General features: G+C 47.7%; 5 protein-coding genes and 1 long non-coding RNA gene across 9 annotated transcripts; 4 read left to right on the plus strand and 2 right to left on the minus strand.

Annotated features, from left to right (window-relative positions):
- Window positions 1-2,781: 2,781 nt before the first annotated feature.
- On the minus strand, window positions 2,782-32,763 carry LOC117673332 (hexokinase-2-like). 2 transcript variants are annotated; one of them, XM_034430647.3, is made up of 18 exons: window positions 32,747-32,763; window positions 20,391-20,553; window positions 19,448-19,596; window positions 18,479-18,598; window positions 17,321-17,416; window positions 16,575-16,674; window positions 15,893-16,076; window positions 15,288-15,443; window positions 13,941-14,174; window positions 12,595-12,899; window positions 11,630-11,778; window positions 10,547-10,666; window positions 9,665-9,760; window positions 9,250-9,349; window positions 8,010-8,193; window positions 7,142-7,297; window positions 5,271-5,504; window positions 2,782-4,648 (listed from the first exon to the last, which is right to left on the minus strand). In XM_034430647.3, exons 2-18 carry the CDS (start codon window positions 20,476-20,478, stop codon window positions 4,504-4,506), a joined length of 2,616 nt encoding a protein of 871 aa, XP_034286538.2. In that variant the 5' UTR covers window positions 20,479-20,553; window positions 32,747-32,763; the 3' UTR covers window positions 2,782-4,503. The 2 variants fall into 2 exon arrangements, with proteins under 2 accessions (XP_034286538.2, XP_034286537.1); XM_034430646.3 differs by lacking the exon at window positions 32,747-32,763 and adding an exon at window positions 27,863-28,339.
- Window positions 32,764-38,363: 5,600 nt separating this feature from the next.
- LOC117673334 (uncharacterized) lies at window positions 38,364-43,865 on the minus strand. Its single transcript, XR_004593483.3, has 3 exons — window positions 43,780-43,865; window positions 41,263-41,519; window positions 38,364-40,400 (listed from the first exon to the last, which is right to left on the minus strand). It is a non-coding gene; the product is annotated as an uncharacterized LOC117673334 (long non-coding RNA).
- A 4,504-nt stretch (window positions 43,866-48,369) lies between these two features.
- Window positions 48,370-54,818, plus strand: FIGLA (folliculogenesis specific bHLH transcription factor). Of its 2 annotated transcripts, XM_034430648.2 has the most exons (4): window positions 48,370-48,716; window positions 50,534-50,686; window positions 52,066-52,288; window positions 54,687-54,818. In XM_034430648.2, the coding sequence occupies exons 1-4, from the start codon at window positions 48,456-48,458 to the stop codon at window positions 54,698-54,700; spliced, it is 651 nt and encodes a 216-aa protein (XP_034286539.2). In that variant the 5' UTR covers window positions 48,370-48,455; the 3' UTR covers window positions 54,701-54,818. The 2 variants fall into 2 exon arrangements, with proteins under 2 accessions (XP_034286539.2, XP_087731841.1); XM_087875715.1 differs by lacking the exon at window positions 54,687-54,818 and having other exon boundaries at window positions 52,066-52,296.
- A 4,981-nt stretch (window positions 54,819-59,799) lies between these two features.
- ADD2 (adducin 2) lies at window positions 59,800-94,922 on the plus strand. Its single transcript, XM_034430649.3, has 15 exons — window positions 59,800-60,064; window positions 74,240-74,450; window positions 75,819-75,954; window positions 76,804-76,955; window positions 78,313-78,393; window positions 78,970-79,119; window positions 79,938-80,081; window positions 80,281-80,379; window positions 80,872-81,048; window positions 81,983-82,240; window positions 83,058-83,177; window positions 83,722-83,811; window positions 85,111-85,267; window positions 85,505-85,633; window positions 88,076-94,922. The coding sequence occupies exons 2-15, from the start codon at window positions 74,268-74,270 to the stop codon at window positions 88,384-88,386; spliced, it is 2,187 nt and encodes a 728-aa protein (XP_034286540.1). The 5' UTR covers window positions 59,800-60,064; window positions 74,240-74,267; the 3' UTR covers window positions 88,387-94,922.
- A 1,942-nt stretch (window positions 94,923-96,864) lies between these two features.
- SNRNP27 (small nuclear ribonucleoprotein U4/U6.U5 subunit 27) lies at window positions 96,865-106,914 on the plus strand. Its single transcript, XM_034430653.3, has 6 exons — window positions 96,865-97,006; window positions 97,985-98,105; window positions 99,237-99,340; window positions 102,155-102,234; window positions 104,408-104,472; window positions 105,357-106,914. The coding sequence occupies exons 1-6, from the start codon at window positions 96,970-96,972 to the stop codon at window positions 105,409-105,411; spliced, it is 462 nt and encodes a 153-aa protein (XP_034286544.1). The 5' UTR covers window positions 96,865-96,969; the 3' UTR covers window positions 105,412-106,914.
- Window positions 106,915-107,770: 856 nt separating this feature from the next.
- MXD1 (MAX dimerization protein 1) lies at window positions 107,771-118,659 on the plus strand. Of its 2 annotated transcripts, none has more exons than XM_034430650.3 (6): window positions 107,771-108,119; window positions 108,372-108,474; window positions 111,872-111,901; window positions 113,210-113,324; window positions 113,671-113,830; window positions 114,086-118,659. In XM_034430650.3, exons 1-6 carry the CDS (start codon window positions 108,041-108,043, stop codon window positions 114,280-114,282), a joined length of 684 nt encoding a protein of 227 aa, XP_034286541.2. In that variant the 5' UTR covers window positions 107,771-108,040; the 3' UTR covers window positions 114,283-118,659. The 2 variants fall into 2 exon arrangements, with proteins under 2 accessions (XP_034286541.2, XP_034286542.2); XM_034430651.3 differs by having other exon boundaries at window positions 107,827-108,119; window positions 114,089-118,659.
- The last annotated feature ends 4,445 nt before the right edge of the window (window positions 118,660-123,104 follow it).

A 123,104-nucleotide genomic window follows, 5' to 3' on the forward strand; every position in this document is an offset into this window, starting at 1 on the left:
TCCACATGTTTGCTGCTGTGACATGAGACAGCAGCTAAATAAGGATCTGTCACTTCTGAGGAGCTGCCTTTGAGCTACCAGAGGGTTCTCTGGGTGGCATTTTCACTGCCGTTGCCACTTCAGATGCAACGTGGGAGAAAGGGGGACCCCGGAGCTGCCTTGCTCACCATCTCCTGAGAAGCTGTACAACAAAATGACATTCATCTGCTTGGGCAGCTTCTAAAAGCAGCTCTTGCTAACGCGGAAGTGAGACTCCCACTCAGCAGAGCTCATCTTTTCTCTGCTGGGGAAGGGGAGGGGAGGAGGGAGAAGGGGGAGGGAAAGGGAGCCATTCTTTCAAACTTTGGATCCATGTCAAATGTTGGGGGTACATTGAATGTTTGTTAGCAGCGGTTTCAGTCGGAGCCTGAGGATCTGAGAAAAATCTCTCTCATAGAAACACGCAACCTCAAATATACAGCTCAGATTCTTTGACGCACAACAGCCAATGAGATCAAAAGGAGGGTGCAGAATCCCCCCACAATGCAGGCATGCTTCCAAGGTGCCACCTGAAGTCACAGATTGCTGCTTTGCATGGTGGAATCGCTGGTTCTGAGGACCATCACCCTCCCTGCCCCCCATGGTAACCAAAGGGGCCACCAAGGCAGAAAGAGGAAGACGTGGTAGCAGTTGTAGGACACCCCCAATTTCCAGCTCCTGTGGACCTGGTCTTTTCTGCCTGACAGACGACCACATTTCCCCTCACCCCTGTCCGTAGACCCTTAACCCGCGGCCTTGCAGAAGGAACACCCTAGTGGCCCCAAGAGAGGCCAAAGAGGAGAGCCCAGCCTAGAGCAGATGGTACAAGCCTTGGGGATGAGCTCAGGTGCTGAGCCGAAGACGCTTTGATCGAAGGGGTTCAAGGTCTCCTCTTCACTCCCCCGTTCTTGAGGAGCCGACTGTGAGGGGACCCTCCTCTTATTGGGTTCAGGAAAGAAACCCACCCGCTCCAGAGCCAGCTGCAGCCCTGGACAGCAGCCCCAAATTTCAGGTGCCACTATCAAAGGCCACCTGGCTGAATCTCACCCTGGCTTCTCCTCCAAGGCTGGATTCCAGGATAGCCTGTCAGGGTTATTGTGGAGGGAAGGCAGGTTGCTGGGCAAGGGCTGCCTCGAAAACTCCGGGGCCGCTGGCCTGGATTTGGCTAGCCAGCATTTCTCAGCAACTGCTCCTGGTCAAAGGATGTGAAAGCACCATTGCGCCACCCAGTGCTCAGAGAGGTCAGTTTCCACCCAGGATGTCGGCAGAGGTGTGTCATCTACTTAGCAACGGGAGGTGGTGGTGGTGGTGGCATAAACCGCAGGATATTTCAAGCCATTGCCAGGCCCTGGGACACACTCATCTTCTGCTCTGCTTCTTATTCCTCTTCTGCACTTTTTCCAAAGTCTCAGCATCTTTTTTGTAACGTGGTGACCAAAACTGGATGCAGGATTCCAGGTCTGGCCTTACTAAGGCTTTATAAAGCGGTACTAAGACTTCACGTGAGTTTGATTCTATGCCTCTGTTTATACAACCAAGAATTGTATTGGCATTTTTGGCTGCTGCTGCATATGGCCGGCTCATGTTTAAGGGATTGTCCACCAGGACTCTAAGGTCCCTCTCACACGAGAAGGAAGTTGTCTCCACAGTGGAATAAGGAGGCCTCCGAGATAGACAGACAGACACACACACACACACACACTTTATGTATGTTTATGTACACGTATATATACATGTAATCGTTTATATCGTTTATATATTTTTTCTTTTCTATACTTTATTTGTAGTTTGTATTAGTTTTTGTTTTCTAATTGTAATCTTTAATAAAAATTATTGTAGTTTTTAAAGAGAGACAATTTTGATGGTGCAACTGCCCACCCCTTTTTCAACCCCACCCCTTGCTATGCCCTTTACCCAACACTCAGCCGTTTTTATGATTTGCTAACCATACTGCCTCTCCTCACCCCACCCCACCCCACCCGTACACGCAGCCTCTTTTCCCTTGCAGTAGCTCCCCCATATCCAAGTGTGTGTGTGTGTGTGTGTGGCGGGGGGTGTATATATCAGAGTGCTTGAACTGGCGCAGCAGCAGCTGAATTTCTTGGGCAGGTGGGCAAGGGAGGGGAAGCGATCTGGATCTATGCTGGTACTTTGCTTTTAGAATGGGAAGCAATTTTCTCCATTCTAATACGAAGCAATTTATCAAATAGGCAGATTAATACACCAACTTGTGTGGTAAACTGAATATACCAATAGGCAACCACCAGACTTCTGCAGAAGGAAATGCAAGCTCAAAAATTACCAAACTCAGAACTGCAAACCTTTTTACTCACCTCCCTAATTCTCTCCTGATTTTTCTCAGGGCACCCAGAGATCATCACTCTGTCCCAGGAGGCACAAAAACGCAGCAGAAACCTCTGGACTGGGCAAGGAAGACAGCTTCAAGAGATCGAGCAGCTTCAAAATGATGCACTTCTGTGCCAAAGCTGCAGCCACACCACCAATGCACACCTATCCCCATTTGCTTGGCCAGGCTTCACTGGGCTCCATGGGAGAGTCGGAGGAGCTGCAGCCACAGACGGTGCCGGTCTTAAAGTCACCCCGAGAGCAGCTCACTCAAAACCCTTCGTGGGTGAGAGAGAGACAGAATCTGAGTTCCCACTCAAGGGCTCTGCCAAAGAATTCAGCCCCCACCAGTGCCGCCTTCCCAAGCCCGGCCTGGGGCCTCCCTGCAACCCCCCCTCTGACTACAACAAACTCAAGTCTGACAAAAGAGGTTTTATTTCTAATTCCTTTCTTTCTTTCAAGTTAACAATCTTATTAAGCAAAAGGTTCTGTTCACTAAAACAAGCACACTACTAAGAAAATGCAAGGCATTTCTACATTCTTGACAATCTCATGAATGTAAATTCCACAGAAAAATACATATAGGGAATTACTTTCTCTGTAATTACAGTAGATCAAATATTGTTTTCAATCATTTCAGCAGAGAGGTATTATTTGTAGTAAAGTCTCCACAAAAAGGTTTGGCATCGGATTATTCTTTTTGTTTTCCCTTGTATAAAAATAGATAAATTTAATATTTGTCCCATCGCAAATTTTCATTTGGTCTTTTCCACACAGGCTGTTTGGAGTGGTTCCTCTTTATTGCAAGATTGAAGCTTTCCTAAAATAGTCAATCATTTTAAATGCTTAAAAGAATAGGAATTTTAAATGGAATATTTCCTTGAACGTTTCTGTTTCAGTAATCCAAGCCTTAAATATAAATATATACATAGAGAGATAAAAAAATAGAATAATTTCTCTTCAAAATGACTGCCAAAATTGTACTGGATGTCACAGGTAAAGTTTGACTCCGATTAAACAGATCTTCCGCCATAAAGAGAGGTTTTGGGTCGTTGGCTCTTTGCCACTCGTGGTCCCTGAGGAAAGCAGCGGCGTTGTTTCCCTCTTCACAGCTGCCCATCCCGTGGCTGGATTCAGAACTGGAAGGGGAGCTTGTCATCTGCAGGAGGCCGCGGAAAGGCAAGCGGGGACTCTGCCATCCCAGCTGCCCACCTGGCTTTTTGGAGGCGGCTTTCCTGCAGGGGCCTCCCTTGAAAGTCAACGGTTCAGGTCTGGAGAAGCCTTTCCCCTCCTCCTCCTCCCCCCTTTGCCCTCAAAACTTCAAAATGCACTTGAGCTTCCCCAAGAAACAGGTAGGGAAGAGGCTTCCCTTCCCCCCCCACAAAGGACCGGCGGGGGGGTTTGCAGTCCCAAACCTGGCAGAGGTGAAAACTCAAGAAAGAAGCCAATTCACAGAGAAGCTGCAAACTAAGGTGCTGGTTTATAAAATGTGAGGGAAAATAGAAGCGGGGCTTCTCAAGGGCCCAGGTAGCGTCTCCCTCCCTCCTGGATGGGGCCACAACAGTCCTTTGCCAGCTTTGGGGTGTCAAGGACCCTTCAGATGGATTGGGGTGGGGGGCTGTTTGCAGCAGAAAAGAGCAGCGAGGCCACAGGCAGCCCACGCTCTGGATGGCATTGCAGCCTCTCAAAGGAAGATCAGTAGGCAGCCTCTTGGGGTCCTGGGATATCCCGGCCTCTGCTCACCCAAATCCCCTGAGCTTATCTCAAGAATCATGGTTGGAGAACCTCCCTGCTCTCCTAATGCCAATACTTGCTATCCTACTACAAATGCTTGTGTCGTAATATAAGCAGGTTCACTGCCTTCAGTGGAAATGGGCTTCTGCTATGCTATGATCTGGTCAGCACCAGGTGCTTCAGATGTGAGAGGGCCACGGGCTGATCAGAGACGGCTGAAGGACACCGAACAGCTCTTGGAGGTCAACCGGAAGAAGAGGCCCGTATCCTACAGGGAGGCTTGCTATCTATGTGCAAAGGACCTGGCCCGGATAGGCTCTATCAGGAGCAATTTTGGAAGACAAGACGATTGGAGACCGGGCAGGGAGGGAGTGGTGGCTCCAGCTGCATGCTTGGGGGCCCTTCTCAATGCTGGCCAGCCTCCCGCAACCGGCATGCCACCGCAGTGATAAGGGCCGCCCCCTTCCCGCTGCCATCCTCGGACTGGAGGAAGGACACCTCGCACTTGGGCGAAAGCTGCTTCACGGTCTCATGCATCACCTTGGAGAAGCTGCAAAAAGAGCAGAAAGGAACAGGAGGTCATTTGACCTGCTTTGTTCTCCCCCCCCCCGTTGGGCTTTTTTTTGCTTTCATTTTTCTTTCTTGGCCTTGCCACAAAAATGCCAGCGGTCCTCCGTTTTTAACTGTTTCTACAAATTATTTCTGGGTCAGCTTTAGAGATGACTTCCCAAATATCTGGGGAAACAGACATCCAGTAACTGTGTCTCTTGTCGTGGCAAATCCCGTGCAATCCCGCTGCAGAATGACACGACGCCAGGCTACACTGTGCAGCACCAAGCCTGCCAAGATGTGAAGGAAGCCTCCGTGCGAATGGCAGAAGGCGCTGGGGCCAACTGGTGCAGCACAAAGCCATCTAGATTTCTTCTGCTGCCCCCCTTCCCTTTCCACCTTCCACCTCAAGCAGTTCTTCTCTTAGGCCAGCATTGCTCAACCTTGGCAACTTTAAGAAGCTTTAACTCCCAGAATTCCCCCACCAGTATTCTGAGAACTGAAGTCTTCAGATGCTGGCTGGGAAATTGGCCTAGGCCTCTTAAAAGAGTCTGAGAAACGCAGCTTTAGGGAATCAAACCTCCCCCCCGCCCCCCGCCCCCAGGCCAAGCAGAGGAACCTACTGTGGATGGAGTTTGTAGAGGGTCCCATCCACACCGACAGTGACCTTCAGGAAGTCCAAATATCGGTTCTCTCGTATCTTGTCCACCACCGCGGCCACTCCTGCCCCACACAGCTGAGCGGCACGTCGAGCGATCACGGTGCACACCTCCTTCACAATGATGCTGTCGTCACAGGTGCTCTTCAGACCTAGGTCCTGGAGGATGTGACGGACCTGAAGCAGCGCCAGGCAATCACTGGGGGCACAAGACGGGGCACACACAGGCTTAGGAATTGGGCGGGGAGGAGGCGGGTCTTGCCCATCCTGCTGGAAGGGGCTTGGCCTGATGTAGAAAGCAAGGATGAGGACCCTGATGGAGATGTGCAGGAATCGTCACCTAGAGTTTGGACAACCATTTGTTTGAAATGGTTCACAGCTGCAGGATTTCCTGCCTAAGCAGGGGGTCGGACTAGAAGACCTCCAAGGTCCCTTCCAACTCTGTTATTCTGACTCTGTAAGGAGCCTTGGTAGTACAGGGGTTTAAGGCACCCTGTTATTAAGCTTATTAAGACCAGCTGCCTGCAATTACTGCAGGGTTCGAATCTTGCCAGGCTGAAGGTTGACTCAGCCTTCCATCTTTTCTAAGGCAGGTGAAATGAGGACCCAGTTTGTGGGGGCAATAAGCTGACTTTGTATAAATATACAAAAGGATGAAGGCTATTGCTGAGCGCATTGTAAGCCGCCCTGAGTCTTCGGAGAAGGGCGGCATATAAATCAAATTTAAAAAAAAAAATTATATTCTATAACCTGGATGGGTAAGAAGAGGCTGAAGACACTTTAAGTCCAGTTCAGCGAGAGAACATCTGGAAGGGGCTTAAACACCTCCCTGATTCATAGGAATGAAAGAAGGCCCAGCACAATCAGACTTGCACTCTGTTAATATAGTCTGTCCCAATAAAAGTGGCTTTAGTTTCCTTGTTCTGGCCTATCGGGTGGGGCTGGCCATGCTCCCATCCTTACTCTGACACGAAACAACTCCTGGGCTCAGAAGGGCCTCCTCTTGCCCTGGCTTCAATTCTGAGCTTCTGTCCGAAATGGAGCCCAATGGAAATTCCAAGGGCGACCAAGATGAGAGCAATCTTAGGTTACTTCACAGTTTCCAATTCATCGATGATGAATCTGAAAGCTCAGCAACTCAGCAGCTAAGGATATTTTATTGCCCATTCACCTGCTCTTCTTTCAAAAAACTGCTCTGAGCTTCCACCTGGTTAATGCACAGAATAATCCATCTGATGCTCTTGTAAATCGTGTGTGTGTTGCTTATGTCTGCGAGAGGTTATATATGTGCAATTATCTTTTTGCGTGTTTGCTTCACACAAAGAATATATAGCGGAAGAAAATCACTGTCTTTTCCACCTCATGTTGGAAGAAAACAGCAATAAGTATTATGCGTGTTCATTGCATGATTGAAATACTACATAACATACGGAGAAAGAAAGAAAATATCCTTGGCCAAGAAGGCTCTGCTACAATTCTACTCCAACTTTAGGACCAGAATACAACTGCTCCCAAGGAAATACTGCACCAACCTTCTCCAACTTGGCTGGGTCAGATGTAATGGGATTTGTAGTCCTAGAAACTACCTGGTGATTGGGCAAGGCTACAGAAGGGGAAGTAAACCTGGCCACTAGGAGGCAGCAGTCACTCTGAAGGAAGCCGCTCACCAATCCTTTGGCTTATCCCATGAGAAACAAGAATTTTGGCACTCCAGGAGAGCCCAAGGAAGGTCCAAGAAGGGGAAGAGGCCACCAGCCATTTCCACCTCCCTCTTCTCTGCTTGTGGTCAGTGGAGATTCTGGCCCCCGATCCCGATCAGATCTGACCGGATCTCACCTCTCAATCTGAGACAGGAACTTGGTCTTAAAGATCCCTTTGGTCTTTAGCCGTTCAGAGATTCTCCCACGGAAGAGAAGTCCTCGCTTGGTGAAATCAATCAGGATATTGCGGACAATTTCTCCCAGGTACATCCCACTGATCATCTTCTCAAATCTGAAATGTTGGGAGGGAGAATAAGCTTGTGAATGCTAAAGGACACTAACTTGCATGCTAAACTTGGTTTAATGAAACCTCATTACAGCTCAACAACACGTAATGCCCAACTAAATAAACCACATTATAGTCTAGAATGGGACCATGTTTGCATCACGTGCTCCGACAATGGCTAAAGGTAAAGGGTCCCCTTGCACATATGTGCTAGTCATTCCCGACTCTAGGGGGCGGTACTCATCTCCGTTTCAAAGCTGAAGAGCCAGCACTGTCCGAAGACGTTTCCGTGCTCATGTGGCCGGCATGACTAAATGCCAAAGGCGCACGGAATGCTGTTCCCTTCCCACCAAAGGTGGTCCCTATTTTTCTACTTGCGTTTTTTACTTGTTTTCAAAATGCTAGGTTGGCAGAAGCTGGGACAAGTAATGGGAGCTCACCCCGTTACGCGGCACTAGGGATTCAAACCGCTGAACTGCGGACCTTTCGATCGACAAGCTCAGCGTTTTAGCCACTGAGCCACCGCGTCCCGGTCCGACAATGGCTGGGTCCCCCCAAATGTGGAACCAACCAATCCCATTTCAGCAGAATATAGGCATCTTGTGGGAATCCAGCAAGGAGGGTCCAGGTAGATCAGGGAGACTGGATCCCCTCACTCGTGCACTCCTTTGTGTGCCTGCTGAGCCTGGAGGAAAACGAAGGCCCCAAGTTCACCCACCGTTGCTTCCCAGGGTTGAGGGAGTTCTCGTCCACGGTGGCATCAAACTCTGTCCAGAACTCCTCCAAACAGCCATTGTCCCCAAAGGCCCCCCACTCCATATTGACGCACATCCTGCCTTGGTCCCCAGCCACCAGCTCCACATTCCTCAGCTCCTCCATGTAGCAGGCATTGGTGCCGGTTCCTGGAAAAGCAACAGGAGAGGATCTCAGAGGCCAAAGGAACAGCTGCCACTTTTGGGTGAAGAGGCAGAAGGTAGAAAAGGTGACATGGACCATAGGACCAAGCATGCCAATGTGGCAGGGAGTACCCAGGGCCGAGGCTCTGTCACCAAGAAGAACTCCACTCCCTCCAAGCGTCAACTGCAGAGGCACAGAAGCTCAGCAAGAAGCCAAGCCGTTGTCCTCAGATGCCAGGCGCAGGCAACCTGCAAAAACCAGAAGCAGGTACTCCAAGACATGACACACAAACTCTGGGTTACTGGCATAGGATCTAATATAGGATCTTGAAAGCCGGACCACATTTCCCCTCTCTCTTATGCCAAAAATAACGAAGAGGGGAACTTTTCTTTTGTTCACGTGCCTGTTTTCCCAGGCTAACCTCAGTTCTACTAATAGTTGCCGCATATTTTGTCCAAGGCCATCTCTGTACTTCTTTTCATATGGCCACCAAGCAGCATCGGACTGTTCCAGAAGGATGGACTACTTATTATATTTTGTATTTTATAAAATAAATTCCATTTTGAAATAGTAACCCATTTGTGTTTCTTTACACTGCCATGGTTTTCTTTGTTGTATGAAGCACACAACACGTCCCAACCACCCAGTTGAGAGTCTGCAGTCCCTGGGAGGAAGGAAAAAATGAGGACGGGAGACTCCTGGGCAGCCTCTTCAGCCCAGCCTCCACCGGGCAAAGGTACCACCAAGTTCAGAGTTCTGAGAGTTGGATTTCGTTCTATTGTTTCGTATATTCCTTTGATTATCAGTAAGTTGCTAAATGAGATGACTATGAAGCCTACGAACCCCTGGATTCAGGAGCCAGAGTGGGGCCTAACGTGACCTCCAACCACAGAGGCGCTCAGCCTCTCACCCACATCCAAATGGAAGGACAACATGTCTCTCCGGCTGGTTGGCTTCATTCGTGAAGAAGGTGGCCATGGATGATGTTCTTGGTACAGAAGAGGGCAGAATCCCCTCCATCAATTAAATCACTGCTTTAACAACCAAGGTTTGGTGCTTACCAACAATGAGCCCCACTTCACAGAGAGGGTCTTCATACCCACAGCTCATCATGGTGCCCACCGTATCATTCACCAAAGCCACCACATCCAGTTCAAACTCCTAAGGAGAAGAAAGAAAAAGAGAGCCTGGAAGCTTTCAAGAAGAGACTGGACAGCCACTTGTCAGAAATGGCATAGCGTCTCCTGTCTGAGCAGGAGGGGGCTGGACTAGATGTCCTACAAGGTCCCTTCCAATTCTGCTATTCTGTTATTCTGTGAGGGAACAGGAAACTCCCCTGATGTAGAAAGGATTTAGAAATCAAAATTAGTCAACCTCAGTCCACATTGAGAATATTCCAAATACCACTCCTTTGGTTTTGTTTCTCTCCAAAATGGATCAATTCTGTGACTGGAAAGGCCCAACTGGGAGATGTACCTTTCTTCTGAGGATGGCTTCCTTCAGCAGCCCCACCACGTTTTCTCCTTCGCAACCAGAAGCACTGAAGCCCTTGGTCCATTGCAGGAGAATGCCCTGAGAGGGAGGGAGAGAAACAAGGAGGAAAGGAGCACAGAAATCAGCTCCCATCTCGGGATCATCTATTAACAACTTTATCCCCACCTGCGTGGCCTCAGGTTAAGCAAGTAGCTCAAATCTACCCAGCTGATTTTTAAACATGCTCTAAACAGCTGCAACTTTCATAAGCAACCAAAGTGTCGTGTTTCCAGCTACCGCATCCATTGATTCTCCTGCGTGACTCAGCAGAGCTCCTGCGCTTGCCAAAGGAGGCAGCCCATCCGCACGTGCCTTGGAAAATCTCCCCTCCGCGTCTCTGGGCAACCCAGGTCTTTGGCAAGAGGTGGATGGAAAATGTTCGTGCTCAGGGCCGATCTCCCTCCTTGCTCCCATCCCTCAGAAATCCAAGGCTTGCCTAATGCTGATCGATGGCCCAGTTGACCGGGCCGTCTTGCCCTGAAATACAACCAAACAGCAACCCCAGCCCCACCCTGCCCCCTTCTCAACATGGCTCCTTCCCTGCTGGTTTTAGGAAAGCTATGAAAAAAGGCCTCTTCCAACAGCCCTTGGCACTTCGGGTTCTCATTCCCTCGGGCAATTGGGGGGGGGGGGCAAGTGTCTGAATCTATTAACTGACTAACCTTCCTGGTCCTTTCTTGACCAATTCTAAGGATGTTATGGATACTTTTTGCTTTCATTGCCTTTTAACCCAATTTGGGCTGCCGCCTGCTGCTGTTTCCAAGCTGCCCACAAGCACAACACACACACACACACACTCTTTGGAAGCAGCGGGAGAAGGCGTACCTCATCCAGTCTGTTTTGTTGACAAGGGAAGGAGAAGGTAAATCCCAGGGGAAGCGAAGCCCCCTTCATCCCCATGTACTCCAGGAAGTCCGAAATGCAGTTGACGATGTGATCAAACAGCTGCCGGGAGAAACAAGGGGCAGAGCTGAGAACCTGAGCTGCACCTGGCTCTGCTGGCTGGGACAAGGCCCACTCTCAGGCACCGGGTGCTAGAGCAATGCTTCTCAAAGGGCCCAGCTGCATGGACTTCAGCTCCCAGAATTCCCCAGGCAGCCTCCACAAGACAAGGAAGGGTGGATTTTCCAGCAGAACCCAGCATTGCAGGAGTAAAACAGGAATGGAAGACTTTTAACCGAATAGTGTAGTTGGAAGGGGCCTTGGAGGTCTTCTAATCCAACCCTCTGCTCAAGCGGGAGACCCTGTTCCACTCTCTTCTTAAAAGCCTCCAGTGATGGAGCACCCACAGCTTCTGACAGAAAGCTGTCCCACTGGTTAAGTGTCTTCACTGTGAGGAAGTTTCTCCTTAATTATAGGGTGCTTCTCTTCCTTGATTAGTTTCCATGCGTTGCTTCTTCTCCTGCCCTCTGCTGATTTGGAGAATAAATTGATTCCCCTCTTCTCCATGGCAGCCCCTCAAACACTGGAAGACGGCTATCCTGTGTCCGTCCCCCCCCCCCGGGTCCTTCCCTTCACTAGACTGGAGATACCCAATTCCTCCAACTGTTCTTCTCATGTTTTAGTCTCCAGCCCCTCATCATCTTTGTCGCCCTAGTACTTCTCACCACTGAATTTCATCCAATCATGTGACCACAGGGAAGATGTCTGCAACACTCAGAAGTGCTCAGCTGATGGTAAAGCAGCCTCTGAGGCCATCATAATTTCGAACATCGGTTAAACCAAAGATCAAGAACTATCTGCTTGACTTTGGTAATCCCTCCCAGAGCTACCCCTGGCAGTAGGGCTGCTTCTCCAAGAGCCTGCCAGCTGTTCCAGAGACCCTTAAGCCAAGACGCCAGGGCACTTTTTAGCTGCAAGGAAGGCCCCTCTGGACTTCTCCATCCCACTCTTCCAAGGACCACTTACTTCCTCTCCTGTTCCTTGCATAATATCTTCTGAAATTGTGTAGATCTTGTTGTGCATCTCCACGCTGCGCCGCATCCCATTTCGTACGCGCACCAGAAGCACACGGAAGTTGGTTCCGCCCAGGTCCAAGGCCAGGAAGTCTCCTTTTTCTGAAACCAAAATCCAGCTCTTTTTACAACCACCACTGCTCCACCACCCAGACCTTCCAAAACATCAGGAGAACTTCTATGCTTCGTTCTGCAAAGCCCAAAAGTTACCACAATGATGGAGGTGGAGGTGGTGGAGGAGACGACCAATGAAATCCTTAGATGTCGTTCTCCACACTGATGGCCTCCAGGTGCACTGACAGCAGCACCTTGCAAAACTCTCAAAAGAGGATGGCACTTGGTGATTCTGCTGGGAATGATGCATCCAGAAAGCCCCTGTGAAGGCTCGCAAGAGGGGCCCCACTGCACAGTCTGCGCAAAACCATTTAGAGGGCCCGCGAGAAAAGCATCTCCCTCCTGTAGAAAGGGCCACCAAGGGAAACAACACAGGTTCCAGCAGAGGCCAACAGGGGGGGGAGGGGCTGCCCCGGTGGTGCTTTGAGGGAACAAATAAATCTGTTCCAAGGATACAATCCACAAGAAAATCTCCAGCAAGAGCATCCAGGAAGCCACAGAGAAAGGGAAAGGGAACAGCTTCGATTCCTCCCAGAGGCGCCCTGGGGCAGCCTTCGCACTTGTCCAACAGGTCCCCAGCATTCCAATAGCCATGCATGTGCACCAGGCTAAACCTGGTTTGGGTGGGGGGTTTTTTTGTGTGTGTGTGTGATTTATTACATGGGCGCCTGGAGACATCAGGAGCATCACGGCCTCATCGTGAAAGTTAGGTGTGTTTTGCAATTTGCACCAGTCAGAACCGGGCTGTGGGATCCTGGCCATGCCTCCCCCTGCTCCAGTGGGGACTCCCCGGTGCCTCCTTACCTGTCCCATCCGGAGTGGCGCACACGTAGGTGGGCAGCATCTTCACGGTGGCCTTGGCATGCGTTTGCTGGGCCAGGCCCCCCTCCATCTCTCGCTGCATCCTCCTCTTCACCTCCAGCAGCTGCTGCTGGCTGAGCCGGAGAGGGCGGAGGATCTCCTGGCGCGCCTTGTGCTGGGCAGCCAGCCGATACGCCACCGCGGTCACCATGGCGGCTCCCTTGCCGCTCCCGTCTTCTGACCGGACGAATCGGATTTCATGGCCAGACAGGAGGCGACGTACCACTTTGTGAAGGCGGCGGGCAAAACTGTGCGGGGCAAAGATGGAGAAGAAGGCTGTTGCAGAACACCCTGCTGAAGCTGGAGCAAAGGGGAAGACTTGGCTCGGAGCGACCCATGAAGGCAGCAGCTGCTCAGGGAGACCCTTTTCAGTCTTGCACACCCGTGTTTAAAAGCAGCTGGCCCCCTCTGTGGAGCAAGGCCCTCCGGGAGCCCTTTCCCTCCACTTGCTTCGGCAAGAGAGTGGGACACGCACCTACGAGGCCCAGAGACTCAAGGCCGGTTGCCAAGGAAGGACTTTGAAACTCTGGCCCAGAGTTTGCCCAGATGACCGAAGCAAAACAGCCTCTCTAACAGGGGAACATCAGCTGCCCCCAATCCAGACCAGAACAGCCCTGCAAACATCTGCCTTCCGGCCACCACTCCTCTTCCATGGCATCTTGTTTTGTTTTGTTTTTTAAAATAAGTTTTATTAAACAATTTTTCCATTTTCTATCACAATTTTCATCTCTAGCGCACTTCAGTATCAGTATACGGCATCTTGAAGGGCACCAGGATCAGGGTGAGGCTGGCGACACTCAACTACAGACAGAGCCCCTGGGAACTTTCTCTTCTTACAGCAAAGCCCTGCAGTCCCTGAGCTCACCTGAGATTGTGAGATATGGATATGACACCCACACCGTTTATTTCTGCATGTAATTATATGGGTCGCTCTGACCCACAACAGTCTCCAAACTCAATAACTGAGCCAAGGAACTACAGAGTCCAGGACAGAAGGAGAAAAAGGAAAGGAGGAGGGAGGGAGGGAGGGAGGGAGGGAGGGTGGGAGGGAAAGAAGGAAGGAAGGAAGGAAGGAAGGAAGGAAGGAAGGAAGGAAGGAAGGAAGGAAGGAAGGAAGGAAGGAAGGAAGGAAGGAATTTGGCTTGCTCCAAAGCAAAAAGCCCACCTTCAACAATATCCTCTTCCTCTGGACCTCAAACGGAGTCCCCAGCCAGGATACTGGCCAGCTAGGACCCAGTGCCTTCACCCACTCAAGAGCCCCTCCAGCTGGGTCTCCAGAGCCCACTTACTGAGGGTGTTTTTTGTAGACGGTGCCATCTACCCCGACGGTGGTGCGCAGCCAGTCGACCCCCCTGTTCTCCTTCAGGCGGTGGAGTACGGCAGCCAGAGCAGCCCCGCAGAGGTTGGCCGAGCGGGTGGAGACGATCTCACAGACTCTCTGGGTGGCCACGCAGTCCTCGTAGGAAGGCTCCAGGCCCAGCTGCTCCAGGATTGTTTGGGCTTTTGAAATGCCTTCTTTCTCCCTGCAAATTCAGAGAAGGAGCCAGGCTAAGTCCTGGCCAGCCCAAAACGCCATTCCCTGGTGCGCTGCCTGCCTCCGTCTCTGCCCAAATCCTCTCTGGGATGGCTAAATCCTGCAGGCCAGCCCCCCACCTCCACCCCCACCCCCGGACCTTCCCTCCCTCATGTCATTTTCAGCACTGCTCGGCTGCCATGCTAGACAGCCATTAGTCAGGATGACTGGAGGATTCCTGCCCTAGGCAGGGGTGGACTAGAAAACCTCCAGGGTCCCTCCTAACCTTTGGCATCCATGGAAGGGTCATCAGTCTGCATATCCTTTTCACAGCAAGCGGTCCTTGGCATATGAGGCTCAGGGAGCCCAGGGGATTCCTATCCATCTAGTTATTTGCCTGGATGTAGGCCTCTATTTAGGAATCCCAGGAAGGCTTACACAACACTCCTTCCTCCTTGTTTTCCCTACAACAACCCTGCGAAGTAGGCCAGCCTGAGGAGGAGCCATTGGCTTAATCCCCAGGGATCTTCAGGGTCTTAGTCCACCACCTAAGCTCTGCGTGCCTCCTTTGTCTGGCCGGGCGGAGGTCCAAACCTCCCACTCATGCCAAACACACACAGGAGAACCAGCAGGCAGAGCGAATCCACGGGCTGCCATCAATGCAGATCACAATTAAAATGCTGCTGGAAGAGAACGAGTGTGATACCAGCAGACAAGCTTCCTACCTACTTATATTCTTACTTAGTATCCTAAATAAGCTATATCACTGAGTGTTGTGTCTTATGATTCGTGATGACTGTATTTTATGATTACGGTCATGATTTACTACGTGTTGCTTCTAGGTACACTGAGAGCTTCTGCACCGGAGACAAATTCCTTGTGTGTCCAATGACACTTGGCCAATAAAGAATATTCTATTCTCTTCGATACAAGAATGTCTTTCTTTGAATGGAGGGCGGCTGGTTGTTCTCGGGGTCTAGAGCCAGGAAGCCTCCTTTCCCATGGAGCCCCTTCCAGGCTTTCTTGGGGTCAGCAAAGGACGCGCCTGCCACCGGCCCCGGCTCCTCCCTGCCTGACGAGTTCTTGCAGGCCCAAGGGCTCCCAGCCCTGACCCACCACTCACTTTTCGATGGCAGACACGTCTTTGGTCTCAAAGCAGCCCTTCTTCCTCAAGTCGTCGGGGACCTTCCCGTTGAAGAGAAGCTTCTCCTTGGCCATCTTCACCAGGATGAGCCTGACCAGCTCGCCCATGTACAGGCCGCTGATCATCTTCTCAAACCTGCCACGTGGGAGGGAAGGAGCACAATCAGCATCAAAGAGGTCGGCAGATTTCAGATTGTGGATTGCTCAGCAAAACACCGCAGGTCACACATGGTGGACCCCACTGGGACCCCACTGGCATGGAGAATCATGGCTAAATCATCATCTGGAGGGAAATGCAGTGAGAATACTGTTTCATAAAAACAGATGTTCCTATGCTATCCTAAAGGGGTTACGTTCCAGGAAGATGCAGTCATATCTTTTATCTCCCACATTCCTCTGAATGACTGAGGGCTGCAGAATGGAAACGGACCCTCCGTCCTTCTGCAAGGAGGCCGGTCCTTCATCCGTGGAAGTCCATCTTGGGCCTAGAAAAGCCCACGAGGCCTGATCTACCTGGCCTCCTCAGACTGGAGGAGCCCCATTTCTCTGAATGCTCTCTGGCTCCGGGTAAGGCCTTCCACTTACAGCTGCTTGCCAGGATTCAGGGAGCCCATGTCAATCTCTTGGTCAAACTCTGTCCGGATATCCTTGAGGGATCCATCATCTCCGAAGGCTCCCCACTCCATGTTGATGCACATGCGGCCCTCGTCACCCTCCACCGTCTCTATATGGCGCATCTCCTCCATGTAGCAAGCGTTTGACCCGGTACCTGAGGGGGAGAAGCAAGGTGGAAGCCAAGAAGACTTCAGGGCCAGAGCAATGGGCAGCAAAGAGGCTCTCATCGTAAAGCAGATGCCCGGAGCTGAACAGATGAAGTCTAAGGGGGATTTATTTATTATTTAGTGTAACGCAAATACATGGACATATAATGGTTCAAATGTTAATGTCCAGTCCACCCAGCCATTCAAGGACAGGGTGGTCTATGTTGAAAAAATCAGACATTGGGCCGGTGTAAGCTCTTGATGGACATTTGGACACAAATGTAGTAGATACTTTATCAAGGAGCACCACAGTCACACTGAAGGGTAGAGACAAGACCCCACTTAAACAATGAGTCCTGGCAGACACCATGTTGGGTAGGGATCTAAGGAGCAGGGAGCATCTGATGGGGCCAAAATTGGTTTCGCTTCTCGATTGGCACAGGCTGGCCACATAAGTGGGGAAGGGGATCTGCCTGGCCCTCTTATGCCCAAATAGACTCCCTTACCAACAATAAGTCCAACTTCACAGTTGTGGTCATCATAGCCACAGGTCATCATTGTCCCAACAGTGTCATTCACCACAGCTACAACATCAATTTCAAAGTCCTGTAATGCAGGAATTGGGAAAAGGAAGCGCTGAGTGAGAGTCCCAGTTGGCTCAACACAATCCAGTTGACCCCCAGGGCTCCTCCTCCCAGGCCTTGGAAGCAGGGGTAGCACAAGATGGGGCAGACCGGTGGGGCCCAGTTTGCTTTGTGCTGGGACTTAATGGTGAAGCAGCAACGTTCTGGAGAAGAAGGAGTCTGTGGCAGCTGCCGTGGAAGGATCCTGCTCTTCTTCCCTCCTTCCCTTCCAGCCACTCCCAGGGGACTTTCCTTGCTTGAAGCACAGGGCAGATGCCGTCGCTGCTGCTGCTGCAGCAAAGAGAGCTCCCTGCCACTCCCGCCTGCAGCCGATGCCAGGCCCCTCGCAGGCCCCAAGCCACCTCACAATCTCTGCGCAAACGGCAGAGAGCTGGAAGGGGTGGAGTGAATGTGTCGTTTCTTCGTGGTGCACACAGTGGTGCGCTGGCCGTTATCATGGCATGAACGGGTTTTGCACTCTTTTCCGAACAATTTTAAAGAAAACATGCAACCCCCACTGATCGACTATGAGAGGATTCCAGCAGCACCAATGACCCTGTAATAGATCCTGGGGGAGATCTAGTGCCTCCCTAGAACCTCCAGCTGGGGAAAGATCTGGCTTGAATTACCCCTCGCTTCTTTATAGCTTTCCGTAACAGCGAAACCACGTCCTTCCCTTCCACACCACTGCACTTGAATCCTTTGGTCCACGTATCCAAGATGCTCTGATTGAGAAAAGGGTAAAGTGACATGGAATTAATCTTAACATGACTTATCTTCCAGGGGGCTCTGCTCCCCGCGTCCTAGAACAATCTGCTCTGACAGGATACCCCCATGCGAGAAGTGCGGACTTCAATTCCCAGAACTCTTCAACCTGTACGGGTACTATCGAGAAATCTTCCCCGAGGATCCTGGGAGTTGAAGTCCACATATCTGGAGGAGGAGCTGTTATTTAAACCATGCTTCAAACCACGATTGAATGTTTCTGGTGGGCATTCAGGAGTCTTTATTAGTTTTTTATTTTTATTCTGCTGAATATCACCCAGACTCTGCAGATTGGAGCAGAAAATTGTTGTTCCCACTTTCAGGCGGTCCTGCATCTGGCTGCAGTCTCTCCATCATCTCCTTCCTCCGTCCCTCCTCCTGCACCCCTTTCTGCCAACACCCAAGTGGAATAAAGTATAGCAAAGCACAGCATCTCCAATGGGCCGAATGCCAAGCAGTGATTTTCCTCCCTTTCCTAGGTGGGCTACACACTCTAAATGCTCCCGGGAGCCCTTGGACCCTTTCCAGCACTCCTCCATGATGCTGTTTCAGCTTTGTGCTCCACCTGTTGGGGCCACAATGGCCTGAGGGAACTGCCGTCTGATCAGCCTGGCATATTGCGTGGTTCCCAGAGATCCCTGGCACCCAGCGGGGGAAGACGAGACTGATCCGGGAGCTCCAGTGAGGGGCCGTGCCCACCTCAGTCCCAACCAGCCATAAGGACTCCACCCCTTCATCTCACCCACTTCTGCCCCCACCCAACTTTGCCTCCGATGTAAAAGGTGCTCCAGCGTAACTGATTTTACCCGCCAGGCAGATGCTCTGAATGTGGTCATCTTAAAAGGAGGAAGCCCAACTGTAATGTCAGGACCAGTTATGGATGGATGAAGCCCCTCTCATTCACAGGCTGGGCACGAGAGGACCCGGCAGGAAACGAGGCTACCAGAGGATCTCTGGGCCAGAGCTGGATGCCTGTGGGGGAAGGTCTAACACAGCGTCTCAGGGGCACAAATCTCACTTACCTCGTCCAGTTTGGTCTGGTGGCAGGGAAAGGAGAAGGTAAAGCCCAGGGGCAGCTTCCTGTCCTTTATTTGCAGCTGCTCCATGAAGTTAGCCAAACAGTCAGCAATGTAGTCAAAGAGCTGAAAAGGTAGAAATACATCTTTAGGAAATCCAATCACCAAAAGGTTTGGGTTTGCCAAAGCCTTTACTCTTATCTATGTAGAGCTAAGGCATCGCAACCACATCAAAATCAAAATGCAAGCAACGTTTATGTGCTACCCCCAATACCAGAGACTTGAACTGTATCCTAAAAAACCTACAACTAGAAGATAATATTTGTAGCTCAGGGTTGAAATAAGGGATCCTTGGTGCTCTCCGAACTTGGCTATTTTCTTGCAGACATTTCATTACCAAACTAGGTAACATCAACAGTGCTACAAGGGAGTAGGGCTTGCTCTAACCTATCCCCTTCTGGCACTGATGATATTACTCAATTTGGTAATGAAACTGTTTTAAGGCCAATCTCTGGATTCACACCAACCCAGTTACCTGATGTGCAACCAAAGGAAACACACCAGCTTCTTCTCCATTAAACAAAGTTCACATTTCCAATCAGGCTTTCTAAGGTCTTGATTTAGAAATCATTCCACTGAATATTATTTGGCTTTCCAGTTTTGATCTGTACCACTCTGTAAGTGTCATTGTATTGTTTAAATTTTCTATGGCCTTCAATACTCTGTAAAGTTCTACAACGCAAGTTAAATAAATAAAAGTGGAACTACTTGTTTTGAGATGGGGAAATTTACAGATACTCAAAGGAAACAAGAATCACTTTATGGCACTGTGAGTTGCCATAAAGAGCATATTCATTACATTTTCCGTAGAATCCAGAGGTTCTTTGCCCTGGCAGCACATCAGCTGGACTAGGAGGTAGAGAGGACGTAGAGAGTGCTAAAATCAGAGAGTCAGAGAAAAACTACCACACTCACCTGCGTCCCACTGCCTCTCATCAGTTCTTCCGGAATATCATAGATCTGATTTTCCATCTCAACTTTCTTGCTGCCATTATCTGCCACTTTGACTCTTAGCACCCGGAAGTTTGTGCCACCAAGATCCAATGCTAAGAAGTCACCTTCCTCTGTTGGAGGATGAGTGGGGTGGGGGTGGGGGTGGGGGTGGGAGAGAGAGAGAGATGGAGCCTATTTCATTCGTGTATGCATGCAGGATTCAAAACACCAAAGAGCTCTTTGCTTGACAATCTTCAGGGGAACCTGCAACTAACATCTCGGCCTGCAGCTCACCACCATGAAGAGGAATCTCTGGGAGGCTCAGCTTTTTCCAGGCTGAGGAATACACTGGCTGAGCTATGGGCACCTGGGCACACTGGCAACAGAGGAGCAGGATCTTGCACAGGGGAGATGCCCAGGGTATCATTCTCGGTGCTTCTCTGCTCAACACATACTTTCTGGCATGTGGCCAAGCATGGCCCTCAGCAGAAAAAATAATATACCTCACCTAGGTATATAAGGCTACACTTGCTCCCATGTTCTTAAAGGTGGTTGAAAAAGTATACCTTGTAAGTAAGCAGGTTATTTTTAAAACTCATATAACGTATGTTGTAATGGGAAAAACAAAAAATACACGGCCAATAAACCATACAGAGTAAAGTCTCCCGAATGGCTTTCAAATTGGTGAAAACTACTCCAGAAACATACTACAGCATAAGCTGCAGAATTCAGAAAACACCATCTCCATCTTTGGAGGCCCATTTGTATAGGAAAGATCCAAAAGTTTAAGAAATGTTCCTTAAAAGGTTTGAAAGAGTCAAATCCCTGCTAGACATTTAACATGCTCTAAAAAACATTTGATACAAGGAAGAATTGAACTTCTACGATCAAGAGAGCTCCTATTGCAGGGGAGACAAGACTTTACCTGTTCCATCAGGAATGGACCTCACAAAGGTTGGCAGCATTTTCACAGAGGCTGTAGGGTTGGTGTCCGCCCCCAGGCCCTTCTCCATTTCCTTCCGGAACCGTTCTGAGATGTCACGGAGGGTGTCATCTGAAAGCCGTAGGTGATAAAGGTACTTGTCAACCTGGCAACAGGAGAAAGATGGGTCAGGCCACTTTCAAAAGCATCAGGAACTACAAGAGCTAATATGTACGGCCATCCCAACCCAACAGCATCTTGGAATCTCAATCGGTCCTCACTGTGCGGGAAAAGGGTGAACTGCGAAGTTTAATCCTAAACAGGCTAACAAATTGCCCACTGCACCAACGTGGGAAAACGGATCGTGGAATTTTAAGATATGCCTTGGCACACTTGGGAATGTTCAAAAGAAACACAGAACAGTGATCGGAGTTTATTTCATACAGAACTAGAAAGGCTTATAAAATAAAACCCATAGAAATGATAAAACTATCAACTTTTTTAAAAAGTCCAGAAGAAATTGAGATAAATGTCCAAAGCTGTGGCTGAAGTGAATTATTAAATAATAGCGCCCTCTCCACCCTGAACACCCAGGGTCGCATCCTGCACCTGTGATCAACTGGCAGCAGATCAGCTTTGCCCGACTGGTCCTGCTGGCTGGAGGGAAGGCTCAGAATCCAGCCTGTTCAGGAAGGCTGCTTGCAAAGACTGGCCAGCAACCACCCAACGCAGCTTTTCCAAAGGCAGAGCAAGGCAGGATAGGGCAGGCAGGAGTCCCGCAGCCGCAGGCCCAGGGGGGGCTTTCCATTTTCTGTGTCACAGCTCAGGTAGCCTCATTAAAGGACAGAGAGCATCATCTGGGAACTGCTCATTTAATTACTCAGCTTTTACTCAGTTAAAATGCAGTTGAAGAGAAGGGCAGATTTCTGAAGGGACTCCCATCTCCTCCACTGCAGACCCTTCATCTCCTGATAGGGAAACCGCAGAAATTGCTGCTGGTTCCAGAATTAAGTTCATTAATCACTTGGCAAATGTTTCCTAAAGTTTATGCCACTCCACGCTACACAAGCAGGATTTCAAAGATGATACAGTGGCTGAAGCTGAACAGAGCAACTTCTGCTTTTCAGAATCTTATGGCAACAGGCTGCAAGAGGAACCAGGTTTGCTAAAAGTTTGCAACACAGAAACACCAAAATGCATTTATTTCCCAGTTACAAAAACAGTACTTAAAAAGCTTGCATTTGAAAGAATCTGGGAACAAACTAGAAGGCACATCAGTTGCACACAGCCGCCATTCCTGTCCACCAAGAGGGATTTTTGATTAATGCGACAACTTTCCCACCCAGCTACCAGCAGCCAGGGCACACAGGTGAGCCACCCTGGCTCTGGCTGCTCCTGTAAACAGAGGCAGGGCTGAGAAACTGCAGAGGAGGAGCAAGGAGGCCCGGCCCCCTCTTATCCAGGAAGGAAATGGGGCAGCCTTGAGGGGGGGAGCAACGGCAGCCCCATTTTGGCCAGGGTGGGGCATCTGAGGCCAGCTCTGCCAGGGCCAAGAGCAGGGCTGCCTTTCAGGAAATCAGGTCCTTCGTCCCTCCAGCTCAGAGAACCCAGCACTGACTGGCAGCCACCTGACCTGGGCAGGAATGGGGCAGCGGGGAGCCCACGAGCCGGACTGCCTGCCAGGTGTCAGCTCCAGGCCAGAGCCAACAATCCCTGGGCACAGACCCCCAACTTCTCCAAAACACCCAGGCAGCTTCTGACTAGCTTCCGGTTCCCATGGGTTAGAATTAAAAGACTAACATTATAATTTAACAGGGGGAAGGGGGAAGATTGCAGAAAGTGCCAGGGAAGTTTGCTTTCATAATCAGCTAAAAATAGGAAGCTGGCAATTTTTTAATATTCCCAAGGGGGGGGGGAATGAGGGGTTAGTTCTTTGATTTTTCCAGCAATTGATTTAACTCAGTGCTGGACAGAGAAATTCTCATTGATTTTTTTTTTTTACCAGTTATCTTTCACTTCATTTTGACGTTTATTTCGAAGGGGAAGTGTGGTGCTTTCACTTGGTTGCATGTTGGCAGTGCCTTTCATTGCGTTCATCGTCCCTTTGGAGATCTGTAGCCACCTGGTCTTCCCACACCTTCCTTAACTCCCAGGAGACGTTTTTAAGAAATTCCTCCCTTGCGGCTTTGTTATTTAGCCTCCTGCCTTTCTCAAACTCCTGAACATGGATTTCTCCTTCTACAGAAATTGGATGAAGTGATGTTCCCAATTTCTGGGTTTCAGAGAATTCCAGACTGCTTTTCTGGCAGTTCTACTATGGTTTAAATTTAATGGCTTAACTTAACCATGTTGCCCGATGGCAATTTTGTGAATCTTCCGTTGTCCAAGTAAAGCAGTTGCCTTGATGGATTTGCATTATGCTTCAAGACATAACTGTAGTTTGCCGTCCCTGTTTCTAGCCAGAGTGCAACCTCTTTGCTTCCTCCTGTGTTGCAGCCCAATTGTTTCCGATCTCTGCAGTGCAACAGGAAGCGCGGAGAGCTTTTGAATTCTTTCCTTTCAACAAACAGAGACTGAAGCTTATTTGCTTTCCCAACCAGGTGGCCACCAGGACAAAGGAGAGGGTGTGTCTGAATCCACATTTCTTTTCAAAGGGAGTGAGGCTCCCTCCCACCCCTAGAGCCCTAGAGCAGTCTGGTTTAGGCTGGCCAGGCTCATGAAGTGCACTGAGCACAGGGGGGAGAGTCCATCGCCTGTCCTTGATCTCCAAAGGCCCATTTATCAGGAAAGTTAACCTGGGAATCAGCCCCTTCCGTGTCTGCATCCAGGGACCCTAGATGTCAATGAGAAGCACCAGCCCCAACGGCTTCTGTCAGCCAAAGGAGCTTTGCTTGGGGAGCCCCCGGCCATCCGCACGCCCTCCCCACTCTGCCCAGGGCCAGAGCCCACCATTCCAGCCGGAGGCTCCAGATCCAACCCCTTCGTGAACCAAGGCCAAGCGCAGCAGAGCCAGCAGCACAGCCTGCCAAGCCACGGAGTCACTGGGTGGCTTTCTGACAGAGGGACGTGTGAACGAGGCTCACAAGGGCTTGTTCAACAAACCAAAGTTGAAAAAAACCTGGCTTACTCTCATGCGCATATCAGATCAGTATTCGGCAGCTCCTGCATACTTGATTTCCCAACCTCATGTAACCTTATGTGAAAATAAATAAGTTCTCAAAATTCTGACCCCCTTCACACCAGGCTGCCTGCCCGCAGCCCTCCGTCAAGAAGAGTTTGGACAAGGAATGCTTTCCGGAATCTACTTGGTGGGGGAATCTGTTCCTGAGGCAGCCACCAGCCTTTCCTGCACTGCTCTCCTTCAGCCTCCCGCTCTCATTCCCGGAGCTGCTCTGGTCTCAGGAGAGAGAGCCACGCTCAGCGCCAGAACCAGAGGTCAACCGTCCTCCAGCCCACATCTGGGCAGCCATTTATTAAGTCAGGGCCTACCATTAACCACCATGTGCTAAGGCAAGAGAAGAAACAGCTGAAAGCAGAATGCCTTCACATTTCCCTGAAGGGAGCTCCTTCGGTTTTACTCTGCCTGTGACGTCAAAAGATTAACTTTCCTTCTTGACAGATTTCTCGCTCAGCGCCCAGTGAGTCAGCTTCCTGCTTAGCTGGTTCTTCCTTGGCTCATCTCCACCCTCATTCTACACATCGCCTGTGCTTTACTAAGCTGCTGGATGGGAGACACACGTAGAAAGCGATTACTAACTTAAGGCGCTTCTGTCCAAGCTGTCCAGAGACACCAGGCTGTGGGCAAGAAGGGCAAATGGTGGAGAACTCGGAAGGAAGCTCCTCTCCTAGCCGGACAGCCTTTCAAACCAGAAGGACCGCAATCCCCCACCTTCCTTTTCAGCACAACAATTCTCGGGGGGGGGAGGAGCTTGCCCCCTCCAGCACAATCACGGCAAGAGACCCAGAGGGAAAACAGTAACAAAGGCCAATAGCAGCTAATTGGTTTCTCTATCAAGAGAACAACAAATAGATGCAATTTGGATGCAGAAGATGAGAAGGTGACCAAGTCAAAGTTCTTTTGGAGGCTGTTTTGGCTAAGGAAGGTGTGGTGACTGGGGACACCGGCACTGATTTCTGGGCTCTTCCCAAAGCAGCAGGTTGCCTTGAGGTCAGCCCTTCAAGTTAATCCGTGTAAGAAGCCAAAACCATAAAGTAATAGTACTTCTGCATCCAAATTGCATCTATTTGTTGTGTTCAACTGACATATTTTTAGAGAGCAGAAATATGTTAGTCTCATTTTGGTGTTAATTCCTTATTCCTAGAACTCCAGCATACAAATTATATCTTATGATGATGCCTCAGTTATAGCAAGTCTAATTTATCACTCAACAAATGCTAAGAACCGTAACAATGCAATACACCCGGAAAGGTAAAACAGGGTGTGTTGCATTGTTACGGTTCTTAACGGTGACAGTCCAGGCACAACATTTTGGATTCTAATTCAAGGGCACTGGGGGAAATGGACAGATGGGGAAGAGAGGCACAACGAAACTCTTTCCCCTTCTCTCCACCTTCTGGATTTGGGATAACGGGCGTTTCCTTCCAGCCACTGTAACTCTCCCAAGGCAACCGTACAGGCCCACCGGACTGCTTCAGAACTGCAGATGGTCACAATATCAGCAGAAGATCCTTCAGAATCTGAAGTCTGATTTCCAAACTGAACCCAAATAAAGTTGCACAACGTAACAGAGCAAAGGATGCTAAAATTCTGAAGCAATACATCAATGAAAATTAGAATTTTCTTTTCTCAAATATGATATTTTCTGAAGCCTGATGTACAAGAATAACTGGTAGATAAATATTTTCTCCCACTATGCTACAGATTACACAATCTGACAGTTACAATTTACATGTTTGAAGTGACTCGACCTGGGGTGAAATTTTATGGCCCTGCGGATGGCCATGCCTTTTTCAAAGGGCAGATTGCCCGTAGCCCTTCAAAGGAGAACCCCACATACACCCTGGAGGGCAGCGGTTACAGGTTCCGCCTGCCTGCCTGCCTGCCATACGAAGTGTGTGCTGCCCTGAGTCAGGCCACTCTGCAGCAAAATCAAGCAGGGCGTTGCCTGCGCAAAAGGAGACGGCCCCTCCCTCCACCACTTGGGGGGGGCCAGACCAGCGCCTAGGTGTGCACTGCACAGACCCCAAGGGGGAAAGGGGCTTCAGGGCATAGCGTAAACCAGAGGCGTCTCCCCTTGGCCAAGAGCAGCTTGGCACAACTTCTTTTGGAGGTTACTGAGAGATGGTCTCTGCGCATTCCCAATGCCATCTCATCAGCAAGGGAGGCCTGTGCAAAAGAGGGACCAGACCCAGCTGGCCAGCCCAGGTTGGAAAAACTAGTCCATGACATCTGAAGCCCCCCCCCAATCCCTCCGCTGCCCCCACAGCCTCTGCTCTGCCTCACCTCCAAAAGGCGCCCCCCCCATCGCCCACACACAATGCACAAGAAGCAACTGCTTGATTCCTCTGGCTTTGCTGCCCTCCCTCCTTAGCTGGGGCAAAACGTCCACCAATCCTAGAGCTGCAGTAGGAAGAGGGCGGGCCCAGCCCCTCTGGGCCACCTCTGCCTCCCCCCTGTCCCGTTGCCATGCCAGTCCAATTGAGGGGGGAGGGGACATGGCAAATACAGGGGCCCACTTTGGTTTATGATTCCCTTCCCTTCTCTACCTTTCTCCGCATAGCCCCGAACCTGGCTCCTGAGTCCCCAGATAACCTTTGAATCCCATTAACCCCAAGAAAGGAGAAGAGCCTTGCAAGATGCTTTTTGGAGGAAGAATAGGGGAGGTTTTTAAAAGGTTTCCCATTACTGGAACGCTGACTTCCTTCCAGGGAAATGGGGACGAGGGCCAGGAGATGCTACTGCCCCCAGGAGGCCACCTGGGATGAATCCCAATCAGGAGGAAATCTCAGTGAAGGAGTAGAGATGAGAAGAGATTCTGGGAAACCGCAACTGTGACAGAAAGAGTGCCCTGCAGTTTAGTGCAAGGAGGGGTGCGGCACAGAGTTGCCCAACAATGCCCTACTTTTCTTTATTTAGAATATTTCTACGGCCACCCATCTTAAAACCAAACTCCGGGTGGCTTACAACCTATGAATAAAGCAATTCTTACAACAAATAAAACCAGCAATGGAAAAGTTGCCACCACAACCACACTTTCCTGATGCAACCTATAACCTTCTCCACCCCACTCTGACTTTGGGGGAAAGCCAGCTCTTGCTTTCCAGAAGATTAAATTGGGGGGGGAGGGGCTGTAAGGATCCCGAGGGAAAGGATGTCCCATAAAACGGGGGGGGGGGCAGCTATGTGTCACTGGGAGACCAGCACTGAATTCAGGACCTCGTCCAGGGCACTCGAGGCAAACTCCCCCCCCACCCCACCCCCGCCATGCATCTCTGGTCAGAAAATTGCCACCTGAGGTGGCCCCGTTTCCTCTCCATGAAATGGCTCCTATCTGAGAACAGCTGGTTTTGTCACACCTCAAGGAAGTGTTTCTGACCAGGTAGGTTACAAGATCCCTCTGCAATCAAAAGGAACCGCTAACTTGCTGGAGAGGATCCACCCGGTTTGTGCCACAAGACTTCCCTCTTAGCAATAGGCTGGGATCACATGGTCCCCTTAGGTTACCGGCTGTTTTTTTAAAACCCGGGACAAAAATGGAGCTCTGATGGGAAAGGAATGCCTAAGGAAGCTGCCTTGGTCGTTGGCTCTGGGCCAAACCTCCCACCCAGCACAGGGGGCGAGAAAAAGACGAAAGCCAACGCTGTGCCTGGAGAGGGGGGGGGGAGCTCCCCAAGCCAACCTCCCTTCAAAGAGGCCCAGCGGCTTTCCATTTCTGGGAAGGGATCGGCGGGAAAGCCCCCGCCCCTCCTTTTGGCTTGACCAAGCGAGCCCCTCCTGCCTCCCCAACCTCTCCCGGGCCTTGGGGGGGCCTCTGCAGGGGAGCCAGCAACCCTCGCGGGCACCGCCGCCCAGGAGAGCCAACTAAACGAGGGCGGCGGGCGACCCCGCCGGGAATCCCTAGAGCGGGAAGGAAGGCCGGGGTGGTCCTCTCGCGCAAGGGGAAAAGATGCCAGCGGCGCCCGGCCCGCCCGGGGTCGTCCTCGCTGCGGCTCGAGGGCCAGCCGCGGCCGGGAAGCGCCGGCTCCGCGAGAAGCCACCGGCGGCAACGGCTCTGCCCGGCTTCCCATGGGAAGTTTGTCCCCGCCGCTTCTTTAGGCGAGCAGGAAGCGAGCGCCCCGACGGGCGAAGCGGCGGCTTCCCGCGCCGTCTCCACGGCCGCCCGCCACGCTCGCTCTGATGGCCGCCGGCTCTTGCCTGGCCCGGCCTCGCCCCCCGAGCCAGTTCTCAGAGAAGCGGGGCTGCTTCTTCAGCCGCCGCCTCCCCGAGAGGAGTGCCACGTGCTGCCCGGCCTCACCCGCTGCGCCTGGTCGTGGTGGAGCTCGGTGAACAGGTAGGCCAGCAAGTGCGAGGCGATCATGGCGCTGCTGCTGCTGCCGACGACGCCCTAGCGCCACGCGAAGGAGCCCGGGGACGACGGCGGAGCGGAGTCGGGACGGCGCCGGCCGGACAAAGTAACTCGCGAGCCGCGCCGGCTAATCAGGCATCCCGGCCGGCTTCCGCGTGACGCGCCCTGCCCGCCGCCGCCCATTGGCCCAGGCCGGAGGGTGTGTGCGGGAGGGGGGAGGGGCGGCTGTTCCGGGGGCCGAGAGCGAGGCTGACACCCCCCCCCCACCTACCCACCCGGAGGGCGCCTGGCGGCGTGTCTCGCGGCACGTGCGCAGGGACCCGCCCCGGCCGCCCCCTCGCTCAGCCACGGCCCCGCGCATCCCTGCGGGGCGGCGCTCCTCCGCGGCCGGGGCGCTGGCGAGGGCGGCTGCTCCTGCCCGGGCGGCGCCTCCCGGACTTGGTTGCGTGAAAGCGACGGCAGCCCAGGAAGCATCCCCCACTTCCGACCGGCCTCCCCGGCCGCCCCCTCCAGCCCGCGGAGGGCGCCTCTGGGCGCGGGCCGAGAGGAGCCCCTCCGTGGCGCGAGGGGCTCCTCTCGGCCCGCCCGGCAGCTCCGGGGAAGAGCGGCGCAAGGCCGGCGCGGGGAGGCGGCCCCTCGGGAGAGCCTCGTCCGTGGCGGGAGTTTGGCGGGCGAGGGGGAAGGCGTGCCTGGCTGGCGGATGCAGCCTCCCGCCCACGAGCCGAGCCGCTCGGCCTCCCCGCGGGAGCGAAGGCCTTCCTTGCACTTCCTTCTCCCCCCTTTGCCCTCCCAAAGAAGCCCGGGAGGCAGCGGTCGCCGCGAAACTTGAGTTGCTAAGATCTTCCTCCGCAGCAGCCCCTTTGATTCAGGAACCCGCTCCAAACCGCTGAGCAGTTGAAGGTGATGCGGACGTTCACGTTGTAAAAGACGTTATTATATCTCCTGCTAACTGAAGCAATTTTTATAATAATGTCTCTATAAATAATTTTTAAAACTAATTTAGCAAAAAGACAACTGCCCCTAAAACCGTAGGTGGGGATGCATTCAGTTCTATAAATAACAACCGCAGTGCCTGGATTGCAATCCCTGCAGCTTCCTTCTAGCCTAGCAGAGAGAGAGATGGGACCTTGGGGAGAAAAGCTTGGAGTCACATCTATAAATTAACTTCTGCATATTACTAACAGCGGGAACAAAGGTTTAAAGCCTGGTTTATGCTCAAGAACTCAGCAGTTGTCTATATTTGGAGATTTGAGAAAATACTCGGTGGTGGAATATATGAACTCTTCCAAAGACAGATTCAAGCTTGAAAAGGATCTTGACGGACTTGAATGTGCAGAAACGAAGACCACAGGAATGATAGTTCTTCAGCCCTGCACATGTTGTGTCCAGTCCTGGTCGCCACAGTAGAAGGATGCCGAGAGCCTAGAAAGGGGACATGGTTCAATCAAGGGACAGGAAAAACAGACTCTCCTCCCAGTGACCGTCCAAAATGGTAGCACATGCCCCACTGCTCAGGATCCTCGCTCCTTGTTGGATTATACGCATGGATTTAGATGGGTGTCGTGCACTCCAAGGGGATATGGAGAAGCCGGGGGGGGGGGCGAAGGGGGCGGCGGCAGCAGCAGCAGTTCTAGTCCCAGGGAGCCTGCCAGGCAGCCACTACAACTACTGCTCCTTCCTGGCTCCAGCCAACCTTGCTCAACACTTGTCCCTTTACAGCAGCCCTGGGGCTTGCTTAACAACCTCCTGGGACGTTTGGGGCACAGAAGACTTGGCACCTTCCGCAGGGGGGAAAGAGCTGCACAATCACTTTCTTCACAGGAAGTGGAAGCATTGGGTAAAGCCGCTGAGAATTGCAAACTTCCTTTCCAGAGGGGAGAAGAAGAAAGAAGGTCAGGCAGACCAACGTGCTGAAGGAAAAGAAAGTGCTAGAAATCGAGACAGGATTGCACCTTTTCAGTCCAACCAGATGCCATTTAACTCATTTCCCAAGAGGGGGCAGAGTAACAGTTCCCATACTTTACACTCATGTCTGAGAATTATGGGAGTTCACAGATGTGGAAGATGGCAGCGTGTCCATCTGTTATTGCCACCTGGTTGACAACAAGATGCACAGCCAGAATAGCCATTGAAAACCAGGAGCGAGAATGGGTGACATGAATTTAAGTGGAATTAGATATGATTATGTTGCAGGAAAAGTGATTTTTTTCCATAATTTTGAATTGCAAGCCTTTCAGATAATTCAGATAATTTCCCATCATTAATGCCTACCTTTCTAACCTGCATAACTGATGGGAATTGTAGTCCAGTTTGTATGTTTAGTGTTATGAATGGGGGAGGGGAAGGTATGGTTTTCATTTTTATGTATAATCAATGTTTTTGTCTCATGTTGATTTTAACCTGGAAAATTAAATAAAATTTATTTTTTTTTTAAAAAAAGAGTTTGCTCAAATCCACTTGCTACCATTGAGTTGGTCCCATTAACTCTCCTGTCCAAGGAAGATCCAGCTCCAATAAAACATTCCCCTTTAAAACATTTATTTATGTATTTTACCTATCCAGCTTCCAATTAACTCACAAAATCCCATGTTCTATGTTCCATCACACAAGCTGTCCTCAGGCTACATTTTGCAGGCCTGTTTTTGGAGGGGAAAGGGTGTGGATGAGGCCCTACAGTATTTAATATAACATCTGTCATAATCAGTGCTGGATTGTTTTCCACCCGCGCGCACACTGCATATCCCTGATTGCAACATTTCTTCCATTATCACCGAATATCGCAAAACTGGAATTTTTGTTACATAATTTTTCTATGGAAATGTTTCAAGTGAAGAAGAAGTGCCAGGTTGCGCAGTGCAGGGGGAGAAAGTTGAGCCTGCCCTGGCGCCCTCCAGCCAAGCCCAGGGCCACAACCTCAGCTGGAAACCGAAGCCCCTCTGAGGAGAGACTGAGGCTGACACCCACCCAGGAGCTCCAAAGCCGCCTCCCCAGGTGCCCAGCAGCCCCTCTGGGCTGGCTGACCTGAAGATCTGGGCCTCCCCTGCCTTCCACGGGCAATAGAGGGGCTCCCCTGCACTTGTCTTCAGTCAGTCGGTCCTCTAGACCTTTTCAGCTCCCTGCTGGGCAATGAATGAAGCTGCCTTGCAAGTCCTGGATTTTATTCTTTTCATTGCTGGAGTGAAAACATCCCCTTTGCCAAGCTCTGCATTTCTCTCAGAGCCACCAGAAATATTTGAGGTAAAAAATGGCCACCAATTGAACTAGATGTGTTGCTCATCCTGAACTTTTCAGAGTACAGGCACTGCCTACCTCAGGGAGTTAGGAATTGCTTAGCAAGATCAATAGCCTTGATCTGACTGAGATACAGGGAGTCCTTGACATATAACCCTTTGTTTAGTAATCATTCAAAGACCAGTCCTCGCACTTACAACCATTGTAGCCTCCCCACAGTCACATGATTAAAATTCGGACACTTGGCAACCGGCATGCTTTTATGACTGCAGTGTCCGAGGGTGATTGGATGGCCAGATGTGACCTTCCAGCTTCCAATAAGCAAAGTCGATGGGGGGAAGCCTGAGTGGCTTAACTCGGTGATTCACTTAACACCAAGGATCTGCTTAAAAACGTTGGCAAAAGTCATACCATCGGGCCTGCTTTGCTTAGCAACAGAAATTTTGGTCCCAGTTGTCATAACTGAAGACTCCCTAAATATTGATAGAGAGACAGAACCACTTTCATCTAGCGATTAAGAAATCTTAAGCCATCTAAACTCCTGGCTTAAAACCAGGAGACAGTGAGTTCTAGTCCCTTCTTGGGCATGGAAATTGGCTGGGTGACTTTGGGCCAATCACAGTTTCTCAGGCCAACCCACTCCACAGGGATGTTGTGGGAAAAATAGAACAGAACATTAGATCTGTTTGCTGCTTTGAATTATTTGTAAAAATAATAAAGGTGAGATTTTTCAAAAAGTTTAATCTTCATGGCTAACTATTCTTTTATTCAATTTTTTTATTTGAATAAAGACCATCAGGAAGGAAGGGTAGGCTCAATTAAAAGCATAAAAATATCATTTATTACTTTTTTAAAAAATCAAAACCATAATAAAAAATTCTCCACACTTTATATGGATGAGATCCAGGTAGACTCACCTGCCTTAGAACCGGCAATGCAGACCCTGTAGGGGTGAAGCCTTTGCCTTTAGCTGTGACAGCCAAGGGAGCAGCAGTCAAGGAAGAGCCCGCAGGCAGCACTTGGGAGAACTGCCATGAAAGGCTCGGGAAAGAGATTCCGTCCCTACAAAGATCAGAACCATGCAGGTCATGGAATTCTCTAGGGTACCTCATGAAAGCAAAAGTTGGACCCCGAAGAAGTGGGGGGGGGATAATATTGACACTATGTGCCTTGCACTATGCACTATGTCCCTTCTGAGAATGCTGTGAAGGGCCAAGAAAGCCAGCCAAGGACCCATCGACCCAGAGTTTTCACTCGAGGCCCCAGTGGCCCAGCTACATTACCCTACTTGGTGTGAAGACCGAGCTCTCCAGAGAAGGCTCTGGGAAAGAGAAGAAGAGGACAACCAGCAGCAAGGTGGAGGCACTGTGGTGATGGGGGCTCCCTTGGAAGACCCAGAAGGGCCATTTAGGGGTCATTGTTGTAAAGAAAACCTTTCTATGTGGTTGCTAAGAGTCAACACCAACTTGACAGCAGGTCATTGTAATTGTGACAATGACAGCAGTCATTGTAAGCAAGATGTTAAAGTTGAAGCCTAGCTGATTGTGGGGAAAAACAGGAACGATCTCTCCTCTTCTTAAAACCCCAAATATAAAAACCTACCTGATTAAAGATTATCTGCTCCTTGGCCTCTTCCCTGCCCTCCATCCTGTCCAATTTCTTGGCAGCAACCGCAGGTGATCTGGAGCTGCTCTGGAGTCAGGCAGCTCAGGAGGACATGAGCCTCGGAGGGTGGCTCTAGGAGCATTTATTGGGCAGCTGGCAGCGGTTGGCTGAGGTCACCGGCTGGGCGAGGCTGAGCGCGTTGCACAGCAGAGAGGATTGTATGCATTGAATCCGATCTCCGGGCAAAGAGGGGAGGCTGTGCCCGGTCGCTGCGAAAGGACTTTGGACGCCACATCTCAGCTGTGGCTCTTCCTCTTGGGCAGCCACCGCCGGGCCCACACGCTGGCTGTGGGAAACGACAACTGAAGCATCCTCAGGACAACACAACCTAGGAACTGAAGGGACTTTGTTTTTAAAAAAGGAAGCTGATTTTCTGTTTTTTTTATTATTACTGCCGGTTCTATGATGGATTGTGTTTGAGTGGTTTTAGTGAAAGAGCAGCATGTCATCGTCAGAACGCTAAGGAAGGTTGTGGTTGTTGCTAACTTTGGGCCACCTGCCAAGGAGAGCCCCTGCGCGAAACCTTGGAGCCGCCCCAGATTCTTTCATCCTCGGTTTTTCCTTTCCTTCCGCTGACAGCAAATGGGGCGAACCCATTCTTCGTCCCAGCCCTCTGCTGTTTTTGAGGCAGCCCTGGTTCTAAGCGTGGATCCCTGAGGAAGGGCAGCATCTGGGCCACCTGAGCTCCTCCGGGTTAATAAGTCTTAAAGGAAGTCAGGACTTAATACTTAAGCCTCAATAAGACTTAAAGAGAATAAAACATGGTCCTGCCTAACCAGAGCAAATCTCCGTCTTTCTCAGCATTTTGTTTCCACTCTGGCCAGTTCTGGGGAGCTTCCGAGCAGCCATGCAGGTGTTGTCGCCAGCATATGGCATTCAGAGGTAGACTGCCTCTGTGCATGGAAGATCTATAGGCATAGTTTCAGTTTACACAGGCTGCCTGCAGGTTGCCCACTGGCAGCAGGGGGGCACGTCTCTCTGGATGCACCCACACCCCACATCAGTCTCACTCCATGTACACCTACTGTTTATGTATTATGTATTTCTAAGAGGAGGAAAATGTTTGGAAAACCGACAGATGGATTTTGGCACAGAATTAGCTTGCAAGCCAACCTTTTCAGTTGAAACAGAACAAACCACATTAACAGGTGATGTGCGAACAGTGACCCAACCTTAGTTTATGAAACGCCCTTGTCCTGGGCCTCGATTCCTCTCCTTTTGAAGGAGACCCAGGGGCCGTGCTGGGAATGGCTCCAGAAGCCCTTGAAGCTTCCATGGATAGCCGGATTCTCTGGGAGGGGACACCCCAAAGCAAGCCTCCTTCGCTTGCCTCATGGAGCCCCTTTGGATCTCTGGCTAAAGGCTTCCAGCAGGGAAGGGTGGCTGCACCAGGTCCTGCTCAGAATCCGGGCCTGCTTAGCAGCGGAGCACCAGCAAGCACAACCCAAGATTATGAGCATAAGACATTTCTGGGACAATGGTGACTAGAAGCTGTTTCATCCTATTTGCCAGGAGTCCAAGTGTCATTTTAGACTTTAAAAAAGAGAATGCTAATCCGTTAAGGATGAAGTGCAGGGATACTGATTCCTGAGAGTTTTCTCTGCACAATGCCTATTTTTTCCAGTTCGCACAGAAAGCTTGGTGCCGGGGGGCCTCAGCCAGGGGACCCTTTGCCGTACTTTGATCGGCCCATCTGGCTTCTCCTGAACCCAGAGCAAGGACCAGGGGAGGGGTGCGTGATGCCTTTGCTGCCCACTCTGCTCTCGGCTCCTGGCCTGGTGAGACAGGAGCGCCTGCCCTGTGCCGAATTCTCTCCTGCAGCAGAACCACCTGGACACCTTTTGGCTGGCCGTTGTTTCATGCAACCACCGAGAAGAAGCAGGGAAGGGGGAGGAGGGAAGATCGCTGGCTGAGTCAGTGCCCCCATGGTGCCCCATCCGGTCTCTCGGAGGAGGAGGAGGAGGGACGTGACCTGAAGCACACCTGTCTGGCAGAGCCTCCCTTGGCCTCCAGGAAATGAGCAGGGGAAAGGAAAGCGGTTTAAAGCAGAGCCGAGATGCTGCGCCCTTAATTCCATCCTAGTGAGATTAGTTGGTGGGGCAGAAGAGTGCGGGAAGGAAGGAAGGAAGGAAGACGCTATCCTGACATGACCTCCCTGAACGCAGGTGGGGCCAGGCAGGGACTCTGTGACGCCATGAGACTAGAGAATCCCACCTTCTCCAAGGACCCAATTTGGTGCTCCAAAGCCGTGCAAGCGTAGGAGAGCTGCTCCATCGGCTGGAACATCTCCTGCCCCCGACATGGTTTCCCTTGACTGAGAAGCAGGAAGAGCCAACCGACTTTCCAAATAACACCCCCAACGAAAGAAAACTCCAAGGCTTCCTCAAAGTTCCATTTTATTAGAGATGTCCTATTGGCACATCTGGGAAAACCCGAATCTGAGAGCTTCCAGGTTTTCCCCATCCGAAGGAAAGCCCAACACCCGCATGTCCATCACAAGGCCCAACCAAAGCACCGTCCCAACTGAAGATGCCTCCCAGGTCCACCCCTCCAGGTGCAGGGCAAGATGTCCTTGACTTTCCGAGAAAGGAATGTTATTATGACTAGATATCACCCTTGCTCCATACAATCCCCCCTCCCACCAGTTTCCCACGGAAGTAGCAAATGTGGCAGGCCTGAAGATCCAACAGAAAAGATGGCTTCCAGGCCTGACAGCCCCCCCCCCCCCATCAGAAGATTGTGTCTTGCAACCTGCCTGACACGGGCACTGCCAGAGCAGCAGCAATCCTGCTTTTCATGGCTGCTGGGAATCACAGTAGCCACAACGGGAGGGGGGAGGGCACCAAACCACACAGAATTGGGTGCCTTGCACTGAAGAGGAAAGACAGAATCACCAGGGGAAGCATTTTATAAGCATGCATGAAAATCATTTATTTTGGGATCCAAACACTTCTCAAGCTTTCTAAAGAAGCAGCAGGCAAACCCCCCATCACTGCTGTTTTTAATATTGTAGTACTGGCAGATCCGGCTTCATTTTGCTTTTAGCGGTTTCCCTTTTGACCCTGTCATACTTGAGCCTCACATCCTGGATGAAAAGTTCCTGGAAGCCTACCTGATAGCCTTATCAAGGAACTCAAACCAGGGCCGCAGTTGAGTCAGGCTTAACTTCCCTTTCCTGTTGCTGATGAATGACTGGTAGCTAGAAAGTTTTGCATGCTTAAGGGTGAGGAATGCAATAGTTGAGTTGAGATTCAGCATTTGGCTGGCCAATTCAGACTTTGACCAAGAATATTATGACTATTTCTACTACTAGAATTCTCTTCCTCCCAGAGCTGTGTGTGTGTTTAATATGATTCAAGTGTAGCAAGCAAAACCCATTTCAAAAGGATCGCTGAGAGAGAGAGAGAGAGAGAGAGAAACCCACAGAGAGGGCCGGGGATCCCAAAGCAGAGACAAGGGAATTTGTGGGGGTGGGCTGCGAAGGGCTGTGTTCACCCAGGGCCCACAATGCCCCATGAGGAAAATGCCCTCCCTGCATCCACCTCCCCCCCACAACCCCATCAAAACAGCTGCCTGTGCTGAGGGAGGAAACCAGAAGGCTCAGCTCCCCTTTCTCCCTGTCCCGTGGGCTGAGAGGAGGACCCTTGTCAGCTGCACTCAGCTTCCCAATCAGGACCTTCAGCAAGGGACCACAGCACACCCAGAATCAGCCCAATACGAGATTTTCATCTTTGTGTTTACAGGTGGTTTTTGTTGTTTTATTTTGGTGAACTGCCCAGAGTGGTGGTCTAAAATAGGCTCTCAAAAGAACCTTTTAAATGTAAATAAAATGACCTATGTGAAATGGGGTTGGTGTACACAAAATAGCCTCCCTGCATTTATGTGGGCCTTTCTGCATGCAAGCAGCCCACCCCCCAGCCTCGCTCCCTCCTTGGGCTGGTCAAAAGGGGCAGTGAGGGAGTGCCTGGCTGCCCAGGGACGTCTTCTGAAGCAGAGGTGAATCCAGCAGAAAAGGTGCCCACACACCACCTCCCAAAGCAGGCTGCAGGGACGGCTTGTTCACCCAGCTCGAGTCCCATGACAGCAAATGCTCGCCGGTGGGTGCTGAAGTCCGGCAGACAGCCCACCTGGCAGTCCTTGTGCCAGCAGAGTCAGAAAATGGCTGAGGACCAGGGTGTGGGAAACGCCTATTGATCTATTAGAATCAATAAGGCCTAAGTGGAAAAAGCAGGCCCCAGAATAAAGAGACATGAACCAAAGTTTTAGTTAGAAAGATTTCAAAGTGTATCAGAACTATTTGTAAACCTGTTGAGCTGTTGCTGTGAAATGTGATTTTGCAAAGTACGTAGTTTTGAGATATACAGTATTTGGAATCAGAACGTTGAAACAGAGAAATAGGGAACTGAAAGTAGCCGATGGACAGAGGTTTGAGATGTACACAGGTATATGTGGAGACTGTCTGTCAGTAAAGAAGTAACAAGGAAGTAAGTTGTGAAATGCGTGCAGAAAAGTATAAAAAGAAGGTCTTGGGATGAGTTCAGGGCCACTGGCCATAGCTACTCCTTGCTGGACTCAGCTATCGTCTCTGGACCTCATTGCAATGGGTTATTGATGTAAGTAATGTTATGGTGGCTGTTCCTGTTCCAAATTGCTCGTGAAATAAACCTCTGAATCGTAAAGTAAGAATTGTTTATTGTATTGCTGTCTCCTGTTTCTTTTATTGGAATCTTTTTATGACAGAAATGGTGCCGTGACTCAGATACGATGGTCACTGGAAGAGACCTGCTGTCCAGCTAGGATCCCTGACCGTTCCTTGCGTTGGAGCTTCAGGTCACCAGCCCACTCTTATACGAACTGTCTACTTTGGATCAGAGGTGAGCCATTTGGTCCTTCGGTGGACTACAGTTAGGGAGAGAGGGTGTGTGAGTTAGATAGAGAGGGTGGGACCTGTCCCCAAATTTGGCCAGAAGGGAAGGGTCACAACCGGACTTGCTTTGTGGACAGGCCTGGGTCTTTCCTGACATATTTTGCTGGCAAAACAGGCAGGGCTGGTCCCGTGGCTGGGACTCGGCGGAATAGCCTCCCCTGGGAGCTGATCACTTCCTTGTATTGGGTGAGGGTTGCGCCCTCAGTCACAGGGTTGTGTCCTTGTGTATTATGTGGTCTCATTTTGGCAATAGTGCTTGCTTTCACAACGCCCTACAGGAAAAGAAGTTTTGTAAGAAGAAGAAAAGAAGAAGTAGTAGTGAGTTTTCAACCAGCTGGTTATGCTGGTGTTTGAGGAAGCTGTTTTTATGCTGTTATTTTTGACCAGTTGGATGTGCTGGTTTTTGTGATTACAGTTGTATTATTGTTATTGATCTCATTGTTGTGTGATTGTCATCCTGTGTGTGATGGATGCAACACTGGATGGGATGTAGTGGTAGTAGATTTCCAGTAGATATCTATGTTCTGACTGCACATGTTGGTGTAACTATTGCTATTAGTTACACCAACTGCATATGCCTTCAATTATTCAGTGCCCTCCCCCCACTTTCTGCTTCAATGCTTTCTATTTTTGTTCTGTGTGTGTGTTAGTTCTGTTCCTGTTACTTGTGGACACCACCTTCCCCGTAGAGAAGGGTCAGCTACCTTGTGTGCTGGGCTGGCGGTGTGTCTTTTATTGTTGCTGTTTGACAGGGAATGGGCCTTTTCTGTACATAAGGACTGTCTTGTGATTGTTGACAGGGCTCACTATCTCTGCGACCCCTTGGTGGTCATTCTCCAGTACCTAACGAGAGCACACTGTTAGGAAGGTGCCTGCTTGTATTGGTGCTCATGACCGCCTGGGAAAAGAAAAGGGAAAAAAGTAATGAAAGTAATAAAAAAAATTCCCCTTCCACAACTTTAATTGTTTGAGTGATTGAGACGTACTGAAAGGATGAAGCAATTGGTTTGTAGCAGGCTTGACTGGCTGTGGGATGTTAATGTAACCACAAGCGTCTGACGGGTTGCGAGGCATCTTCACACCAGAGCAAGAAGCTCGTGCCGATGAGTCCAACGCAAGCCTGCCAGGACTTGCGTTGAGAAATCCACAACTGGCTGGCTAAAGGGAGCAGCATTAAACAGCTGCCGCTGCATAGTGTTAAGAGCACTGACCAAAAGGAATCCATCTTCAGGCCGTGGGATGCAACATGTTACTAATGACCCAAATAAGAGGCTGCTCGCCAAATTTGCAGGCAACACAAAATTAGGAGATCCGGCCAGCACCGATGATGACAGAATGAGATTGTAGTCTAATTTAGACTACAGATTGAGAAGATCAAGACTTGCTTCAACACATGTAAGGAATTACATTTTGGGACACGCAAACAATATGGGGGATTTGTGGCCTGAAAGCACAACCGCAGAGAAAGACTTGGGTGTGGACTCCGACAACCAGCTGAACGTGGCTCGGTAGCAGGAGACAGCGCTAGAAGGGCGGATGCAGTTTTGGGCTGTGTTAGAAGAATCACTAGCAAAAAATGCCCCAAGTCCTCCTTCCTTTCCCCTCCCCTCTGCACTGGGGAGACCCTGCATGATTTGGGCAGCACATTTCCAGAAGGATTCTGGCAGCCTTGAAGGGGTTTAGAAAAGGCGAGGAAGGTGAAACAGGACCTGCCCTTTCAGGATGGTGCTCAATCTAGAGAAAAGAGGATAGAGGGGAGCCCGGATACCAGGGTTCAGGCACTTCCAGGAAAGCTACCACGAAAATGGTAAGAATTATTTTCCAGGCCCACAGATACCAGCACCAGAAGTAACAGGTATAAGATTTCATTCAAATGCTGTATAGGGAAAACTTCCTGATGGAAAAGTCTGATCACCAGTAGAAAGGCCTCCCTTGGAAGTTGTGCATTCTCCATCCCTGGAGGTATTGGGCCGCTACATCTTGACAATGCTACAAATCCGCACACTATACATGATCCCTCTGGTGCCTTCCAGCTCCACAGTCCTAGGATTCACTGAAGCCCATAATTGGTTCCAGCATTCCTTTTGAAAGCTCCCAAGCCCTCTTCTTTCTTGTTTTATTTTATTTAAAGTCAGCAGATCTTTTATATGCAGAAAATCTGCCAACCGCAGAACCCAGAAATCAAGCTTATGATCACATGCCTACTCTCAGGTTTAAATTCTGTGTTACTTCCGCCACTTTTTCCACGTCCACGTTCTTTTCCCAGCCTTGAGAGTCAGAGATATCTGCTCAATGAGCGTGCAACAGATTTGTCTGGACTAAGCACAGACAGTTCTTCCATTAGCAACTTCAGCCGTTATCGCTCTTTTGCAGAAACAAAATGGAAAGTCTTGAAACGTCTAAAATATAGAATTATTTTGGTCATCAGGTTTCCTCCACTGTGCCATGCAGAGATCCAGATTCAAATATCTGAAACTGTTGGGAAGGGCTTCCATACCCAGGACTTCCAATTCCACTAACTTAAATCGGTTACTCCACGTGCTGTTCTTTGGAACAAGAAAGGAGAGATGATGGCTTTCATTTTTTGTGTCAGATATTTGAGGATCATCTTATCCCTGCTTCTCTTCCCAGAACTTTAAACTGTTTCCACTTTGATGTCAGATCCTGAAGAAAAGATGACAAGATATCGGGTGGATGATGACGTCGTTGATGCTATTCCTTTCTTGTTCATTTGCACTCTCAGACTAGAGAACTATAAGCATTATTTTTTACCTGGGACTCCTGCCCAAAGTGGGCCTAGAATTCGCCCTCTTCTCCCAGTTTCTAGCCCGACAGCTTAACCCTGGCACCAACTTTGCTCTCCTTCCATCTCTTAACTATAAACAAATCCATAAATCATCATGACTATAAGAAATGTAAGAACATTATCCAAGTCATTCTCTTTATTTGTTTTTAAATCCCTTTTAATTATGTAAACAATTATTTTATAATATTAAAGAGTCTGGAGGTTAAGACCTACAATGACTGGATAAGGGAACTAGGTAAGTGTAATCTAATGAAGAGAAGGATTACGGGTAATATATGGTGGGACTCCCACTTCTCCCTCACCCCTCCTTCCCCAACCCTAGAAATAGCCTGAAGTTAGGAAGAAAAGAAATTTGCCCAAAAGCTCCGCTTCGGCCCTGGGAAAGAGCCTCAAGCAAGCCGCCTGAGTGAGACTAAGATCCACGAATGAAAACAATGTTTCATTCATAAATCTGGACCTTCCCCATTCACTAGGAAAGCACAGCAGCACCAACAATCTCCAAACAGGCAACACAACGGAAACAAGCTGAAAAGGATTAAATCAAACTGATAGGATTAGATGAAGGAAACGAATACCGAGGATTAACATTTCCCCCGCCTTGGGGCCAGTCACAACCTTGAGTGGGCAACAAAACAACATTAATTAAATAATAAAAGACACACACATCCAAACTCAAAAATTGCGAAACACCAAAAATGTATAAAAACCCATCAAACTCACCAAACCGACTGGTCAGCTGTCCCAGAACTGATTGCTGTAGCCGCTTCTGGCCTTTCTTTTCAGGCAGCCGGCTTCTTTCTTCCTTTGGTGGCACTCCCGTTTCTCCCGGATGGAGACTCGAGCCGACCCTTCCCACAAATATGATAGCAGTCTTCCGGTAACCGAGTGGCTGTCACAGAGGACGGGGGATCGACTTTGTTCTTCAAAGCACAGGACAAGAAGTAACCCGGTGGACACTCATTAAACAGAGATCCAACCTGGAACCGAGGAGAAATTTCCTGATATTGAGAACAATTACTCAGTGGAACAGAAGTTGCCCCCAGAGGTTGCAGGTGCTGCAGCACTGAAGGTTTTCAAGAGGAGATTATACAACCATTTGTCCAGAATGGTATAAGGTCTCCTCCTCAAGCAGGGACTTTCAAGGTCTCTCCCAACCCTATGATTCCAAGTTTTAAAACCTGGTCCTCTTCCATAGTCTCTCCACAGGTGCATATGTATCTACTGACGCTATTAATGTTAATTAAGTGTTATTAATGTTAATTAATATTTTCACAAATATCCTTCAATATGTTCAATGTTAGAATATTTTGGTTCTTTTTGTATTTGGGCTCTTCTCCTTTAATTGTAAACTTTAGTTCCCTCTAGTGTCCAATTTTTAAAATCTTTTTTTTTTTAAATCAAAACAAAATCATTTTCCCAGAGGAAAATTCATTATGATTAATTCCCAAAACGTATTTCCCATTTATCTGGACCTTTAGTCCATTTTTAACTTTCTAAAATCAAAGTTTTAATCACCTTTTTGCTGTTTATTTAAAAAAATTTAAGTTCTTAAACTTGTAGATAAAATTTATTTCACTAAGAATTGAAGGAAATTCACCAGGTGATATCAAACACGCTGATCCAAAGGATTCTGAAAGTTGAAAAGCAGTTGAACAAGGGACTTCCAGAAGTGATTAGGAAAGCAAGCATTTGAACCTTCAAAGGTTTGAGCTACTCCCTCTGGAGACTGGCTCTTTTGAGAGGAGCAGCTGAAGACTTGGGAAAGGAATTATAAAGAGCTGGTCTATTAATCTCACCCCAGTCATCAGCTCCGCTTTTCATGAAGTCATCTTCAGATGGCTGTTTCTTCCTCCCAAGCCCAAAACCCAACCCTTCTTGAACATAGTTAAAATAAGCAAAGTTTAATGTGGCAAGTCATGGAGGATTGCTAAGAGCAGCAGTGGCCATTAGCCGTCATTGCAGAAAGAAGACACCAGTTCTTATTTCTGCTTTCCCCACTTCAGTGCTCGGCAGATGTGCTGGAGTGCAGTTTTTGGGCAAACTGGCTATGAAAACCATGGATCGGTGCTCCCGACCCATCCCTGAGACCGGCTAGGGAGGGAGGAACTCATACCTCTTGAAGGAAAGCTCTCCCTGCAGGCCTCCAAGGCCTTCTTAGCCTTTCTTAGGCTTTCCTTGGTTTAATTAACACAAAGTAACCACAAAGGAGAAAAGATAGTTACCTACAAAACAATGGCTGAATTATGCCCCCTCCCCTCCTTTGTCAGATGCTCAGGAGAAAAAAGGCTCCTTCGTTTTTAGGTAAGGAAATCTCAAAGGAGGCAGCCAGGGGATCCCTTGAACTCCTGGCACTCTGGAGAAAATGAGATGGCTTTGCCCAATAAAACTGACCAAACAGCATGATTTAAATAATACTTTCAGGCATTCTGGCAGCCAACACAGCAAACATGCTCCTTTTTCCCCCAGGATAAGGAGATAGAAAGGGAACTCATCCGATTTGCTGAAAACACCAAGTTAGTTAGGAGGAAGAGCAGTGGTGGAATTCAATTAATTTAACAACCGGTTCTCTGCCCTAATGATTTCTTCCAACAACCACTTTGCCAAACTGCTCAGAAAATTAACAACCGGTTCTCCCGAAGTGATGCGAACTGGCTGAATCCCACCACTGAGGAAGAGCCAACACTTTAGAAAATAGACTCAAATTCAGAAGGATCTTGACAGAACATTGGGCCCTATCCAACAAAATGAAATTCAGAGGGGAGAAAAGCAAGGTCCTGTATTTGGGCAAAACCCCCGAAACGCACAGGTATAGAATAGGACATAGGTGGTACCTGGCTCAACAGCAGCGAGAGGGATCTAGGAGTCCTAGTGGACAACCACAAATGGTTGCAGGACAGAGTGTGTCTAGTCTAATGAACGGGAGGACTAGAGGTGACACGATTCCAATCTTCCAATATTTGAGAGGGTGTCACTGATATTCCTGGTGAGGCCTGCTGACTCTTCCTGCAACTGAACCACAAAAGCAAAGTGCAGCCTATTAACCACGCTGAGAGGCCTTCCTTCTGACTTTCTGGAGTGCAAAATAAAGACCCGAGTCACTTGGGTTACAGCTGTGCCCTGAGGAAGCAGGAACCCTTTCTGTCATGGTAAATGTCTAACAGTACCACCTCCCTGGCCACCCGGTCCTGCAAGGGTTAACTGACCACATATCCCATAACCCCTGTAGCCACTCCTTACCTCCTAGCCCCTCCTCCTGGGTATAATAGCTCCAACCAGGAGGTACTCCGGTTGATCCAGATGTATACCTGAAAGAGAGAGGTACAAGGTCAGTGACCTCCAGTACCACTAGACCTAGGATCCACCTAGGTCTGCAATAAAGATAAAGATTAAAAGATTGGAATTTGTCTTTGAGTTATTGGGCTAGATCCAACTTTCCACACTTTCAGCCTTTGCTCTTCCTCCAGGTCTTATCTGCATATCTGATAAAGCCTGCTGGCATTTCATGGCAATCTTTAGCACTCCTCACAGAGGTTGCAGGTTCATCAGCAGGAAGGAGAGATCAGATTCTTGTTACTATTGTTTCCTGCTTCAGCTGTCCCCATTTGGAAACTTTGGCATGTTTGAGACCACTAACCTCATCACTCTGCAAACTCAGTGGTGACCTCAACAGCAGTAACTGTGAGAGGGATCCAGGGGTCTGGTGAACCGCCACTTAAATATGAGGCAGCCACCCAAAAAAGCCAATGCAATTCTGGGGTGCATCAACAGAGGGATACTAATAAGATCACATGACGTGATAATACCACTTTATACCACACTAATAAGGCCACACTTGGAATCCTGTGTCCAGTTCTGGTCAACTTATTTGGTTGTACCATATCACACAACTTAAAATGGACACCCAACATCAAAAACATCATCAAAAAAGCACAACAAAGAGCGTTCTTTCTGTGCTAACTCAGAAAGCTCAAACTGCCCAAGGAGCTGCTGATCCAGTTCTACAGAGGAACTATTGAGTCTGTTATCTGCACCTCCATAACTGTCTGGTTTGGCTCTGCAACCCAACAAGACAGACACAGACTTCAGAGGATCATTAGAACTGCAGAAAAAACAATGGCTACCAACCTGCCTTCCATTGAGGACGTGTATACTGCACGAGTCAAAAAGAGGGCTTTGAAAATATTTACAGACCCCTTGCATCCTGGTCATAAATTGTATCAACTCCTACCCTCAAAACGATGCTATAGAGCACTGCACACCAGAACAACTAGACACAAGGACAGGTTTTTTCCCAAACGCCATCACTCTGCTAAACAAATAATTCCCTTAACATGGTCAAACTATTCACTAAGTCTGCACTACTATTAATCTTCTCATTGTTCCTATCACCCATCTCCTCCCACTTATGACTGTATGACTGTAACCTTGTTGCTGATATCCTTAAGATTTATATTGACTGTTTCCCTATGACTATCATTAAGTGATAGATCACCTTATGATTCTTGATGAATGTATCTTTTCTTTTATGTATACTGAGAGCATATCCCCCGGAGATTCGCATGATCCCCAACCTACGTATCTTTCGCCGTGCCCTTAAGACTCTATTGTTTCAACAGGCTGGGCTGGCTTAGAAAATGAATTTTAATTGGGTGTTTGTAGTTTTTTAATATAAGGGCCAAATTTTTAATATATTTTAAACTGTTTTTAAATTTTATGGGTATATGTTGTTTTAGTATGACTGTACACCGCTCTGAGTCCTTTGGGAGAAGGGCGGTATAAAAATTTAAATAAATAAATAAATAAAATATGCATCAAGACAAATTCCTAGTGTGTCCAATCACACTTGGCCAATAAAGAATTTTTTTTTAATTTGATTTATATGCCGCCCCTTACAATGAGTTAAGCAATAGCCTTCATACTTTTGTATATTTATACAAAGTCAACTTATTGCCCCCACAAACTGGTTTCTATTCTATTCTATTCTATTCTATTCTATTCTATTCTATTCTATTCTATTCTATTCTATTCAGGTCAAAAAGAGGCCCCCAAGCTCTTGAGAGCTGGGCAATGCTGAATGGGGGTTCTGGGGGCCCTTCTGAAATCTCTCTTCAATGTTCGGCTTCTCCATATAACAGGAAATATAACTGTCAACTAAAAAGGTAAAGGTAAAGGTTCCCCTCGCACATATATGCTAATTATTCCCAATTCTAGGCGGTGGTGCTCATCTCCATTTCAAAGCCAAAGAGCCAGCGCTGTCCGAAGACCATGGTCATATGGCTGGCATGACTCAACACTAAAGGCACAGAGAATGCTTCCCACCAAGGTGGTCCCTATTTTTCTACTTGCATTTTTTTTACCTGTTTTCGAAATGCTAGGTTGGCAGAAGCTGGAACAAGTAACAGGAGCTCACCCCGTTACGCGGCACTAGGGATTCGAACAGAGTGCAATTTTAAAACATGTGGAGACTTGCACCTGAGTGAAGCAGACTCAAATAGTCCTTCCTGGAAGTCCAAGCAGTGCCTGATTTGAAGAGGCGCTTGTTAGCCTTGTGTGTAAAACCTTTTATTGCTCAACTTCAGCTCAATAAAAGAGCAAATGCAAATATAAACATCGACTTCCTTGATAAGACTAATGTCTCCAGCTCAGCTTTCCTTTTCTATTATTTGCAAAGGAAATTACAGATAAGATACAACATTATGGCAAGAATTGTTCAGTGTATAATCCTTTTAATCAACTACACAATCATCCAATTTAGAACTCCATAAATGCTGCAATTTTTGAAGAAGTTCCATGCCTGTAGTTATATTAAACTCCTGAATCAGAGATCTTGGTTCAGATTCACCTGTGAAAACTCCCTGGTGACTCAGTCCAACCTGCCCCGCAGGATTGCTGATGGTCTTTTCGCTTTCTTGAAAAGTCAAGGGAGTCATTACAGAACAGAATAAGCAGGGAAAGCGAACGTTTACCGTGAAAGATGCTACTTTTTAACAGATATAAAATATTTGCCCTCCAGGAATTACGCTGGCATCTGGTTCGCATACATTAAATTATGCTTTGCTAAACATGGTTTATTGAACGTACCATATTGCATTCAGCCCATCAAGTTCCCTGTGGATCCTTCTGGCACAGCTGGGTTCACACCTGCTTGATTTCCTTCTCTTCCAGGCCTGATGACTTGCTAGGCTCATACAACACGCTAAACCACTTTTACTACCTGGTTAGCAGACTCTATTTTCCCCACCCCTGGAACAGCACAAGTTGGGCTTTTTCAGAGGAAATGATTCTCAGGCTTCGTTCACAAAATACATAGAACCACAAATCAGCTCCAACCATATTTAGCCTCCTGTGTGGAGTTGGTCACTTCTTTTGAAAAGTAGTTTAGGATAATTCCCCGTTTTCAGGGTTGAGAAAAATCCCAAATCTGGTTCAGCAAGAAAGGCTGGGGAAGGGGCAGGGGGGGGGGAAGAGCAGGCAAAACCTCCGGTGAAAGCCCTGCCCCATGGAAAGGTGGACTGCACAGCAGCTGGCCAGAGAGAGATGGCCACTATTGGGCAAGGCTACCTTCTGTGCTCTTGAGTGCAACAGGTAATAAGGGAGGGGGGGCTGCACCTAAAACTTGGCTGGCTTTGTGTGAAAGTGGCCTGCAGCCATATGTGACACACACACACACCAGTTTAGTCTTGCCACCACATTGGGTGACTCCCCTGTGTCCCGGGGTGGGGGGCATCCATGTTTGCACAACCTGGCAAATCACGGGATTAACTTTGGGTGGCAGGTCAGGGCAAAGGGTGAAAGCAGCCTCCTTGCTGACACAAGCTGTGGGTTGGCTGGTTGCCAGAGAAGCCTGGAGAGGGGGGGCTTTGCGAGCCTTCCTGGACACCCCACCATGGCACCCGCAGGCCAATCCAGCTGCAGCTGGGCCTTGGGAGCTCAAGAGCCTCTTTCTCACCATGGGGAGAATCTCCCCACCCCCACCCCCACTCCCTCTCTGTCTCCCCAGCTTCATCCTTCTCCATCCTGCCTTCTCCCAAGGGGAGAAGAATCTGCTCCCCACAGCAGCCACCCTGGCAAGAGGGAAGGGCCGGTCCCAGGGCTGCAGTGGGGCAGTCCCAGTGCCCCTTGCCAACCAGGGCCATGAGCCCTCCAAGCCAGTGGGGCCGACGCCACTGACGACCCAGCCTCTGTCCCCCCACCCCTTGAAGCCTCTGCCCTCCTGCTGGCTTCAAGGGAAATTTTCCACCTCCCTTAGTTTAGGAGGGATAAATAAAAGCACCTCCGCGAGGTCTTCCAAAGGGAGAAAACTCACTTGTGGGGGAAGAGCTCCCTGGAAAAGAGCAGCATAAAGACCAGCAATCAGCAGCTTTGATGGGACAAAATGGCCCCGGGGCCAGATGTGTCTCACTGAGAAATCCAGCTGGCCAGACAGGCTGTGGCTTATGGTCCAAACAGTGTCAGTTGATCCATTGTGGTCCCCATCTTGACTTTTCTGACTGTGCTGGCTTTATACTTACCACACTTACTTTGCTCCTCTAATTGGCTGGAGGCTGAACACCTGGTGAGCCATTAGCCAAGCTGCTGACCTCCAGCAAGGGGGCCTGTGGGGGGGGGGGGAGCAGCTTCAGTTCAGCCAAGCTAATTGTGATTAACACAGGGAGGGCTGCAGCCTCCCATTTCCCATCGCTCAGCTCCCAGCATTCAAGCGAGGGCTCCAAGGTGAAACTAAGCACCAGAGAGGCCTTAACGCCCAGACTCTCTGGAAGGGCAGTGCTGCCGGAGGGGAATGGCCTCTGCTGGGGAGGTTGCAGGCCACCTGGGTCCCTCCCTTCCTCTTGGATCCCTGTCCCCTTAAGAAGCTGCAAGGCAGAAGCTGCCACAGCTGGGAGCCCTTTCCCCACCTGTGCCTTGTTCCCGTGATGAATGGCTCTGCTTTGCAATATAGGGCAAGCATGGCTGAGGAAGCCTCCGGCAGGGATTCTCAGCAGCTGCCTCACCTCTTTCTGGCCCCTCCAGCTGAAGTCCTGGGCGAGATCCTAAGCAAGCAGTTTGGCCCCCTGCCTTTCATGGCTCCCATTACACGGATGAAGAGGAAGCCATCGGGCTACTATTACTCCACTGAGAACCGAGAGCAAGTCCTGGGTCGGAGAAGGGCAGCTAATGCCAAAGAGCGGGAGAGGGTAAGCAGGCAGGGGGCCCTTCCCCACCGGCCCATCTTCCTCCCAGAAAGAGGCTTTGGGTCGGCCTCAGGACGTTTCTGGTCTCTGCTTGCAACTGGTGGATGGGGCTGAGGGTTTGTCTAGGCAGGCAGAAAGCAGATGCAAACTTGCCATGTGTCCCAGTGCTCCTCTCTTCCAGAGGTGTTGGGATGGCAAGCTGGCTGGCTGAGAAACGCTGGGAATTGCAATCCCTACCCATCTGGGGTCTCCAAGGAGAGAGAAGACCAAGTTTGAAATCCCTGCTCCCATCCCATGGGAAGAAAAAATCCCCACCCCACCCCAGAGTTCAAGGCCAGCTGCACAGCTAGGAGGAGCCATGTCTGTAATCTCTCTCTCTGTTGTGTTCAAGAGAAGAATCCACATTTAGAGGTTAATGCTGTGCTCTTCCACGCTTTCCCCCATGGGTTAGGATTGCCTTCTTCAAACTCTGGTGCCCCTCTGGGAACTGTGGCCCTAAGTGAGGTAGAAGCTGCATGGTGGGAGAGGGCCACGTGTGTAACTGCATGGAGGGGGGGGCGTCTTCAAAAAGCACTATAAATGCCCAGATTGCCCTTCTGAAAGTTCCTCAGTAAATGATTTTTTTCATTACGCCTCCAAAAACCAGCATTGAATTTGAATAATTTCCCCCCAAGTTCTTAATTCCCAAGGCCTGAGAGGAGACTGTCCTTCTGGAGGCTTGGAGCAGTCTTTCCTAAAGTTGGTCCTGGAGTCTCTGGACACCTCAATGACCCTCTCAGGGCCCCTCCAAATCAAAATTATTTGCCAAATAATGAAAATATTTCCAAAAAATACAACTTTTCTCATTTTTATTTGTTAAAGTTTTTTTTCACGGGGAATTTAATGCATAATGGGTTTAATGTTATTTTTGCATGATTCAAATATTTTAAGAATGAATCATTATAATTAAAGGCTGCAACAGTCATAAGGATGGGCTTTTTGTCATGGTGGAGATGATAAGACGCTGGGAGGTAGTGGGGAAATGGACTCGGACCCCTTGGGGAGCTTGTGGGTCAACCCAGACTTTTCTGGAACAGTTGGATTCATCAGTTTTCCTGAGAAAGGGGCAATAAACAGTTCTTGGCACTTTTGGAGCGAGTTCTTATCAATAGCTTCAAAAGTTGACTCTAAAATAAAATTCCATAAATATGCAATGGAAATGCATCAATGGTTATTCACACAAGTTGTATCAGGTTTGAATTAAGAGGCTGGCAGTCATACCTTGCTAGAGACAAAAGGCATGAAAGACTGCCAGGGTTTCATGCCCTCCTCTGGTAGCTCTTTCAGTCCTAGTCTGGATCATGGTTTGTTTGTGGTTTATCTAATAAGATGTAATTGGATAGATTCACACCACCAATTTTTTACTATCATGGTGAAGATCATGAAACACCAAGCCAACTGCATATTTGGCTTAGCATGATATGTGAACCAACTCATCTCCAAAACCTGTTCAGCTGAAAACTCTAACCAAAGCAATAGTTGTGGAGGAGACAACGTAAAAAAGACACTCCTGTCTTTAGCCTGATCTGACGCTTCGTTACAAAAGCATTGAGAGAGACAGCCAACATTACATATCCTGAAGAATCTTGTAAAACTATGTTTGGCATGTTTTTAAAACTTGGCTGCCTTTTAAACCACAGCTCATGATTTTATTTGTTTCTCCTAATGAAATTGCCACCTGCAACTTTTCTCTCTCTCCTCACACAGACAAGTATCAACAAGACCTGCAGCTGTCTCTGATCACCTCACCTCACCTCACCTCACCTTTTTTGTCTAAACAGATCAAGAATCTGAACAGTGGCTTTTCCAAGCTGAAATCAATTGTCCCGTTGATTCCAAAAGACCGGAAGCCAAGTAAGGTGGACATGCTTAAAGCCACAGCTGAATATATTCGCCTGTTGCGCTTGATTCTGAAAGACACCGGAGGGATTCAGGTAGGCATGAAACTGCTGTCTTGCTAAGACAACACCATTCGGTGAACTGAATGTCTGACTCTGATCCTCCCCTGGGTAATATGCAAGGACTCTCTTTTGCCAAATTCCAAGCAACAGAGTCTCTTTTTCATATACGCACTTTTAATCTTTAAAAATGTAGCTGAAAGGACACTTTATTATTTTTTTTATTATTTTATCATATTTGTATAATATATTTGTATGCTAATTAAAAGCTTGAAATAAGCATGATGACACAACGGTATCAAGCAGCAAACTCAGAGTGAAAGTCTGCACAGCCAGCCTCCTGCCCTCCAACAGCCACACCCCCAAAGGTTAATATACATACACATGAGACAAAACACATAGTAGTTGCTGTATTTTTACTGTGTTTAAGGGCCCTGGTGGCGCAGTAGTTAGAATGCAGTACTGCAGGCTAACTCCCTGCTCACTCCAGGAGTTCAATTCTGACCAGCTCAGCCTTCCATCCTTCCGAGGTGGGTAAAATGAGGACCCAGATTGTTGGAGGGAAAAGCACTATGAAGCGGTATATAAGTCTAAGTGCTATTGTTATTGTTGTTTTGTCAGCTGTGAGAATTCAGTGTTCGGCAGAGGGATGGCACGAGAGAAGAAACTGTCCCTTTAGTCTCATTGTCCTGGCATGCAATGCCCCATCGCACTGTCCCATCTCAGATTCCTGGGCTGCACCTGGAATTCTCTTTTCTCCCTCCACCATGCTTGGGCTGATCAGCAACCGCCCACCCAAGATGAGGACGTGGCATTTGGAGCTGCAGAGCTTTAGATATTGGGAGGGACTGTCTCATTTCCCAAAGTAAATGGCGCCCCTATGTTAAATGTTCAAATGGCGTTTCCACACCAAGCCTGAAATGGCACAATCAGTTTTGTACTTTTGGAATTTGTCTGGACTAAGGAACCCCAATGCCTTGCAGGACATTATGACTTTTATTCCAAAGCTGCGGTCACAGAATCTTGCAAGTCTGAATGTGCTTCCCCCTCCTTCCTTCGCTTCATGAGAACATCTTTCTGTGATATTGACTCACACTCTGTTCTCGGCTCAAGCCCCTCTTCTCTGCCCATTGCCTTGGCGGCTGCTCTTCCTCCTGGCCCTCAAAGCCATGTGCTCTTCCTTCTTGCAATGGTATGCAGGAATGACCTGGGGAGCCAGGAGAAAGAGCTGCTGGCTGGACAACCAGCATGTAAATCTGAGCTCCCCTCGCCTCCGCCACAGCAATCCTGAACTGCTGCGAAAGGAACTGGTCCAAAGGCACCCCAGAGCTTCCCAGGGGGCATCTGCTGGCCTCTTCCCTCTTGAGCCAGGTGTGGCCCTTCCAGCCAAGTGATCTCCTTTCTGCTTTTCTTAGGGGGAAGCAGTTACCAAGGGTCCACCTCCTGGGCCCGTGGCGGTGGCGGAGCCGTCAGAGAAGTGCTTACCAGGACCCATCCCATCCCAGGGGCCCAGCTGTTGCATCAAGACTGAGAATGGCCTGGAGCTGGTGTGGACCAATCAGAGGATGCAAACCCCCGTAGGCACCTGGGGGGAGACCATTCTGCCTGCTTACATGGGGATTGTAGAACTTCACAAGAGTGAGTAACTGATAAGGCTTCACCAGTGTTTTATCTCTAGATGGGTATGCAAAGATTAACAGATTAACAGAGTTGGAAGGGACCTTGTAGGTCATCTAGTCCAACCCCCCACCCAAGCAGGAGAGGAAAAAGTGCTTCCTGTTAATTGATTAGGGCCTGTTAACTAGGTGAGCACGAGGACTACCAACTTAGTTTTGCTCCATTAATTTTAATGGTGCATTTTTATCTCTGCTCTTAGAGATGGCTTGGCACACCTTGTAAACTGACAATAGTATCCTGGACTTGACATAAGTGGTTCTCCTGAAACATAAAGGCCCCTCCCCCCCAGTCTTACAGATGATGGTTAGTTCCCTGACCCCAACTAGGGCAGCAAGAAAGCCCCACCATTTTTCATGACTGTAGCAGAGGAGGCGTGACCTTCAGAGAACCTCAAGTCTCCGATAACTAAAAGGAGCAGCTCTTTTCAGGCTGACATTCCCCTTAGGCTTATTTCAGATATTCAGCCCAGCAGTCAATGAACATTTCGATTACGCAAATGGTACAACGGTCAGCATTCCTTTTAATGCTAGAGAAGGCATGCCAGCCCAGGCAATGAAGCCCAAACCTAGTCCAGGACTGGACACAGGATGTGGCGAGACCAAGGGCAGCCGGATGGCATTCCTGGCCTCTCTTTGAGACCCTTCGCTGCTGCTGTGGCAGGGAAGCATCTAAGTCAGACTTTGCCCAATGGGCACAGGTGGCAGGGGAGAGAGGGCAGTGATGGTACACTGCTTTTCCTGTCCCCAATACGTTTATTTTCATTTATGTCTCTTAGGAGTGTGCATGAATGTATCGAACGGGTGGGGGGAGGTCAGCAAATCAGAAACTTAAAAATACGAAAACAGAAAAATAAAAAAAGCAAAACCAGAGCCATTAAGAGATGAACTTGCGACCCAGCAGGAGATTCCCTGCCAGCGGCCCTAGGCCCAGCCTCGCCAGGCTCAGCCTTCTGAGCAGCCGAGGGCCAACAGGGTGTTTGGGAAAGGTGCCAAGCCTGGACTGGAAGGCTGGAGCCCTTCTGCCCCTTCCCAGCAATCAGCTGCCTGGGATCAGAGGGGACTCAAATCGGTCTTTATTACCATCATTGCCATTGCCAGCACAAAGGAATGACCCATGGAACGCCAGGGCTGGGAGGCACCTTGCAGGCCTTCAAAATCAAGACCAAGACCAACCCTCTGGCCAGGGGACGAACCTTCAGCCCATCCCAGACGAAAGGACGAGGGAGTAATATCCCCCCCACCCCCGTGGCCTGGAAATCTCTCCTTCCTTCGAGTAGGGAGATGTCCCTGTAACTTGTCCCACCGTCTGGCACCACAGAGAACCAACCCACATCCTTTGAGGGCCTCCCTGCCTACAGTCCTCCCTGGGCCCGCCATTCCCACAACTCCTGGGAACAGATTTCATGGTTTCACTACACACTCTGTGAATCTGAATCCCCCTGCACTTAGTTTTAGGGTGACCCCGAGATCTCAGATTGTGAGAAAGGGAGGAGAGCTGCTTTCAGCCCTTACGGTCTCTTGACGGGCACGATTGTGAATGCCTGTCTTATGTCTGCCATCTGAACACCAGCCCCAGTGCTGGTGGGCTTCTTTAAGGCCAGCTGTTCACACACACACACACACACACACGTGATTTGGTTGTTCCTTTTTGCACCGTCATTCTGAGCCCTTTCCTATCCTCCTTAGGATGACCACGTGTGGTCCCAGGAGATTAGAATAAGGGCATTGTTACTCAGCTGTGCTATTTGCCTTCCTTCCTAATGATGCCAAGAATGGCTGTAGAGAAAATTCCTCTTTGCTTTGTAGATTCTTTTGGCAATTTTTAATCTATTCAAGGCTTTTAAAAAACAAATTTAAACAAATAGCTTTGGCAACATTGTGATTTTTTAAAAATCTGTGCTGCTACCATGTTTTCCCGAAAATAAGACCCTATCTTATATTTTTTGAACCCCAAAATAAGCGCTTGGCCTTATTTTCAAGGTGGTCTTATTATTTTGGGGCACGTGGAGGAAACCAGAGGAAATGGCAGGGACTGGCGCTGCATGCATTTAAATATTTTCAAGGAGGGCTTATTTTCAAGGGGGGGGCTTATTTTAGTGCATGCACTCAAAAGCCCGATTGGGCTTATCATCAGGGGATGTCTTATTTTAAGGGAAAGAGGGTACTTATATGGTCCCACCTTTATAGATAGAATAAAACAATTTACTTTATTCCATATTTTTTCTGTTTATACCTATTGTATATTTTTTATTTTATTTTATTTTATAATTTTTTATTTTACTCTGTAGAACGGCCAGAATTTTTTTGTGATAGCTAGCCCTATGCAAAAGATTAACCCACATGTGTAAATTGTCTTTCAGGCATCCATTTATGAATGAACAGACGATCTTTTCATCACACTGAGCACTTTTGAGTACCCTCTTCTATCTCTCTTATGTTCCTTCATCAGCACTTCTTGGGTGTAAGAGTTAATTAAAGAGCCACACTAAGTATTCTTGTTTTGTATGTGTAGAATCCCTGGAAAAAATTCACAGAGGCTGGAAAAGCCTTCAATTTACCAAAATCTCTACGAGTTCCTTCCCTCATATCAAGAGTCTTTTAAAAGTCCCTACATCTGCTGCTCTCTTCTGTTTACTGGCTGGTTAAATTTTTGGGAGACCACAAAGTTTACCCAAACCTCTAGCTTCACTTAATTAGGACCCCACGGTTGGCAGCAGTGATCAGGGCAGCAAAGTTTAACCCAGTAATCCATTTTCTGCCAGAGGTGGGGCCGGGGGAATCTATCATGAGCAATGGGGAAAAATGACCCCTAATACTCCTTCCTCCCCCTATTTCTCTCAACACAACCCCGTGAGGTGGGTTAGCCAGGATAAAGAGCTGCTGGCTCTTAGACTGAGAAAGTGTGACCAATAAAATTGGAAAAAAAGTTTTTTGAAACATTAATTAAAAGAATTACCAAAATTGCATGGCAGGGAAAGTGACCAAGAATTAAACTTAAATTTCTACAGGATACAAAAGACAGAGGGGGAATAGCACTCCCAGAATGGGAATTATATTATCAAGCTGCTGGAATAACATGGTTAAAGGAATGGATAGAACTAAGGAATGAGAGAATATGAGTGATAGAAGGCCATGATCTACAAGTAGGATGGCACGCTTGTCTCTGGGATGGAAAATATAAAACACATAGTTACTTTAAGAGACATATAATAAGAAATGCATTATTACAAATTTGGTTGAAAATTAAAAAATACCACTATACAAAAATACCAATTTGGCTTTCACCGACAGAAATATTAAAACACCCACACAATTAAATAAAATAATAAGATACAAAGACCTAATAGATCAACAAGGAAAACTGAAATCAAAACAAGAACTGGAATCGGATTTGAACAGAAATATAGATTGGTGGATATATATACAAATCCAATCCAAACATAAAGAAGACACAAAAACATATGAAATACAAAGAGAACATCACTAATTAGATAAAATTATATTAGGGACAGATGAAAAACTAATTAGCAAGTTATATAAATTTTTACTAAATTATAAAATGGAAGAGAAGATAGTGAAAGATTCAGTGATTAAATGGGCATAGAACTTTAATTATACAGTAGATTTGGATAAGTCGGAAACATGGCAAGTAAATTCAAAATTAACATCAGCGGCATACAAGGAAAACTAGTTGAAGATGTTTTATAGATGGCATTTACCACTGACAAGAATCGCAAAGATGTTCCCAAATAATGACCCAATGTGTTGGAAGTGTAAGAAAACCCACAGAATCTATTACCATCTATAGTGGACATGCCCGGCAGCAAAAAAATTCTGGACAAATATAAAATGGTTAAAAAAAAAATAACAGATCAACCAATAGAAAAAAAACTGGAAACATTTCTACTAGGAATATTTACAAGAACATATACCAAAGAAATAAAATATCTGATCTTACACATAACGGCCCGAATAACATACGCACAAAAATGGAAACAGGAAGAAACACCAACAGATGAAGTGATAAAAAAAGTTGAGATGGACAAGTTTAACAAAAGAAATTAAAGAAAAAGAAGAGACAGATTATTATACAATTTGGAACAAATGGTATGAATGGCTTGAGAGCAGAAATAAAGAACAACACAAAAATAGGGGAGAATATAAAATGTAAAATATGTAACATATATATATATTTATATATATATATATATATAAAATATATATATTTTAGCTAATTGTTCTAAGGGGAAAAAAAGTTAAGCATTAATGGGTTTTGAGAGACATGGGGGGGCAGAAGTCACAGTAGAAAGCAGACCACGAAGAAACACTTGTTAAAAAGAGGATATATTTATATTTATTTTATTAATTTTATTTCTATACCGCCCTTCTCCCGAAAGACTCAGGGCGATATACAGCCTGATTAAAAGCACAAAGACAGACAAAATTTCAAAATAATTAAAATTATTAAATAATTGGCTCAATTATAAAATCCCCCAAATTTAAAATCCCACATTTAAAACCAATTAAAATCTTTACATTGATAGCCCGGCCTGGCAGAACAACAAGGTTGTTGTATATTATGTGTTTGTCATAATGTGTAGTAATAAAACAAAACTTTTTTTTAAAAAAGAGAAAGTGTGACTGGCTCAAAGTCATCCAGTTGGCTTTCGTGCTTAAGGCAATAGCACTTAAGACTTCACAGTGTTTTACAGCACTCTCCGAGCATTTACTGAGTCAGCATATTGCCTCCAACAATCTGGATCCTCATTTTACTGACCTTGGAAAGATGGAATGCTGAGTCAACAAGGCAGGACTAAGGCAGGTCTAGAACTCACAATTCCTAGGTTTCTAGCCTGGTTCCTTAACCACTAAAGCTAACATGATGAGATTGAAGAATGCAATGCCCTTACTCTTGCTTCAAAAGCTACTTCTAATTATTTTATTGCCCTCCAAATAATAAAATTGTAGCATTGGGAAGGGGGCATTTAATGCAAGAATCCCAAATAGATGGCCATCCATCCTCCACCTGAATGTTGGAGAGCCTAAAAATGCCTGGTCCTTCTGAGCTGGGGGAATGGATCCAGGAAACTGCAGACTAACTCCAGAAGTTGTGGATGCTCCATGAACTGGGTTTCCAAGAAGAGATTAGACAGCCAGAATGTCTAGGTCCGGAATGGCATTAGGTCTCCTGCTCGAGCAGGAGGTTGGACTAGAAGATCTCCAAGGTCCCTTCCAATTCTGTGATTCTAAGCCCTGCAGACCAGAAGGAAAATGTTAAATGCAAATGCCGCTACTGCCAGCTACTGGCCATCTAAGGGAAAATAAAAAAGACCATGAAGCTGATTCACATTAAAGCAGTATTTCAAAATGATTATTTAAACTAATGTGAAGCTTTAAATTGAATGAATATTTCCTGATGTTACTGATATTTTCAAAAGATGTTTTATCACCAAAATTAAAAGGAACTAAACACTCAAAACCATAGAAATGGTAGTAGACTTTAGGAGAAACCCTTCCATACTTCCACCTCTCACAATACAGTATCAACAGTAGAGACCTTCAAATTTCTAGATTCTACCATATTGCAAGATCTAAAATGGACAGCTAACATCAAAAACATCATCAAAAAAGCACAACAAAGAACGTTCTTTCTGCACCAACTCAGAAAGCTCAAACTGCCCAAGGAGCTGCTGATACAGCTCTACAGAGGAATTATTGAGTCTGTCATCTGCACCTCCATAACCAGAGTCTGGTTTGGCTCTGCAACCCAACAAGACAGACACAGACTTCAGAGGATCATTAGAACTGCAGAAAAAACAATGGCTACCAACCTGCCTTCCATGGAGGACCTGTATACTGCACAAGTCAAAAAAAGGGCTGGGAAAATATTTACAGACCCCTCGCATTCTGGACATAAACTATTTCAACTTCTACCCTCAAAACGACGCTATAGAGCACTGCACACCAGAACAACTAGACACAAAGACAGTTTTTTCCCGAATGCCATCACTCTGCTAAACAAATAATTCCCTCAACACTGTCAAACTATTCACTAAGTCTGCACTATTAATCTTCTCATCGTTCCTATCACCCATCTCCTTCCACTTATAACTGTATGACTGTAACTTTGTTGCTTGTATCCTTAAGATTTATATTGACTGTTTCTCTATGACTATGTTGTACCTTGATTCTTGACGAATGTATCTTTTCTTTTTATGTACACTGAGAGCGTATGCACCAAAGACAAATTCCTTGTGTGTCCAATCACACTTGGCCAATAAAGAATTCAATTCTATTCTGTTCTGTTCTGTTCTGTTCTGTTCTGTTCTGTTCTATTCTAAACATTAGGAAAAGCTAAAAGAATATTGAAAGGGGAGCAATATACAATATTTAGAAGGAAGCCTAAAACTTTGCTCATTCATAATAGGAGTGAATGAATATTCAGGAAACAAAACTGATCAGTTTCTGAAGTATTACTCTAAAATGTGGGCAAACAATTCCATCTTCCCCAAAACAAAATGGGGAGGTTGAAAAGAAAAATACTTTTATTGCAAATATGTGTCTTTATGCGTGTATTTTTTTTACACTAAGAAGCTGACATTTTTTTAAAACTCTTGGCTGAGATACTATTTTTTTCCTTTTAAACTGAGTTTGTTTCACTTTGGAAATTCTATTCATCTGTCATTTTCAATACACATGTGCATTACAACCTATATCAAGAGAGCAACATCCAGATGAGCTACAGGAGGAATAAAAAAGAGAACTTGAATCCCTTGAACAAAGAGCCGGAGAGGCACCCAGAGACCCAGCCCGACACCTGAGCGGAGCCCGGTGCAAGCGAAGGCCCCTGAGCAACAGGGAAAGGGCGCCAGGCGGCCACAGACCAGCGGGCTCTCCGTCTGACGGCCCCGGCCGAATCTCTGCCTCCCAGCCCGGCTTGGCGACTCCCCCTGCCACTTGCCAGCCGGGCCTTCTGCGGGCCACAGCCGGGCAAGGCCCGCGGCTGCTTTCCCCACGCGCGGCGGGTCGGGGCACTTGAGCACCCGAATGCCTCGTGGCGAGAACCGCATCGCCCCGCCGGGCCGGAGGGCGACCAGGTATCGGGCCGTTCCCTGGCGAGACAAAGCAGCGGCTGCTCCCCGGCCGGCGGCGGCACCAAGCGAGACGCCTCGGGCCGCCGCTGCCGCTGCCCTGCCGGGGCTCCTCCCCGCCGGGAGCCGCAGGCCGAGCAGGTGCGGCTGGCGGGGCTTTGGCGCACCAGCAGGCGGGGAGGGGGGCTGGGCTGCCTGCGCAGGTGACCTCGGGGCCGCGCGGGTCCCTTGGGCTGTGGGCGTCGCCGCCTCCCCCTGCGGCGGCCAGAGAGCCCGGCTCGGCTCGGCTCGGCTCGGGCGGCGGCGCAGCGGCGGGCGTGGCGGGGGTCGGGCGGGGGCGCCGCGCCGCCTGCGGTTGGGCCCGTCTGCCGCCGGGGGGCGCTCGGGGAGGAGCCCTTTTGTCGTCGCCGGCCTCGCGGCCCCGAGCCGGGTGCAGGTGGCGGCGGCGGCGGCTGCTTTCTGCGGCGCGGGAGAGGAGCGCCGGGCGAGGCGAGGCGGAGCCGGGCGCGGGATGCTGTGAGGCGCACCTCGGCCGCTCGCCGCCTGGGACGGGCTTGGCCTCAGCCGCGGCTGGCACCTGCGAGGGCGGCCCACGCGCGCCCGCCGCTCCCTCGCCCGTTTCGCAGCGGCATCTCGGCAAATGTGCGGTAGGTTTTCTGGGGGGGGGGGAGGGCTGAATCCCCGGCCGCTTCCCTTCCGCTGCCCGGCACAAGCGGGTCGGAGGCGCCTCTCCCCAAACGGGGCTCCAGGGGCTGGGAAGCGGCCCCCCCCCGAGACAAAGCCTTCCGGCCGCTGCCCACCCGCGCCCGCCCCAGGCTGGCCGGAGCAAGAGGCGCCGGGGGGGGGCTTCGGAAATCTCGGGGCTCCCTGGGAAGCGGCTCCGCCCGATCCGGTGCTCGGCAGCCGAGCGGGGTCTTTCCTGGGCAAAAGGTGCTGAAGACCCCTCAGTGCCATCCCAAGCTTTGCCCCCCCCGGCAGCCCCAGGAGAGAGGAGGGAGGGAGGGAGGGAGGGCGGAATGGCCCCTTTCTCCTTTTGTCTTTGAACTGCGGGGGGGGGGGCGCCGCCTTCTCCTTGCAGGCCTGGTGAGTCAGCCTCCCCGGGGTGGGGGTCCCACCTGCCCCCTCGGGCTCTTTTCTCATTCGGCAGCTTCTCTTCCAGGCCAGCGGGGGGGGGAGGGGGGGCTCAGGGGAGATGCGCATCCCGAGCGCTTGTCTTCCAAGCCGCTCAGGATGGGCGAGTGGCAGGTGGGCCGGCGGCTGTGATCCTGGCTCCGGCGGGGGCTGCTGGTTTCCAGGACGGCATTGTCATTCTGCAGGGGGGGGAGCAGAAGGGGGCTTCTCCGGAGGAGGCTGCTGCTTCCGGGGCTGTGGCAGAGGAGTCGGTGGAAGGAAGAAGGAAACCAAATATAATATGCCCCTGAGGGGGACGGTATTTCTCAGAATCTTATACACTCACCTTCTCCCTCAAAAATGGTAACCTTTTTCCCAGCTGGAAGTGGCTAGAGTTACAGAATAACAGGGTTAGAAGGGACCTTGGAGATCTTCTAGTCCAGCCCTCTGCTCAAGCAAATCCAATCAATGGCTGCTACACTTTGCTAGCACTTTTTACATCACTCGGGCATCTCTCTTCAGAGCGGGGACCCCTTTCTCCCTTGCAGCTGGCAGGGACGGGGCCTTGACTTGATAGTCCAGGTTTCTCAAAGCTTTTCGATCGCTTGGCCATGATGCTTAAGAGAGAGGACTGCTGCAGGCATCGTGCTGAACAGTTGAGCAATTATAATTCCATGAGAAGAACTACAGAGCCGTGCCACAAAGATAGGTAGGGATCTGCAGCAGATCTCTTAACGTGAGATCCAGGTGATCTGTGTCTCATATTTCTGCCACTGGCAGTAGAGCTTGACCATTGGAGTGTAAAACTCCTCTGGGGCTAATTTTGCCACCTCCTTGCTATCCGGGCCACCTCCCTGTTCCCCAGTCCCTGCCTTCGAGGGCCACGGCTGTCTTGTCAGCCTTCCTCTTTGGCCTCCATAGCTTCATTTCAGGTCTCGCCTGCAGAAATGACTGCTTAGCTTTTCCCTTGTCGTTCCTTGGACGAAGGGCTGGTATTGCGCAATATGTCCTTGCCATGATAGGTGCCAGCTGCCAGTGCTCCTTGTGCCTTAGAAAAAGCCACCTCTGTTTCCATGGTTATGTTCAGCTTTAGATATTAGTTGATGCCAAAATGCAACAAACACACATGCCGAACGATGGAGAGTCTCTGCTTGCAGCTGCTTTTGCCCTCATTCCGTTGAGTCATAATTATGGCCGTTCCATTGGAGGAGCAGGGGAGCCTGCAGGGTCCCCTTGGAGTGGGGCTTTTCCAAAAGGAAATCAGATTGCTATCTCCATGAATATTAGAAGGGAGTCATTCGGAGAACCTGAACAGTTGGCAGGGCAGGAGCAACAGCAGCAGCAGCAGCAGCAGCCAATGTGCCTGTAGATGTGGAAAAGGGGCCTTCCACACACCCACACCCCCCTCGCAGGTTTCAGCTTTGGCAGCTTCCCGGGGAGGGGAGAGAATAGCTCTAGAAGATGGGGGCAAGAGCCGGGGGGGGGTGTTTCTCACTTTGATTTTTCTTGTCACAGGAGAGGAAGCTCAGCTGGGAGGTGGGTTCTCTGCAGCCCCACGGTTCCCTTCTGAGCTTGGCCAAGGGGCAGGGGCTCAGCGGTTGAGATCCAGGCTACTACTTAGGTGCCTGGAATCACGTTGTGCAAAGTGGAAATACTAGTCGGGGGAGGCAGGGTTTGCTTGCTGGTTGCAGGACTGAGCCCATGCCCAAGGCTGCATGGCCCTTTGTCCTATTGGTGGGAATTACATGATTTATAGCATTTATAGAATGTTATCTCTCGGGGCAATAGAAGAGCTAATTTTCCCCACAGAACCAACCCAAACTCTCCCAGGAAGCCAGGAGTGGAGACCTAGCCTGGGGGTTCCCACCTAAAACCGGCACTTTCACAATTGGGCCAGACTCTCCTAGGAAACCCCAGTCAGCTTTGTTTTATTTGTTTTGGTAAATTGACATGTTTTGTTCTCAGAAACTCAAGGTGATTTGACCAGCACTCCTCACTTAGCACCATCCTTGTGGGGTGAGTTGGGCTGAGTGAGTCCAGCCTCTTCGCAATGGCTGCTCCATCTCCTTCCACTTGTGCCAGTTTCTCCCCTGAAGCTGTCCCAGTGCGATTGGCCTTTCCTGGGCAGCTGCTTCATGGTGCTTGCCCATTGCTGTCAGAGGAGACCTGGTTCGCTCTCTTGCAACGATGAAGTCAGGAAAGCTAAGGCTCAGAATGAACTAAGTCTTGCAACAAATGTCAAAAATAATAATTAAAAAAAGTTTCTTTCAACATGTAAAAAAAAAAGTCAAGAAAACAATGGGTCCACTAATGGGAGACGATGGCAAGGAAGTAATAGGCAGTAGAGAGAAAGCAGAGCTGTTTAACCCATTCTTTGCATCTGTCTTCATGCAAAAAGAAAATAACAGCCCAACCTACAAAACATAACCATACAAGACAGACTAGGAATACAAATTAATATAAGGAAGAAAATGGTAAAGAACATCTGTCTGCTCTAGACAAGTTCAGATCACTGGGACCTGATGGATTACATCCCAGAGTTCTGAAGGAGCTGGCAGATGTCATCTTGGAAACATTGAACCTTATCTTTCAATGATCCTGGAGCACTGGGGAACTACCAGAAGACTGGAAAAGAGCTAAGTTTGGTTCCCATCTTCAAAAAAAGGGGAAAAAAGAGATCCAAGAAACTACAGACCAATCAGCCTGACATCAATACCTGGGAAGATCCTGGAAAAGATAATCAAGCAATAGAAGCAAGCCAAGTTATAATCACTAGCGAACGTGTGTTTCTCAAAAACAGATCTAGGGGTGACATGATAGCAGTGTTCCAATATTTGAGGAGCTGCCACAAAGAAGAAGGGGGTCAACCTATTTTCCAAAGCACCAGAAGGCAGGACAAGAAGCGATGGATGGAAACTGATCAAGGAGAGAAGCAACCTAGAATTAAGAAGAGATTTCCTGACAGTGAAAACAATTAACCAGTGGAGCAGCTTCCCTCCAGAAGTTGTGGGTGCTCCATTACTGGAGGCTTTTAAGAAGAGACTGGACAGCCACTTCTCAAATGGTAGAGAGACTCCTGCTTGAGCAAGGTGTTGGACTAGAAGAATGTAACTGATGGAAGTTTTTTTTAGAATAGACAGCAAGGGAAGTCAGGGATGCTGGAGAACGTGTAATCTGTCGGAATCCAATCCAATACAACAAGCTCACTTTTTACCAATTCACAACAAGCAGAACATTTTGGGAAGCTGAAAAAGGTTCACAATGTGTTCTTTGGGCAGGTTGTGTTGCAGAAACAGTGCTGTTGACTTAAGGTGTGTCTTAAGGTGTCAGGATGCAAGTGTGCATGGAATAAAATCCATCATGATTGATCAGGTTGGACTTTAGGTGCATTATTAAATTTAATGTGTTTTTCCAAAATACTGGTATTCAAACCTTAATAGGCAGTTATCAATGGGTAGAATGGGTTTTAACTGCCAGATAGTTTGAGACCCACATCCAAGTTTGCGACAGTGCAGTGGCAGTATTGCTTCAGTTATTGTTGTGCCTTGTAAGTCTTTGCAACAAATGCAATACTTTGTTTAAAATGTGAATGTTGAGGCATGCCTTGCAGGGCAAGTGTGGGAAGTGTTGGAGTTGTTACACATGTTTGATAGCCTTTATTATTGCAGTTGTGAGCTTCACTTGCTGCTCTGTGTGTCTGTAGATGTACCCATCTGTACAGAAACTAAGTTAATGATTTGTCAGGATTTCTATGGCTGCAGAGCCTTGGAGGTATGGATTTCACGGAATCCTAAAATTATGGAGTTGAAGGGGATTCACAGGCATCATCCAGTCCAACCTTTTGCAATGAATCGTGCAGGGTGCTCCAGGCGTGGTCTCCCCAGTGCAGAGGACTTGGGGCATTTTTGCAAGTGATTCTTCTAACACAGCCCAAAACTGCATCCACCTTTTTAGCGCTTTCTCCCGCTACTGAGTCACGTTCAGCTGGTTGTCGGGGTCCACACCCAAGTCTCTCTCTGCTGTTGTGCTTCCAGGCCACAGATCCCCCATATTGTTTGCGTGTCCCGAAATATAATTATTTACATTTGTCCCTGTTGAAGCTTCCAACCTGCTAGATTAGTCTGCAATCTTCCTCTGTCATTTTGGGTGTAGGCTAGACTTCCCAATGTTACATCGACTGCAAATTTGATAAGCAGCCATCAGTCCTACCGTTCAGATTGTTAATAAACTACTCAAATAATATTGAAGAGTAGATAACATTTGAAGTAGCTCAGAGCAAACACTTGAGAAGCCTCTCGCTCGCTGCCTGTCTCCCCTTGAGATTTCTTGCCTGGGCTTCCCTTTGAGCAGCGGCTCCCTCTTCTCTGCCGCAGGAGATTCCCTGCCCCTCTCGCTCCCAGGAAAGCAGCCCTGTCCCTTTGCCCGTCTCTAAAGCAGGGGTGAAACCTCACACAAGAGTTTGCACAGAATGAAAGCGCAGTTTACTTGGCCCTGCTTAATAACATTTGGGAAAGAATTCCAGAATGATGTGTTGAACATGAGTAACGTGTACCTAGTGAAGGAGCCAGAAGGCTTAGTGACAGTATACAGAGTCAGTATCAAGAGATTTTATTTCCTTCTGAGCCACCCTGCCTCTCTTAAAAGTTGCCTTTGTCCTCACTCTTTAAGTGGTCAATCCAGTCCTGCAAAGGGGTGAATTTCTTTGCCGCTTTTTTTCCATATATATATTATATATTTGCAAATGCCAACCTTGTAGTTATTTTATGCAGCATCAGAAGCAGCAACAAAAGTGGTGCTGATGAAAGTGTAATTTCTTGGCAGGTGGTCCAGCATTTTCATGTGGAAAACAAACAGCCTGGATTTTGTGCAATTGCTCCACCCTTCCATTTCTCCTCTTTTGTCCCCGTATTGATTTTCTCCTCCCCTTCATGCTCAATCTTTCAATTCCTGTTAATCTGTTTTGATTACAGTAGGTCACAATCTAAATTCCTCCCCCTCCCTTTCCCGAAGCTGTCATTAACTCCTCTTAGTTGCTGCGTAACTGTGAGAAGGATCCAGGCGTCCTAGTGCAGCGGTCCCCAACCACTCCACCATGGTGGCCCAGTCCCGGAAGGGACACCCACACCCACGCACAGCTTCATCGCTTGCACTCGCGCACGAAACTACACTCGTGTGAGTGGCAGGCACTTGCGCTCGCGTGATCAGCTCCGCTCACACGAGCAGAGAGCCCTTGAGCGGAGGGGAGGGCACTTGTGTTCATGCGAAGCTTCACTTGCGTGAGCAGAGAGTGCTTGCACCTAAAGCTCCATTCGTGCGTGAGCGCCCTCTGCTCACACGAGTGGAGCTTCTCGTGAGCACAAGCGCCCTCTGCTCGTGTGGGTGGAGCTTCGTGCGCGCTTGCTGGCCCTCCACTCAGAAATCCAACTATGAAGAAAGCTAGAAAGCAAATCTTATTTATTCTGTCTTGTAATTGTTTCCTGAAGTGAATCTGAAATTAAAAATGCTTTTTTGTAAAAAAAAATTTAGTGACATGAATCCAGTTATTATATTTTTATTGGGAGCTGCTTTTATGAAGGGTAATATGGAAATAAATAAGCACATCTTTTCCATCTCAGGAAAAATGCAAAGGACAAAAAATTTTAAAGCATCCCAAAGTACGTGTTATGTCAGATTGCAAAGGAAGCGATGTTACTACCAACATAATCCTTGTTGTGACTTAAATAGAGTCTAGTTTCAGTTGCTAGTACCGTGAGCTGTTGAATCACACACACATATACATGTTTTAATTTACTGTCAGCTGTTCAGCTCAATTTCCCTTTGAGGCCAATTAAAAAGGAAGGGTTCTGTTGTCAACAAATGCCATGTAATTAAAAGCAACTGAGAGGCAGAGAGTCAAGTTTCCAGATGGCTGGGTTTTAACTGCAGAGAGCTGATGGGCTCTAGGGCTCCAATCCACTCCCCTTGAGCAAGGCTCACTTAGAGTGGATCTGCTCCTGTACTCCAGCTCCTGTAAGTGTACCAATAGACAGCAAACCCCACCTTCCCTCATAACTGATGATGTTTCCTAGTTCGGTCATGAAATGTCTGCACACAACCAGCCAATCTCAGAGAAAGGCATTGATCTCCATTGCCTCAGATCTTTGGAAGATGAATCACAGAGATTAGGGGACTGACCCATTTCCCTCTCAGAGCACAAGCTTTTGGGGAGCCAGGTGCTGAGCTGGCTTCTGAAGGCTCAAGACCACGAGAAATGATAATACCACTTTATGCCACACCAGTGAGTCCACACTTAAAATACTGCATCCAGTTCTGGTTGTCACAATACAGAACAGATGCTGAGACCCTAGGAAGAGTGCAGGCAAGAGCAACAAAGATTATTTTATTTATTAAATTTGTTTGCCGCCAATCTTGTTGCTATAAAGGCTCTGGAGACTAAATCGTATGATGAACGGTTGAGGGAACTAGGTATGTCTAACCTTTTGAAGAGAAGGATTGGGGGGTACATAATAACCGTCTTCCAATGTTTAAGGGGCTGCCAAAAAAAAAAGAATCATCTTATTCTGCAGGGCATCTGAAGGCAGGAGAAGAAATAACAGATGGAAACTTATCAAAGAGAGATCCAATCTAGAACTGAGAAGAAATGTTCTGACACCGAGAACAATTTATCAGGCTTTCCTCCAGAAGTTGTAGGTGCACCATCACTGGAGCCCTTTAAGAAGCCGTTGTCCAGAATGATCTAGGGTCTCCTGCTTGACCAGGGAGTTGAACAAGAAGACCTCTGAGGCCTCTTCTACCCATATGTTTCCATATGTGACTTTTTAGAGCAGTGTTTTTCAAACATGGCAATTTTTAAGATGTATGGACTTCAACTCCCAGAATTCTTTTTTAAAGTATGTCTTTTTAAAGTGTGTCTTGGGCAGTTAAAAAAAGATCAAGATGGCAGCCCTGCCCTTTGCCACCTGTGCCGTGCTTGACCGTGTCCTTGCTGCCACCCTGAAGCTCCTGCAACAGCCCAGTCTCCTCTCAGTTCTGAAAGGAGGAAAGCGAGGCCTCCCTACCCCTGGAAGAGTGGAATGAGCCCTCTGTCCAGTGTGGTCCTTCCTTTGCAAAGCCGACAAGCCCTGCGGCATCTCGGGAGCTCTGGCCATCCCATGTTTCTTCCTGTAGACACCTGGTATAGGTCCAAAGAGTAGCTTTAGATACAAGCAGGCCAGGATGTGATTGTATTGTGCCCTTCAGAAGAGGGGACACCTTTCCAGTGTCCCCCCTCAGCACTCCGCCCTGATACCCTGCTCACTTCAAGGGAGACAGGGCAAAGATGCAGCAGGATTTATTATTTATTTTTATTATTGCGATTTATATGCCGCCTTTCTCCCTGGGGACTCAAGGCGGCTTACAAAATGACAATTTCCAATACAAATCACAATGAAATAAAAATTAAAATCAGCAACCCTATTAAAACAATTTAAAATTATAACAGTGTACCCCCAAACGGATCAGTTAAGTTGATGGAAGAGCCACGTCTTCAGCTCGTGACGGAAGGAAAGAAGGTCGGGGGCTGTCCTGAGCTCAATGGGCAATCCATTCCAGAGGGTCGGGGCTCCCACAGAGAACGCTCTCCTCCTGGGGGCCGTCAGCCGACATTGTTTGGCCGACGGTACCCTGAGGAGGCCCACGCTGTAACTACCCGCGCTGCTGCATTCTGGACTAGCTGGAGCCTCCGGATGCATCCCAAGGGCAGCCCCATGCAGAGGGTGTTACAGTAGTCCAACCTAGAGATAACGAGGGCGTGAGTGACCATGGCAAGGGCATCCCGGTCTAGAAAAGGGCGCAACTGGCGCACAAGATGTACCTGTGCGAAGGCCCCCCTGGTTACGGCCATCAGATGGTCATCCAAGGACAGCCGAGAATCCAGGAGGACACCCAAGTTGCGGACCCTATCGGAGGGAGCAAGAGTCTCTCCCCCGATCACTAAAGATGGAACCTCCAGATCCCGGGATGCTGGCATCCACAGCCACTCAGTCTTGGAAGGGTTGAGTTTAAGTCTGTTCCTCCCCATCCAAACCTGCACCGCTTCCAGGCAGTGGGACATCACGGAAAGGGCATCCCTAGGGTGGTCAGGGGTGGAGATGTGAAGGATGTGCCCAAATGAGAGCCACCTGCCAGGCAAAGTAGCCCCTGGGACGTTGGTTGTGAAGGGAAATAGTCGGAATGTCACAGTATGCCAGTCCAGGAAGACTGAGCTAGTTTTGGACACTAAAGCAGGGGTCAGATGAAATGTTTTTTCTTCTTCTTAACAAACAGGTGCATGCTAAGCAAAAATTTTAATCCAGAAAAAAGAAATGCTCATGTGCCTCAAAAAATCAGAAGGATTTTCCAACTCACATAAAGTTTTGAATACAAATCCTTAGTGGGAAAAGGGGGTCCCTGACTCCTGATTTTTGCTGCCATGGACTAACTTTTCTCTCCCACTGCAATGCTTGCACGTGCCTTGAGCATCACAAGGTTCATCTCTGGTATTAATGTGACGCCAGGATGAGGGTTGGTGTGCCTGAGATAATGGGCATTAGAAGAGTGCACGTTTTGAATGTAAATGATTGATCCAAGGTTAGAAATCCATTCCAGGCCCTGGGATTGGGTAATCTCTCTAGAGAGCAGCTCTTAAATCTACAAACAGCTATTCCGCTGCCATCTCTCCTCCATCCAAGGACTCTTTTAAATGCCAAGTACAGTGCAGGGATGAAAAGCCATTTCTGCACAGAGCAATATCTCAAAAGTTAATTGTGCCTCTGGAGGCGTGAAACCCACAGACGTGCTTTATGCTCCAGGGCGTCTCAGAGCCGGGCGAAGGGGGCTCTTCTCTTGAAGGGCTGCTGCCCAATCATTTCCCTTCTTGACACATCAGGGTGGTTGCTCCAGACTCTGAAGAAGGAAGATGGGCAAAGATGACAGTTATGCCTGTCTAGGGATTGCTGAAGACCTGTGCAATCAAGGATGAAAAAACTTTAAAAAGTTGGATGCTGAAATAAAATTTTGTACAGGTGGTTCAAATATTTTCTAACATTTGCTTCAGTTCTGAGCCCCACAGCTGCCTGGAACTAGGGAATATTGGCTCCCTCAACAATTTCAGGCTATCGCCAGGCTCCCACAGCTGGTCCAACCACCCACTTCCCTGAGATGAAGGGCATTTGCCCAGATTTTCAGAAGAAGGCAGTGTAAGCCAGGCCAAGGCAGGACTCCATTGCAATAGGAATCTGTTTGGAGCTGTCCAATGTACATTGAGGGGCCCTTCGTTTGCAGGAAATCTGAACCAATCCCTCCCTGGGCCAGGAGAACACAAACTTTTCTTCCCTGGGCCACCCACAGTCTGTTGTCCACCAATTGCCTGCAGTGCTTTTGTTTTGGGAAAGTTGTGCCGTTTGAACAGTTCAAGGAACTTGACCTGGGTGATTATCCCCTCTCGGGCATTCCTTAGCCCTTCCCCCTCCCTAGGAATTTACCAACACCCAATGGTTCTGGGTAACACCTGCCAATTCCTTCAGAACTCTGGGATGTAAACCATCAGGTCCTGGTGATTTATAGTCATCAAGATCAGATAGGTGTTCTCTAATAATTTTCTTGCTTGTTTTAATTTTTATTTCTAGTCTGTCTTTTACAGTTAAGTTTTTTTTGCTATGGTTTCTTTTTGTGTGAAAACTGAGGGTGCAAAGAATGAGTTAAGCAGGTCTGCTTTGTGAGGAGTCCACAGATATTTTCACACCCCTCTTTCTGTACAGGTATCTGGTGTGATTTTGCCTATCTTCACCTGCTGCTTCCTATCTGTTAGAAAGCTTATGATCCACTTACAAGTGTGGTCAGGCACAGCTGAATCAGTTTAGTGAGAAGAATACCTGGAATGATGGGACTGAATGCTGAGCTGAAGTCTACAAAAAGGACCCTTGCATAGGTCCTTTGGGATTCATGATGTTGCAAGTTGTAGTGCAGCGCCATATTGACAGCATCATCTGCCGATCTATTTGCGCAGTAGGCAAACTGCAATGACTTTAACAGCTTAATGCTATTTTGAATTCCAGACCTCCGAGCTTTACAAGAGGAAGCAAAAGCATTTGTCAAGCATGGGGGCGGGGAGTCAAGGTTTCCAAGCTAAGCTACTCCCTGCATGCAAGGATTGGTTGTCCCAGAGGCTGCTCCAGCACCCGTGTGTTTGTCTCAAGCCTGCAAGCTGCCAGCCTTTGCTGGATCTGAACTGTGTCTCATGCTGATCCTGCTCCTCGTACGTCAGAGGAGCAGCCCTTTTGTTCAGGAAAAGAAGCCTTCCCTCAGCTGCACCCCCCCTCCCCAGAGACTTTGCAGCTGCCCCTGGTTGGAGAATTCTCAGCACATCTGAAGGGGCCAGCTGGGAGGGGGGGGTTGCCTTTGCATCTTGCTTGCTGTGTTCAGCAGATGCAGAGCAAGGAAGATGAGGCTTCCATTGCTTCCAGATCAGCCAGCTGCCCTGGGGAAATGGCCGCTACACAAAGGCTGGGCCGAGGGGATCCAGCGAGGATGCTCGGCAGATGGAAAGAGCTGATCTGTCTGTCAAAGAGCTTCTCTCTCAGTGACTTCACAGCCTTTGCATGAAAAAGCATCCCTTGTGCCAGGCGGGTTACATCGTGAAGTCTTGGATGGCCTTGGTGTGGCAGAAGTGAGGCCTTCGTTACATCCCATTTCCCCCTTCCTAGATGGATAGGCAATCAGGACCCAAGCAGATGGCATTTTGCTTTCCTTGGCTTTCACTCGCAATCCAACATCTCTTCATTTGCCCTGCAATAATAGCTCTAGTCATGTGATCAACATAAGCTCTCTGTTTTTCTTGCCTGAAGTGCCATTAAGAATCCGGAGCGTATCCACTTACAACAGGCCAAGCGAGCATAATGAATCAAAGCGTCTATTTGCTTTGAATTGCCACTGACATACCATCTTTAGATATTTGCAGCTGATTTTGAAAACAGGAGGAGAAAAATCCCATTGGCTGGAAAGGAAAAGGCAGAAGCCATCAAAGACCTGGAGACTCCTAGCTTGCAGGCTCTACACCTCTTCCTTCATGTCCTCCCCTTGGGTTCCCCAGCCAGAACCTCAGGAGAGACCCTGGCTCTGCCCAGCGCTCTGCCTAGAGTCCTAGACCCTGGCCTAACCCCCCCGCCTCGCCTGGGGATGGGCACAGAAGGGCTTGCAAGGAACAGTCCTGTTGATTTCAGGTGGGCAGCAGAAGCAGGATTTGTGGGGGCTTCGTTTTGTCCACTTGAGTTCTTTCCTTCACCAGAGGTCACTCATGAAGTCTAAGACGAGACTGTGTCAAAAGCCCTCCGATCAAAGATTATCTTCAAAATACATGGAAAGTGCTGGCCTGGAATCAAAGGGGAGCATTTTGTCCAACCTCAAAGGCACATCTGCTTAGGAGCGGATGTAATGTAACTACATCAGAGACAGACGGGTCAAAGCAAAATGGGAGTATAGAGAAAGGGCCCATTGAGAAATAAAATGTTCTTGAGACCGGGCTGGATCTGACTGGAATGGGACATAGAATCCTAGAGTTGGAAGGGACTCTTGAGGCCATCCAATCCAACCCAACTCCTGTTCAGCAAGGAACCTCAGTTCAAGTATCTCCAGCCTCTCCTTAAATACCTCCAGTAAAGCGGAGGCCACCACCTCTCTGGGTCAGTAGTTCCACTGGATCCTCCCTCGGACCCCTCTCCAGATGTGAGTTCAGAGGAGGAGGGGGAGTTTGAGACAGAAGAGAAAAGAGCAGCTTCCCCCTTGACTTTGCTTGTCAGAAGGTTGCAAAATGTGATCGCGTGACCCCGGAACACGGCAGCCGTCATAAATATGAGTCAGTTGCCCAGCATCCAGATTTTGATCACATGACCCTGGGATGCTGCAACGGTCGTAAGTGTGAAAAATGGTCATAAGTCACTTTTTCAGTCCCCTTGAAACTTTGAACAGTGACTAAACGAATGGTCGTAAGTCAAAGACTACCTGTATGTTCAGGATTGCAATTAGCAATATATTTTTTCCTGAATCAAATCTTTGGACCATCTTCTCCTTTCTAGCAAATTAGGTTGAGTTGTTGCTCTTGCAGGAGAATTCCATTTTTTTTACGGGGGGAAGAAATTCATCCTTAATTAATCAGACTTATCAGAGCTCAGAAAGCCTATTGCTCTCGCAAATAACTTTTTTTTTTTTCATGATTAGAAAATGCAAAAAATCCCGTGTAATGAAGAGGAGAGGTCAACAAGTGTGTTAAAATTTCTACCGGCTCTTCTGGCTTGTTTGAATGTGATTCAGAATGATATAAAATGCTGGCACAGAAGCATCTCCCCACGTTACCCAGGACTACGGCAGCCTGCAGGGTGTCTGGCCTGGCCGTGGTTCCCTCTGAAGTCCTGTGGCAATGTGGCCCCTTCGAAAGCTGCCCTCCTCTTCCCCGGGAGAGGCTTGGGGGCCTCTGACTTGCTCCCTGAACCCAACGATGCCCTTCCTTCTCTCCCTACCGCCGTGTCCCCAAGCCCTCGCCCTTCTTCCCTGCCCGGCTCTTTCCAGGGAGGTTCTCAGAGGGGTTTCGTCAAACAGATGGGTGCCTTTTCTGACCTCAGTGAGTGCCCACGGGCAGGCAGCACCCCACCCGTCCTCTGGGACCCCGATCACTGGGCCACTTGGATCATTAGAGTTTGATCTGGAACGGGAGCTCCCCGTTTTGCCTTGCGGACAGAAAGGGCCAGGGCATTTCTCCTGGGTCAGGGGGCCCTCCAGGCCCATCCCCGGGCCTCCTCCTCATCATCATCATCAAGGGCCTCCCCTTCCCTGGCATGCCACCTTGAAAAAGGGCTTAGAAAAAGGCGAGTTCAGAAAGACATTCAATAAATTTAGGACGCAGCAGATTCTCCTTGGCTGGAAGGAAGTCTTTTCTAGCTTCCAACTTACTTTAATACCAGTCTTTATTTTTACATTGGTTGGTACATCTGGGTAACTAGGCAACAGGCACAATGCCTCCATCTTTAGAGAGTGGGAGGCAGCAGAAGCAGTTCTGTCCTGGAGGGGCAGGGAGAATTGAGCCCAAAATGTATGGCGTGTTGTTACATGAGACATTTAAATGAATTTTGCCCCATTTTATGACCTTTCTTGTTACAGTTGTTAGGTGAGTCACTGCAGTTGTTAAGTGAGTGATACTGTTGCTAAATGAATCTGGCTTCCCCGTTGCTTGTCAGAAGATCACAAAAGGTGATCACGTAATCCTGGGACCGTCATAAATATCAAGACAGTTCCAAAGATCGGAATTTTGATCATCTGACCCTGGGGATGTTGCAATGGTCATAAGTGGGGGAAGTGGTCATAAGTCACGTTTTCCAGTGCTGCTGCAACTTTGAAAGCTCAGTAAATGAACCGTTGTAAATTGAGAAATACAGGATTCCTGTATTTCTAGACTGGAAAGTACTTTTCCCTAAACAAATAAATCCTGGTTTTATTGGAAATGAGTTCTTTTCCAGCTACCAAAACTTTTTACCGATGGATACAGCTCGCACTCCGGGAATTGGTTTGGTAAATGTGGCACCCAAGGCAAAGTTGAGGATTGAGCTCCAGATCTGAAGAGGTCTTCTGTAGAGGTCTACTTGTCAGTAGTATGCCTGGATAGTCTGCTCCACCCCTGAAATGTGGCTTTTGGTGCTTCCTTGCAGCTCCCCAAAGTTGACCATCCGTTTAAAAATGAGTGACGAAACCATCCCCGAGGAGGTCTCCTCTCTCCCTGCTCAGAGTCAACATTACTTTGACCGATTCTCAGAAGACGACCCCGAGTACCTGCGCATCAGGAACATGGCTGCGGACCTGCGCCAAGACTTCAACCTGATGGAGCAGAAGAAAAGAGTCAGCATGATTCTGCAGAGCCCCGTGAGTAGATCCCCTCAGAGGGGTCGCCAGCTGCGGGTGGAGGGTTAAAGCGAGGGCAGAGGACCTTCGCATGGTGGGATTAGCGACCCTTCCTGGAGGGCTGTGTGACCTGCTCAAAGTTAGGATCCGAAGGTCCCTCTTCAGGCTGAATCCCCACGCCTCTGCACTGGGGTCAGGAGCAGTGAAGGAGGGAGCAGAAGAGACGCCCGTCACCCTCCTGGGCTAAATTGCCTGGGCCCAGGGGGGAAGCTGAGGGAACCCCGAGTCCTCGCTCAGCTCTTTGGGCCAGAGGCACAGCTGGTTTCCAGAGCTTCGTACTTGGCTCTCTTCTCTTGCTCTGGGCTAATGGTAACTTCCAGGGCCTCAGCTAAGGTGGTCCAGCAGGAAGCAGAGAAGAGAAGGGGAGGGAGGGAGGGAGGTGGAAATAACTGCTCTTCCTCTTCCTTGGCCCTTCTTGGCTGGTGCAGCTCACAGGGCTTTGCCCTACTTCCTTGGGGTTTTCTTCCAGTGATCTGTCACAGGATTCCTGATGGTTGTGGGGAGCTTTTGGGTGCGGACTTTGGATAAGCTGCTGGGCAGGACTGCCAACCTTGTGCTTGGCCCAGGGAACTGACGGTGGGTGCTGTGGAAGAGAGGAACTGCAGGGGGTGTAGAGCAGGGCTTGTTGGTAGATCTCCAGAAGGCCTGTAGTAAGATTTTCATCCCAGTCCTGTTTCCAGATGGAAGATTCCTGAAGTTACCAAACAAAATGCGTTTTCCTCCTTATAAGATTTTTATGGAAAATAAGAGATAAGTCATGAAATTTGGGAGGAGAGTTCTAGTGGAGAAGGATGTTTTTGGATCCCCATAAAATTCCATGCTCGAGGCACAGTGATTGCACAGTAAAGGCCTTCACTGGGACACACACACACACACACACACACACACACACACACACGGGGGGGGGAGGGAGAGAGAGAGAGAGAGAGAGGATTGTTTAACAATAAGAACAGGATGGTTTTCTGCCTTCCTTGCAACATCAGCCAGACCAAGAAAGCTTGTGGTCCTAGAGAGAATGTGAGGGGCGTTTCTTCTCGAGGCTGTGGGGGACCCTAAAAGTGCACTGTGGCATCTTAAAAAGGCAAACATTCTGACAGCTGTACTTGAAAAGGAAGCCACTGTCACAATTCAGCCTAGCACTGACAGACTTCAGTTACATGGAATTTCAGTGTTTAGTCTTGAGCTCTTCTGTTCAGGAAAGGCCTCTTCCTATCACAGGGGAGCATCTCAGAGTTTCTCTGCCTGATTTTCAAAGGTCCACATGACAAATGCATCTGAATTGTAGCTGCCCTTTGGGCTACCTGGAGAGTTATTCTGTGGTGTGTTCAGTCTTTTAGGGAGGAGCTGGAGAGTCTCATCCAAGAGCAGATGAAGAAAGGAAACAACTCCAACATCTGGGCCCTTCAGCAGATAGCCGAGCTGATGGCCACCACGGCTCCCTCCGTCTTTCCTCCGTCGCCCTTGAGTACGTTGGTCTCCCATCCAGGGTCTCTGGGTCAAGTTTCTGAGCAAGTAGTCCTCCTCCTCCTCCTCTCCCCCCTCCCCCTCCTCCGCCACCCTTTCCCCCGACGTTGGCTGAGCTCCATGCCATTCCCCCACCTGGCCTCCCCTGCCCACTTTCTTGAGAATGGCTTGTGTGGATGTCTACGGCTGGGTTGCTCTTCCTAGAGTTTAATTTCGCTAATTCCTGGATTTTATACCCAGATCTCCCCTGGGCCTCCAGTCCTGTACAGAGGGATGTACAGGGCTGACAACCCCCTCCCCCCTTGGTGGCTGTCTATTCTTTGAAGGTCTAGTAGATTGTGGGGTGCAGTGATGCCATCAGTCAACAGGGGTCCCCACTCTGTGCTACACAACCCTCTACTGGCTTGTGCTGTAAGTGGCAGCCTCTCCTGCTGCAGTCGCCTTCTTTGCCAGATGCACACTGCTAATCGGGTTATGTGGCAGAAGCTGGTGTGCTCACCAGGGAATTCTGGGAGTTGGAAGTCCACACATCTTAAAAGTTGCCAAGATTGAGAAATGTTTCCTTACGCTATAAAGAAATAGACTGTTTGAAAATTTATCTTCGACAAAAGGAAAAAATGTTAAACCACTGCATATGCTCTCTGAACAGCCTGCATTTTGCAAGCATCTGCAAAAGGATTGGTTGCATCTCTGTTCTAAACTTTGAAGCAAGCACAGGAGAGAAAGAAGGGTGCATTTCCTTAGCGACAATGGAGGAAGAAGCCCACTGAGTTAGTGGTCCAGCCCCAAAACCTCCTCATGCTGCTCAGCTCCATTTTCTGGCAACTCTATCCCTGGTTTTCTTTTGCAGACCTTTCCACGGTGACCCCCATCAATGACCTCCATAGCACGGATTCTGTGTCCCTGGCCAAAGGGGAGCGGCTCATGCGCTGCAAAGTTGGCAGTGTCTATCGACTGCTGGACCTTTATGGCTGGGCACAGCTCAGTGGCACCACAGTCACGGTGAGTCATGCCGTCCTCCTCTCTCCTGGCCAGCCTTTGTTACAGGCAGAAATACAGCTGGGTTTCTTTCAGTAACTTTTTTTAACGAGATTGCACTTTAGGCTTAAAGGAAGCAATTGTCTTTTAGAAGGGCCTAAGATCCTCTGCAATCTGGGTCCTCATTTTACCGACCTCCGAAGGATGGAAGGCCAAGTCAACCTTGAGCCTGGTGAGATTCGAACTGCCGAACTTCTGGCAATTGGCAGTCAGCAGAATTAGCCTGCAAAACTGCCTTCTAACCACTGCAGTGGAATGAACAGATAATTTGTTGGGGATCCTTCATGAGTCTTTGGGCAGAGCGTGGAGAATCATGTTTGAGCTACAGACCAGCCAGTGACTGAGCTGCTGTTGGCTGCTTATTTGATACTTTCCTTTGATACCCTTGAGGTAGGATTGTTGGGGGCAAGAGGCTGACTCTTATATACCGCTTAGAGAGGGCTGTAAAGCACTGTGAAGCGGTATCTAAGTCTAAGTGCTATTGCTATCAGGCTAGAGGGGCAGAAGCCTGCAGTCACTTAACCGTCATCAAAAGCAACTGGGAGAGGACTCTTCCCTCATGGCTCAGGCTGTTCAAAGTGGCGAGTGGAAGGTTTGTACTTTCAGACTTGCAAGATTCTGCTTATGCAGCCTTAAATAAAGTAGAATCCTGTTGGCTTTAACTGGGAGGGCTGGCAAAGCCAGAAGCATCCACTCGACCCAGTCATGCTAGAAAGGCAGAGACCGTTGGAGACGGGCAGCCCTTCAAACCACCTGGGCATAAGGAGAAGTGCCCATTCATGTCCCGGCTGCTCCATTTTATTTATTTATTTATTTATTTATTTTGAACCAACTGTGGCTTCCAGACAGTCTTCAAGGGCACCTCCATGTAGAGTGTGTTGCAGTAGTCATGAGGTTACCAGAGTCTGTTTGAATAACAATAATTTTTACTTCTTCTTCCCCTCCCTTATTTACAGTTTTGATTTTAATTATGTTACGTGGACATAATTGATTAATTATGATTAATTGATGGCATGTTTTTATTGGATTGTGAATTGTGTTGAATCTTCATTAGTTCTGCAGTATGCAAATTGAATGCACAAATCTCTTGGAATAACCAATTCCTGGAAGTTCTGGGGATTAATGGCTTTTAGCCTTGAGGGCAGGGGAGTTGCCTCCAAAGCTGTCTGCGGGGAGATTGGTGGGCTTCCTTTGGCGATTGGCCGGCCAGTGTCAGAACTGCTGGACAAAACGGTCCAGGGATCCCATCCAGCAGGGCGCTGCTTATGTTCTTAACCAATGAATGAATGAAGGAGAAATTAACTCTTCCTTCCTTTCACAGCTGAGAGTCAGCAAAGAACAGGAACATTTCCTGGTTTGTCCCGAAGGCCTTTCCTGTCATGAAGTTACAGCATCCAGCTTGGTGAGAATGCAAAACTCTTGGGTCGAACTCTGTTCCTGCGACGGCAGGTTGGAGCTTTGCAACCGTATATAAACTCCATGAGCAGAGCCTCCGCCAATCCTGGGAGCTGGGTGGGATATAAGAAAGTTAAAATAAAACACAGAGAAAATAATGGAAAGGGACTTGCCTGCTGAGGCAAGAAGAGGCATCATCTTCCTACAGAGGAGCCATGAGGAGGGGGCCTAAGGGGGCATTTTTCTGCAGTCGTATCTCTAACTGAGAGGGAGCGGGCAGACCCAGAGGTGCAGGGGTAGCCTCTGCTGAAGTAGAGGAGCTCCGCTTTGCATGGAGACACATGCTGGGTACACCAAAAATTGTTGAAGGCCAGCAAGCCCAGAGGGGTGGCACATCCAGAGAGGCCACGGGCTGGTTTTTCTGTAAGCTTGAGAAGAGTTTAGGATCCCGGGATCTTCTCCCCACCTTAGACATCACTGCTTCCCTTCCCCACTGATGGAAGAAAGCTTCTCTGGAGATGTCAGCCGAGGCAGGTGCCCATCTTCTCATTGGATGTCCCACCCCTCCCCTTTTCCTTCACAGATTAAAGTGAACATTCTGGGGAAGGTGGTGGAGCAAGGCAGCACCAGCTTTCCAGTGGACCCCCAAGGATTCAGCCTGCACTCGGCCATCTATGCGGCTCGGCCTGATGTGAGATGCATCATCCATCTGCACACACCAGCCACAACCGCAGTAAGGGCGGGGATGGGGGACAGGACGGGTGTCCATCTATCTAGCAGAATGCTGAGATATGGCAAACAGAGCTTCAGGTTGATGGATGGACGAGGCAGGCATCTTCTCAGAGATGCCTTCCCCCCCCCCATCCCATTTCCATTCACCTCTGGACTCCTCCAGCCCTCTGGATGCCACTCTCACAGTTGTGTCAAAGCATTGTCATGCATTATGTTACACCGTACCTCTGTTTTGTGCGGGTTGAGTGAGCTGGGATAGTTGGCAAATGTTAAGCAAACCAGAGGTAATCCAGCATGCGAAGCTAGACGTTGATGTCGCCCCAGAGCTGGCCTAGAAATGCTTTGCAGGGGGTGCCCTACGCAGCCTCCACAGGGAAAGGAGTAACCGGAGCACCTGTGACGTCACCAAGCAAGGAACCCGGAAGGGAGACAGGTTGAGAATCCGGAAGCGAGGAGAAGCCCTCTGGAAAGGAGCCTTCAAGAGTGGGATGTTGAGGGGACTTGAAGGCCACTTGCTTTTGCTCTCCTTCCAACATGAAGCCGTCATGGTGTGCTTAGGAAAGGAGGCATCCCTCGCTGGCCCATGTCTGTAGGCTGGCTTTTCTTAGTTAGCTGCCCTCCAGGTATGGAGGGTTTACAACTCCATGTCAGTTTGATCAACGGTTCTGCTTGCATCTTGCAGAATATTATAACGTAAAACAAGGATGACAATTTCATTCTAGATAGTTTTCTGTTTGAACTGGAAATGCCTTCAGAGCACGTAGAGAGGTTTTTATGCGTAGCTAAAACAGGGAAATCTTTCCTTTCCTTCCTTCACAGGTCTCCGCAATGAAGCAAGGTCTCTTGCCAATTTCCCACGATGCGCTGCTGGCAGGTGACATGGTGTATTTTGACTTCAATGGTGAAATGGAGGGAGAGGCAGACAGAATTGAGTTGCAGAAATGCCTTGGACCCACCTGCAAGGTTAGGCCTGGGAGGTGTGGTTTGAGTTCTGATGTAATCTTGGATTTCAACTAAATCTCTGCCCAAACTGGGATTTATACTTCCTTGCATTAGAACACGAGGGAGGCTTGGAATCGAGGAGAACTCACAGCGCAGATAAAGATTTCGTGTTCTTTAGCTGTTTATATCAGAACCTGAGTCTTGCTGTTTCTTTGGGCAGGTTTTAGTCCTCCGGAATCATGGCCTCGTGACCCTGGGAGACACCGTGGAAGAGGCGTTCTACAAGGTCTTCCATCTGCAGGCGGCCTGTGAAGTCCAGGTGAGCTCCAGAACCACAAAACAAGGCGCCTGCCTTCTGCCTTGCTTTGCGTCACAGAAGGAAATCTCCCATCCAGAAGGAGATGCCTGCAAAAATAATATTCCTCCATGGAATTTTTTTCTTCCTCTCTCCCTTCTCCTTAGCATGTAAAAACACTATTGAGGAGAGGGTAGATTTGTGTCAATTAGTTGTGAGAAACGTTTTCCTAATATGCTGTTTTTGGTGACATTTTTATCTTGATGATAACTTGCAATTCCCCTAGAATCAAGTCACCTTGCTCAAGCGTGGATTTCCCTTGTCATACATGACAGGATTGTCCTTCCTTCCCTCCTTCCTTCCTTCCTTCCTCCCTCCCTCCCTCCCTCCCTCCCTCCCTCCCTCCCACACATAACTTCAAACTATCTCAAATAAGAAATCTATCTGGTGCCGGTTGAACAGTGGTTTAATTAATAATAGCCTCTCAACGTCTCTTTTGTCACCTGCCTCCTCCAGGTTGCTGCCTTGTCTAGCGCTGGTGGACCTGAGCATCTCATCCTCCTGGAGGGGGAGAAACAAAGGCCTCACGATGTGGGTCTGGTCCGATGGGCTGGCAGCACCTTTGGGCCCATGCAGAAGAGCCGCCTGGGAGAGCATGAATTTGAAGCACTAATGAGGATGCTGGACAATCTAGTAGGTTTGCGAGTGGAGAAGCTCCCCACAATATGTCCCCTGACCTTGTCATAAAATTGGCTTTCCTCCAGGTAGATATTTGTAAACCAAAGTGGGTCCTTGGAGGGAAAGAGGCAAGCTTGAGCAGGCGGGTTTTGCAGTGCTTCTCCTGGCCCATCAGACATGGACTCCTTAAAAAAAAGAGCTGAGCCATTGAGGGACCACGTTAAACACACAATCTCTACATGGAGCACCCTTGGTAGATTGTTGCTGTCTTCACTTCAAGGCTCTGTGTGGTCTTCCAGGATCTCTATGAAGTTTCAGAGCCCTTTTTCTTTTCAGAATTGAAAGAGTTTTGCAAGACAAAATAGGTCAAAATAGGTGTAGGTAGTCCTCATTCAGTGGCTTTAATTGGGACCTGCAGCTCTACCATTAAACAAATCAGTTGCTAAATAGGAAATCACATTCCTGCAAGTGTGCTTTCCTTTTCCTCCATTCCCCTGGGTTTTGGAATGCAACCCTGGTGCTGGGATCATTAATAAGAAGGAAATGAATGTTTGTATTTACATTTGGAAAGGAAAGGAAGGGATTACAAGAGAGTAAGCAAGCACACAATGGGAAATAGACATAGAAAGGAACATGCTTGTGCTGGCAACAGGACAATGCATACTGACTGTAATGGTGATCATATGACTGAGGGACACTGCAGAGGTGCTAAATGTGGGCATTGGTCATAAAGTTATGTTTTCGGAAATGTCGCACGCACATTCAAACACACAGGTGTGTATGTGTAGAATCCAAACCCAAGAATGTTTACAAAACGAGGCACTTCAGGGTTTTGAGTCCCATTCCAGATGCTAGAATTTGCAAGAGCTGGATCCCAGGCAGATGTGCGGAAGGCAGGCAGGCTGTTGGTAGGAGCAGCAATGTGCAGTTTCTTCTTTCCCCCTCCCAGGGCTACCGGACTGGCTATGCTTACCGTTACCCATTTGTCCAGGAGAAGACGAAGCACAAGAGTGAGGTGGAGATCCCAGCCACCGTCACCGCCTTCGTCTTCGAGGAGGAGGCAGGGCCCATCTCCACCCTCCGGCAACACGCCCAGAAACAACAGAAAGAAAAGACCCGCTGGCTGAACACGCCCAACACCTACCTGCGCGTGAAGGTGGCTGAGGACAGCCAAGGCGGCACCAGCGGCCAGAGAACCAAAGCCACGGTTAGAAGAGAGTGGGCACCTTCTTGCCCTGTGCACAAAGCAGGGAAGGATAGCCGAGGAAGGACAACCATCCTGTTGGTGACTGTAGAAATTGGGGGCAGCCGGACTGTTGGTTCTCCTTGCATGAGTAGATTTAGGAGCGGTGCAGCAGAGCAGATTGGCAAAATACCCAGGAATGTGGGAACCAGGAAGGCAAAAAGCCAGCAGTGATGATAGAGCTTCCAGCATGGCAGCAATTGGCTGTGGGGAAGAAGTCTGTGAGTGAGTGAGTGAGAATTCAGACACAGGAGAGTCAGAGGCTGCTCCATGGGGGCTACAGAGGAGGAGGCCTCCCCACCCCCCGGGGACCAGAGAAGCTGGATAGAAAGATTGGCTGGCAGTTCCTGCCTTGACTAAACTATGCAAACGAAAAGGTGGCATTCTCCTACTGCAATTACAAATGCAGTCACAGAACCTGCCTTTTTTTCAAAACATTTAGCAAAAGTTGTGTTTCGGATTAGCTTTGACCTGATCTCCACACTGTGCTAGTTGCCTGACCACATTAAGCAGCCCTGAGCATTGTCTGGGTGGCTAAAGGAAGCCAGGTGCCCCCTTCCCTTCCTTCTCAAGCTCCACCGCCCTCCCTTTCCTGGGGAGCAGAGCAGAGGCAGCCACTGAGGGTTGCTGGGTCGGCTCCTTCGTAGGACGAAGGCAAAAGCTGACTCAACTGGCTTGCTCTCCAAACTCCGGGCTCCTAAGTGGAATCTCACGGCTGCTCCAGGGAGGCCCTTCGCCTTTCTTCAGCCAGCCTTTGTTTTGTTTTCCCCACACCGTCTAGTGGATGAAAGCGGACGACGTGGAGAAATCCAGCAGTGGCATGCCAATCCGAATTGAAAACCCCAACCAATTTGTGCCTCTCTATACAGACCCTCAAGAAGTCCTGGAAATGAGGAACAAGGTACATGAAGGTTTGGCTCCTCCGGTTGCTGTCTGAAAGGGCCCTTCCTGGGGTCTCTGCTCCGGAGCCGGCTGGCTTCAGCTCCACTCAGGGCTTCCTGGAAAGAGGAGAGACTGGGGGAAGGGGCAGGTCAATTGCTGGTGTTATAGAGGTGAGGTCTGTGCCCCGTCCCTCCCACGGTCATGAAGGCCACCAGGTGGCTTGATTGCTCTCGGGGTCCACGTGACTTTGGTGGCTCTGTGGGAGGAAGAACCAACCAGCCTTTCTGAGCTCCTGACAAGTAGAGCAAAGGAACCCATTGAGCTCATGCCCAGCATTACCTGCTGAGAGGCGGCCTTTATGAAACACATTGACAAGCTAAATGTGCCACCCGATTTTGGCATCACAGTCAGGCACGTCTCCTGCTTCGGACAGGGCTTTGGACTGGCAGCTCTCCAAGGCCCCTTCCAGCCCTGGAATTCGCTGTTCGGTTTTGCGGTTTTTCAAGTAAGGGCTGTTCCCGCTCAGCTTCTCCCCCATGACGGGCTCATCTATCTCCCTGCAGATCCGAGAACAGAACCGCCAGGAGGTGAAATCGGCCGGACCCCAGTCCCAGCTGCTGGCCAGCGTGATCGCAGAGCAGAGCAGGAGCCCGGTAGGCATCGCAAGCTGGCGCTGGCATTGGGGCCACCGGGCTTGGTGGTTCCTCCCAGCCTGTGCTGCTCCCTCACAGCCCTCTTCAGCCCCAGCCGTGGGGAGCAGAGGCAGCGAACATCCTAGACGAGCTGGAGGGGAAGCTCCGCCCTCGGCTCTGGGTCCAAGAGGGGGAGCCTGCCCCACACATCTTCCTCACACCAGCCGGACAAGGCTGGAAGGTGTGAGAGGCATTTCCCAGGCCTCTCAGCCCCTGCTTCCCACTCCCTCTGCTGGCTCTGTGACAAGAGTTGCACTAATATTAAAGAAATAGTGGAATAGAATCATTAAAGGATGCAAAAGGAGGGACAGAATGAAATGTGAATGACAAAAATTATTTTTTAAAATTTATTTTAAATAATTAAATAGAATTGTTAAATTGTCCCACAGTGAGTTGGCCGTGGCGAGTTGGCCTGTTCCACCGTCTGCTGCCCCCTCATTTCCCAAAAGACGGGCCTGGCGCTGTTCGCGCTGAACTCCATTTTCATCCTTGTAATTAGACTCACTATTTTTTTAAAATTTAGCAGGCCTCATTTGTGAACACTTGCCTTGCCCAACCTCTGTGCTGAATCCAGTCATTACACACATAAACACACACACACACACACACACATAGAGGGAGGGAGAGGGAGAGATACAACTGTGGTTAGCGCTGTTGTGAGAAGAGCTCACTGCAAATATGCTGTTGTGCTGTCTTTCCAGCATTGCAAGTGGCAGAGGATTTTTAACAGCAACAAAGAAGGATGCCATGACGGGGGGGTCTTTTCCGCATAACAACGCCCCTTTTTTTCAAAGTTTCCAGGGAGCATCAGCCAACTGCCAGTGTGGAGGGCCATGTGCCAGCAACCTATTAGATGGGAAGAAATGGGTTTTGACTCCTTCCCCATGGGGCAGTAGGGCAGGCAGAAATGTGGGGTGGCTCATAAAGTTCCCTGCCAACTTTCAGAATTTGAAATTGGTCAAAGCGAGGGAAGGTGGGGCTCAAGGCGCTTGCTGCTTTCGGATGAATGGCAAAAAGAGTGTTGCAGGGGTACCTTGCAGCCCTCAGGTCTTTCACATGCACAGGCCGTGTCATGGCACGTGTGCAAAAGGGATAAAGGTTCCTCTGCATTGCTGTTTTCATCATTGTGTGTGCACAACCATCCAGCCACAAGAATGCATCACAGATGCTGTTAGAAAGTTGGTTTCAAACTCAGTTGTGGGGAGTTGTGGCATGAAAACTGCCAGGGGATAGTTATGCATGACTTCTGTATTGTTGCAGTCCACCGAGAGTCATTTGGCCGATGGAGAGATGAAGGATGACTCCGGCATGGAGGCCTCTCTTGAGCCCGAGCCCCCCAACCCCTTCAGCCAGCTAACCGATCAGGAACTGGAGGAGTACAAGAAAGAAGTGGAAAGGAAGAAGCTGGGTCTGGACGGTAAATGTCCTGGGGCGGTCATTGCTACTGAGGCTGCAGGCTTCAGAAGCCTGAAGGACTGCAATGAACGCAGGAAGGGACAGCTGAACTCACCACCGGCTCAGAGAAACCAGGGAACATTTTTAGGGTGTCCAAAAAGTTAGTGGGTAGAAACACGGGAGAAACGACTGTTGCTCCACTGTCTTTGTTTCCAGTCTGAGTTGCACTTCCTTCTTCTCTTCTGCCATCTCCTCCCAGGTGAAAAGAAGGACAGTGGTCCAGAGGAGGAAGTGATGTCCCCTGAAGAATCCACTGTCAGTCCTGAACAGAGCCCCACAAAGCCTGGGGCAAGGAGCCCTGCCAGGTCTCCCTCCAAAGCTCCGGAAGGTAGGGGCACCTTTGCAGCCAAAACATCCGGGAATCATCATGATTTCTAGAACGATTTGCCCAGTTATCTTGTCCTTCAAAATAAATTTTGAAAACTAATTCCTTACTCAGACTGAATTAGAACTGGCAATAAAAGATGGAGACTTTTTCTGATGGCCATTGCCCATCCAAAGAAGGAAAGATTGGGGAGGCCATTGGCCAGGAACTCTGCATTTCCCTCCTCTTGGGGTTGGACCTGTGACCTTAGAAAGTCCTGCTCTGTGTGGCTCCTTTAGGTGGGAGGAGGAGTTGTGCTAGTGTATGTGTGTGTGTCTCTCTCTGTCTCTCCCTTCCTCTTTGCCATTGTCTCATTCTGCCCCATTGTGTTTGGCGTGTTTGTCTCCACAATGTCTCCCTTTCTCTTTCCATGTGTTGCTTTCATCCAAGGAGTTGCCTCTGGTTCTGAATACTTGTCACTTTAGTAAGTATAGAGAGGCTGCTTTCTCCCTTTCCAGCTACCCCCCGGGGAGGGAGGGGATGCGCTGGGCCGAGCAAGGCCATGTGTGGTTGGAGCAGTAAAGGCTCTGTGGGAAGACATAGAGTGGGGGGCATGTTGATCACAGGAAGTGGTTTAGCTTGGCATGCAGGAAGCTTGCAAAAGGTTTGGGGGGAGGACGGCCTTAGATGTTCTGGAAATCTACACAAGAGGAAGGAGTTAGTACCCAATAAACTCCTGTCACATTTCCCAGCACAAATCCTCCAGGAGGTTGAGTGGGCAACTTCTAGAATTTCCAGTTAACCCGATTGAAGTCGTCAAACATCTGGAAGACACCAGGTTAAGGAAAATTGATCTGATAGTCCCCTCTTGGTTACTCTTCCTGTAAGAACCTGTTACTCGATGGGTGTAATCCAACACCCTGTAATTATGGGTGTTTTTTCCAGATGTTTCTTTTCCTTTAAAAAAAATTGCTGATGCAGTTCCATGACTATTGGAGGGAGAAGGAACCAGCTTCAGGGGCTCCCCAGTTCACAGACACCTGGGACAGCAGCTATCCTTCCATTGTTCTATCCTGGGCATCACCAAACCTCAGAGCCAGTGGAAGGCCTGTCAAGATAGTTTCCTTCCTAAATTGAGTCTGATGTAGAGGAGGAGAGATACATTGTGCAAGCTTCCTGAATGTTTGCAGTGTGCATCATTGCTCTGTGGGCCATCAATAATCCATAGCACATGTCTCTAGTCCTAGGTAGAAACCGGTTAATATTCCTTAGCTCTGAGGCTCCAAGTGTAGCAGCCCCAGTTAAGATCTCGCATCTGCTGGCACCTGAGCAGATGGCTCCAGGCAAAGTGGCCTTTCAGCCCCCATTAACAGTGGGATATTCACCTGCTTATCAGGTATGCTGATCCGGTAAACCTACAGCAGCATGAACCCATGCACAGCTTGAGGCCTCAAGAATGCATAATGGCATTCCCCCCCTTCCCCCCTCCCCCCCCCAAACTATGGGCATAGCAAAAATGGCTGTTTTTGTAATGTTTCATGACAGAATGAGATGTTTATGATGGAAGCTTTCACTGGGTTTGATTTAAAATTTAAATCACTTCTAGTTTGCAATCTAGGTGCTACTTAATTCACAGTCCTGTATGCCCATTTTGGAAATGCAGCCTCCCATCAAGCCCTCAAAACCAAATCCTGCCCTCCCCAGGAAGGAAGGGATTCTGTAGGCAGAAATGCTGAAAATGTCAGCAATCAGCTGGGTCCCACCCAGGGCGGTTCCATAAACGGCAAGAATAAAGGGGGGGGCTAAAAAGAGGCTCAGCTTCATCCGCCAGAAGCCTCCGCAGCCTCAAGAGGCCACGTGGGGCTTTCATGGTGTGTGAGTGTCCAGCAGGATTTCAACCCCCGGAGGGAGTTTGGCCTTTCTCTCCCGCCACACACAACCCAATTGGAACAGTAAGGGCCCTGGCGGACTTCTCGATTCTGGTCCTGCTATCCAGAAGGTTGGTTGATGCCTCTCTTTGGCCCCCAAGAGCCCCCCTACCATTATGCTGGACTCTTTTCCCATCACCCACGGAGTGGGAAGGGCGTTGTGCGGCCCACTCCAAGGGCGCCAGCTTGGGGAGGCTGGTTTTGTATTTCATCCCCCTGCTCCTCCAGACCAGCGCTGCCCATGGGTCAGTGGGGATTGGAGCCCTGCGCCTTTTTGCGTGTGTTTGTGCAGGGCAGACGCCATCGTGACTTTAAAGAACAAAACAACCCCACCCCCACCCCACCCCACGTAGTTGTCCCTGCTGCAGGCCTAGCTTTTCCCGTCCCCTTCACGCTCTTAGCAAGCCTGCCAGAGGCCCAAAGTGACAAGGATCTGGTTGGCATCTCCCGCCTCAGCCTTTGGGGCTTGCAGGGCCGGGTTCTCGGTGCTGAGCTCCTCGGGGCAAAGGCTCAGCACTCCTTTCTGTCTCTTTTCAAGGCGGGAAGAAGCCGGGCAGCAGCCAGGGGCCTGCTGATGCTGCCGCAGCCGACAGGGCAGAGCCGGAGGCGGTGGAGGTCAACGGGAAAGAGGAGGAACAAACAGTTGAAGAGCACCTCAGCAAAGGGATCAGCCAGCTGACCACCAATGCAGACACCACCGAGGGCCCAAAGGACAAAACCGAGTCGGTCACCAGTGGGCCTGTGAGCCCCGAAGGTTCCCCTTCCAAGTCTCCCTCCAAGAAGAAGAAGAAATTCCGGGCCCCCTCCTTTCTGAAGAAAAGCAAAAAGAAGGAGAAGGCAGAATCCTGAGGTCCTCCCTTTCCCCAAGCACACACGCCGCCTCTTCTTCTCTCCTCTTCTCCCCTTCCTCCTCTTGCCTTCTGCTGCCCCCTCCGATCTCGCTGCGACATCATGAGGATAACAGGGGAAGCTTCCCCGGCAATGGTCCATCTTTTAAAAATGTCCCAAAGAGGAGCCCGGCTTGGAATGGTACTCCTCTCGGAGCTGTCTTGTGGAGCCCTTGGGGAAGACAAGAAGCACCCTCTTTCACCCGTGTCCGTGGATCCACAGGTGCAACCACACTGGAGAGAAATCTGCAGGCATCTTGAGTTCCGTGTGGGAGGGAGAGGGTGCATTTCACATACCCATCAGCCACTTCTAGCCTGTTGCTCTTGCACAAAGGCGGGAAGCCGTGGAGTGCCGCCCTAGGGCTACTCGAAGGCCCGTGGGTGGCCCTGAAGCAGGAGGGGGCTTGCACCCGTGGGGGGCAGGGGGGCTTTTTACACAACAAGTGTAAGTGGCCACATCTTCCCTGAGGAAAGTTGCTCTGAACTTCAGAAGCAGAATGAAGCTTGCACTGCAGCTGCAGCTGCCAGAGAAACCTAATATTTATTGTGGGGTAAACTGACCAGGAGGCCTTCTAGCACCCCCAGCCTCCTTTACCTGCAACAGGGTGACCCCAAAGGCCTTTGGAGAATCAGGTGGGTACTGTGGGGCAGCACACCCAGAGACAGGGGGCAGCGAGCAGTTGTCATCCTGGGCGGTTGCAGGAATGGTGCAATCTTCCAGAGACCTCCTCTGAGGAGCCCCCCTGAAACCACGGATAGAAGCAAATCTGGGTGAGTGAATGAGGTGTGAAAAGGGAACGCAGGGGGTTCCATGAGTGCTGGGGACACACCGCTTGGGTGCCTGCACCAAGTGTCTTGAGTTGGGGCAGATTCTGAATTGCATCGATGAGCATCCCAACTTCTCATCTACAACGGGGAAAAGAGGGCAGGTGTGATACAAAACCATTAGAAGGTGCCAGATTAGGCAGCAGTTGGTCTGTAAATTCTTTGCTTCTCAGCCAATTTTTGAGATCGAAAAGTTCCTTCTCAGGTAGACTGCTGAGTCTCTTCTGACCCTCTATCAAAAGGGAAATATGGAACCCCATTCTGGAGTGGTCTCAGGTGGGTCAGAAATCTGGAGTTCACCTCACCTGCATCGCATCCAGCTATTATTCCATGTCAGTCACGTAAGTCTTACTGTGTCCATTGGGAACATCAAGAGCAAAGAACACACATGCACGCACATAGTTGCCCACATGCACACACACTGCCAATAATAACTTGTGCAATGACTACTACTGAAATTGCAATGGATTAAGCTTGTAAAAGTAATTTCTCACTGCACTGTTAAGGAATATTGTTATGCGTAAATTATTTACTGAAGTGATAAAGTTTGCTGCGATTGCATTCTGCTTTAAAGAAAATGTATTCCGAGAAAATGTATTCCGTGCAGAAATGGGCTTTTGCTGCTCCCAAGAGAAGCAATGTGGTGTCTAGCATGGCTCATAAGCGCTCGGCTGGGATAGAGAAGAAGAGTTTTACTTCCCTTTGTACGTCTGGTGGTGCCAGCCAGCAAAACCAGCCTCTGGTCTTGAGGTGTCAGAAAGATCGTCCTTGAAAAGTGCCCAAAATCTTTGTGTAGCCTTCATTTCCTTCGCCAACCTTTCTGCCCCATCATAGACAAAGGCTGGGCTTCAGCCCCCTCCCCCACCATTTTCCTTTCCCTTCTATTTCAAAAGGACAAAGAGGCATTAAGATCTTGCAGGATCCCAAACTTGTGTGGCAGGAGTTCAACCTCCCATTTTGCTCTGTTTCTTCCTCTAAAACAAGGCGAGGGAGGGAGCCTGAGAAATTTATGGACATACTCGGTGCCATAAGCAGATTGACTTCTTCAAATGGGGATTTTGGGGTCGAGCAGCCTTTTGAGAAAAAGTCAGATTGTTGCAGACCCTAATTGCTCACATCCAGACCGGCTGCAGGAAGAAAACTCCATGGGAAAAATGGAAGAAAAGATTCCCCTCTCCAGGGCCCTGAAAGCTGTATGGCTCTAATTTAAATTGACCTGTTGGAAGCAGCTTTTCAACTCTTTAAAAATAAGGGTTTTTTCCCTAGAAACTCCTAAGAGTAACCTCCCCTCCCCTTGCTTGCAAGTACTTCTAACAAAGCGGTTGAACTATTTGCAGGCTAGGAGCAGCCTGTCACGCTGACAACTGCAGTTCCAGAAACGGTCCATCTAGAACTGGCTCATGGCAGGACTTGAAATAACAGGCTGAAGACAAGGCGGCCAGCCTTCTGCTTGCAGATACCTTATTCCAAGGTGCTAAAAAAAATAAATAAAAACATTACCGCTTAGCGTCTTAAAGTGGAAATTAGCATCATCTGGGGAGGGGGGAAACCTTTGCTCTATTGGAACAAATTGTGCCATTCCTGTTCATGTAATAAGGAGCTTTAAATGTTTCCCACAACAGCTTCTATTTCCCCAGAGAATGTGGGAGACGAACAGCCCCCAGCAACATGAAGCAGGTTTTACAGAACGCCTTTTAGGCCTTGTAGTTGGAATAGCAGCTGAAGATTTAAAATGACCAAAAGAAAAGCGGGGGTGGATACAACAGAAAGAGCTACTTTTGCAGCTTCCATTGCCACAAGATCAGGTCCAGGCAGCAGCAGACGGGAACCTCCATGCAAAGCGATTTCTCCTGAGAGCCGAAGACAGAAAAGGGAGAAACCAGCAGCTCCTTTGAGCTGGTCGTGGGGCATTTGGCCGAGCGATGCTACGAGTGAGAGGGCAGCCCCCTTGAACCCAATTCAGCATGGCATTTTTCATATGTTCTCATACGATGGGGTTGACTTACCGGTACCTAAAAACGTACAAATTGCAAGCACAGGGAGAGGATGTCCTGAGATCCACCCTGCGATAAAATATAGGGCAGCTTAGCTCTCAAGGTCAGGCTCTGCATCCTAGAAGGGAGCTAGTTCACATGGCAGGCAAAGATGTTGGGTTGCTCCTTTTGTGTATGTGCTTGTGGAAATGCATTCAAGGATGCTTAATACCCTTTGGTGGTAAAATAGTCAAGCTGCCTTCTGCTTGAACTCGATGGAAAGGCAACTTTTCCTTGTACTTCAAAGTTCAAATTGGCGCTTTGCAAAGAGCTGCTCATTTCTCTTGTAACAAGGACCAAATTCCCCTTTGTCAATAGGAAATTGAGAAGTAAATAATTCAGAATATGCAAAGTAAACAGCTGGAGATGTTTAGCAAAATATAAAAATATCTCTGTATTTGGTGCTTCCACAGACCAGCCAATTCTGTTAAGCCATTTAATGACAGGCATGTCCAGAGAACCCACCTAGGAAGGGGCTGAGGGGGATTTGAGTTGCCCCCCTCTGTATGTTCCTTTCTGAGCTGTTGCTTCTGGCCAGCTCTGCAGTTTGAAGAGGAGCTGCTGCTTGGTCCATGAAGCAGTTTGGATCCCAAGAGTCAAACTCCATTAAAAAAAATGGGCATAAGTGGAGAACTCATTACAGTTATTAAGCAGGTATTTAAATCAAACGGCACCTTCCTTCCTTCCTGATTTTGTTACTTCAATGGCATGCCAAAGGCTGAAACAACTGAGGCAATTGATTCTGAGTTTGTGTGTCAGTACAGCAGCTGAACAAATGCTATCAACCCCACCACCACTCCGTCTGACAAAGAACATGTGAAATAGCAGAGAGAGAACATCAGACTAGCCTAAATCTTAGGAACTCCGTCTCAGGTGTTCTTGGAAAACGACCTGGGGCTCTGGCACAGTCTTTGGTCTCGTCATTCAGCTGAAGCAAAACAGTTCACTGAAAACAGAAAAACGGCACATACACCAAATAAATAAATAAATGAAGTACTTGCTGAATTGTCCACTGGCAATTAGAGGGATCAAGACTGTTTGGATTTTCTGACCTGGGCTCCACCATCTCTTGGATAATTCAAGTCTGTACCTCTTGGCAGCAGCGATCTATTCATTCTGCCATTGAATTAACCCCACGAACAAGGAAGGCCTTTTTTATCATGTATTCCATTATTAAGTGGTGGTAAAGTGGATGCTGCAAAAATGCAAAATCTTAAAATGCACTTTTTTTCCTGAGAGCTAACCACAACAAACGTCCTGGCAATTGCTTGGCAACATAGTTGAGTCTGGTGGCGTTTGCAGAGGTCAGTGGAGTCCAAGGCCCAGGGGTGAAGGTTTTGTAGGAAGGACTCCTTGTCCTTTCAGAGGTTCAAAATGGAGGGGGGCAGGGGGAACTGTTGTCTGAATGCTCTCAGCAGCTCTGCGAGAGGTTCCACTCTCCTCTAAGGGGGTTTGGGGAGCCAGGGCTGCCTGGGGCTAATGGAACAGCTAAGGTAAGCTAAGGTGCTAGGGGAGTTGAACCAGCTGAGGGGAGGCTTGTTTTCTGTCTGGTTAGGTAGCAGGCTTTTGCCGCACATGGGCTCTAAGAAACACAGGAGAGACGGAAAGATGGTGGGGAGATTAAAATCTTAGAGATAATCACATTAAGTCTTATTCATAGCCAAATGGAAACTCCTCTCTGTGTAAAACGGAGATTACCTGTTTTAGACCTTGGATCTTTCCCTTATTTTTAGCCACTCTCTCATTTTGATGGAGTCATTTCTCTCAACTACATGTTGGATGTCAGTTCCATTTTTTGCATAATTTCTCAAAGCAAAAAATCTGGCTAAATAGTCAAATGTTCCTTATAATATCTGGATTTTTTTTTTAATCCTATTAGATACCCTTCTTCAAGCTTCATCTACACTAAATGGGTTCCTGATGGATTATAGCCCTTTGAAAATAACAAGCAAGTAAATGTGTAATTAAATACCAACCGCCTCTCCTTTCCCTCTATAGGACTTGTAAGAGAGGTATTTAAGTTAGAGAAAAAGACTCCTCACCATATAATTACATGTCAATTTAGCAGTTATTCATTTATAAGTCTGTTCCCAGAAACATTTCATGTTAGCTGTTCAAGTGTGGACTTTTGAAATAACTTCAATTACTGCTGTATTGTGCGGATGATTGATGACTTCCCCCCCTAATCCGGAAAAGGTGGGTGGTGTTTCTCCAGTGAAGCTGAGTAAGCCTTTTTCAAGGGATGATACAGAAAAGCTCATCCGAGCAAGGAATCGTTATGCTTCTAAAAGTTCCTTTTCACACTGGAACTTAAACTAGGCCCGGCCATCTGCGGCTCATAGCCTGGTCTCTTCCATCTTCACCTGCTCTGGCTCTCAAATGAACTTGGTGCTGATGGGACAATCTGAGGGTTTCACTGCTGATCTGGAAGTGGGCAAAGATGGGCAGGAAACACAGGCACACAAGGATAGTCTCTCTATGGTCTTGGAAGTGATACATGACTTACAGAGTGCAAGATATTGTGCCCTAAATCACTTTTTATATCTGCAAAACAATGTGATTGCAGAATATACATAGCTTGAGATAAAACTAATAATCTCAACAAGGATGTTGAGACAAAACAACAAATTGAAATTTCTAAAACAGGGAAAAGGCAGTGATAGCTTTGCTGAAATTATGATTGATATCTAACAAACATCAAACCATAACTACAGGTAGGTTTATCTCTGTGTAGCAGGCAGTTCATTCTTGGATCGTATTGGTTAGCTCCTTTGGAGTATACCACAACCATATACTTGTATTAAGAGATGGCTGAACTACGTCTAGTCTCAAGTCCTTGGATGTGGTCTTCCACAGAGGAGGAGAAAAAGTGGCCCAGGGAGTTACGGGAGTTGATGGGCAATATATTCTAGCTCTGAGAAGGGCAGGAAGGCCCACCCCCAATTATCAGAGAGAGGCCCAGGTCAGCCAGAAGGAAATGTAATAATAATGCAATGTGTCTCAAGTGAGCTGCAAAAATTAAATGTCTGTGTCTGACAATCGTTGCTTTAAAGTGCTATTTAATGTTTCCCTTTGTAAATAAAGACACCCCCCCCCACTTTGGCCTTTGACTGACATTGTAAAGTCTACCTTTGAATTTTGTTATCAGGCAATCACTTGTGCAACTCATCATTTACTCCACAAAACCATGTATTTTTCTTTCTGCACATTAATTTCTTGAGAAAATTAGACTGGCAAGTTATTTCTGGATGGTTTGTGTTCCTTGGCAATTTCATATCTTCCTTTTTATATTGTACTTTGTTTCCAAACACTGGAGTAGTTACTATCTTCAAAAGAATTTAGCAGCTGAGGCCTTCCCAATGGTGCCGCTTTGCCATTCTGCTTTTTGCTGCTGCATGTTTCTCCTTAAAGGTGGCTGTTCACACTATTCTGCTTGACCAATCTAATGGTAATAAAGCAATTGTACTCTTCTGCCAAGGCGGTGGTGGCCGTCCCCAACCCCAAGACTCCAAAAGTCTAAGCCAAACATTGCTAAATGTCTGAATAAGAGACTTCCTTAAACAGCTTTTTGTCTCATCTGATTGGTCTAAAAAGAAAAGAAAAAAAGCATATACCAATAAACTTTTACCAGAATACCAAACTCTTTTGGAAATTTATCTTTTTTATATGAACTAGCACAAGACACTTAGACAAAAACTAAAATATCAGGCCCATGAAAGTCTGTTTTGGAAGATTATACTTTTCTCAGCAGTTGAATGTCAGGTGGTCTAGATAGTAAATTAAATTCTTCTAGTATATTCCAGTTACAAAATGGACAACTATTTGGGGTGTGTATGTGTGTGAATATTTTGATAGCGCTCTCCATTTGGAGGTATTATGTATTCTTGCCAGAAATATTGTAATCAATGAACATGGCCTTACAACCTGCTGCACTTCTTGGCTGTTTGATCAGCAACCTTTTGATCATTCTGTAGGAAGAAATATCCTTCTGGGTTCAGCTCCAAGTGGGGAAAAAGACACTTGAAACATGGAGACTGCTTGGAAAGATGGTTTAATGGTGGACAGGATCACATGGTTTGAGTTCCTGAACAGAAAAGGGGTGAGACACAGTGAGTCCCCAGGTTTTATGCCCTCTCTGGCTTTGAACTTCCTGGGGCCCAGAAAGAGTATCCTGATTGGTTGTCAGACTCCCAGAGGTGGGGGTCTTAGCTGGACTTGCTGGCTGATGTAATCTTCCCAGGTGCCATGTGGTGAGTTTCTGTTGCTAGATGGGTCCTATTGTGTTAGTTTCTGTTGCTAGATGGGTCCTATTGTGTTGCAGATGATGGTCCTTTGACAAAGATTGAGTTTCTGCCTCTGGCCCATTGACAAAGGGTGGGGGCAGGAAGATGGGAGCTGCTTCCTCTTTAAAACATGCTTCTCCATTTCTCATCCAGGGAAACATAATATTCTGCCTTTTTAATATTTCCCAAAATATTTCATTCCTCTAGGAAAGGGGTGGGTGCTAACTTCTTACAATTCCAGACCATGGGAGGTGGCAACAGGAACTGAAATCATCTGCAGGTTGAACTCTGGCATTTGCCCTATGGCAGCTGGATAGGAATCTCCCCAAAGGCAACTTGAGGATCTGCTCAACTCCTACCTAACACATATAGAATAACGGAGTTGGAAGGGATCTAGTAGTTCTTCTAGTCCAACCCCCTGCTCAAGCAGGAGATCCTATACGATTTCAGACAAATGGCTGTCGTCTTTTCTTAAAAACCTCCAGCGATGGAGCCCCAAAGCTTTAAACTCCATTTCCACCAGCTGTGGTCAATAAAAAGGTGTACAAGAGCCAAGCTGCCGACCAAAGATCAAGAGTTCCTAGTGGTATTAAGTTCCACCCAGAAAAATCCAGAAAAAGCAGCTGACCATCCTGGGAAAAGTAATGTGTGAATGCTAGAGTTCTCCTCCCAGGACATCCTTTGATCCTTTAATGGAAGCTGGCAGAAAGGGAGCAGTTCAGTAAAACAGACAAGGTGTCAGCCTAAAACCAGGAGCTGGTGAGTTCTAGGCCTCTTTAAACATGAGAGTGGCCGCAGGATTTGGGGCACCTGCTTGTCTCTCAGCCAAACCCACCTCAGAGTGTTGTGAGGGAAAAGAGGAGGCACGAATATTAGCCATGTTCATTGCTTTGTAATACAGCGACCATATTTTATTGGGAAAGATTAAAAACAAACCTGAAAAATGAGGCAAATCTGAAAGAGGTTCAAAATGATAAAAATTGTAACTGTTATAAACTTTTATTTTAAAATGAAAATTCAATATCAAAACCAAGAAAAAGTTCACAAAAAACGCATATCCTAATAGAAGATCTTCTGAAATAAAGGACTGCCTTTATAATAAAGGACACGTGGTCACTGTAGTTATACATTCAAAACTCGGGATGTAATAATAATCATTAGGATTGAGTATCAGCTGTCCAAAAACGGCGCCCTTCAGGTACCTAAAGCCATCATTCCCACCCAGGCCAGCCCAAAGCCACGCGCGATGCCTCCCCAGCCGGCGGAACTTCTGGCGCGGAGGCCGTTTCTGCCCGGAGGTGCAAGGGGGGGGATGCGCGGGCCGTTATCTTACCGGAAGTTCCGGGGAGCAAACGCCGGAAGCGCGTTTCGCCTCGGCCGGGCGCCTGGAAGGAGTCGCGCGCGATGGGCCGCAGCCGCTCCCGGTCGCCTCCGCGGAGGGGTGAGCGGGGTGGCGGGTCTTGGTTGCTCCGGTTGCCCTCAGGGTCTCTGGCTTCCCGGCCGCCTTCCCTCCGCTGAGGCCGCCCAGTCCGCCTTGCCCCGCTTAAGGCAGGCAGCCCCGAGGGAGGCTTTTCCCATCCTAGAGACGTGGGACTCGGACGCCTTTAGCGGGTGCTCCAAACCCCCCCCCCCGGAAGGCCCCCTTTCCCCAAGGCCCCCTCCGAGGGGTGGGAGGGTGGAAACGGCCGGGCTCTTGGGGCTTCCGATTGTGTGTGTGGGGTGGCAAAGAATAGGTGGCCTTTTGTTTTCATCTGCCACAGCGGAGCCTTGGTATTTTCCGTCACTTCCCGTTTCCTCACCCTTGATTTAAGGTTAAATATTTTTTTAAAAAAACCTGATTGAAATGTCTTCAAGATAAGGCATTTGTAATTTTCATGTGAAGATCCTATATAACGCTAAAAGCGACTTGTGTTGGTTTCACTATCAAAGCTGCGCTGCTTTCCTTTTTAGGCTAATCCATGGTTTTATGAGCAATATCTTTTCTCCAGTATCCTCCAGTTCTGTTATCCTTCATTTTTAAGGGAACACTGCAGGATATAGAATGGTGGTTTAAATGACACCTAACAATTGATGTCAAAATACCTTTTGTGTTTTTCCTTTGAATATGTTTTGCTTATTGTAAGCCAAGAGAAATTGGAATTAACTCTATATGATATTGTAAGTTTCATGGAAGAAGAGTTGAATAAAAGCATAGAACTCAATTTAAAAAAACAGTATTATTTAAATTATCTGCAAGAAAACACCAAGGATCCCTCAAAGTATTATTTAATATTGGAGCAATCTGTAAAGCATCTGTGTCTGAAGGACCAAATTTGCTGAAGTTGTGACAGTATTTCAGGTGTGATGTAATAGTTTAGGAGAAATATTCCTCTTCGATCCAGGGGACTTACTGCCTCTGTTGTTTTACTCTGTAAAAAAGAACGTCGGCGTTCCAGATCCACCTCACGTGAAAGAGAGAGGAGGAGACGGGAGCGATCAAGATCTCGAGAGAGAGACAGAAGGAGAAGTCGTTCTCGTTCTCCACACAGACGAAGATCCAGGTGAGAAAGTGACAATGGGTTGTAGCAACTAACTCTTCGGCTAACAGTTACTTGTTCCATAAAGAGTAGGCAGCTTAAATAAGAATAGCCCTGCCGACTGCCATTGTTGTGGGCGCAGAATTATTTACTTCATCTAATATAAATTTGGAAACATCGAAACTGTCTTCTAAACAAACACTTTATCTAAAGAGACTTTAGAAATTGTGCAGTCTCACTCAAATTCTTTCACAAATTAGTTATTTCAAAAAGAAAAAATATATGTTTTTCTAATATCTGTTCATTAAATTGTAATCAAATTGAAATTATTGCTTAGTGTCATGGCTACAAATTTATTGGGCTGTTGATAATAAGGGTTTTGGTTAATCCTGCAAGCATAGGTAACTGATATGTATAATTTTATCCAAATAAATAATTTATGTCTGACAATCAAAACAAAAGAATTGGATAATTTATATCAAGATGATCATTTTAATATTTATAACAACATACAGCTCTACAAGGATGCTATATTCTTGCTAGTTATCTTTTCATATCATTTTATACATAAATATACTATGTTATTTAATAATTTGCCTAGTATTAGAAATATAATTTCATATTTATTTTATTTTATTTTTATTTGATTTATATGCCGCCCTTCTCCGGAGACTCAGGGCGGCTTACAATGTGTTAAGCAATAGCCTTCATACTTTTGTATATATTTATACAAAGTCAGCTTATTGCCCCCACAAACTGGGTCCTCATATAAAGCTTAAGAACACAATAAATGTACAACTCTGTGTTAGTAATTCAAATTTTATGTATTTTGCTTTAGCTGTTAGGCTAGGGCTAGGCTGTCCAAACTGGAATGATTGTAAATAACCCTCCCCAAGAAGGACTCCATTCCTGTGATAGGCAGACTGATCTAGCTCTGTTCTTTTTCCTGCCACTTCCTTACATTAAAGGAAAACAAAACAGAGATAATTGTCTGAGGATGCAGTTATGCTTCTAGCATGCATCCTTTGCTTCTGCTTTAATGCCCCTGTTCTAGTTATTTGAAAATAATAAAAACGCTCTTCATTTTGTCTCATAATACAAATACATAATTTTTTTTGCTGTTAAAGTGAAACCTGCGCTGGTTTGACATTCTAGATCTCCTCGGCGGCATAGATCCAATTCTGCTTCTCCTTCCCGGCAGAAAGAAAGACGAGAGGATGAGAAGAAGGACAGCAAAGACAAAGAGCATCAAATCACAGGTAGCAACGTAGATGGTGCACTTTGCTGTGGGGTTTTGGTTTCCACTCTTTGCTTTGTGCATTGGACTTCTATAAGGATGGGGAAACCTTTGAACAATCAGCACTGGACTGTTTGGTCATTTCCTGGTCTTAGAGAGGACAAAACCTCCCCACCCCTTTATTGAGAGCTAATTCTTACGATAAGACAAGATAAGATAAAGATAAGTTTTGTTGTCACTTTCTTCTGTAACACGCTGGCACACATTAAAAAATGAAATTTTGATGCCCGCTCTCTTAATATTTAAACCTTAAAACCTTTCCACATCATTATTGATCATTTCTAATAAAAGAGTTCCTGTTTCCTATACATAGTCCTCCCTGATTACAATTGTTGTGGTTTGGTCTATTTTTTGAGCACTTCTAATTTTGTCATTTTGTCAAAGAATGCAATAAGATTAGTCTGGACTGTTTTTTCCCTTTGTGTAAAGACAGATGCAAAAAATGAGTTAAGTAGTTCTGCTTTCTCCCTGTTGGCTTGTCACCTTGTCACTTTCTCCCAGCAATGGACCAATTGTTTCCTTGCCTTTTTTCTTGTTTTTAACATACTGGAAGAAGCTTTTTTTATTTTTTACTTTTGTTGCAAGCTTCTGTTCACTGTGAGCCTTAGCTTTCCTCACTTCATCTTTACAGGCTCGGGCTATTTGCTAATATTCTGCCTTAGTTATTTGCCCCTCTTTCCACTTTTTATACTTGTCCTTTTTGTCTTTCAGTTTGTCAGAGAGTTCTTTATGCAGCCATGCTGATTTCTTTTGAGAGCTGTTATTTTTCTTTTTCATTGGTATTGTGCTAGACCAGGCTTTTATAATCTCACTTTTCAAAATTTTCCAAGCTCCTTGAGTTGTTTTCCCCTTGAGGATTCTCATCCATGGAATCCTTCCCAAGCTCTTTCTAAGTTTATTGAAATTTCAAAGGCCAAGACTCTAATTTGACTTTGTTCTACTACTCGTGCTTGCATAATTTTGAATTCCAATATTGCACGATCACTTGCCCCCAAGGTTCTTGTAGCTTCAACACCTATCATTTCATCTCTGTTAGTGAGAATTAAGTCCAATATGGCTGATTCCCTAGTTCCTTTCTCTTCCTTTTAGGAAGACAAAGTTGTCTGCTAGGTTTGTTAGGAACCTGTTGGATCTTCCACTTGGTGCAGAGTTTGTCTCTGAGTTGATGTCAGGGTAGTTAAAAAACCCCATTACTATTGTGATGTGCTTCCTACATACCTTAGTTAGCTGAGTAGCAAAAAGTTCCTCTATTTCCTCTGGTTGGTTGGTTGGCCTATAGTATAGATCTATAGCAATGTCATTTTTTTCGCCTTTGATATTGACCCAAACGCATACAAGATAATTTTCATCATTGTTGTGCTCTATTTCTGTAGAGATGTAGTTATTTCTATTCCAACTCTTCTTTTATTTGGTCTATTTCTTTTAAATAATTAAATTTAAATAATTTAAATCCCTCTAGCTGTATATTCTATTTGTGGGTTTCATCCCACAAGTTTCCATAATGGCAACAATATCATATCTGCCCCTCATTTACTTGAATTTGTAATTCATCCTGTTTATTCCTCATACTCTGTGCATTGTTGTATAGACATTTGAGTCCATTTTGATTGACCCTATTTTTACTGTCTACATAACCTGTGTTATGCCTGACTGCCCCTACTTTCTTGCCACCTGTTTGATTAGTGTACTTGGTATGGCACTCACTATTAAATGCTTGGTTTTGCTTGACAGCAAGGTTGATAATCTTACTCGCACAAACTTCTATGTTACATGCACTGAAACCCCTGTTAATTTTAGATTGCTGGGGACAGAAATGTTCTGTATCAATTAATTCTCTATCCCCGCTGTTCAGTTTAAATGTTTATCCAGAAAATCTGTGAATTTAATGCAAGTAATTCAGTCCCTTTCTTTGATGGATGCAAACCATCTCTTTTGTACAGTTTTTCATTGGACCAGCTGCAGACACCATGATTAATAAAACCAAAGCCTTCCCTTTTACCCCACTCCTTTAGCCACACATTAAACTCAGCTACATGCTAGCCTTTCCCTTTTTGTTCCTTATATACTGGTAAAACCTCTGAAAAGAAAAGCCTACAACCTATACTACGAAGTTCATATCCCAAGCTCTGGAAATCATACTGCACAAAAATTACATCTTTTTGGGACAGATCATTTGTGCCAAGATGTATAATAGCATCAATATCACAGTCTTTACTGGCATTCTTGACTATCTTAAGAATACTCCTTTTAATGCAATAATTTAATGCAATAACTTCTAACTTTATGGGGTCTTCTATCTGGGGATCAGTTTCCTGGGGAAAAGGAAAACATGCTTGTGGGGATCAGGCTAACAAATGTTTTTCTAGACCTTTCCCACAGTAGTATTAAAAGTTAACTAGAAAATCTAATTGGACAGACCCAGGAAATGGGCAGCATCTTTTAAATGAGGCCTCCTTCCCGATCCTTGAATAAGATGATGGCGTGACTTTTTTTTTATAAGACTCCATCGATCGTGAGGTTTAGGCCCAACTGCTCATAGATCCCTTTCATGGATGAGGCCACGGTGAGGCTGGTGGCCATCCAACTGTAAGTATACTTGGAGCTATTTCAGGCCCAGCTATAATGCAGGAAACGCTTCGGTTGCCCTGATTTTTGAGCCAAGGAGTTTGCTGTTGTGTTGATGCTCCAGGATCATTTGTTGTATTTGATATTAGATAATGCTCAGGTTGGGAATGAGATACTTTATCTCCATGTCATGCCTTGTTTTCTTATGCAGAAGAAGACCTGGAAGGCAAAACAGAAGAAGAAATTGAAATGATGAAAACGATGGGATTTGGCTCATTTGACACCACAAAGGCAAGCAGATTTTTTTCCTTAAACTTTAAAATGTGTACGTAAGCTACATCTGCTGTTAAGATGGCAAGCTGCAAGCAGCATGTGGAAGGATGTCTGCATTGTACAGAAAAGTTACAAAACTGGTGAGTGCTGAATTCAACTTTTGAGAAACTGCTGTGAGAGAGGGCACCTGAGGGCAGAAGAAGAAGCAATGGATGGCAGCTAGTCAGGGAGAGAAGCAACCTAAAACTAAGGAGAACTTTCCTGACAGTTAGAGCAATTAATCAGTGGAACAATTGGCCTCCAGAAGTTGTGAATGCTCCAACACTGGAAGTTTTGAAGAAGAGACTGGACAGCCACCTGTCTGAAGTGGTGTAGGGTTTCCTGCCTGAGCAGGGGGTTGGATTAGAAGACCTCCAAGGTCCTTTCCAACTCTGTTATTCTGTTCTGATATCACAAGCCAGAAAGTCTGGGGAGTACTCTTCCATGTAGTTGAAGGCAGTACCATACATCCTGAAATTAATGTGCAAAATGTAAAGCCAGGAGGACCAAGAAGCACAATAGAACTCATATATGCATTTTCCCTATGGATAGAACCTGAAGTTCATTTACAGAGCTCTTCTTTAATGTAGACCTAACTAATGTAGAGAACAGCTTCTTTTGTGCATCTTATAGTTTTCCCATAGATACGAAGCAAAACGAGCCTTCTGTGATTAATGTGTGCCTTTTCATTCAAATAGAACAGGGCTGGAAAGGATCTTGAAGGGCCAAAGCCGATTTAAAGCAGGAGACATTATACTACTCCAGACAAATGGTTATCCAATCTCTTCTTGAAAACGTCCCATGAAGGAGCACAAAAAATTTCAGGAGGCAAAGCGTTCCACTGATTATTTCTCCTTAGTTCTAAGTTGGCTCTCTCTTTGATAAGTTTCCAGCCGTTACTTCTTCTGAACATGTATGAGACCATCCAATTAAATTATTTTGAGAAAGCCATTTCTTTAGGGGAGTAAACCTCCCAAAATGAGGGCTAGCTCCCACTGTTCTCAGGAAGCCCTTAACAACTGACTTTTCCAAAGACCTTGAGCAGTTGGAAGAGCAAGAAAGACGAGCCCATGACTCGAGCAGAGGGAGCATCCCTGCCACAGGGGCCCAGGAGCCAACTGGAGTGGACACATTTGCTGGCTGTAAAGTGAAGTGTACCAGGTGAACCAGGCCAAAGGGCTCCCAAGGTAGCTGCACTTGTGTTGGCACAAGCAGTAAATACTACGTAGAAGATAGGTGGAGGTTGCCTTTCTTCCAAGCCTTCCTGCCTTTTGGTAGCCCATTGTCATATTGGGCAGCTTGGTTGTTTATCGTCATCAGTTACTAAGTTGATATGCCACCTGATTCCCAGTGGCTCGCTTAGATGCAGACCAGCTCTTACACTTATTTTAAATACTAGAACTGAACTAAATTACTTCCCCTCTCCCAATGTCGGAGAGACTCTCAATGGGAGAGTCAAGAACAGCAAGGGGGCAGATGCAACATTGTGGTGCCAGGATGTGGGCTGGGACATCAGCTACCACAAAAGGGGTGGAGCTTGCCCCATGATACTATACCTGTCACCTGGTCTTTTTACACACACTCTCTATGGATGCCACTGCTTCCAATTTTTTTTTCCGTTCGGGAGGCATCATTTCTTTCTTGCCATTGCTAAACAAGAACCTTTATGTTTACATTAAGTCATCTGTCAGATCCACACCTAGTCTTTCTCCATTGGGTCCTTCTAGGATCTCTTTAACAGAGGGATTGCATTCCAAAGGTTCCTTGGTAGCAATGCCCTGAAGAAAGAGACCAGAAAAGTAGTCAGACTTTCTTCTTTTGGAAATAATTAAATTTGGTTTTGTGGCAGTTGGCAGACTTCCAAAAATTTGTAGTTATTAAAAAAGAAACAGAAAAGGGGACTAGATTTCTTGAAACATAGTGATTTCATTTCATTATTATTGTGCCTTTCCTCTGAGATGTATAAGCAAATTCTTCTGCCTGCCTGCCCATTGCTCTGCGGTTTCTGGGTAGTCGGTAAACTTTCTGCTGGGTCCGGGAATAATGCGGAATGAAACATGTTGGGATGGCGGTGGAGGAGGATATTGGTGAGAGGACAATTGCCATCCTTTCAGTTGTTTGAAAGTGATTGCTTTTTTCCTTTGTCTTGCAGGGCAAGAAAGTGGATGGGTCTGTAAATGCTTATGCTGTAAACGTGTCACAGAAACGGAAATACAGGTTGGCATTTATTCCCTTGCACAGATTGGCCCCTGAGCATAGGAGCTGCTGGGGCCCTCTTTGTTCAGCATCACTTGATCAACACAACCTTTGCAAAAATTGCTTCGGGTTCCTTCTTAACTCTTTTTAGAAACAGAAGATTTCTGGCTTTATGAAAGAGAATTCCCTATTCACTTACTTAGCTCCAGAACATCTAGGGGTAATCGTTAACGTGTTGGAGACCCAGATTCTTGTCTTCGCTCAAGTACGAAGGCTCCTTAGAGGGCTTGGATACGGTCACTCCATCCCACCCAAACCTACCTTACAGAGAGGCAGCTCCCGGCCTGTGCTGGCTCAGCTGATGGAGGCCCCCTCGTGGGGTGCGATTGAACTTCCAACCCCAACGGACCCAGTGGGTGCGAGCTACCCCAACCCAGAAAGGAGAAGAAGCTGATTTTGGGGGGTGGGGAGACAGACTCAGGGTGGCTTACAATGTGTTAAGCAATAGCCTTCATACTATTGTATATTTATACAAAGTCAGCTTATTGCCCCCATAATCTGTGTCCTCATTTTACTTATCTTAGAAAGGATGGAAGGCTGAGATTTGAATTTGCAGTAATTGCAGGCAGCAGATGTAAGTGGATATTAGTGCTTTAGTCTGCTGAGCCACCACAGCACTAATTTTGCTTAAATTAGTGTGTGTATGAGAGACAGACAGGTTTTTTTTTAAAACTATAAGTAAATATATCAGGCTTAATACACCTATTTTGTTTCTATCTAGGTATATTGACATTTAAAAATGCATGGTTTACTACGGTAATATAAGAGTAGTGCCTATTGAAATTTTAGAAATATGGGAGAGATATTGTGGAAAACTTTGCTCACATTTATTTCTCTTGTTGCAGGCAGTATATGAACAGAAAAGGTGGATTCAACAGGCCCCTGGACTTTATTGCCTGATGTGTCTGCAGCTGTTACCGATAAAAAACTCTACTGAAGTCTCATTTGTCTGGCTAAGAAGTTCTGTCTTCTCACCCCAAAAGGGTTAGGGTCGTTTTTGTGAATAATTCCTTGAAGTTACGTTTCCTAGGCTGAGATGGTATTTTTTTTCCTCTCAAATGTATCTTTTGCACAGTGATTTTTCTGATGTTGCTATTCCACATTTGTAGGTTTCAGTTTTTAAATATTGTCAGTTAAATTAAAGAAACATCTTGTCGCCTTGAGTAAAGTTGAACTAGACCAACTTTTCTAAAAGACAGAATCAAAAATTGATTAGTAATGCTTGGTTCCTGAAATATGTTGATGTTTACAGAACTTAATTTTTCCATTGCTGAATTCCTTTTTAAACAGTACCGAGAAGACAATTGGTTCTCAGCACAATGGGATTTAACTCGCTTGTTCCTTTGCTGCTTCAGCCACATAATATATTTCAGATCCTGTATTGTTGCTCTTTGTCCAGCAGGGGGCACTCACACCAGCGAGTCATTGAAGAGCTTCCCTTGTTTGCTTGCATTATACCCTTAAATTCTTCCAGGATTCACTGGCATTGTTTGGGATATTTGATTTGTATAATTACATCACCTGTATATTCAGTGCAGAATTTAAGAATAATTATCAAAATCCAGCAGGACCGCTTTACACTAAAAGGTTTGTAACTTGGATGGGAATGGGGGGGGGGGTGATTTGCAAACCACTATTTATTTATTTAGCATATGGCATACAATGTCAGGAAAATATATACCTGCTAGACACACAATGCAGTCTTGACAACCTAAATGGCTAGTTCTTCCAGACTCCAGGTGTAGTGCATACCACTATATTTCAATCCAGACAGAAGCTATACAGTAGAACTTCCCGGTGCTTGTGTCATGGTGAGGAATCTGCTTTTTAGGGATCTGGGTGCGTTGCTGGCAGGAGCATATGGATTTAATTTTTTCTTCAAAGGCATAATCAAAATTCATCCTTGATGCTGCAGTTGCAAGCATACTCAGTAGGGAGTATGGAACAGGATATAATTCTGGGTAAAAATGGGTTTTTTTGGTGCTGTTATTGAATAGTATGTTTGCTTCAGTAATTAATTCAGCAGAGGTATAATCCAGATTAAAATCAAATGCTTAGCTTCCTTTGACCTAGAATGGTAATGGGATTTATTCCACCCACACTCAAGTTCAGACAAACCTAGAAGCCAACAGATGTAAGGGTTATGAACAGACAGTTGCCTACATAAGATGTTCAGGGTGCCGTTTTGGCTACTGGAATGTGAAATATTACTAAAGAGTATTTTGTACAGGTCCTTTTGTTTAAATTAAAACCTTTTAGTTTTGTTCTTACCTTCTCTTGTGTCATAAAAATAAAGCAGAGAGGTAAGAGTCACATTTTAAAATGGGATGAGCTTGCATGTGGAACCACCTTGAGAAAACCTGGAAACCAATAAAGCTGGAACTTCCAGTTGCGTAATTATTTTAACGCCCATGGAATTATTTATATATATATATATATATTCTTAATATGTTGTTTTGGGGTTTTACATACTGCATTGAGCAGTGGTGGCCTCAATCTCAGATTGGTTCCCTCCTTTTTGGGGGGGGGGGTACGGGGAGCCCCACCAGGCTCAGGTTCATCCAGGCATCCTCCCTTCAGGCTTGCACACGGTGTTGCATGTGCTCCTCCGCTAAAATACCAGCGGGCCTATTTTCATACCGAGCAGGGTGGTGGTTTCATGCTGCAGAGACTTCCCTGGGATCAGAGTAACACTTCTGGGCTAGTTGAGGACAAGGGTTGACAAGTTTAAGGTGTGTGGATTAAAACTGCCAGAATTCCTGCTTTTAAAGATGTGCGACTTTGGAATTCTGGGAGTTGAAGTCCTGCAACTGTGGATCGCACCAGGGTCGGTCTTGTTGCATCAAGGGCCGGGAACGGACCGCAAGAGATTCCTGGGCTTTGCAGGCCGTCCGCCCTGGAGGTGTGAGAGGCGAGCAATGCGCATGCTCCCCGCTGGCTCGATGTTGACTTCCTTCTGGTTGGGCGGGACCATAGAACAAACACGTGGCCGGGGGCGGGGCCGAGGATAGAAACCAACACAATAAACAGGGCGGGGCGCCCGGGGGCGTTGGCCAATCCGAAGGCTGAATGGAGTTACGGGAACCGTGCGGACCTATGAGAGCCGCCACAGGATGTCGCTCCGCCGAGGCTGGCCAATGAGGCCTCCCTTTCGGGCAAAGCAGAATAGCGACGAAAACGTCGAAGGAAGCGTCATCCCGGGGCTCGTCCAATCAATCGGTACGATTATCGTGGTGAAGCGCCTCCCAGCGATCGAGCCAATGCCTGGAGCGAATGAGGGGGCGGAGCCGGTTGGTGTTTTCTGTTCCTCGAAGGGCCAATCAGAGGAACGGGAGAGCGGAAGCAGCGCCTGCCGGCCAATCGCGGCCGCGCTGGGCGGGTAGCGGGTTGGGCTGCGGTCGCAAGGGGCGGGCTTGGCTGCGCCGAGTCTGTCAGGCTGAGGTGGGGTAAACACAGACGGGCGCTGGGACGGCGGCGGCGGCGGCGGCGTTGCGGGGAAGCGAGAGGACGAGCCGGCCAGCCCGGCAAAATGGCGGCCGCCGCGCAGGTGTGCGAGAACATCCAGATGCTGCTGGAGGCGGCCGAGTTCCTGGAGCGCCGCGAGCGAGGTAGGCCGCCCGGGCCCCCCCGGGAACAAAGCGGCTCCGGCAGGGAGGCCCCCGCGGCCCTTCTTCCCACGGGCGGAGGTCGCGCGGCTGCTCCCCTCCTCCCCCGCGGGCCCCGGTCGGGCGCCGAGGCTCCTTCGCTGGCTGGCCGGCCTTGCCCGGGCGTAACGGCAGCTCCGCGGCACGCGAGGGCCCGAGACAAAGGAGGGGGGGCGGGAGGGCCGGGCCTCCCTAAGCGCCGTTTTCCCTCCGCAGAAGCCGAGCACGGCTACGCTTCCATGCTGCCCTACAGCGCGAAGGAAAGGGAGGCCCTGAAGAGGAGGAGCAGGCCCAAGAAAGGCGGCGGCGGCGGCAGCAGGTAAGGCGGCGGCGGCGGCGGGGCCGGTCGGGGTGCTCCGTCCCCCGTGTGGTGAACCTGCCTTGCCTCCCGGGGCGGAGGGAGAAGGGCCGGCCCAGAGTCGCCCAACTGGCTTCGGTCCCGAGGCGGGGCGAGAATCGGCCGTGGCCTCTAAGCGCCGCTCCTGGCTGGCTCTGACTGGCGGTGGCTACGTGGACAAGTCCCCGCCGCTTCCCCGGCAGCTTCCTCCTCCTCCTCCTCCTCCTCCTCGGGCCTGGCCCAGCTGGCTCGCCTGCCTGCCGTGGTTGTAGCCGGGCACCTTCAGCCGCTGGGCCACCCTGGCTCTCCACGCCTCAAGAGTCCCCAAGATCCGAGCCCTCCTCACAGCTTTAGCCGAAGTGCAGCTTCTGTGCTGGCCTCTTTCTTTCTCTTTCTCTTTCTCCCCTGAGCTGCCTATTAACCAGGGATGGATGGGTTGATGATCTGAAAAAAGTGGGTATCACCACATAGCCTGAACTTCCTCCTTCCTGTTGATGTTTTCAGTAGGCTGGGAGGAGGCGGCTCTTGTGGTGCTTCTTGAGACACATTTCAGAAAAGCATTTAATGATCTTGAGGCCACTCCTGTTTCCTGGACATCAAACATTATGACACGCCTCATTTAATATTAGCTTCTTGGAAGTCTGTTTTTCAAAGTACTTGGACCCTCCTTTCTAGTGAATTCTGAAAGCACGTTAAAGATGAAATCTATAATTTATTAAGACATTGAAAAAAGGAAGATTTACTTTTGAAAAAAAAATGCTTGGGATTGTAGTACATCTTTGGTATTTTCTATCCTGTGCCTAGTACTACTTGGTTAGTATTCTCACAACACATTAAATTCAGGGTAACAAAACCCAATTGTTCTCATGTGACATGCCATGCTCAAACCAAGTATATTAGAGCCTCCCTCTCAGACACTCACTAGAACAAAGGACAGAGTTTGCGTGAGATGCTAAACTCCAAATCGCTCGACCAATATATGGCCTAATTTAGTGTCATGTAAACCAATGTTGCCATCTAATTTAGTGCTGCAATGTAGTTCAGTGACCTTATTTGCCTTTAGAGTTATTCCTACTTGTCTGTTCTCCAACTAGTCAGTCATCTGCTAAGCAGGAAGGAAGCAACTGAGAAACGGCACTCTTGCTAGAAAACATTTCAACTTCCTCCCACTTCAGTCATTCCTGAGATAGCTTTTTCCTTATTAAAAGGATCCATGAACAAATAATGATCATGGATGAGATCAGTTTTTGTGGTACCATCCATGAGAGTCAAGGCTTCTAATAAAAATATTGGGAATCCCTATAACTCGTGTTCATAGCTTGCAAGATACATTTGTATCCTGTACTTTTTGTTTTAAGTGCTCAGAGTACTCTAAGTAGGGCTGCCATGTATGAGCTGCAAAACTATGGACACTTACTAGAGGCAACACATAATTAAATTATTTAACTGTTCACTTCCATCTACTAAGTGACTGGCCCAGGTATGATATTCAATACATGGACTCTGGGTGATATACAGAATCTAAATGACAACAGATAATGCTACAGTTAATCATTACAATACAAAGTAACAAACCCCTTTTTGGCACTAATGACTCCATGCTGATCAGTCCCCTGTCCCGTTTAAAAGCCTTACACAACATTCTCCCCAGATGATAGCAATAATACGTAGACTTATATACCGCTTCACAGAGCTTTACCGCCCTCTCTAAACGGTTTACAGAATCAGCATATTGCCCCCAACAATCTGGGCCCTCATTTTGCTGACCTTAAAAGGCTGAGTCAACCTTGAGCCGATGAGATTTGAACTGTTGGCAGTTGGCAGAGTTAGCCTGCAATATTGCCTTCTAACCACTGTGCCACCACAGCTCTTGATGCTCATTGGCTTAGAGTTAACATCTTGAGACAACTGCAGACCTTTGAAATTTTTATAAGCAGAGTAAAACACTAGAATTTAATTACTTCAAATCAGTTCAGAAAACTAAGAAGCACATTTAGCTTTGGTTGAGGGTTTGTTGTCTTTTAGAGATGACAAACTAATGGTTAAAGCTAGTTTTGGTGTTTTAGTTCCATTTGAGGATAAGCTTCATTCAGGCTGCCTCTTGTTTTGTAACATAGCTAAAGAATAGCAAAGTAACTTGTCTTTAGTCATCCTTGATGTCAGTGGTTAGGGACTTCAAGATGAGTACATTATGTTTTCTGTCATTTGAGAATGGCACAGGAAGTGAAGAACGAAATTTCAGGGTTAACCCTCTGTCTTGTTTCTCTTTCCCCTTATCTCACTCTTACTTGAAACATGTTTCAGATGCAGTTTTTCAAAGAAGTGCATCCCTTTTATGTGTGAAATTGTATGAGACCATATAAGAGTTGAGACTGAATGTCCTAGTCCTGGAGTCCTTTGATAAACTATTTGGATTTAAAAAAAAAACAATTTACGGACTATGTTAATAGTACAAGAGCCTTAACCAAAATAATTACAAAATTAGTAACTTCATACAAAACCAGAAACCGTTTTGGTGGTTGTCTGGTGTTTTGAGTATGTTGGGAGAAGTCAAAATTCCAACCAGCACAGCCAATGACCTGGCATTATGGAGAACAGGTTGCTTCTATTCCTCGGGGACCTTAGGAAATTTAGGGAGTTGTTCAGCTGGCCTTGAGAAAATGTTTTTTTACATAGCTACTCAGTCACCATTCAGCAGCAGCACAGATAAAATCTTGAGAGGCATTTAGTGTAGTGAGGTAATTTTTGCAGTATGTTCCAGTGATATGTTAGTAGCATTATTAATAGTAATTAGCAAAAGTAATTTAAGGAAAAATAATTTAAATGTTCATGAGATGGATTTTCAATTAATATTGGGAGGCTATAGATTAGTTCAGTCCTATTATGACAATCTAAGATAGTAAGAAAAGTCTCTGCACTTAATTTGTCATTTGAAATATTGTAAATTCGGATACTGCAAGTCTTGCTAAGTTTCTACTTTTTGTACAAGTACTGAATCAAGTAATATGGGATTGCAATTAAATGGGGTGGTGGTGGTAAAATAGCTGGAGTACCCAATGTGATTCACAGTTATAAGATTTTGCAGGAGCAATAAGACCACTGTAGTATAATCTTAAGAAATTGGACTAGCACCGGTGTGATCCTCGCTCTCGGTGGATCAGTGGGTCTCTCTCTCCTCAGCCCACCTACCTTATCTAGTGATTCTTTTAGGGAGAGAAGGGAGAGAAAAGTGCCATCATGAACTCCTGATCAAAAGTCAAGATATAAATAAATATTAGCAGTGGCAATTTAATAGAAATTGTTGTGTATATTTAATTTTTATCAATGCATGTTTATTCCACAGTTGCTAACTAATTGATGCTCTTTTTTTCTCTTTAAGATCAACACATAATGAAATGGAGAAGAATAGGTAAGTGTTCAGAAACAGTTTATATTTAAATTCTAGAAGCATCCTTAAATTATAGCATACCGTGTTGAAGCAAATTACAACAGTGGAAATCTAATTTTTCTGGCTGATGATCTCCATTAAGTAGAATTGACAAATGTTTATGTCTGGGGCCTTAATCCTTTGCAATATTGATTGTTACTTCTTTTTAAAGGAGACATTTATGCTGCATGTTCTGTCACTGGAAACAGAAATAGTGGAATCAAACTCTAGTTTTCACTATTCTGACAGTATTAAGAGAATTTATTTATCGTTTTCTTTCATATTGTTGCTTTTATTGATTCTAAACCACTTAGAGTCACCTCTAGGGAAGATGGGTGGCATATAAATTTAATAAATAAACAAATTTCTAGAAAGCGTGCTTAAACATTGAATCACTTTTAACTTCAACCTTTCAAGTGTTAAAAGTGGTTCAGTGTTTAAGCGTTGTCACATTTAACCTTAATTAGAGAACACGGATTCTGAAGCAGAGCTTGTATTAGCAATAGCATAGCACTTAGACTTATATACCGATTTACAGAGTCAGCACGTTGCATCCCAACAATCTGGATCCTCATTTTACTGAATTCAGTATTGCTGAATAAATTTGTCAATTATCAGTGACAAATATTTCAACTACTAAGTGTCATTCTGCTGCATCTGATAGTAGCAGCAATTAGATTATCGGGCAACTTCGTATCTGGTTGCAGACACTGCCTGCTCCTCATGGCAAGCTGGCTCCCTGTGCATCTTGAAAGCAGCTCCTCCGTCTGGTTGCTCCGCTTAATTGCAGAATTCTAAAACTAAACTTTGGCTTTATTTAACAGATATTCTTTTTGATTTTATTAAACAGATAGTCTCAAGTGAGCTTCTCTGCTACATGCAACAATCTCTAGGCAAACGTATATCTCTAGTCTTTACTTGCTCTAATTCAAATGCAGGCACTGCTTATCCACGGGCTTTGCTGCATGATTGGATGAGATAGACCTGCGGTTTAGGGACATTAATTAAAATGTGAATTTGTGTCCTGGTCTGTAGTTAACAAGAGCACATTGGTTACGGTTCCTTAATGTATGGAAAGTCTTAAGATTGGATTTGTGGCTTTTCTTATGCCAGAGTACATCTGAACAGTTTATATTCCTGAATTTATTGTCCTTGTTCAAAACTTGGAATGGGATGAAATAACTACAAATCTGTAACTGGATTTTGTCCATCGTAGATAACATGTTAAGAAAATATGTAAGTATCTTTATCTTTCTGGTAATATTAACATAACGTAATTTTGATTAACAGGCGTGCTCATCTGCGATTGTGCCTGGAGAAGCTTAAAGGGCTGGTGCCTCTTGGGCCAGAATCCAGTAGACATACTACACTGAGTTTACTAACAAAAGCTAAATTGCACATAAAGGTGAGTTAAAGCTATCATGCTTATAATGGAGAAAGAAAATAAAATGTTTTGTTTGACATTTCAGTTAAAATGAATATTGCATGTGATGAGCACATTCAGACTTTAAGTCCTGGAGTACATTTTTAAGTAGATCATGACAAGCTGATGCAAAAGATTCCACCTTACAGTGTACTTCAAAACAGATGTGAAAACAACACTAGGTAAAATGGCAAGAGAGGAAGGGATAATGGCTAAAACTAGTTAGCTGCCCTGGAACTAGTTCCATCCTCTGATGAAAGAAAGCAGCTGGCTTTCGCATTGAATGTTTCACATTCAGGGACCCATCGTTGCCTCTTTTCTTCCCCAGAAACTTGAAGATTATGACAGGAAAGCAATACACCAAATAGATCAGTTGCAGCGAGAACAGCGGCATCTGAAAAGGCAGCTGGAGAAACTGGGCATTGAGCGCATACGAATGGACAGTATAGGGTCGACAGTTTCTTCCGAACGGTCAGATTCGGACAGAGGTGAGGAAGCGCTAATCGGTGCCCTTGTACATGTACGCGCTTTCAAGTTCCAGCATGAATTGCTGGGTCAAAAAGTTTTACTGAGTTTGTTTGTTTGCTTGCTTGCTTATATTTCACATTTCTAAACCGCCCCTCTCCTTCCTTCCTTCCTTCCTTCCTTCCTTCCTTCCTTCCTTCCTTCCTTCCATCCATCCATCCATCCATCTATCCATCCAAGAGGCCCTCTGGGCTGACTGACATTGCTTTCTGTTGCAGAAGAAATTGATGTGGACGTGGAGAGCACAGACTATCTCACCGGGGACCTGGACTGGAGCAGCAGCAGCAGCAGCCCACCGAGCGATTCCGACGAGAGGGGCAGCTTGCAGAGCGTCTGCAGCGATGAGGGCTATTCGAGCGCCGGCATTAAGAGAATAAAGCCGCAGAACCATCTTAAGGCCTGCCTCAGCCTATAAGGAGCCAGTAGCGCCCCCTCCCCTGCCCCATCCACTGCTCTTTCCTTCTTGGATTTCGCTAGGTAGTATGTTGTTGGACCGCTCCACAATTCTCTTGCACGTAAACTTCTTGTACCATCAACATTACCAAATTCTGCTTTGCCTAAGTCTGAAAACAGTGCATAGTGTTGTGGGTGACAAGTTCCTCCCTGGAGCTCCCTTCTGATGGCATCCGCTAGCTTCTCTTTCCTATCCGTAAATTCATCTCTGTGAGACTGAACATTCCAGCCAGAATTCTTAGCCCCCGGAATATTATTGCAGTAACAGCCTCACATGTGTTTTGGGCCTGTGCTGCAATTGCTTAATATTCTGGGTGAAGATCTTCACCCCGAGGTAGTAGGGCTGATGGTGATATATGCTGTTTGGAAACCAAAGCCAGACTAGTCTTCAGGCGTGACCACTGTAAAAGGAACCCTACTTTTTTTGACATTCATTGTATCGCAGCAGCAGGCAGAAGTTAAAAATGATACGACAGGCATGAAAGAACATGTGCTTGTTGGGGAATTGTGCAGTGAATCTTTCCAGTCGCTGTTAAAAAATTATTCTGAAATGTCCCAAGTCATTATAGTAATGAAGTAGCCAACCCTGAGGTTGGAAATAGGCTTGAGAGAGGTAACTAAGAGACTAAACTAAGTTTGGCAGAAGAAGAGCCGGCTGAGTGGAATTGTACCGGAGGCTCTAAATGGGAGTTGGGGGATGGTTTTCTCTCTGAGCTGCCTATCCCGGTAGGATCTCAATATTTTCACGTCAGATGACCAAATACGACACTTGTGCAATCTTGATTATGTCGTCTTTGCATTGACAGCTGCACGTTCCTTTTGTTGCTAGCAGCTCTTCGGGCTGCTGAGTCTTGCTTTTTGTCTCTGGGACAATTCTTTCTACCTCAGAGAGATGAACAAAGCTGATCTCAACCCCTTTAGCACAAATGAATTATGATGCCTCGTTTGTATACTTGGTACTAGTCCGACCTGTTTCCTTAAAAATTCAGCAATAACTGAGTGACAAAGTTAGCTGCGCTAGCTTTCAATTAATGACTGAGGAGACGGCCTCAGAGTAATTCCATGGTTGCCCTCTTGGCATTCTAGCACTTCTTTTACCAGATGAAATTCTTTGGGAGACCTCCCAATGTGCCGTGTGTGGTTTTGGTTTGGATGTTGGATGTTGGATTTCTTCTCTGCCCCCTTTTGGCCCTGTCTCTGCACTCCTGACATCAGCAGCGTTTTTCATCTAAGCTAAGTAGAGCACATGCAAATGTACATAATGTGGTCTATAAATAGTATTTATTCATTTTTATATCAACCTAATGTACTATTCTTATGATTTTGTGCTTTTATAGATGATTAGGAAACTTTGTATGTCAAGGTCTAATGAACCTTCCTTTTCCCCTTCTTTTTGCTTTGAACTGCCCAGTTTATTGGCTGCCAGTGACTTTTAACAAGGATTCTTTGTATGCAGCTAGTTCTTGCCCAGCACTTACAGACTGTCAAAGAGACAGTCAAGCAACTTCCTGCCACTTCACTCTCAAAGGGCTATGTGGCAAGTTGCGCTTTACTATGTATACCATGTTTGCTTGTATCCACTAGCAGATACCCAAGCAAATACTGTGAAAATGGATTTATTTTAAGAAATATTTTAAGAAAGTCAGTTTTTGACATGGGAAATGGGGCTAGTGGATGGCTAAAAATCTCCATATCAATTTCTTGGAGCTGTCTCGAAACAAAACAAAACAGAAGGAACAAGAGCTGGAATTCTCAGTGGTCCGGCTGACTTGCATTGGCCTCTTCCTTGCTTAGAGATTTTCCTGCATCCGTCTAGCCCCCGGCTGGCATCTAGGAGTCCCTGCTGGAAACCCTTCGGAGAGACTGAGCTCCCAGCCTGCAATTTGCACCCCCTTGATTTGGACACGTTGCTTGCCAGAAGCCCTTGAGTTTCTCTCTCTGTTAATGAGTGGCATGAAATTGCCTCTCACATTCAACTCCATCTTGTCATCTTAGAGTTCAAAGTAGCCTTTGGCTTGGAAGGTATTTGGTAAGGTAAAATTAGTATGTTTTTCTTTAGAAGTAACAAAATTTACTGTGGTTTTTTTTTTTTTTTTTTAAATTATTATTATTGTGCCTTTCATGAGTTACTGGGCACTGTTTACTTCAGACCTCTCCTGGCCAGGAGGACTCCCCCTCTGAATAGATGGAAGCTGCGGATATATCCATAGTGCATTTGAGAAAATAGATTTTGGAGGGTGCAACCATTCTCTTCTTTAGTAAAGTAGTTTTGTTTTGTTGTCCTTCTTGCGAGCCAGTAATTGAGCTTTGCACTTTCTGGATGTGGTCCTTTCAAAATGTGGGTGGTACAGAAAATAATTATAATTCCATAAAGGATGCACTAGTTTCAGAAACTAGATTAAAGCTATCTGTGATGTTTCAAAAACATCTAAATGAACAGATGAGTTCTCCTAGAGGCTGTTAGGGCCCCTCCCGGTGTCTCGGTGAGGACTGGTCTTGGCTGCTCCATGCATCTGTGGCCCTTCGGTCCATCCCTGAGACGGTTGCCCCATTGCACGCAGGCTCCAGAACGCCTGAACCCTGCCCAAGCACTCGGAGGGTCGTGTAGCACTGTGCCATGTTTTTCAATAGCGGTGTAGCTGTGGGTGAACAGCCACACCTGTTGCCTTGTCGAGGGAGAGGAGCTGAAGTTTTCTAGGCTGCTAGGGTGCCCTGGAACAGTCGTGCAGGCAGCAGGGACGGTGGGCCCTCAAAATGCGACATTCTGGTGTGGCCAGACTTTCTGCCGCATTCACTGATCCACCAGCGTTATTATGTAATAAGCTGCAGAAAATTAATTTTGTAGATCATTAATGGGGAGCTGCGTTTCCGTATCTGTGTTTACAGCTGGAAGTTTGTGTGGATGTGCGTGTGCATGGGTGCATTTAAAAGATCACACTAAACGCTGCGGCACTGAGCAACTTTTTTGCAGACAGTAAATCCAGGGGATACTTGGTTGGAAATGGAAGTTGAGAATTTGTGCTCTTATTCATCAAAAATAAACATGGCTGTCAGGGTGACAATCTGAAATATCCCAAAAGTATTGTCTTTACCTGGTGAATCTTTTCCTGAGTGTTGAACACCCAGAAATTTTATTACTGTGTATTTTTCTAATAAAGCAGAGCTTTCAAGGTGCTGATAGAGACATCTTGTGAACTTTTTTTCCAGGGTTTGTGTGAATACCTGTTTTTGATTCAAATTCAAAGCACTTATTTGAAATGTGTAATTAGGTGCCACAAACAAGGTTGCAGAGCTCTGGGCATTAGCAGGGTGTGCACTGCCAACTGCCATTTTAGCACTTTGTTCCCGCAATGGGCCCTTCTCTCTTTCCAGGTTCCCAGAATCTCTCTTGCTTCTCTTTAGAATGCCATTTCTGCCATGAAGTTTACAAACACAGCCCAGAGGAGAGAGCCCTGTTGTGTTCTCTGGGAGGGATGAGGGGGTGGGGTGGGGGGTATTTTTTAAGTGCTCACTGCCTAATTAAATTTTGGCATCTGATGTACAGCAATATAATGGGACTCATAGAGCCCTTTTGCCTCCTTGGTCACAAATTCAGGTTTTGACACTTAACTGTATTGGGACGAATACTGCTTTTACATACCTAGTTATGCATTTGCTCCCCAATTACAAATAGTAAGTTGCATCCTTGGGGTTTTTTTCCCCTTCCTGTTAACACACGTGGCTTTTTTCCTTTTATGATTACCTGAACTTCATTGTACAACTATGAATCAATGATGCTTTTGTTTGAAAGAATAGCTATCCCAAATTATTGAGCAGAAGAAATTTCTTTTTATGCTACAAAATGTATGTATCAAGATTATTTTAGCAAACCTCTTTATTATTTTAACTGTATTGTCCGGTTGAAGGACACTTAAAAGTCTCTTTCTCCCTGACTGCCATCTGCTCTTCCCTCCTGACATGCCCCAAATTTGACTTGCTTGGGGCATCTCTGGCTTTAGTATCGTGCTGTTGTTTTCTATTCGCCTGTGAACACGCATCATCAAGTAGGTGCTCTGAACAACACTTGCAATTCTGAACTTTTGAATTTGGTTTTGGAGTCTTCCAAATTATAACACAGCCTAAGCAGGGAACAGCGAGGGGGGGGAAGGGGGCGAGGATTCAGTTTTCAAATGTAAATACCACATCATTACAAATCCTGTGTCAAGACCATATAATGGTGCTTTTTATTACAGTTAGCACATGCATTTTTAGAAATTACATGTTTTAGACAACCTTGCTGTGTATATGTATACTTCTGTATTGTTCAACTGTTAGAAAATAAATTATTTCATTATTAAAATTGTTCTTGTGTTGATGTTTTGCTTGAAAAATGGTTTTACTCACTTATTTTTAAATTATTTCAATTATTAAACTCTTTCAGAGTAATATTTACAATTTAGCTGGAGCAAGTCGCAGGCCTGATCCTTACAGAGCAGCACCTGTTTGATAGGGGAGCCCACTCCTCCCAGTTCCTGCAGGACTCCCCCACTCCCAATATATGGGGCGGCCTGTCTTAACAAAGCCCTTGCCGGTGGAAGGGGCTCGGGAGCTGAGCCCACCTGCAGAAAGGTGGGCTCAGACAAGAAGGGCCTGCGCTGCTGGGGGGGACGGGCAGAGGCTCTGGCACAGCCCTCCCTGGGAGTCCCTGTTTGCACTCCTGAGGGGGGGCACGAGCGATGGATCCATCTCCTCTCAGGAGGCTCTGTAACTATGAGAGGGATCTAGTTCTACTAGTGGACAACCACTTAAGTATGAGCCAGCCATGTGCTGCAGCTGCAAAGAAAGTCAATGCGATCCTAGGCTGCATCAATAGGAACAGCATCAAGATCACAAGTAGTGATCGTACCACCTTACGTTGCACTCGAGAGACCACGCTTGGAATACTTTCCGCTACCGGTTCTCCAGAACCCGTCAGAACCTGCTGGATTTCACCCATGATCCAAGATGCCCCGAATGGCTCTGAGAAGCTCCAGCACCTGAAGGGCCCAAAGGAGAAAAATGGCTCTTTCACGACCCTTGAAGGTCTTGTGGGGCACATGAAATCATCACCCCAAGCATGGCTACTGTAGATGACCGTGGTCCTAAGTAAGCTTAATGCCAAATCCAAGCCCACTTTTGTTCTGTCAGGTAGGAGACCTCAGACGCCATGGCTGGCATAGCCAGAGTGCCCAGTTCAACAAAAGGGCTCCGGGTGCCAATGCCTGATGCCCAGGGAAAGGTTTTTGAGGTCGAGTTTGTGCAGCAGACTGCACAACGCTTTTTCTGCTTTTCCACAATGCTATTAAAAAATCCTTGCATTTGCACAGTATGCTAAGCCATAAAAAAACACCAGAGTTAAAATTAACCATGCTCAGCATACTTGCACAGGAACTTGATTTATACCTAACCTGATGCTTAACTCAATATCTAAGAGCTCTCCTATCGGGGGTATTCCTCCCCACAAATGTTTTCTTTCAAATCTTCACCTTCTTTTTGTTTTCCTGCTCTATTTTTAGAGTGCAAACCCCTTAGGGAAGAAAGTTGACAAACCTGTTCTTAGGTGTGAATACGCATGGGTGGCACTAGATAAATATAATTTGGCCTCCTAGAAATCTGAGGTGCTGCTTGCACAGTAATTAAAAATTAATGTTGGATGCGTGTTTGGGTTGGTGTGGCGCCCTGTGTTACCTGTGAGTGAAATGATCAGGTCCCGCCAGCTGACGGCCCCCAGTGCTGTCCAACCCGAACCCTCCCAGGCCTCCTGCCCAGGATGCAGGGAAGCGGAGACACACCCAGGGGATGCTGGTCGGGGTCCAAGGGGTGACCCAGAGCCAGCAGGAGCCAGCTTGCTGTGGGGTGGAAATGCAGTCTGGCCTGCCCAGCTGGTCAGTCAGAAGAGCCTCCCCCTCCCCCTCTGCCTCTCTGCTCCTTTGCTTCCTTGTTTTCTTTCATGGGGAGGGAAAGGTCTGGGGGGGGTGACCCTCTCAAAAGAGGAGGACCCTAAGCTAGGATGCAACAAGCAGGGGCTGGGGCACTCTGAGGGAGAGTGGGGGTCTGCTCCAGGGGAATGCCTGAGGGTGCAGGAGGCGAACCCAGGAGGAGTGACTGATTTAGCCTCTCCCCCACCAAGCCCAATTCTGCTCTAAGCGTTCTCCTCCTCCCTTCACTCGGCTTCTGAAGATGGGACGGGGGGTGGTTGGGTGGGCTGCCTTTGTCCTTCAAGGCTCTCTCGGAAAGCCTGGGGTTCTAGGAATATGTTACATTTCTATGCCGCCCAACTTTGAGCAGTGATCATCCAGGGCTCCTTTGAGAAGGATAAGCCAGGAGGCCACATGCCTTTGTTCTGGGCCCAAAGGGTGGCCAGACGGAGGTTATACTGGCCCAGCACAGAGTGCTCAACAGGCAGAATCCAGAGACTGCCCTTGCCAAGGATCAGAGTTCGACCCGCTCCCCAGCCCCAGCCGAAACCTCTGCTCAGCAGCCAAAAATGGGGAGGGAGGGGCGGATTTCAACCCTGATGGCCCCACTCTCTCTGGATTCTGCCTGTCTAGCACTCTGTGCTGGGGGGTTTAGGACTTTTGGCCTCCTACCCTTGGCCGCGCCTGCTTCTCTGCCAGGCTTCCACCTTGGGGGATTTTCCTCTAGCTTTTCTCCTCGGCTGACACGCCTCCACTCATTCGCCATGGCTAGTCGGCCACGGCCCCTCCGTCCCACGCACTTCGGCACGGCCCATTCGACGCCACACTGTTGTCATGGGCAACTAGCCAATTGGCTGGTGGCTAACTGTCCCAGGAGGCAAAAAGCCCGGGACTAACAGTGTGGCGTCGAATGGGCTGTGCCGAAGTGTGTGGGACAGAGGGGCCGTGGTCGATGGCGAATGAGCGGGGGCTTGCAAGCTGAGGAGAAAAGCTAGAGGAAAATCCCCCCAGGTGGAAGCCTGGCGGAGAAGCAGGTGCGGCCAAGGATAAGAGGCGAAAAGTCCCATTCCGGGTAGGAGGGAGACCTTTCTGTCCTGGACACAGGTAGACGCAGCGCCCGGTTTTACTGGTCTCCCTCCACTTATGCAACCCGCAGCTTATTCCACGGCTGCAGCCTTGGCCTGCCTCCCCTTCTAGGCCTTTTGTTCCGGAGGCAATTGTGAGACTTGAACCCTTGCCCAGACTCTTGCATATTGGCAAGCCAGCCATTTTTCCATTGCAGAAGCCGAAGCAAAATATCCCAGATACAAAGAGCTTGTTTGTGCAGGGAGTTCTTGGTTTCCCTTAGAGTAAGAGGCAGCCTTTTGAGCAATGCTCTCCTCCCTGATCCAGAGACATGTACAAGAAGGAGCAGGCCACTGCAAACCACGGGGTTCGCTTTGTTCCCCCGACTAGCCACAGCTGAGTGGTGTGGAAACGGGGCCCTCCTGCACGGCACTGCAGAGATTTCTCTGGAGACAGCAAGTAGCAGCTGTGGTTAGCAGGAGCTGGAAAGTGGCAGGTGCCCCATCCCTGAAACTCTGCAAGACTGAGTCCCTTTCCTGCTTGGCGGAATCCCAGGCAGGGACCAAGGCCTCCCCAGGGCTTCACCAAGGGGCTCAAATTGAAGATGCAACCTGGTGAAGGAAGTTGTCGGCAAGAAAAAAACCTATCCTGAATGCTTGCTCTTTCCATGCCTTTCCAGACACCCCTCCCCCAGGCCTCCTCACCCTTTCCTGCAGGGCACGAGGGTCCCACCAGCAAAAGGTTCCACACTTCCTCTGGGGTTGCGGGAGAGATTAAAATGGGGCCGTGCACTTTGGGACGTCCATGCCTCCTATGTCCCCTGAGCTGGTCAAGGATTATTGGCAGAGATAAGCGTCCTTCAGATGCTTTGCAGAAGATCCCATCCTTGATCGGGGTGCTGATGTCGCTGCTCCAAATAGGCTCCTCACCCAAGTTGCTCTCTCTCCTCAAGGAGGGGGGGCAGCCTCGGGGCAGCCACCTGAGCAGTCCAGTCACAGCCCCTGACCCCGAGGCAAGGCAAGCAGGGGCTGCCCTCGGCTGACACCCCCCCACCCCTCACCCTCCAGCGTTATCAGCTCAGCTGCCGGCCAGGCCAGGCTGAGCATTTGCATTGTTTTCTGCCTAAGAGCGGGATCTTACTTTTCTCTCCACTGAACTGCGTTTTGTTGGCTGGGGTCCAGTGTTCATATGTTCTGGATCTTGAGCCGACCTCCTGGGGTGTTGGCTATTCCCCCCAGCTTGGTGTTGTCAGTAAATTTGATGAGTTCCCCTTCTACCCCTCATGTACATCATATATGGAGATATGGAAAAGTACTGGGCCCAGGACAGACCACTGCGTTGTCCTACTGCATGCTTCCCTCCACCCTTGGCCAATAAAGAATTCTATTCTATTCTATTCTATTCTATTCTATTCTATTCTATTCTATTCTATTCTATTCTATTCTATTCTATTCTATTCTATTCCTTTTTCTTTTCTGTTTTATACTATTTTGTAGGCATAGTTCCATTGAGGACAAGACCCGGAGTGAGTGGAGATCGTGGTTGTGGCTATGAAGGGAGAGAGAGAGAAAGAAGGCTGGATTGGGTGAGATTGAGAGGAAATGCCTGAGTGTCCTCTGAAGCTGTACCAGCCTTGGGAGGGAACGAGTCAGCAGGTCTTGCTCTGGGAGGCTTGCAGCAAGAGGTTCCGGAAGTGAGTCGCACTGTTGTGATGCCTGTTTGTCTGGCAACCATGTGTCACGTTCCAAAACTCACATAGCTGAGATGGCCTCAAGGGGGGTGA

The sequence above is a fragment of the Pantherophis guttatus genome, chromosome 9 (genome assembly GCF_059756535.1).
Source record: "Pantherophis guttatus breed Tessera chromosome 9, ASM5975653v1, whole genome shotgun sequence".
Taxonomy (NCBI): domain Eukaryota; kingdom Metazoa; phylum Chordata; class Lepidosauria; order Squamata; family Colubridae; genus Pantherophis; species Pantherophis guttatus.

Excerpts from the sequence above, each read along its gene's own strand:
- LOC117673332 (XM_034430646.3), bottom strand. The coding sequence starts at position 27,925 with ATGATCGCCTCGCACTTGCTGGCCTACCTGTTCACCGAGCTCCACCAC. Across the intron at positions 9,350-9,664 it reads AAGCCATCCTCAGAAGAAAG|GAGTTTGAACTGGATGTGGT; the intron begins GTACATCTCCCA and ends TCTTCTCCTTAG. Across the intron at positions 7,298-8,009 it reads CTCAACCCTGGGAAGCAACG|ATTTGAGAAGATGATCAGTG; the intron begins GTGGGTGAACTT and ends CCAACATTTCAG.
- FIGLA (XM_034430648.2), top strand. The coding sequence starts at position 48,456 with ATGAATGGCTCTGCTTTGCAATATAGGGCAAGCATGGCTGAGGAAGCC. Across the intron at positions 48,717-50,533 it reads ATGCCAAAGAGCGGGAGAGG|ATCAAGAATCTGAACAGTGG; the intron begins GTAAGCAGGCAG and ends TTGTCTAAACAG. Across the intron at positions 50,687-52,065 it reads AAGACACCGGAGGGATTCAG|GGGGAAGCAGTTACCAAGGG; the intron begins GTAGGCATGAAA and ends TGCTTTTCTTAG.
- ADD2 (XM_034430649.3), top strand. The coding sequence starts at position 74,268 with ATGAGTGACGAAACCATCCCCGAGGAGGTCTCCTCTCTCCCTGCTCAG. Across the intron at positions 80,082-80,280 it reads GCCTTGGACCCACCTGCAAG|GTTTTAGTCCTCCGGAATCA; the intron begins GTTAGGCCTGGG and ends TTCTTTGGGCAG. Across the intron at positions 82,241-83,057 it reads GCCAGAGAACCAAAGCCACG|TGGATGAAAGCGGACGACGT; the intron begins GTTAGAAGAGAG and ends CACACCGTCTAG.
- SNRNP27 (XM_034430653.3), top strand. The coding sequence starts at position 96,970 with ATGGGCCGCAGCCGCTCCCGGTCGCCTCCGCGGAGGG. Across the intron at positions 98,106-99,236 it reads CCACACAGACGAAGATCCAG|ATCTCCTCGGCGGCATAGAT; the intron begins GTGAGAAAGTGA and ends TTGACATTCTAG. Across the intron at positions 104,473-105,356 it reads TCACAGAAACGGAAATACAG|GCAGTATATGAACAGAAAAG; the intron begins GTTGGCATTTAT and ends CTCTTGTTGCAG.
- MXD1 (XM_034430650.3), top strand. The coding sequence starts at position 108,041 with ATGGCGGCCGCCGCGCAGGTGTGCGAGAACATCCAGATGCTGCTGGAG. Across the intron at positions 111,902-113,209 it reads AATGAAATGGAGAAGAATAG|GCGTGCTCATCTGCGATTGT; the intron begins GTAAGTGTTCAG and ends TTTGATTAACAG. Across the intron at positions 113,831-114,085 it reads ACGGTCAGATTCGGACAGAG|AAGAAATTGATGTGGACGTG; the intron begins GTGAGGAAGCGC and ends TTTCTGTTGCAG.